The sequence below is a fragment of the Agelaius tricolor genome, unplaced genomic scaffold (assembly GCF_023055355.1).
Source record: "Agelaius tricolor isolate 1412-34295 unplaced genomic scaffold, bAgeTri1.0.p SCAF_79, whole genome shotgun sequence".
Classification (NCBI taxonomy): Eukaryota; Metazoa; Chordata; class Aves; order Passeriformes; family Icteridae; genus Agelaius; species Agelaius tricolor.
In genome coordinates, this window is record NW_027269339.1 from 597,868 (window position 1) to 731,534 (window position 133,667).

Consider the following 133,667-nt stretch of genomic DNA (forward strand, 5'->3'; position numbering starts at 1 on the left):
TTTAAGATTCCAGATTATTTATTTATTGCTAGCAGAGACAGTGCATTGCTTAGTAACTTTCTTAGTCAGAGTAAAATTGAGTAGCATACTGAGAGTTTTAAAAGACATGCTTGGAATTTCAGCACTTCTGTGCTGAAATTACTTTTTGAGTATGTCTTGTACTCTGTGCTTTTGAACTATCTAATGTGGTTGCTTTATTTCTGCTTCCTATACAGAGATTACCTTCAATGAAATTTCTACTTTTCATAGCCTTACCTTGGATAATATTAGCTAGGTGTGGGAGAAAAAAAATCCTTCAATCCTTCATGTGGTTGAAACAACAATTCCTAGTAAATCCCTTTGCCCATTTTACTTACTTTATGTGAACGACCCCGTGTAAGTGAAAGATTTTGCTGTTTCACCCAATTTCCTGCTTAGACATTAATGTTGCATTCTGCAGAGAGACTTCTGTGCACTTTGTAGACAAGTGATGCCTGCACACTGTTTATTCAGCCAGCTTCCAAGTTTGCTCATCTCTCATCACAAAACCAGAGTGGAAAGTCTGGCTCTGGAAACGTTTACTGATTCTAGTCATGGACATCCTCAGTGTTTAACTTTTTGTGTGTCAGTACTACTTGGCTGACAAATTCCCTTCAATGAGTCAGTCTTATGGCATTCCTTTTTCTTCAGAGCCACAGAAAAAAAGGCAAGTCCTATCTTTTAGTGTGCATGCCCTGTGATGCCACCAGGACCTTTCCATCAGTCCCCTGGCAGTTGTTAAAATGGTGTTTTACCTGTTTGGAGAAAAAATGGGTTTTATGTGAGATATGGAGTATCTTAACTATATATTTACTCAGATTTCCTTGTAACATTTTCTGTTTTCTTTACAGAACTGTTGTTTCTTGGATTCTGTCCTGAGTGCATTCCTTCTGGATGTTTTTTTACCTTGTTTTCACATTCCTGTTTTTGTCAGTTATTTCTGAATTTATTTGAATCTTAACTTTTGGATACTTTTCCTCTTTGTTAGAGGAGACACAACATTTGAATATGCTTTACTTGCTCTTCTGGAATTTCAAGTAAGCAATTTTGGAGACGTTAGGAAAGGTATAATCTATTCCATGTGTGTATAGATTCAAAAGACTTCTGTCATAGCCTATTGTTTTGTGAATTGCCAAGTTTAGCTAAAGCAAAGCATAAAACACTCAGCAAAGAATGTAGAAACAGAATTTTCTAAGCTTCTAAGGGGGTATAAAATTCTTTGGAAAGAACACACTCTATTATTGGATGCTGTCACAATTTCATTTCTACCTTTATTTGTTCTCCTTAACTTCTGGATGCAGTTTTAACAAAGTTGCAGCATAGAAGTCCTTATTTGACTTGTTACTTTTCTTTCTTCTCCTTTGTTTTTGCCTGTGGGGTTCTGTTATCTCTAGGCCACATTTTAGCATTGATTCAGTAAATTCTCCAGTACCTTCTTTGCTCTTTAGTTTTAATAACCCCTAATTAACCTCTAGATGCTTGAGGACCTTTGGTTGTGTCAAACTCTTGATATAAAAAAAGTTAGCAACCAGTCATTGATCGGATAGTTTCCATGGGAGCATGGATTAAAGATAGTAGTACTATATTACAGGCTGATTAAAAATAGAGAAAAAAATTCCTCTGACATGCTTTTTAATCTTACTGACTAAAGATTTTCAAGTTTTTCAGCTTTCCTCTTGTGCTGCTTTGCACACTTTGAGACAAACCTTTCCTCACTGATTGCATTGGTATTTGCTGGCTGCTGTAGTGTCTTGTTGCTGCACCGTGCATTTAGTGCTGGAAAGGCTGCACAGGATCACAGGTCTGAGGGCCTAGAGAGCAAATGAAGTTCCCAGGGATAGAGGGGCAGGGCTGGGGGGAAGAGTGAGGGGGCTGAATTGCCTAACATACATGCCTTGATTTCTGCACTGATGTCCTACATGAGCAAAGTGAATGTAATTTGTAATGGAATCAAGAAAGATTTTAATGTGTGTTAATGTCTGTCAGGGACATGGGGTGGGCTCTGGTGTGGCTTGGCAGCACGATGTGCAGCAGCCTTGGAAGGCAGGGTGAGGGGAGACAGGCCCATTGTACACACATATAGAGTTAAATCCCTATAAGTTTACAATAAAACCTTGGTCTAGTGTTTCAGAGAGCTGGAAAGCAGAAGTAGGGAACCCTGCTTGCTCAGATCCATTTCAGATGGTGTCACTCAGCTCTAGGAGGGAAATGGGAACCAGAGAGCTGCAGGTGTCATTGTATGCTCATGAGTATTTATGAACATGCAGCACACCTGCTGTTGTCAGCTGTGCTCTTGGCAGGACATGGGCACTTGGGGGTAGGAATCTGGCTTTTCCTGGAATTAAAGGTAGGTATGAGTGACCAGATCACTGCATTTGTGTAAGGGCTTGTGAAGTGGAGGACTCCTAATAGGAGTTTTGTGTTTAGGTAGCTGGTGTAGGCTTCCTGCTGTGGGTCAGGTTCTCACTTTGCTCATTGAGACCTCTGAGATGCTGCTTTATGCTTGGTCTCTTCTGCTTAAGCTCTTGCAAGTGCTGTGTCCTCTTCATAAGTGCCTATCTCCTGAGAGCTGAAATAATGTGTTACTGTATGCTGTGTGGAACCTTATATTTTTGTAGCCTTGTTGAGCTTTAAACCTTTTGCCACGTACAATACCAAGTCTGTGCTGACTTCTGGTGTGAAAAATCTTGTCCAGTTCTTCAGAGTATGCACAAGTGGCTGATATGTTGCCAGAAGTTGGATTTAATTTTTAAATTGATTTATAGACAATTACCTATTTTCTTGTATGATGTCCTGTCCTTGAGGTCATCGGGACCATTGCATACCATGATTTTGTAAATACCTTTCTGTATCAAATCAAGACAATTTCCTGTGATCTTTATGAGGATGAAAAATCTCTGAAGTCGTGAAGGTAAGAAAAATTAAATGAATAGCTAGATGTATTGTTAAGCTTAAACACCAAAATATCTGCAAAACCAGAGAGTCACATCACCATCTGTGACATAGTAGACATCCAGTGGCAGAACCACAGGACTTCTGTTGAGTCCTGTGGCTGCTGTGGAATGAAACTCTTCAGTGTAATCCTGTGGGCTCTTGAAAAAGATTCCTTCATTGCCTTTGGATAAATGGTTAAAGGAAAAGTAAAAATAAAGTGAAATTAGCTGGAATTCAGGAAGTAGACCTGTGGGTGTCCTGTAGCATGGTGCCTTGATCAAAGGCAAATCCAGTCTTCAGACAATTGCGTTAAGCTTGTTACTACCATATTATCTGATACTTGTGTGGTTTAGGTACAGCGTGCATAATTTGCCAAGACAAGGATACGTTACTGTTGCAGATATTCCTGAAGATTGTTGACAGGCATGGGTTAAAATCAATTCCACCCAAGAAAGGATCTCAAACTGCCCTAAGTCTGGCCTGATAAAAACCACACCTAATTTCCAGAGGCTAGGATATCGGTTAGTGGCTTGATTGGGAATATGTAGATACATGTCTCTCTAGCTAGGAGGCCTGTGTTCAGTGTGGTAGGGATAATTGAGAAGGACAAATACCAGTAGAGGGAGAAGCAGCTCATGGAGACCTGCTGAACATCTTTAATCAAGTACTGTCATTGCACTACTTAAGTTCCACCAAAGTGGAAAGAGCAGGGAGTTGAGGCATTACAGAATTAAATCAGGCAACTGGAATGGTATTCTGTGGGCTCACTTAAAATGGTTCTGATAGGCAAATCACGTTACATGAAACCATAGACAATTCAGAAGGCAAAAAGTGATTGTTGTGTAATTCCTACATCAAATAATAGAAAAAACCGACACAGATCTTGAGTAGCTATGTACCATCATCTACTTTTTTTGTATGATCTTATGTATAGGAATGCTAATAAAAAGCAGATTGCCCCATCAGTGGGGAAGCAGCTACTTTCCCCACTCAGTTATTTAGATGGAGATGGCAAGATCTGGGGCATCAGCCAATCCTTGTGACAAGCTGTTGTTTCCTGGACAGGATGGTGCTGGTTGGCAGTCTTGCTTTGATACAGAGCAGCTGCTCCTGGCACCAGCTGGCTGTCAGCAAGTAGGGGAGCCTCAGTGGTGGTCTTGCTTGGGACAGACTGGCAGGCTATGAAGTATTGCCCATGTGGGGGCCAGCTGCTGTTGATCCGATCTCATGGGGAGCATTCGACTTTGCCATCCTTGCTGCTTTGTTGTGGCCTGGTAACAGATGTCTCATGGCTGATGTAGGCTGAGGGGTTGCATTAACAAGGCTGTTCTGAATTTGCACTTGCTCAGGACAAGGAAACAAAACTAATCCTGCTTTACAAAGATGAGTAATTTACCTAATCAAGCTCCTTGTCCCACACAGAATTTGCAGAAAAGGGCATAGCATGGATGGCACTGGAGACAATCAGGTATCACTTTGGAAATGGAAGCATCCAGCTCTGGTTGTATTTTACACTTTTGCTTAAGCTGGGTTACGAAGTTAGGCTGATAAAGAACTGTGATGGTTGAAAGGAATCGAAATGAATTCATTTGGTATATGCACTCAAAATGTTCATTAATATACACAGACAGAGAAGAATAGCAGCCATGTCTTAGAAAATTAATTGTTCCATAGAAAAGACTATGTTGCAGTACTTGGAAAAAAACATGGCTATGAAGATGTCTCTGTGATATGATGAAATGCTAATAATAACATTTTGCAATGATGCATAACTTCTCCACAAGCTGTGGAAATTCTTGATGACATGGAAAGGGTGGAATAATTGGATTAGATCATATTTAAAATAATGAAAACTGGGGGTCTAGCACCTTATCCCCACTCTTCACAGGCATTCTTGTAGATGCTATTACAAAATGGTTATTTAAAGAAACTTGAGGCAGTGCAAACTTTTTGGGAAAAACTCAACAACCGATAATTGAAGTAAAGGACAAATTATTCTGTTCTCAGCACAAAAATCATTAATAGCACAGTGTCCCCTGAACAGCTGTTGAAAACAGAGACTTAGAAATGCTTGCTATGGCAACAGTGTGCAGTTTGATTGGATTATAGAGAGGGTTTTCAAAAGTAAATAAAATGTTGGATGCAACTTAAAGCAGACAAATACAAGCAAATACAAGGCTTTGATGAAAAATTGTTTGGAAGTTCCCATGCTCTCAGGTGGCTGTTCCCTATATGGAGTAGTTTGTGGATTCTTTCTGCCATAAAACAGTGCCTGGAAAGAGCAATCTTGACAAACTTCCGTGAAAAATAATGGGCAGTTTGCGTTTGTGGTGCAGTGTCAAGTTCATTAGATGGAATCTTGAGCAAATAAGTAAAGCTGAACTTCAATGGGAGAACACTGCATGAAAAAAGTAAGAAAACTTTAAAATGAGAATGTACATATGTTTGGTGTCATTTACAGAAAAGTTCAAGTGGGAGGCTGCCAAACCGGCCTGGTTTTTATGGTTTTGATTTTAATGAAGTGCGGTTATTTCGGATACAAAATCACAGACATGAGCACCCTCTGCAGGATGTTTAAAGGGGTTTCCCACTGGATCCCTTTTGATGGTTAAAGGTTAGGTTTTTCATCCTTACGGCTGGTGTTTTTCCCTCGCCATGCCGGCGAAGTTGCGAAGTGGGAAGCCCCGGCGCTGACCTGTCCCTGTGGCGCTGGTTTTCCCTGCGGTGGTGCTGGGGCGGGCACTGGAGGGCACTGCGCGGGGTTCGTACGAGTGGGCACGGTTGTTCTGGGCGTAGATTTGTGTTCCGAGAGGCAAAGCGCCGGTCCCGGACGCAGCTCCGCCGCCTGCGGCAGCTCCGGGATTACTCCCGGCTCCCCGGGAGGAGGAGCCGGGGCCGGAGCCTGCCGGGGGCGGGAAGGGGCGGCAGGTTTGGGATGAGGAGGAGGAGCTGGAGCGGCAGGAAGGGTGTTTCCCTGCGCAACTCCCGGCTGAAGTGACTCAGACAGGAAACTCCCTGCCAGGCGCGGCCCAGGAGCGGAGCCGCCGGGCCGACGCGACCCTCGGCGGCCGGGCCGAGCGGAGCCCCCGGGCGGCGGGACAGACGGACAGACGGACGGGCTCCTCCCGCCGCCGGGCAGCGCCGCTCCCGGGAGCCGGCGGAGAGCGGGTGAGCTGCGCTTCCCGGGGCCCTCCCCCCGATTCGGGCGCTTCATCTGCGGGTCCGCGCCCCCGCCGCGCCCGTCTCGCCGGTAACCGTGAGCTCCGTACTCTTATTTGGGGTGGGCTCATCCCCCCCTCGGTGTCTGGGGCTCCCCGGAGCTGGGAGGTGCCGCGGGGGTCCCGCTGCTCGGGCGGTGCCCGGGGCGGAGCGGGAAGGGCCGTGCGGAGCCACGGGCGGGCGGCCCTGCCCTCAGGCGGGCTGGGTCCCTCAGCGGTGGGCGCCGAAAAGCCGTTCTTGGTTTTTGTTTCTGGGGGTAAGATGTAGATTGTTCTCTGTCGTGTGTGGCCCGTGTGTCTCAGCACTCGAGGGGTCAGAGTTCGCCTCCTAGGCTGTCTTGGAGTGGGCTAGATGGGGAAAAAAAATAGTAAAAAGCTCTATGCAGGTTCGTCTCCCTCTTGAGAGGAAGGAGGTGATCTGGAGTGTCTGTCTAAGGACGTGGAATAACTCCCTCATGAGGAACTTGAGAATTATCCTATAAAAATAACTATGCTGTAATGGCAGCAGCCCTGTAAGCTTGAAAATCCCCAGACGGAGGGTCTGCCACCCCATCCCTCCTCTCTGATGAGCAAAGGTGAAGACAGACTTGCACTTCATCTCTCTGAGTATTCCTGTAGTTCATCAACATCTCTGCTAATATTTTGCCTTTCAGTAGGCTCTCATTGCCTTGATTTTTATTCCCGTGCTGTTGATGGCAGGTTGAAGTAGCATTTCGACATGTAAATGGTTGTTTGTGCCAGCAAGGCTGTTGGGAGGAAGTTGTCTTTGTGGGATGCACTCAGTCTGCCTGAAGTGCTAGCTGGAGAGCGTGTATTGGAGGAGGAGGAAAGCTAGCTGGAGGAATTTCTTCTTAATTAGAAGGTCATACCAGGCTTTTCTGTAAACTGTGGGAAATGGAAAGCTTAGGCTAATGAGGACTCCAGCCTTATTGCATTCCAGTTACTTATTTGGCATAACTTTATTATAATAAGCTTACTGAACATGTACATATGCAGTGTTGTGTGGTAGTGTTTTCTTCAAAATTGAATTTATAATAATATTGTAGTGCAATTCAGCGATGTCTGAATTATGTTTTTATTAATTGTACTTAAACTGTTTTATGCTCAGAGAATGTCTGAGCTATGTGATAGAAAAAGCATTGTTGCTCCTTACTTAAGTTCTGATTCTTGACTTCATTTGAGTCCCACTTTTACCTCTAAAAAACTTTTTTTTAAACTTTTGTAAACACGAAGTTTCTCCTGTTTGACTATAAAAGACTCTTTAAGCTTTCCCAGGCAACTGGTCTGTGAAGTCTGGCTGGTGTAGGCAGCCAGTTGTCTCTGTAGCTGCCAGGAGGGAGGAGGAGGAATTTGGAAGAAGTCTGTACAGCATTGGGAAGGCTTTACCCCAGTATCATCAAAGCTTGCTTGACTTGCCCTCTAAAAACTGTACATCTTTCTTTGTGGCAGCTTAGATTTTTTTTTTTTAATAGGGACTATGTACTTGATGGAATATTTCTAATGTACTTTGGTTTTCAGGTTGTCAGCTTGTTTATATATTCTGAGAATAAATCTCTCTGAGTCTTAGCAAAGCACCCAAATAGCCCCATCCCCCAACATCCCCTCTTGAAAGACTTGGTTTTGTTTACAGGTCTTGGGTTTGGCAGTTTCTTTTGAGGGTCATGATGCTGAGAGTGGAGTGCTGCTTGAATGGAGTGGTGTGCTCAGCTCTGCTAATTAAAAATTTCTCCCATAATAGATATCAAAACATTCAAACTTAAATGGAGCCAAATTGTCTAAGTTGTTTAAATTAAAAAAAAAAAAATATATGTTATAAGAAAGGGAATGTTTCACAAACAATTCAGACTTTTCAGTTTTAACTTCTGAATGTGTGACTTATAGAAAAGCTCATAGTGCTTTAGTGATGCACCTGTAATATTCAAAGTATTCATTAACAAAATTCTTGTTTCTTCAGTTTGCCTTAGATGGAAATTGTCCTCTGGGCTTAAACCAAGAGATTCTCTTGGTCCATTATGCTGACTTTGTAGCATAATTAAGTAATTACCAGGAATCTGTTCTAGCTCTGTGTTCCATGTTAGATATTTGTCTGATACACTCCTTAAGTTTTGGTTAGTGCTTTGTTTATTCATTCTGGCAGAGAATTGTCTTGGAAGGTGGGTTGTTCCTGAGGGTAGGTTTTAAAACCTTGCCATAACCCTATTGTCAGAATCATCTGATTTTTATTTTAAAGTTTGTTTTTTGAAGTTTTCCAAGATATTGAGGTTGAGGTAGAAAATTCAGAGTGGTTTGAATTGAGCTGCAAGGTTGGAACAAAAAGATGGAACAAAAAATCCCCACAAAGCTCATTATTTGTGAGAACAGTTGTATTCATGCTCTGGCCTGAAAGCTGCTAGAACTGCTTGCAATGCTATACAAGAGAAAATTAATTTTAATGTAATTTCCATGCCTTTATGTGCATATCAAGTGGGTTTCATTTTACAGTTTTTGCAGAATGTTCTCTGGACAAGTTCTTCAAGTGGTTCCTTGGTTTACTTGTTGCTGTACCAACAAGTAAAGTAAACTTGAATGCTGGGCAGCAAGTTTTACCTTGCTGAGCTGGAAGTCAGCTGTGCGATTGACTTCACTGCTTGGAACAGTGGCTGTGTGCCTTTCTGAATTTCCACTGTTTATACATTTTTAAATAACTGCAGCTACTATGGCAAGCCCCAACTTAATAAGCAATTATGCTTGAGCCAGGGTAGGTGCTTGTTTACCTGGGGATGCTGCAGGAGCGTGGCACAGCCCAGGCGTGAGTGGGCACTGAAGTGGTTCGAGGTGGATCCATCCGTTCGTGTGGGATTGGGATTCATTTCATGTTCCCAGGGATGGAGGCGAAGAGGGAGGAGTAAATGTAACAGATTTGTAAATTTCTGATCTGTAGAAAATATACCTTGTTACAAGTGGCCTCTGGCAGACTTTACTCTTGAAGGTCATCTTGCTACTTTTTGGCTACATTGTTATTTGTATATACAACAAATAAAAGGTGCCTATCCATGTCCTGGTTTTTATGCAGAGCTGAGACAGTAAAACGAAAGAAGGACATTTCAACATTGTGAAATATGACCATATACCTACAAAAACTCACAAAGAGCTTGGTGATGGTGCTTTATATTTTAAGCTACATATGTCAGTTCAGGATTGTTCTTTACTGCACGTCTGCCCTTAGAAGCTGACATTAGTAGGGCTTGGGGGCACACTTTGCTGTGTAATGCTGATAACAGAGTGCCTATTGATTTGCTTTGTTAAAATGTAATTCCATTAATCCACATCACTGCCTTTCTGGTGGTAAAAATAATGTCTGATGCATTGATGGGTCTTGCTACAAGAAGACAGAGGTTGCAAAACAGTAGTTAATCTTTCTATCTCTTGGCACCAAAAATGTTGTAAGATATTTTGGGTAGCTCCTTATCTCTTGTAAACACACTGGCAGAAATCCTGAAGCATGTTTTCTTCATAAGACTTGAAAGATTTTTCTCTGTGTGTTTACTGTATGGCTCTGTTATGTCTGTAAATGTATGTGCACTCACAAATGTTTGTGAAGAAAATCCTGTATTCACACACTTCAGTGTTTTGGGAGAAAAGTGGCTATCTTGGACTTAAACTGTAAAAATTGGAGTTGTGGTAAAGGTTGGTATGGCGCAAATAATCATCAGGCATTTGCCATCTCAGAAGAAACCCCCTTTCCCTCAGGCTGAGCATCAGCAAATATCAAGTGAATTTATATCTGTGCAGCCTTTCTGCAGAAAGACCATTGTGGGAGAGGTGATTTAAGGTTGTGGGCAGCCAAGCTGAGCACAGATCTGGCTCTGGGTGTTGGAGAGGAGCCCATCTCTCCAAGCCTTCCCAGATGGGAAATGATGGTTGTCCCTGCTCCTGAGGAGCAGCATTTGTGTCCTGCTGCTCTATCCCTTCCCCACATTTTCTGTAGGTGTTTCATTCTGCCAGACCTCTGCTCCTGCTGGAAGGGACCCCAGCAGGGCATCAGTCTGATGGTGAGCTCAGGAGGACTCTCAGGGTGGGAATCCCTTCACTGCTACACTGTCTGCCTGCCAGGCACACACTGTGTGGACTCAGCCAGCTTGGTCTGCTGTGGATTTGCAGCCCTCTTAGCCAAGCTGTGATGAGGTCCCTGCTGTACTCTTCTCAATGACTACAGAGAAGTAAAAGTGAACATGGTAGTTCTTTGACTGGGTGGTTGTTCTGTGGTTCTCTGTGGGCGTGTTGCCAGGACAGGTGCTCTGGACTGGGCAGGGCTTAAAGTGAGTGTCCTCCACAAGAGTGGATGTTCTACCTGTTAACTTGACTAAAGCTTTTCTTATTCAAGTAGTCAGGTAACACATATGGAATTGGTGCTTCTGTTCTTGCTTTCATCAGAGGTAAATGCCAGGGCAGCAGGCCTGGTGCCCTCCTTTTCCCAGTTTGTGAGTGCTCCCAGCTGACAAAGTGGTTATTTGTGGGGTGAACTTGTAGGATTTCTCTTTGCCTGAGCCATATTCTGTGAGATGTTCTCAGTTTAACAGTCTGTCTTTCACATGGTTGGTTTTTGCAGGTCTCTTTTCCGTCACTGTTGGTCAGGAGGTAATAGAGTGACAAACAAACTTTTTAAATCCAGTAATTGCTCATTTGGTGGAAAAAAATGCCATCCCCCCCTCCTCTCCCTCCACTGAAAGGCATCTTAAGAATTCAGTCAGTGTGTAGACTTGTGCTTACTAGATGACACTCTCTGCAAATGATTAGCAGGGTTGAGTCTCAGTAATGTTCTTACAAATTACTTTATTCTAAAGTAAAAGAAAAATTAAATGGTGCTTTCGGTTTTAGAAACAAATGCCAGTACTGTGGTTTGATGTTAGGACATAAGTCTCAAAAGTTGACATGCTAAGCAGTGGTTCCAGCTGTGCAAATGACACAAGGTACTTTTGGAGATGCTTACTTTATGCTCTACACCTATACAACAGATTTGTTTCCAGGGTTTAGATAAAAATATGTTAGTGCTGTACTTCAGTTTAAAATACTTTAATTCTGACAGGGACATGGATGCTTTGTTGGCAGGAAAAAAAATGCTGTTGACCTGAAGCTATTTGTAGCCTTCTTTCAGGATACCTCTAATTATTTTAAGTGGTTTCAGTGATATAAAATCAATAAGGAGAGGACACTGAATTATGGATTCTGAGTGTGAAGTTCAGGCAAACTGTCAAGACACACGGGTCAAGATAGATGTGAATGCTTGTCAGATGATACCTGAAGTAATGCTTTGGATGAATTTTCACTGAGATTGTGTATTTTCTTGTATAAAATACTACAGATGATGAGCTCTTTCTGAGGAAAAAGAGAGCTTAAGAAACTAAAATTTATTTATTGTTTTCTACTCAGTCATGTACTATTTCTTTAGTTTTTTTAAGAGAACTATTAAACCGTTATTTACTTCTTGTCTGATTCACTCTCTCCTCACAGAAATGCACATAATGGTAGATTTTTAACAGCATCTGAAGCCTGTTGGTTTCGTTTTTTAAAATTGGTTTCTTTTAAAATCCTGTAATTTTGCAAAATTGTACATTATTTTTATTTATAATAATAATTGTACATTATTATTATTTATAGATAATAAATAAAAAGCTAGTTTTAAGCATGGATAGTACAAATTTGTCTAAAATATCTTCCAACTTACTTTTCAGATGAAGCTGTGTGATCTTTTTTGACTGAAAGTGGAGAGTATTGTATTGTTGACTTACCAAGTACCTACAGGTATAGAGAAGGAGTGGGAATGACAGCAGACAGCCTGTCTTTCAGAGTCATTTTTATTAAAGCCCTTAACTCTAGCCCTATTAACTCAAAATAAGGCAATGCTGAAGCCAGAACTTCAGCTGCAGGCTTGCATTGCAAAACCCCACTGGGTGTAATGAATGCCTGTTGTGTCACTGAGGGACATAAGCTGTAAGATGGAGCTGGATGCGAAATGCAGAGGCACCGTGCAAGGGGGACCTGGGAGCTGCCCCCAGCAGTGGTGGGGTGCGTGTCCTTCCACAGGCAGGGGTGGTGCCAGGCAGACTCCCCTGAGAAGCTGTAAGACTGACCCTGGAGCAGCCATCTATGTAACTGGGCTAAGGAAGAGAGTGCTGTCCTCCCCTCCCCTGAGAAAACAGTGTTGTTTTTTCTTTACTTCTCTCCATTCTTGTGAAATAAAAGTGCAGAACTCGCATGCTTTATCAGGAACTGTAGTGATAGGACAAGGAGTAATGGGTTCAAACTGAAAGATATAGGGAAGATAGCTAAAAGATAGGGAAGAAATTCCTGACTGTGAGGGTGGTGAGGCACTGGAACATATTGCCCAGAGAGGCTGTGGGTGCCCTATCTCTGTTGAAGACCAGATTGGATGGGGCCTTGAGCAGCCTGGTCTGGTGGAAGGTGTCCCTGCTGATGGCAGGGGGGATGAACTGTGTGGTCTTTATGGTCCCTTTCAACAAAGTCATTCTATGAGTCCAAATAAACAGTTTGTCTAAGGCTGAGGGGTTGTGTTGTTGCTTAGATGGAAACCTGAAGCCTCCAGACTCTTGTCTTTCTCTCCATCTTTGAGGCTCATCTCTTGTACCTGTAACATGACCATCCTCCATCCACTGGGATGCTCAGTTCCCCCGTCCCCAGCTCCTTTCAGCCCACCTACACAGGTGTGCCCTTTTTGATTACAGTACCAGCACTCTGTACACACCAGACACAAAGGGCAGCCAAGGAAACCATGCTGAGCAGGTGTGAGCAGTCTGTGATGGAAGACTTCATCTTCAGCCATGCCAGGCTCATCCCGTGTGAACTTGCTTTCCTTTCTCCTTTCTGGGGTGATTATTGCTTTTGCTGCTCACTTTCCCATTCTTTGCAGAGCGTTCACAGTGGGAGTGTTACCTTTGCTAAGAAGTGAGAGAGCTTTTCACAACTGTAGTTGTAGTTTTCACATGCTGTAAGTGCTGTGCTTCTGTGCTAAAATTCAGTCTGCTCCAAAGCACTGCTGTGCAGCTTTGCTTCCTACCAGCCATGCAACAGCAGCAGCAGGAGCAGGAACAAGTACAGAAGAAATGCTTGTGGAGAACAGCTGCAGGAGAGAGCAGCTCAGCAGAATGCAAAAATGGCAGCAAACTGAGAAGATTAAAAAGGGGTGTGGAGGAGTGAACTGGGTGAGAGGAAAAGAATGCAAAAAAGAGAAGGTGAGGGGGTTGGTCAGGAAGGTGAAATGGTGCAATTCAAAGGTGTAATACCAGAGAATATTAATAGGGTAAGGCAAGTCAGTGTAGCAAGACAGATCTCAGCACACCTAACCTAGAATGAAACAATACTAAAATCTCTAGCTTCATTGCAGTCTGAAGAGAGGCCAAATATTGCAGAAGGGAGTTCATTCTGTACATTAGTTAGTTCACTCAGAGCTAACTCAGTTCTGTGAGAATTAATTAGTAAACCAGCACAAACCCTCTCAGCCATCTAGCCCCATCAACAGCAGATTTTTTTTAAACATTTGTGACTTATCTTGGGCTTCAGACTTTGGTTCACAGATAAAGCAAACCAAACAAAACACCTCTGTGAATTCTTGTAGCACAAGTGCCATTGCAGAGGGGGGTTGCATGCTGCAGGACAAACTTCAGAGACAGGCCCTCCCTCCTTGTTCATCTAAGTGGGATACTTTTGGAGGAAATTTTAGAGGCTTAGGCTTCTCCCATGCCATTGCAATGGATTCTCAAATAAGTGGAATGAAAAAATTAATTTTTCATTTTTGAAGTGTGTGCATCCTCCACTCGAGCTTCCTACAGAGGGATAGCATTTCCACCCTGTATTTTGACACCAGGAAGTTGTATCTCTGTTCTGAAGTTTCAAGATGTGGAATGCTGCTGCAGATGCATGGTACTGGCCAGGCTGCCCTTTGAAATACCTGGTTGTTACTTGCTGCCTCATCATCATCCACTGCAGATGCTGCTGCTGTAGAATTAGTATGTGCTCATCCATGTGCTCCTGCTGTCTGCTAACAGAGCAGGAAAAGATAAATCCACTCTTGTGGTGCCTTGCTAGCAAAAATAGAGTGACTCCAGCCAGGTGCTATGGTACAGGAGTGCTGAGGTTGCACTGTGTTCTCTAGTTGTTTTGTTACTGGTGCTGTAAAGAGGAGTCATTAGTAGACATACACATGGTGGCAGGCTTCAGGAAAGGCAGTTCTGGACTACCATCACCCACCAGTCTTGGTCTAGGCTTCATTCAAAGAGCCCAAAACACCCCCATTCCTAATCTGCTGTGATGATAGTAGAGTGCCAGACCTTCCTTTTATTGGAAAGTGCTTGAATTCATCCAGGATAGTGAAAGGGAAGTTACTTGACAAGCATAACTAATTGTTCTCTGAGTCCTGGTGGTCAGTGTGTCAGCAAGCCATTTCAGCTCCATGACAGCATCCTTAGCAGGGCTGTCCTTCTGACCTTGGTTATCCTGTGGGAGGAACTGTACTGACTCACTGAAGTGTGGCTTTTATGTTGCATTAATGGTGCTGCTGTTGCCTACTGATACTGCCCAGAATTGAGTTTTCCAGGTGATAAGACTGGTGTATCACTGAGCACTTGAACCTGGCTTGCACAATCATAGCACAGGCATTGCTTGGATAAAGAGATGGAAGGCATGGGGATTGCTTGCTGGGATGTTTCCCTGCAGGAGGCAGAAGCTGGACAGGTAACAGTGTGGATTGCATGAAAAATTCGCATGTGACTGAACACAAAGAGCTTTTAATTTAGGAAGCTGAGATTTGCTAAAAAGAAAAAAAAATTAAAGAAAAAAAAATTTCCTCCCATGCTATTAGCCTTGTGTTCTTCCCCCAGTCCGTGCCTGCTTTTGGAAGCCTGCAGTTATTGTGAGCCACATCACCCTGTAGGAGTCTGATACTAAATTAATCGTTTCTATTATATGGCCATTCTTCTGGGACTTGCTATGATGTTTGGATGGGGTAATACAGTGCTGGAATTTTTTTTCTCTTTTTCACATATTAAGCGTGTTTTTAAATTCCGTTTGCAGATGTATTTTTGAAAGCTTAACAGTATGTCAAATCTGTTGCACAAAGGACTGTCAGCTGCTGTTTGCTTTCTTCTGTCTTTTACTTTAATCAGGCAGGCCAGTAAATGATGTGAAAAGCATTTTTCTTTGCTCCTTCAGCTTATGCAAATCTGTTGCTTAGGAACGGAAAGGAGCTCCGGTCCCAAAAGGAACATCTTAGGCTGATCTGCATGGCAAAAAGGCAGATTGTCCTGTCCAGAGCACAGAAAAAAGCATTCTAACAGAGAAAATCCATCGTGTTGCTGTTCTCTGAAGTGCTTTAGCTATCAGGGTGTAAAATATTTTCTTCTCAGTCTGAATTGATAGGTCAGCAGTCGAATGGCTGAGGTGTTCAAAATTTAATTAAAATAGAACTAAAAGGGAGGTTTTGAGAGAGATCTTGGAGGTTTGAAATAAAAATGAATATTTTTGTAATTACTGTGCTGTTCTTGGAAGAGAAAATCCATTCTTTTTGTTCTCTTTCTATTACAAGGGTCCTTTGTGATTGGAATCTCATGGTTTAGATTGAGTAGGAACATTACACTGAATATTTAATCACATTTTCATAATAGTAAAATTATTTAATTGATTTTCTGCAATCCAATAACATAGAAAAATGACACAATGGGACAAAATACCCCTGAAAATGTTGTGTTGCTGTAGGGATAAAACTTAACTTCTGCTGCTGTGCTGGCCAATTCTGTTCTTGTGGGAATGTTGTCAGTAGTTGCCATGGAGTTTACTGTGGTTGATCCTGAAGACCCCAGTTCAGCAGGCCAGTCAATCATCTTTTAAAATATACATTCATTTGAATTTCTTTCCCTCAGCGTGTGGACTGCAGAATATCTTTGCTTTTTTAAATTTTTTTGTAAATAATATGCTTTTCTTCTTCCTCTTTAACTGCAGTACATAAAATTTTCTTGATTTTCATCTGTCCTTTTAAGTTGGGTAAGCTTTGATTTATTTATGCAAAAGGCATTTAATTATTAATATTTATATTAATATATAATAATTTATTTTAGGCAAAAAACACTTGTGTGGATACATATTTCAATTAATGGATTGCATGACAATTTAAATCTTCAGTATCCATGATGCTATATTTTAATTTAAGATTCAAATATTCTGCTTTTGCAGACTTGGGAAAGAAGAGACACAGTGTCAAAGGAAGTTGCTGTTTAAAGTGTAGACATACTTCCTCTTTGTCTTATTTTGAGCCTGGGAACATGTACAAGCACTTGGAGATCAAATGCATCTGTTCAGAACCAAAATGTGTCCAGTGGACTGCAAAAAGGCGTGGGGCATCCCCTCCCAACATCATTTTTCAATCAAATGAAACACTATTTTCATCTGCAAAGTCAGAAAATATTCAAAAATTTCTGCAGTCCAGCAATTTTTTGTCATTGAAACTCCACCTTAATTAACTCATTCTTTGGCATGATGCCTCTCCATATTTTTAATATGAAATAATTTTTTGCCACTTTAATTCCAGTCTTGGAGAGCTTTTTGGGTTACGTAGAGAATGCTGTAACCCAAACCAATTCCCTGGATGTCCCAGAGCACCTCTGCTTCCTTGGGCTGCATTCTCCAGTTAATATTTGCATGTGCTTTATTGCTCTTGGATGTGTGCTGGTGTCCAGGGCTTACACTGGGCTGGGTGCAGCTGGAGGTGGGGTGCGCTGAGCACATTTGCTTGTGCCACTCACAGACCTCTGAATGTTCTGTGGTAACTTCTCCTGCCATGGGGAAAGAGAGAGAAGCTGCTTGGGTGGGTCAGGCTGTGCTGATCCCAGCTCAGAGCGTGGTGTGAGGCCCTGGCTGCCAGCTGCAGCCCAGAGCTGCCGATCCAGCCCTTTGTGACCAGGGGCCCCAAACTCGCCTCTGCAGGCCTGGGAACGCGCCCTGCACTTTGGGGACTACGGGATGTGTTTCTCCAGAACTGTTTCAGGCTGTTTGAAGTGTAAATATCAGTTTTCTGTGAGCTTTTGGTTAAATAAAGTTAAAAGTTGTGGAGAGCAACTTTTTTTTTTTTTTTTTTTTTTACCCAGAAGTGCATTTAAGACACTGGTATAGTGTGTACCATGGTACCAAGATGGTGAGATATGATCAATGCTGATATTCCTCTGTCTCTTCTCACCCTGACATTCAGCTCAAATCTTTGCATGTTCAGCTCTTTCCAAGTGCCTGGCCAGGTGCTGTCAGAGGTGCTGGGATGGATGTGCCTTTTGGGGCAAGGAGGGAGAGGGTCTGTCAAAAGAGGCAGTAGCAGTAGTTGGGCTGCTCTGAAGAGTACAGGACTTTAGGAGAGGTTTGCTGTGCTGTCACTGCAGAAAAAAGTGCCTGTCAGCTGTGGGATTTGGATTTTAACTATTTTTGTTTATTTCAGGGGAGTTTAACATTGTAACTCCAACTTCCATAAAGTAAAGCAAGAATTCCAATAGACACAGTTGTGTCCACTGTCTGATGTTTCCAGTATGCAGCAATGTACCAGGAGATGTACTGTAAGGAGCTGACAGAAAAAAACACCTGGAAATCCATTTCCAGATTGTTACCTGCTGCAATCCACTGTGCTTTAAGAGGGAAGCCTGCTGTCTTACTGCTCTGATGGTTGTGTGAGGATAAATCCTTAGAGATTTCAAAATGAGGGTGCTTACATGTTCTCAGGGTGTCAAACCTTTGAGTGAGTGATGCAAAGGAAAAAAGTGCCTGTCAGCTGTGGGATTTATATTTTAATTATTTTTATTTATTTCAGGGAAGTTTAATGTTGTAACTCCAACTTCCATAAAGTAAAGCAAGAATTCTCATAAAGTAAATGCCTCTGCTTGCTGTGTCTAAATCTTCTGAAGTTGGCTTTCACTGTAGCTTGATATTTCCTATACCTTTATTTTTATAGCTATTAATTATACTATTTATACTAATTATACTAACTATACTAATTATACTATTAATTGACTGAATTATACTGTTTATCAGTTTTCTGTGGGAATGTTCACTTGGCAATCTTAGTGCAGATGATAATGACAGTTTGCAAGTCATTTAAATGGCATAGGTACTTGTATTCTCCAAGGACTTTCCATTCTTTCCCTGTGTATTTTCAAGATACTCAATATACCTTTTGGGTTTTTTGAAATGTTTTGTGGTAGCATGATACCAACCTCATTATCTCCCTGTCTTGTCTAACACAGCCATAACATTCCATCTGATAACTTTTGTCATGAAGGGCTTTATTTTTCACCAGTAAGTAGATATCATCAAACCCAGTTATTTGAGGTAGAACTTTTATGTTGGGAATCAATGTCTTTTTGAAGCTCAGCTGGATAATTTCATAAGACCATTAGAGGACATTTCTGGGAAGTCTTGGCCATAGCCTAAAGAGGAACTGTATGGTAATTTCTATGCTCATAAGAAGATCTCAATAAGGGTACAGTTATCTAAGTTCATTTGCCTTACCCACATTTATATAACTACAAGTTATATTTGTTGGATTCTATGCACTCCTACTGAACATGTATAAGAACTGTCTTGTATCATCAAGCATATTTTTTCCAGTTTCAGCTATTAATAGGCTGAGTCTTGCTTAACTCTTATCACTGAAAGAAAGTTTAAAAGCTTGTTACTTAACTCTCTAGTATTTGAGGGATTTTTTTTTACCTCTAAGTTTGAGAACAGAATAGTTCCAGCAATCCTTTATCTCATGGTGATTCTGAAATTAATGCTTTATTATCTGCTTTCTCAGTCCTTACCTTTTGTAGCTCTTATTATTTCTTCTGGTCAGTTTTCCTTCTTTTTTTTTTTTTCCCCAAATCATTTTTCCCCATAATTTGCTCCTGTTCATATTTTCTTACAAATAATCTGAAGCTTCGGGAGGCCCAGAAGAGCATGGCTGAGGGATGCATGCTGGCTGTTTTCTGATATGCTTAGAATTAAGAATACAGACCTTCTGCAAAGACTCAGACATTATTCTGTAGGGATGGAGATGTGGAAATGGTGTCTCAACTAGGACTGACAATCATCTCCTCTAGATACCAAATCAATGTTGTTAGTAGGGCACTGCTTACGTGCAGTTGCAGGGCTGAGAGCAATGGTGCAGAATTATGACATTTTAAAAAGGTTGCCAGCTCTTTTTTTGTGAATATTTTCAATAATAATCTGGTTCTGAAGTTAAATCAAAGTGTAAACAGTGCTAGAAGAGCTTCCTTTTTTTGGCTTGATTTTTCACATGGACAAAATGTGAGGGACAGCTCAGTGCACTTCTCCACAGCGCAAGCTGTTCTGAGCAGGTCAGACCCATGTGGTGCGCATGTCCTTCAGAAATGAAGAAAAATAGGATATCCTAGTTTAAGCTGCTCTGTGGCCTTTCACTAACATACTAAAAGAACCCCAGACCCTGGGACTGATATCTCTTGACCCTTGGACATGGTGGGACTTGGTACTGTGAGACTGAAGTTCTTTTCAGACAGGGATTTTCTTGCTTTGAAATCCAGAAAAAGGAATTGAGAATCAGCACAGGCATTGCTCTTCCCTGCTTAGAAAGTTGTGTGTGCTCATCAAACACCAACATTTAGTAAAGCAGCTTGCTGGTGTATGTGATTCTCTCTCCTCAAGGGAAAATGTCAGACCATGAATGTTGAATGTTCACTAATTAAGTTGTGTACAACCAGGAAAACATGTTCTTGTTCATGCATTTTTACTTTAGTGCTTTAAGAATGGGTCATAAAAAGGTACCAAAGAGAAAAATACTACTTCAGAAGTAATGCTTACATATCTTCTGCCTGAGAAAAGCTATCCTGGGGAATTTCGTGTGGGTACAGAACTGAAAACACAGCTTTGTAGGACTTTAGTATGAAAAAAAAATGTCAGTTTGGGTAAATGTCCTCATGTAACTATAATGATGAGTATGACTACAGCATTTTAGTCTGTTCTCATTTATGTATGCTCCTAATCAAACTTTTTTTTAAGTAAGTCTTTGAAGTTTCTGATGTTCTCTGCCATAAAGAAATCTATTAAAATATTAGCTGTTCTACCCAGTAATTTCATCTGTTAAAAACTCATGATTATAAGGAAGCAGAGCTATCCAATTTTGTGTTTTGGGAATTTTAGATTTCTTAAATTCATTTTTTTGAGCTTAGGGAGGAAAAAAAAATCTGGTTTTGCCAGTCCCTCATCATTGTACATGAGAAACAGCTGTTGTCTTTTTGGAGCTTGTTTATCAACAAAGATAAAGAAGGGGAGAAAACCCCTGAGCCAATTCCAGCTGTCGCCCTGCCGTTGCTGTTGTCAAAACTCCTCAGCTCTTTTCTGGGAGGTCAGAGGGGAAATGTGAATCACACTCTTGCAACGTTTGCAAATGTGTCAAAGCTGGGCAGGAAGGAGCTGCTTCCTCTTTCATGTCTTGCTAGATACTGGAGTGCAAAGGCTGGGGAACAGGGACATTGAACTTGGCCAACGAAACGCCAGCCTGTGGATACCTTTGGCAAAATCGCAAAGCGGAGCTGTCAGCGAGCAACCTCAGAGCAAGAGGACATTCACAACTCTCTGTGCCCAATGGCTTTTGTGCTCCTGCTTTGAAAAATGCTGAGCTTTGGGAAATCATGCTGAAGGATTTCAAAAAATGTTCCTTCCTGTATTTCTTTTCACAACCCAGAAGGCAGCAGGAAGCTTTTTGTTTCTTACTTGTGCCCCTGGCCTGTTAGTGGGGGCTTCCCAGACCTGTGCTATTAAATAGATGGCAGTGTAAGTCAGCTGGGATTTTGGGTTCTATTTTTAAATTGTTTTCTAAGTATTAAAAAGAAATCCACAGATAGTCTAATGTCTTATAGTTTGAACATAGCTGATGCTGGAGGAATACTCCCGTGCATCTGTAAATATTGAGGCCAAAAGCGTGCAGGTGTGCTTTTAGAATTGGGATGTACGAGCCACATCTTCAGAATATTCACTTGTAGTGCTGAGGAAGTACAAGTCATGAGCTTGGATTCTGTGAATACCTGTCTCTCTTCAACAGCAGGGACACAAGTCATTGGTGGACCATGTTTTTGGGAGGAGAAGGAAGATGTGTGAACTGGGGAGAGGGTGATGATACTTACCTTGCACGCAGTGACACCTCCTCCTTTCACAGATAGTTGCAGTAGTTTTTGGTGTAGAATGGCTGGTCATTCTTCACTATGGGTTTTAGAACAATTTTTGTAGTGCTTTCTTGGAGCCAATGCTTTGTGGCCATTTGCCTGTCTGGTGGGGGAGAAGGCTGTGGGCCCATTGATCCCACCCCTGGCACATCCCAGAGCAGCTGCACACCGGGCATTTCTACTTTGACAGGGAGGCTGAGTGGAAGAGGAGTGTCAAGTTGGAAGGAGCCTGTCAGTTAATCTGTTTTCTTTTTTAGCTAAAGCTTGATTTGCATACTATATACTCAGACTCTTCTATAAAGTGCCTATAGATATAGACACATCTGTAGATGTTCTGACTGCTTGGCAGCTCACTTTCCTCTAGGGTAAAACTGTTCAGTCTGACCTCCCCACAGGACTTTTGCCCAGCCATGGAAGTTTTTTGGCATGTGTTGATTTATTGAAGGAAGGGCATCATGTTCTTTATTTGAGAATAAGTGTGGTTCTTGTTTTGGAGCTTGATCTGGGTGTAGGCAGGTGTTGGGCAAACATCCTGGCACAGGTTTGCCAGCCAGCACTCCTGTCAGTCCAGTCCTCCATCCCTTTTTTGGCAAGGATCACAAATTGCACAATATGAGCACTGGTTTTTTTATTTATTTTAACAAAAACTGATAGGCTCAGGCTGGGAGCAAGGTTTGGGCTGGGCATTCAAGAAGAAACAGACCTATGAATCTTTCTGTTGGTTGTTGTTTATAAAGTTGTTGGCAATGTCTTTCCATATGTGGTACATTAGCTTTGCAGCAATGGCTTGGTACACAGGGTTGGTCTCTGGAGACAGACAGGTAGTTGCTTAATTCCAGCTCCTGGTTGCTTTCTCTCCTTGGGTTTAGGTTTTGGTTCTGTGTTTTTTGTCAGCTGAGCCCTTCCTTGGAGGTAAAGCTGCTGTTTCTGTGCATCTTTCTGCAGGGATCTATAATTAGGCAAGAGAAAGTGAGGAGGTGTTTCTGCCAAGCCAATAAAAAAGTGCAGTGAGTGGTGGGATCACCAGGCCATACCAGCTGTCTTGAAGTGAGTTTTTGTCAAAGCTGCATTGGGATCTGCTTGTACCCCCCTACATGTGGGGATGTAACAAGTCCATGGGATGTCACATGCCTGGCAGGGTCCTGTTCCTCTGGGATGTGGGTGCCCAGTGTTCCTTTCCTCCTGGTTAGAGCTGAGGGCAGTGCTCAGCTGCTCCTTGCACCGTAGGTGTATGGTTTTTCTCTAGTAAATGGGGGGAAATAACTTGCAAAAAAATGAGACATCCTGATTAGAGATATTACCTTAAAAATCAAATTTTTTTTCACTCCACTGAGTAGATCATTATACAAAAGTGGATGACTGAGTTGTTCCACCGCATGTTTTCTTTGTAAATTTTCACAGCATCACAGAACAAGTAAGGTTGGAAAGGACTACAGTGGCTCACCTGACTCTGGCTGAAGCAGAGTCATCCTGCAGCACATGCCACAGGATTGGGGCCAGGCAGTTCTTGAAGAGTTCCAGTGAAGGAGACTACAATTTTTCTGGGCAACCTGTTCCAGTGCTTGGTCACTGGTCACAGATGGCCCAGATTTCTTCCCATTGCCCTTCTTGCTTCAGAACCCCAGGCAGCAGCAGCAGTCAAAGGTTTATGGAGGTTGCCATGGCCCTGAGGGGTTTCTCATCAGCTACCCAAAGCAGATCTGGCTGTCCTAGGACATGAAACACTGGAAACTGCTGGCACCTTTTGACAGCCTGGTCTCCTGAACATGATTTGGCTGTAGAAGCTGTAGTGCATGAAGTTTTGAAAGTGCATTGGCTCAAAACTGAGCTTTAGAATCATCATCATTTCCTCTATTTTTGATCTATTTCTGGTGTCCAGCACTGGGGGAGGAGAAACATTCCTTGAGTCCTAAAAGTAAGGACAGGGATGTTAGTGTGAAAAGTTTTATTTAAACTTGTATTTGAAAGTCAACTGGGTTTCTGTTTGACTGTTTCCTTTCTGTTTTGGTTGAAGGAAAACTTCCCATTTCACACAATATAGCTGCCTGCTCTTCATGTTACTCATTTATTTACCATGTATATAGTAACACATTTAAAGTTATATCTAGGTGTACACATCTATATATCTACATTTATGTATGTATTTTCTAACCAGGTGCAAAATGACTGCTCAAGTAACTCTGGAGGATGCCTTGTCCAATGTGGATCTCTTGGAAGAATTACCATTGCCGGATCAGCAACCGTGTATTGAGCCCCCACCATCATCTCTTCTCTACCAGGTATTTTCTCATTAGAGGAAAAGGTTTTTCCATTTCCCAGTGCTGTTAAGAAAGAGTATGTTTTGCCCAAAACCGAATTGTGTTTATATTGGCAATGTATATAAAAATTATTTTCATAGAGCCATAGAATGGTTTGGGTTGGAAGGAACTTTAAAGATCATCTAGTCCAGCCCCTCTGTCATGGGCAGGAAGACCTTCCACTAGAGCAGGTTGTTCAAAGCCCCATCCAGCCTGGCCTTGAAGACTTCCAGGGATGAGTCAGCCACAACTTCTCTGAGCAACCTGTTCCAGTGCCTCACCACCCTCACAGTCAGTCAGTTCTTTCTAATACCTAATCTAAACTACTTTTAGTTTGAATCCCTTCCTGTTTGTCTTGTCACTACATGCCCCTGTGCAAAGTTCCTCTCCAGCTCTCTTGCAGGACCCCTTTAGGTCCTGGATGTTGCCATAAAGTCTTCCAGAACCTTCTCTTTTCTAGGCTGAAAAATGCCAGGTCCTCAGTTTTCCTTCATAGGGGACATGCTGCTATGGAAGACTTAATTCCATGTTTTTCTTTTCTCTGCAGCCAAACTTCAACACTAATTTTGAAGACAGAAATGCATTTGTCACTGGTATTGCCAGATACATTGAGCAAGCTACAGTCCATTCTAGCATGGTAAGTAGATGTTCCAATACACACTTTTGTATTGCATAAAACAGGAGGAGAGGAATGTGTCTTCTTGCAGTTCATTAAAAGAATTATGGTCACAGATAACAGGTTACCTACCTCCAGGGGGAGGTAAGATGCAAAAGTGTGTGGCTTTTCTTTTTTTTCAAACACACTTCTTAAATTTTTTTTAAATTGCCTTTCTTCTTGAGCAACTAATGTTGTTCAAAGGTTCCCTTCTTTCATGGCATTCTTGGAAAATTAGGAATAATATGTCTTATAATTCTAGAGGCCAGTTCACAAACATTAGAATGGGCAGATAGCACCTGGTAACATGCTACTTAAAATTATGTATGTTACATCAATCTACTTTTAAAATTATATGGTTACTCATTTACCTGTTTTGATTATTTGGATATTGTTGTACCTCTCCTTTGCCATGTAGAAAGTTGTTCTGCATGTGCTGACTCTTTCATCCTTGAACATCCCACCTGGGGTCCCTGAATTTAAAAAGAAGAATAAATCCCATCACCCTCCCCACCCCAAGATAAGCATTTCTATTTATACTTAGAGATCATAGTGTCATTAGTTTTGGGAAGAAAGAAACCAGTATAATAAACCAGTATAATCTGGGGAGATAATAATTGATGATGTATCATTCAGCATACAATGCATGTGTGTTTGTACGTACACATTCTGATAAGAGAAATAGCTTCATTTGGACATGGGCTTGGAATGACAGAAGACACATGGATATAATCCTTTTGTATTACAATTCCTAATTATATTGAGTGTCTTCCCTACAGAATGAAATGCTAGAAGAAGGCCAGGAATATGCAATCATGTTATACACATGGAGAAGCTGCTCAAGAGCCATTCCCCAGGTAATGGATGAAAACTCTACTGTTGTGCAATGTGTGAACTTCTGTCTTGTTTTGGGGTGGAATTACACAGACAGAGATTTGTCAGTGAGATCTGAAGTGGAGTCTGCTTTGACTCCTGAATTGTTAAGCTGGGCATGCCATAGAACAGTGTCATTGAGCACTTGGGGACCACTTGGACTTTATTTTTCTTATAAGGGATCTACAGCAATACCACATGGGGTGTGTGTCAGTCTTTTTGGATCAAAAGCAGTATAGGGGTAATATGCTTTAAAAGGAAAACTTTTGATTGTGACATCTGCTTGAGGTCAACATGTCAGTCAAGAGAATGGACTCTTCCCAGTCCCCACTTTAATTCTTAAATTCAAAACAGGTAGCATAGCATGTAAGGATTAACATTCAGGTAAAACATGTAAGTTTCTAGACACTTCTGCTCCAAGGTAGCCACTTTCTAAAGGTCAGAGCTACACAGTGCTTTCTTGATCTGTAAAACTCCTGCTGTGAATTGGGCACAAGTCAGCTTCAAGTGTCTAGGAGTGGCTGTACAGGAGTGGGGTGGGAAGAATATTAAGAGGCATCAGAAAACTGAACACAATTATTACCATGAGTTGACTCCTTCCTTTTTTACAGATTTGTAATGCAATTATTTTTATACTGAAATGCTAGGAAGGCTGATCCTGTGGTTTAAATATTTAGAGTGGAAGTCAGGTAATCTGTTTTAATTTACAGTTCTGGCCCTATTTTAGTGCATGATTTTGAGCAAGTGACTTAATGTGGAAAGGTTACACCCTACACAACCTGCAGAGGTGTTTGACAACTAAATTACTTGCTGTAAGGTAGAAGGGAAATCTTAGATTGTTTTGGGGTTTTTTACACACAATTAAGCTCAGAAGATTAGCATAAGATTACCAAACCTGGAAATTTTTGTCTTTAAGTTTGTCTCTTTTGAATGATATTGCATTTTCTCAGGATCTTAGTTGCTGAGGCTTTATCAGGGAAAGTTCCAAGTATAACAACCTCTTTAATTATCCACAGGTCAAGTGCAACGAGCAGCCTAACAGAGTAGAAATTTATGAGAAAACTGTGGAAGTTCTGGAGCCAGAAGTCACAAAACTGATGAATTTTATGTATTTTCAGGTAAAAGGAATGGAAACAAAATTTGTCAGTAGGCTTGTAACTTTATATTCCTGCTTTGTTTACCTTATATTGTGTGCTCAGGTACTGAACCTAGTCATTGTATCTTAGAAAAAACACACCATATTCTCTTACAGAAGGGCAGAATTTTTAAAATCTGTCTTAAAAATCTGAGTCAATCTCCATTAAGACTTTCAAAATAAAATCAAATGTAATTGCGTATAATCCCTATGCAGCACATGGGGACAGAGATGTCACTTCAGGAAGAAAGGAAATAGAAATGTAATGTGTTTCACGTGTATAATACGAACATCTCAGCACAGAAACCATTTGCTGTGGAGTGAGGGATCCACAAGTCTGGACAGCAGAGCAGCAGGTGCAGCTTTGCTATGGCAATTCATAATTGAGGCAAGCTAACCCAGTTGTTGTGACCTGCCAGCCACCCGAGCTGGAGAATAGCAGTCTGTCTTGTCTTCTCCTCCCTCCTGGCAGCTTGCCATCTATCTCAATGGGCTGAGGATGTTTCCAGGCATTATTCAGAGATGGAACAGCTAGAGCCTGTGGGGCTCGGAGCACACAGGAAGGAGGAGATTGTTGTACTCAGTAAGAACCCCGGTTGGGAAAGACAACAGGAAATGTTACATTTCATTCAATCTCCTTTCCTTCAAGCAGATTAGAGCTTTAAAGTCAGAACAGATTCCTTTTTATGTTTGAAGTTGCTGTCTTTTTGGTATTTGTAATCTCCATCTGAAATGGCCCTGGTGTGCACTTGGAAATAAGCCTCAAATAAATATGTGCCAGGATGACTTAACAGATCTGGCATGTACAGTGTGCTGTGGATTTTTGTTTGTTTGTTTGAAGGGAGCATTCCTATAATTTGTCTTTTAATTCATATATACTTCCTCTCCAAAGAGCATGAAATCCCTTTTTTCTGAGGGATTTTGAATGTCATAGAATCACAGAATAGTTTGAGTTGGAAGGGATCTTGAAAACCATATAATCCAACTCCCCTGCAGTGAAAAAGGAGTATTTTTGACTAGATCAGGTTTCTCAAGCCCCATCTTACCTGGCCTTGAACACTTCCAGGGATGGGGCATGCACAGTTTTTCTGGGCAACCTGTTCCAGTGCCTCACCACCCTCATTGTAAAAAACTTCTTCCTTATATCCAATCTAAATTGACCCTTTTAGTTAAAAAACATTACTCCCTGCCTTGCCCTATTTTTCATTTGTACTTTTAATTACTTTTATCTGCAAAGAAGGACCTTGGCTCTTGTGTCAGGCAAAAATCACTGGTGACACTTGCAGCAGACATCAAGTACACAGTGGAGGAGCTGAAAGGCCTGTACTCACACCTTGCTACTTTTGCATGCTTTAAACATTTTTCTGCTTCACTGGAGCTTTTCACTGGACCAGCTCTAGGTACATGATGAAACTTTCTCCCTGGAAATGTCATGGCTTTGACTCCTTGTTTTTCTGTCTTTCCCCCCATTAGAGAAATGCCATTGAACGGTTTTGTGGGGAGGTGAGGCGTTTGTGCCACGCAGAGAGAAGGAAGGACTTTGTGTCTGAAGCCTATCTGATCACACTGGGCAAGTTCATCAACATGTTTGCAGTGCTGGATGAGTTGAAGAACATGAAGTGCAGTGTGAAGAACGACCACTCAGCCTACAAGCGGTGAGTGCAGGGGGCAGCGGGACCCGGCCTTTGCTGCCAGGATTCAGGCCTCCCACGAGATGGCAGCAGTTGCTTTTCTTCTCACAGCTTTTTCTTCAAAAATAGTCTCTTCACGTGTGGGACAAGCTACCTTGAAACTAGGGATGGCTTGGCTGCAGTTAGGCAGTTGAATACATCTGTTTTCTTTGTGTTCTTCTTCCAGCAGCAAAAGGTTTTTCTGCCTTTAGTGCCAAGCTGTCAAATACTTCTGTCTTGGTGTATGCTAAATGCAATGCATCTACTTTGTTCAGTAAAGCTTCTGTTTTTAAGTTTGAGAGAAAGCTGGCTTTCTGGTCACTTGTGCCAGTCCTCTTCTGATCTATTCCATTCTTGGCATCCATTTTTAGCCGAGAGTTGTCAGACTTGTTCTAAAGATGTTTCAGCTTTGCTGTTCAAAGTCATTGTGATTGCAGGTATAGCAGGGAAGGGAGGGGGCGAGATACCTGTGGCCAAATTTTGTGCATGAGCTGCTAGATGGTATCAGGTATCTTCTGTTGAACACAGTCGTCAGAACAACAGGGAAAGGCAGCTTTATGCCAGCTCTAGCATCTGTAGTCTTTTATGCAGAAAACTATTCAGTCAATGACTAGCCAAATTTACCTGTGTTGTTTCTACTTACGTGAGATTTAGTTTCTACCTCCACCTGTTGTAGCTGTTGGGCCTGGAGACCTCTTAAGCTTACTTGGTTTGCCTTTCTTTTTCTTTGGAGGTGTGTTTCTGGAGGCCAAAAGCTTGTTTTCATGAAGACTGACTTTTCCTGGGGTGTTGAGTAGCTTGGATCTATAGAGCCACAGCTGCACCCAGTTGAAGGATATAGCCAATGGTTTTTCATTTGGTTTTTCATTTCATTTTTTATTGGACCACCTAAGTAGGGGTGTAGTGGAATTTGGGATAGTAAACCTGTTTATTTTGGATAAATTAGGTCCATCTCTGTCTTCTAGTGAACTTTTCACCTTTTTTTTGAGGAGATAGATTTACTTACTCCTGGCCAAGAGAAATACAGTTTTTCTTCTGTTTTTAAAGAGCTGCTCAGTTCCTGCGGAAAATGGCAGATCCTCAGTCCATTCAAGAATCTCAGAACCTTTCCATGTTCCTTGCCAACCACAACAAGATAACACAAGTAAGCTTGGATTGTCTTCTTGCAAGTTACCTAATGCTTTGCAAAAGTATTAAAATAAAAGCTCTTCCAGTTTGGTAGTAACTTTTTTCCCAGTCAGTGTAACTAGTTAACTAATATCCTTCTTTTTTTTTTTTCTCCAGTCTTTGCAGCAGCAGCTGGAGGTGATTGTTGGCTATGAGGAGCTGCTTGCAGATATTGTGAATTTGTGTGTGGACTACTATGAAAACAAAATGTATCTAACACCCAGTGAGAAACATATGCTTTTGAAAGTAGGTTTCTTTTGGGTACAAAATTAAAAAAAGAATGTTGAAGAGGGAACAGGTGTTTGAATTCCAGATTGTTTCCGGTTGTTTTTGTTTTTTTAAAAGGAACCAGATTAAGCAAATAATTCACATTACTGCTTTTCCCCATTATTGTCTTTTTGTTGTATTACATGCTAAAATTATTTGAAAGCTTTTAATCCATTTTTGTTTTTCAAAAATTGGAGTTGACCCATTTGAACTGCATCCAATTCTATGGAATTGTGTTTGTATGAAGTATAATGACAGCAGAAGGGAACTACTGCACTTTATTTTAGATATGTGGCAAGATTGTTTAAAAAGTTTTTGGAAGTGAGGCTGTGTATCAAATATTTCAAAGAACAAGGATCTTGAAATTAGGATTAATTAGTCAGTTTAGTTAGCTGGACTATGTACCTGTAATAAGAGGGTTCTGGGCAATGTGAAATGTGGCTGATTTTTATCAGCTGCATGTCTTGCAGTGGAAGAAAATATATAGAGTAAGAGCTAAAAATATGCCTCATGACAAATATTTTGAGACACTTCAGTGTTTAACTTTCGAAAAGCTCTGTTTATTAGGAGTAAACAAAAGTCTTCTGAAACCACACATGAACTCTAGAGCATTCATGTTTTACCTACAAGGGTGCCCAGTGTGACTTTTGTATTTGGGCCTTTTGTTCACTAGAGATGCTTAGAACACAGTAAGTTGCTCTGCTTGGCTCCTGTAAATACTAAGTAGAATCCAAGAATATGCTGAGGTGGGAGGGACCCACAAGGATCATTGAGTCCAGCTGCTGGCACTGCACAGCACCATCCGCAGGGGTCACACCCTGTGCCTGACAGTGTTGTCCAAATGCTTCTTGAGCTCTGTCAGGCTGCTGCTGTGACCACTGCCCTGGGGAGTGTTCTGTTGCCCAACCATCCTTTGGGTGAAGAACTTTTTCCTGATAAATTCCTAACCTTATGCTAATTAAATACTTTGGACAAAATGTAATTAGACTTTTTTTGGATGCTTCTGAGCTCTTGGGTGTGTAATTCAGAGAGGCACTGAAAGCCAGAAAAACAATCACTCAAACGTGTTAAATCTAAACTTCTGTTACCAAATCAGTTTGCATGTACAGAATTTTAATAAACTGGAAGTGAAAAGAAAAGCTCTCAAAATAGCCAGACTCTCATTTCAGTGAGATTTTTTTAATGTTAAACCTTTATACAAACAAGCAGCATCTTTTAAGGGTAACTGTTTAGGCTAATATTAATGTAAATAGTGCTAATACAGTAGAAAAAGAATAGTACATAAATGTATGTATTAAAAAATATATTCTGTTTGAAGGAGGTTGGGTGTTTCAGGACTGGTTTTAAAATTTTACTTCTTTAATTATATGAAGAACAGACTTAAAAGTTTTTACTTCTGAAGTCCTTTTGTGGAAGGCTTAATTTTTTACTTTTTCAGGTGATGGGCTTTGGATTATACCTGATGGATGGAAGCGTCAGTAACATCTATAAGTTGGATGCAAAGAAAAGGATAAATTTAGCCAAGATAGACAAGTACTTTAAGGTTGGTTAAGATGTGATTTTAAAGGTAGTTTCTCTTGCATTTTACATATATTTAAATTAAAAAAAAAAATCACTTTGGGTTACAATATGGGTAAATAACGGTTTCCTTTCACTATGATTTGTGTTACTAATTTATCTAATCTGATTTGTTCCTTGTGTACAGCAGTTGCAGGTTGTCCCACTCTTTGGTGACATGCAGATTGAACTTGCAAGATACATTAAGACCAGTGCCCATTACGAGGAAAATAAATCCAGGTAGGAAGGAGAAAGAAACAGAGTGGAGCATCTGGGATGGGGAAGATCTGATTTTTGGAGTACATTTTCATACTCACCTGTTATTCCATGGGTCTGTGGTAATTAATTAAGGATTTTCACTTTGTCATCTTTTTGGTGTGGGTATTTCACTATTAATGTAATTCGTATAATAGATACAACTAAAGAAACAGATGGTTTAGAAACCTTTCTGTGCTGCTGAGCTCATTCTTGTATCTGTGACATTTCTTATTACCTGGGTTGGAAGAAATTAATTTTATCTTACACTAATTTAGTTTTTATTTTTTCCTTTAAATATGAAACTTTCTTTAAAAGAAATGAAGGATTTTACTAAGCAAGGTGAGCAGTAGTAGTGCATGGGTGAATAGGCATGTGTACATTGTACATGGAGCAGCAACTTAGCTTGTTCCCCCTTACTTTTTTTTTTGGCTAGGTGTGCAGCACAGCAAAATGGTTGGAAAATGCAGCCAGTTGTTGCATTAATGGATCCGTGGTTTTTGTTTAATGCTTTGTTTTAGTGAACCTTTCTGTGCTCCTCCAAGACCTTGCCTCTATGCAGTTACATGAATTTAGAATGCTGTGCTTTGCATTTTAATTCCTGCAGAAAAAAACACATAACTTGCATGTAATTGTTAAAAGAAAATCAATGGCAATGGGCCTATTGAGCTACTAAAAATATGAGGCTACTTAACATGATGTTCTTGGTAGCATGTTTTTGTGTGCCTCTTCATAACATGTTAATAGTCTTGATAATGCATTTTTTATAGCTGAGAGCATACTATACACTCTTCAGAGTTCAAGAAGAATAAACAAAAAAGTATCTGCAGGTGGCTAGATGCATCTTGCAGCCTATACCTGCACTTCTGCCCTAGCTTTTAATCCTTTTTGATCTTGCTCCTAAGTGCCCTTGAAGAGAGATGCTGGTTCGTATTTCATAGCAGCAGCCTTTAAAAATAAAAGAAATCTTCCAAAAGAGAAAAGAAAAACTGAACAGTTTTTTCTTAAGACTTGGAAGAAGTGCTATTTGAATTCAGAGGGGCAGTTCATGGCTTTTGCAGGGGTAGAGGTAAAGATGTGAATAGAGAAAAAGCCTCAAGCAACAGAGAAGGAAAACGGGTAAAAAAAAAAAATAAAGTAATGCATTATGGATCTTTCTTTGCAGTATCAAAATTGATTTAAGTGGGGGGTTTTTTGTCTTCTGAACCAGATGGACATGCACATCTTCCAGTAGCAGTCCCCAGTACAATATATGTGAGCAGATGATCCAAATCAGAGAAGACCACATGCGTTTCATATCTGAACTGGCTCGTTACAGCAACAGTGAGGTGAGTGAGGTTAGAACTACATGTGCAAATTGCACATCACTCATTAACGGTTATTATTAAGTATCTGAAAAGCAGGTAAATCTCTGGCTAGCTAAATGATAAAGCTTGGCCACCTGAGTCAAGAAAAGCTGTCTGCAGGTCTAATCCCCATTCTCTGAATTATATTTGCACTATTTAAATTTAACATAATAATGATATATCATACAAATTCTAACATCCTTCAGCCCCTTTCTCTTTATGTATCTCAGATTTATCCTAGAAATTTTGGTATGTCTCATTTAGAATATGTAGTCCTTATTCCAAAGAGGTGCTTGTAACAGTTTAAACAAAACTAAGTTAGGATTAGTAAAAGAGTACAGAAATGTATATGTATACACACACTCATATAGTATATAGAGACAAAAAATAACTATATATATCATATATAATTGATATCTTGAATTAATCTGCAACAGTATTGTAGTCATTCAGGATACCAGTGATTTCCATTTCTTGACCAAAATCTGTGAAGTTTCCTAAGTCTCTAGAAGAAAAAGCTGATGTTAGATGGTAAAGCAGGTGTTCATATTTGATGCTCTTTTAGTGTTTCAGTTGATGTAGAAATTTGGCTGTGGATGCTGAATACAGCACATTCTGATGTGGATTTGTATGTGGGTTTTTGTGGGTTTTTTTATAATGTCTAGGTGGTGACTGGGTCTGGTCGACAGGAAGCTCAGAAAACAGATGCGGAGTATCGGAAGCTCTTTGATCTCTCTCTCCAAGGCCTGCAGCTTCTCTCCCAGTGGAGTGCCCATGTCATGGAAGTGGTATGTAACATGGGAAATAAAACCAGATGAAAAAGAGGTGGCTTGGTGAGCTTAGACAGAATAAAATTGCTTTGCTTTACTGGACTGAAAAATGTATGTTGTGTTTTCAAAGGATCGCTGAATATTCTGAGTTGGAAGGGACCCAACAAGAATCTTGTTCCCTTACTTTCTCTCTTCCTTCTTCCTTCAATCCTTTTCTCCTTCTGCTTCAAACCTCATTCTTAGAGGATGGCACATGAAGTTCACAGAGTCCTGGAGTAATGTTGCTGCTTTGAAGATCCAGTAGCTCATAGCTCACACAGTACATTCAAGTTGTTCTATTTAGTGGATGGGCTGTCACCTGTGAACCTTCACCAGATGTTTTGATGTCTTGATACAAACATTTTGTAGACTAAGGCTTCATCATTTCCTTCTAAACAGTGTTTAAAATTATATTGTTGGAAGCATCTGTACTGAGATGCAGTCACCAAGGAGGTGACAGAACAGCTCCAGCTGGCTGTGTTTAGACATCACCCCTGAGTAAATAGAAGCATGTATGGTTTTAACACACAGAAATGGATGGATGCAATAATCCATGGCTCTCTGGGCTGTTGTATTAGTCCGACCCGGCCAGCTCAGCCTCTGGCCCACACAGACTCGCACAGACAGAAATAAAAGACGAGAAGTGCTTTTCTCCACGTGGGGACGAGTATCCTGTTTATTGGCTTGGGACAGGACCCTGCTGGTGGCGGCAGCCACCCAGGTAGAAAAGAGGGTGAACCACACCTGCAGTGGGGTTTTATACCCGAGGGGGATGGGGGCGGGGAAAGAGGACCACGGCCAATGGGATAACATTGGGGAGGGGCGAGGGGAGGGGTACCCGTGGGACAGACCACCAGGGGTGTATAACAGGGGGGGTGGGTGAGGGAGAGACCATGGGATGGGGGAGGGGAAAAAATCAGTCATCCACGTGACCTGATATACTCAGTAAAAATTTCCCATCACCCAGTGCAAAACAACAACTAAATAAACTATTTAGTGCAATACAACAGATGGAAGGGCTCCCATTGGCTTTAGATTGGGCTTTTAGTCAAAAGGAAAGTTAATGCAGGAAAAGGAAAATATGAGAGGAAATGAGGGAGGGGAAATAAAGAACATTCTGAGTTGTTTCTCTGTATTGTAGTAGTTTATTTTAAAAGCAGATGCCAATTAGAAAAGTGACTGTGCTTTTTTCCAATAAAAAGCTGCTTAAGGCAGAAATTGAAGAGGAGTCCTTGTTGTGGTGCAGATGCTGAATAAAAGCTGTGTGCCTTAGCTGAACCAAAACATGTTCTAGGAAGGGTTGGAATGTGTCTTACTGTATGAGAGAAGCCAGACTTGCTCCTCTTCTTCTTGCTCCTCAGATGTCTTGGGGACATTAAGTAATTTGCACTATGTGATCCACAGTGGGCATAGCTGGTGAACCAGTTCTCTCTCATTTGTATTTTCAACTGCCTCTTTTAAAAGCCAGTAGATGAGTCATGCTTTCCCCTGTATTATCCTATTCCTGTTTAAATCCACAGTGTATTTAATGGTGAAAATCTTGTTCTTCTTGTCTCTTCTTAAGGGAGTTTGCTGTCATCTATTCCTTGCCTCTGCAGCTCCTAGACTTGCACCCTTTATTTCTGTCATCACAAATTGCTGCATCCAGGGGCTCTTCACAGTGAAAATCTTCCTATTTTTTAATATCTCTGCAGGAAATCTCTCATTCTTAGCTCTGTTTCTGTCTTACTCATTCCAGGACAAACTTTCTCTGGGCATCACAGCAGGTTTTTTGGCTATTCTCACTGCTTTTCATTGTCTTTCTAGTTTAAATGCATTCCCATAAATACTTCTCATCTAAGTTCAAGTTTGTATTCACCTTTTTCCTGTCCTACTGAGAATTTATTCCAATAGGAAGTATCCTAATTATTTACCTGTCTCCACCTTCACTGAGTATCCATGAACATAGTTGTGTGCATTGTGTTCAGATAAAAACTTGCAGCATATGTTTGTTGTGCATCTTAACCCTGTCAGTGCAATGCCCCCAAAGAACTCCTTCTTTGTTTAATCATTTCCCCAGTGCCCTCTTTGTAGCACTCAGGTTGCAGGGTGTGATGCTCCCCTTTGCCAAAGGTGAATTGGTGCTGTTAATCCATTATAGCAGGCAAATTTATATTGCTCTGTAATCTAATATTTATGCTAAGGTGGTATCAACCAGGTCTTGTTGTATGCTGAACTCAAACTGTGAGAAAAATGTATTTAAATGTGACTAGGATTTTTCACCTAGGTGAATGTACCCTGATGGATATTAGGCCAGCCTGATGCTGGTCAGGAACATTTTGAGCTGTGTTTGCAGTGACTGAAAAGGCAGTATTTAAGAGAAGTGCATGCTGTGCAGATCATATTGTCACAGGCAATACAGCTATTTCCACACATTTCAGCCTAGTAAAGTCAAAAATCAAGCCCCCTGAAAAAAACCCCAAACCAACAACAACCCAAACCTGTAGTTTTCTGGTTGTGTTTTGAAATCTAAATGGGAATATTTCATCAAGTAGAAAGCTCCTCTTTTTGTGTGTGGGTCTGATGGATGTTTTTTCTTATGTTCTGAAGTTTTTCTGTGTTTCTCATATTTGAAGCAAAGAAACTTTTGCCTATGTTAACATTTGGACAGTAAAAAATACCCTTAAGTGCAATACCTGTTGAGTTTGAGTTGCATTTCTTTGGAATAGTACAGAATTGCTGGTTTTCAGGAAGTTTTTAGGAAAATTATTGTTTGGCATTTTCACTAGATAGTAGTTTTAGAATTTACACAAGGTTTGAACATAGTACCAAATAATATTCTTCAAATATTCATGAAAATGCTGTGGTATTTCTCAAAGCATGTTATTTGTGTCCAACTGTGTTTTGTGTTTCTCAGGCATTTTTGTTTCTTTTTGTTCCCCCCATCTTTTTTTCTCCCTCTCCTGCCTTGTGAACTGCAGTACTCGTGGAAGCTGGTGCACCCTACTGACAAATATTCTAATAAAGATTGTCCTGACAATGCAGAGGAATATGAAAGAGCAACAAGATACAATTATACTAGTGAGGAGAAGTTTGCTTTGGTTGAGGTAAGAGAAACAATTTTCTATAGGGATTTTCCAAAGATTAATTCTGTACAAAAGAGAACATTCTCTATAGGCATTTTGCATACCCAGTGCAAAGATACAGCCTGCCCTGTGCTGACTCTGAAGCCAGAGTTTAACTCTGTGTTCCTCCATTCAGTAAATAAGAGGAGCACAGCATATCTATCCTTTGTCATTTGTAACTTGTTAATTCCTCTTTTCTCATTTATTGTATTTAAAAATGCACTGTTTGTACAAATATAGAAACAAAATAAGAAAAATATATTTGTCTGTTTTTTTGGGTTTTTTTTGCAGGTGATTGCCATGATCAAAGGTCTTCAGGTGCTGATGGGACGAATGGAAAGTGTTTTCAATCATGCCATTCGTCATACCATTTATGCAGCTCTTCAGGACTTTGCCCAGGTCACACTTAGGGAGCCATTAAGACAAGCCATTAAAAAGAAGAAAAATGTCATTCAGAGGTAGCGTGACTGTTCTCATATTTTTCTATATTCTTCTCTCTAGACCTTAGTAAATTAGTTGCAGAATTGCACAGATGTTAAACTTTACCAAAATCTGTACTCCCAATCTGTCTGGCATTCATGGTTAGCTTGGTTGGGTAGGAATTGAAGTTGAAGCAGTCTGAAGTTAAAAATGAATGGCTGCCAGCATGGCTGCAGCAGGAGTCCTGGCTGTCCTGAGCCTCTTAGCACTACTTTAGGAAGTCTTGTCTTCCCTGTTGTTCATTTTTATTTTAAGAAAATACAAATGCAGTAATACTGAAAGCAAAAATCAGTGTTTGTATTTTGAAGAAAGGTTTCACTGTTGTCCACTTTATGATTCCAGTATTTCCTTTCTTTGTGTCTTATGTTTATCCCACTCTCTCTTCTCTCTGCCTCTCTTAGTGCTTTGTCCTATTTCTCAGCTTCTGCTGCTTTTGGTTTATTAGCCTTACACTTCTCTTCCAGTGCTCCATCTGCCCACACTGATTAGTGACATTTCCTGACCCTTATTTTTTCTGTCCCTAATTGTTTGCTTTTAATCTTGACTTGTTTATCATGTGTTTACTCCCACATTTCATTGCAAAGCTCTTAGAGGTGAAAGTCCTTAGCTAATTAGGCTATTGCTAAGTGCTCTGTCTGCCACAAAAATATCATCATAAGTTAAAAATAAATAAATTGCTCCACATTATCAGGTTTGCAGGGAAAGTGTTTTCATCACAGGATTTTAATGAAATAGAAAAATATTACTTTCATAACTGCTCAGATTTGGGATGGGACATTTTCTTGATCATTCAGCATGCCACAGATTATGTCTGACTGTGTTCCTGGCAAGTATCTGAGTTCCAGTTCAGTATTTGGACCTAAAAGTATGAAGCTGTTTGTGTAAATTTCAGCTGAATTCTGGAATCTGAATTTCTTCTGGAAACAGGAATTCTGCTTTTTTTCATTTCAAGCCATCATTGTCTCTCTTTAATTTGGTTAATAATCTGCTTTGGCTTTATTGAATGTTAATTGGATTCATAGTGAATATGTATTTATATTAGTATGAATTTGGTTTGATCGATCCAACTCTGGGGTCCTCAACACAAGAAAGATGTGGACCTGTTGGAAAGGGTCCAGAGGGCCATGAGGATGATCAGGGGCTGGAACACATCTGATATGAAGACAGGCTGGGAGAGCTGGGGTAGTTCAGTGTGGAGAAGTAAAGGCTCTGGGAGGCCTTACTATAACTTTCCAGTACCTTAGAGGGGCTTATGACAAAGAGGGAGAGGGACTTTTTTATGCAGGCAGATAGAGACAGGACAAGGGGCAATGGTTTTACTGAAAGAGGAAGGCAGGTTTAGCTTAGGTATTAGGAAGAAATCCTTTATTTGGAGGGTAATGGAGCAGTATAACAGTTTGCCCAGAGAAGTTGTGGGTGCCCCATCCCTGGAAGTGTTCAAGGCCAGCTTGAATGGGGCCCTGAGCAACCTGATGTAGTGAAAGGTGTCCCTGCCCTTGGCAGGGGGAAAGTTGGAACTAGATGGTCTTGAAGGGCTCTAGATTAACTTTTCTGATATACAGCATGGAGTGGTTATTTTGTGGCTATGGCATTCTTGAAAACATTGGTGAAATACTTTGTTCTTGGTTGGAATTACTCTGAGCTCGTGAATGCTGTTGCAAACTTCCTGTTCTCATGGAATAATGCTTAAAAAAAGTAAGGTGTTCTATCAGAGCAGTCTGAAGATGTGGGATTTGTGTTCAGTGTTTTGCAGGCCATAAGGAAGACAGTGTGTGACTGGGAAGCAGGTCACGAGCCATTCAATGACCCAGCTCTAAGGGGAGAGAAGGACCCCAAAAGTGGTTTTGACATCAAAGTCCCAAGACGTGCAGTTGGACCCTCCAGCACTCAGGTATTTTCCTGTCTGGTGGTTGTGATACCTGTCAACAATTATTGCATGAGGTGTGTTCTTTCTGTCTTGAACTATTTTAAAATTACAGGTTTTATTGCGGTCTTTTTTTAATGCTAAAAATCTACTCTGATTTAAATTTGCAAACTTAGATGCACATAACCAAGAGCCTCTGCCTGGATTGCTGTAATTTTCTACTCTGATACATAATTTTTCTAAGGATTCAATCTCTTTAATTTGATTTTCTGGGAACAAATATTTTCTCATTGAGCTCCTAATGTTTTTAAATAATATTTTTGAACTATATGAATTATTTCTAGACTGACTTCTATCTCTGGTATGGCTGGTGAAATTTTTTTTCTTAAATCACACTATTCAGTAGATGTCCAGTAGTTTTAAAATATGTTTAAAATATAAATGAATGTCTGTTAAAATATGAAAAAGTATGTGACTTCTGACAAAATCCCAGTGCTCAGTAATGAATGATAAAGCTGGTTCTTAGAATCTAATTTGTCTGCTGCTGCCACTAAAATGAGATATTTCAAATGTTTTCTGTGGTAGTCATCAAAATCCCATACATTGATGCTCATTCTTGTTACCTCCATATGGTTCTCTTTATTTCATATGTGGATGTGTTTGGAGAATGATTGGCCTGATATTCATAGGTCATCTGAGAAAATGAAGTACTGAGTACTTGGGGTGAAAAATTGAATGCAACTGTGATTTGTGAAGACAATCTTTTAATACTTAAAATCTGTGGGAAAGAGAGCATGTATGGTTAATAATTTTGGGTAATAAAAAGTTGCTTAGTTTGTGATAAGATTGGTTTAATGAAGATTTTGTTTTGATAATTACAGAAAAATTGTTTTGATTTCTAATTTCCTGGGGTGAAAGAAAAGGTTAAATATCACCACCAATTTGCTTCTCCTGTGCTTTAAGGGCTTCACCTTTGCAACAGGCTGTTAAGAGTATGTGGTTCTCTGCTTTTTCTGCTCTTGGGCTGGCACACTTGTCTGTCTGGGTTGACAGGAAGGCAAGAGGTCAAATATACCCATTTTAGACAGGTTTTCCTCAGTTTCATGTGGTTCTAAAATGGCTGTGTATGAATGGGTAATTGGTGCTTAATAATTTTTAAATCATTTGATAAGCTAATAGCTCTCTGAGCATCCTCTGAAATGAACAGGAACTTTCCCTTTGCTTGAGGGAGCCCCAGATTGCAGTGATTTTTCTGAACAACCTTTCTGTATGGCCTCCTCTGCATGCTTCCTGTGCTGCTTTTCATTTTTAACAAACTAACATGTTTTCTCTGCTTCTCTTTCCCGTTCCTTATTCACCCGTGTGTTTTTATTAACGGATTCTCTTCCCCTGCCTGCCCCTGTCTGTTGGTTTTTAGCTCTTCATGGTTCGCACTATGACAGAGTCCTTAAACTCTGCTGAGCTGTTGAAGCAGCTCAAGTCTCTGGGATTGGAAAAGCTATTGCATGTGACACACAAGTTTCTGAGGCAGTCCTACATCTATCCGCCTCTTTTAAACTTTGGTGGTAAGACATTACTTATTACTTTTACTTTTTGTGGTGATGTGAACTGTTCCACTGCAAGTGGTCTGCTGCTGAGTGTCAGTGGAGGTCCCCTTGGCACGGGTAGGCATTTGTGCTGGTGTGTAGGCTAGTGTTGCATCTGTTCCTCTTGCCTCAAAGGCTTTTATCCACACAGTGCCAGTTTTCAGTTTGAAGTGGAGCAGTCGCTTACTGATAGTAATTCTCAGTGTTGCTCAACTAATGTACCATGTGTATTTTCCTTTTTTCCCTCCCCTTTCCACCGTAATTGTTTCCTTTAATGATACAGCTTTACATGGTGAGAACTATGTTAGAGTCCCTCATTGCTGACAAAAGTGGTTCCAAGAAAACCTTGAGAAGTAGCCTTGAGGGGCCCACCATATTGGACATAGAAAAATTCCATCGCGAGTCTTTCTTCTACACTCATTTGATAAATTTCAGTGGTAAGATATGTAGATGATCAGTGTCCAGCTTAGCATGTCCTAACACCTCTAACACGATCTGGAAAATGTTTCCGATTGCCTAAGTCAACTTAACTTTTGGTTTATTTCTCAAAAGCCTTGGTCTGTCCAAACTTTTTCTGAGATGGTACTTAGCATTGTGGTGGGATTTTTATTTTAACTCGTTATATGTTTGTTCCTAATGCGTCAAATTTCATATTGTTACCTCCTTTTTCTATTTTATGTATGTACTTACATAAAGAATAAGCCTATACACACTGAAATTTTTTTAAAGGAAGTAGTTTTTGTGTTTTGGGAGATATTTTATTTTTGTTTTTGTTTTAAGTACAGAGGAAACAAATTCTCTGTTGTGGTAAATTTGATGTCATTTCACTACTCTTACTATTCAGTTAATTGTAATCGGAAACATGCTGTCCTAAAGAATTCACCTACTGACATTGAGTGTACCTAGTCCTTGTCATCACCATGCTGTGTTGTCTTTCATTTTTGTTTTGCTGCTGGTCTCCTTTACCCTTGGAGAAGGGGGAGTCTTAATACCAGTCACTGTGCTAATTGGGGAACAGCACTACAAAAGGTCTTCAGAAGGTCTTAGTGTAAAAAGTTCATTTCTGTTTTAGCTCACAAGCCTTCAGGAAAGGCAGGATTATACCATGTGTTTTCTGGAAAGGTGGGAAGCACACCTCTGTGCCCTTGATGGCATCCTTAGAAACTTGTTATTTTAATCCCTACTTCATATGTATGTCTGTCATTTCCTGCCCATCTAATCAACAGGAACATGTGAAGCAATTCAGTTCTCCATAGGGAGAGATGGTACTGGTAGTTCCAGTGCAATTTTGCCTCCTTCACTTACTGCTTCCCAAATTCAGTGTATGGCTTTCTCAGCCCCCAGCTGAGAAATTAAACTAGAAATCCCTTTTTACTTGTGTACACAGTTTTTATGTTTAATTGATAGTCTCATCCAGTTCCACTCTTTTTTTTTTTTTTTCTATAAGAAGGCACCACTTTGGGGGCCAGTGAGGAATTCAAAACTCTTACAAAAAGTCCTGGGCTTTACATTTTGAATTTTGCTTTAGATTATATGGCCTATGTACAGCTCTAGTGACTTGCACCTGCTTTTTTTTGTTTTGCATTGCATCATCAGAATCACAGTTGTATTGTACCTGATGTATTTCTATAAGAAGTGTAATTCTCCCTTATTCATTCTGAAAGAAACCCTGCAGCAATGCTGTGATCTGTCCCAGCTGTGGTTCAGGGAATTCTTCTTAGAGCTGACCATGGGCAGAAGAATCCAGTTTCCCATTGAGATGTCCATGCCTTGGATTTTGACGGATCACATTTTGGAGACAAAAGAGGCATCAATGATGGAGTAAGACCCGCTTGTGCTCTTCCACTGAATGATTATTCTTAATGATTGCCATTCCTTATTATAATTGGTTTTAACAAGTAGGTATTGAGAAGGTATTCTAAACTTTAATAAAAATTTTTGTCTTACATTTGCCCATTTTCAGAGTCTCTAAGTTTTCTTTTTGACATGAATAATTGAAATGCTAAACCTTTCATGTGAATAATTGAAATGCTAAACCTTTCATATCATTGCACCAACCACGTATTTTGCTCCTTGAGTGCTCCTTACTTATTCTTTAAAGATGTCAAATATAATGTAGAGTGGTTGAAGTTCCATTTTGATGAACAGCTAGTTCCATTTTGATGGACAGCTAGAAAACAAGTTTTAGACTTCAAATATATCTACACCTTTTCTTAAACCAGCAAATATTTTCTTAAAGGAAAAATTGTGATCCTTTTTATATAAACTAAAAAAGGAAAATACCCTGTTTTTGTGAACCACTTGTGGATTACAATATTGACTGGCTTACTACATCATCTTGACTGCACCATCCTAAAGAATCATTTTATACACATGTAACTCTCATGTTTTATTATTTTCCTTGCAGGTATGTTCTGTATTCTTTGGACCTTTATAATGACAGTGCTCATTATGCACTTACCAAATTTAAGAAGCAGTTCCTCTATGATGAAATTGAGGCAGAGGTAAAGTAACCTTAGCTACTGGAGAAAAATCATCTGTACCTGAGTGTGAAAATCATGCTAAAGGGCAAGGCCTTTTTAAGAGATTCAGAACAGCTGGAGATAACAGAAAAACTGAGAAGACTGACCAGAAGATGAGTAACTGATTGGGTGATATGTTGTGAGGAAAGCTGTAGACTTGTGCAAAAATCCCTCACATTAATGGTGAAAATTGAACCACATCTCTTGTACTGGGAAATTCAGATCTATTAACTTCCTTGACTATGTTTGATAAACAGTGGGAGGTCTTAGAGAAGCTCTTTTTTAAATTTTAAGTATCTGTAAACATACGATATTTTTCTCCCTAAGGTAAACCTGTGTTTTGACCAATTTGTCTACAAGCTGGCAGACCAAATATTTGCATACTACAAGGCAATGGCTGGCAGGTAGCTATTCCTTCCACTATGAGAGCTTTTCTTCACACTTTTCTGCTCTGCTTTGCTGTTTAATATACCTTAAGCATTTTCTTCCTTTCTTCATAGCCTGCTTCTGGATAAACGGCTGCGTTCTGAGTGCAAGAACCAGGGAGCAACCATTCAGCTGCTGCAGTCCAACCGCTATGAGACACTGTTGAAACAGAGACACGTTCAAGTGAGTTAACTCCAATGTTGTATCTGAGTGGCTTGGCAGGTTTCCAGTGGTGTTGATTCATGTAGGTAGACAAAACTCATTTTGTGCTACCTTTGTGCTTCATGTTCTGTCATCTCGGCAGCATAACTGAGCACTTGAGATCTGCTTTTTTTTGTCACATGAAGGTGTAAATTAAGAAAGAAAACTTAAAAGATCCTATTTTAAAGCAAATGTCTATTGCAGTTAGGAAAATATGAGCCAAATAGGAACACCATGGGTGGTAGTGTTGTCTTCCTGGTAATGTCTTTCACCAGCGTTCAGTATGCTGTTGGCACAATATGATGGAAGCATAAAATGCTGATATAAGTACTTAAATGTAGATGCAATGTGTACTTTTGCTTCTTTTTGTGAGAATTGGGATGCAAATTGTAGAACCGCATTTGCTCACGAATTGATACATTTTGTCCATCTGCTTTGTTTCAGTGTGTTTGGGATGCAAGTTCACAAAGGGAGAGTCTGTTAATCTGGGGAGTCTCACAGTCCTTGTACAGTGTGTCATGTAACCTGTCTGGCAGTTCAGAGCCTCACCCGTGTTTTCCCTTAGCTCCTAGGCAGGTCCATAGACCTGAACCGGCTGATCACGCAGCGCATCTCGGCAGCCATGTACCGCTCCATGGAGCTGGCCATCGGCCGCTTCGAAAGCGAGGACCTGACCTCCATCGTGGTGAGTCTCCTGCTGCCCTTCTGCCACATCACTGACACACCAGGCAGAGGAGGTGGAGCAACCCCAAACCTACTGCACCTGAGGGCCCTGGGGGTAAAGTATAGAGAAGGCAGGTGCTTGGAGCAGTGAGAAAACAAAGAAAGAAATCACCTTGTGATATAAATTTTTGTAAGTGCCCACTTCTGCCCATGCTTATAAATAAATTGCACATCAAAAAAAACAGCCTTGTGCTTGTTAGAATCAAAATTCGTTGATTTACTCAGGCAGCTTGGTTTTGTAGCATGACAAAAATAATTTTTTTGTGAAGGAAAGAGATCTGACTTGTGCCCATGGGAGAAAAGCATCTGTGCAATATTGAGGTGTCGTTTTGAGTTAGTTTCCTGGTTAAAATGCTAAAAACCAAATTTTATTTCAAGACAGCGTGAACTTGACGAGTAAACATGCAGTCAGCAAGAAAAAAATATCAGGCACATTCAGTTCTGCTGGAATGAAAAAGAAGTTAAAAGTTGTGCAAAAGACTTTACTGTTGTTCTTTCTATAATAAGACTTTTACCAGTGACATTTTGTCATGCAGTTAACTATCTTGGTTTGATTTCATTCTTTACTGAAGAGAAATCAAATACTGAGGCCACACAAACTTTTGACTTCTGAATGCTCAGCTTTATAACTTTGAATTATTGAAATATAGTTTTTCTTTGTTATGTGCAGTACACTCTTAGTGACTGAGTGAACAGAAACCATCAATGATGTGTTCCTTAGGTCACAGGTTCTCATTCTTTGAGTAAGAGTAAGTAAGTGAGTGACAGAACTAAGGGTTGTCCCTTTACCATGCTCCTCCTTTTTTTCTTTTTGGTTGATTTGGTGTCCTTTTTTTTGTTTTATGCAAAGTATTTTCTGTTGAAAACTGGCTGCTTTCCTCAACAAGAAACCGATCCAAATAGATTAAGCAATCTGTAATTTCCGCTGTTTTTCCAGATAAATAAATTAAATTAAGGTATTTACAAGACTGAGCTATTATTTTCTCCTCAAACTGGACTTAATTCTGTAGTAATAATCATAGTGGGTTTTTTTCCTTGAACTAACTTGCTCACAGGTGTAAAACTCCTTTGAAATATGGAGCACTTAAATCAGAGAGCAGTCTATGGGAAGATAGTAGTAATAGTTTGATGCACAACTAGAAGAAGCCACTGGACATTTCTTCAGTAGGTCACTGCACAATAATCTTTAAAAGCAATGCTTGGATTTTTTGCAAGTAAAGGTTGTGTTCTTTGTGCTAGGTGTTTTCAGTGCCTGATGGCAGATATGGAGTTATTTTATTTTATCTTAAAGAAATTGCCAGAACAGATACTAGGAATTTCTTGTCAAGAGGAGAAACATAATGCAATGCAGTACTCATATATAGTCATGTAGCCTGCAGCTAGTGATTTTGTGGATACCTTCATAACATTTGTAAATGTCTGATCTGGTTTTTCATTGCACCTTTGTACATCCTTCACTGGAGTAGACCATGAGAAGGATTTATGGTAAATGTGATGTTATTCCTAACATTACCACTACAATAGTTCTTTCACCAGCTACTCTACTGAGCAGAAATTACTTTTGTGATTGCTTGTAAAGTAGGAAATGCAGAAAGGCGTTTCTGGCCTATATCTGACTCCATTTAAATGTTGGAGTTTAAAGTTTTGCTCAGTGGAGGAAGTGTTGGCACAGATCTGTATTTGAGACCTATCTTTGTCTGAATACCCTTAAAGTCTCAGAAGGTTTAAGGAACAAACCCAAGAGTACTGATTCTGTCCAGCCCTTATTGTTACAGTAAGAGACTGGGAGAGAGTCAGTTGTTCATTTTGACTTCTTTCTAGTTTTCTCTTCCCTCAAGGTTATTTATGTACTTTGTTCAGTTTCTCCACTTAATGAAATGCATCATTCTCCTTCTTTCCCCTTGTTTTTCATAGGAGCTGGATGGCTTGATAGAGATAAACAAAATGACTCACAAGCTTCTGAGTAGATACATGACCTTGGACAGCTTTGATGCCATGTTCAGAGAAGCCAACCACAATGTTTCAGCCCCTTACGGCAGAATCACTCTTCACGTCTTTTGGGAACTCAACTATGATTTCCTTCCAAACTACTGCTACAATGGATCAACTAACAGGTTAGCAAGGCAGCTTTTTTATTTGCAGCTTTTTATTTATTCTACCACCCTTCTGCTACTTCCTCCCTAGCAAGTGCTGACAAGTTCATCTCCATTCATTTAGTGTTTTCCACTTCTAAGGAAATTTCATTTACTTGAAATGAAGCAGCATGAGTCATTTTACCAAGTACTGTTAAATGCATGAAAGCCTGTTATTTGTCCACAATAGAAGGCAAATGGAACCACAGCAACCAAATTCTGACATTTTGATGACGTAGTTATGATATGCTGAAAAACAGAGTGTGTCAAAACACTGCTAAGTGCATATCAGGAAGGTATTTTGAAACAGGATCTCAGGGTGAGATGATGGAAATAAAATTATAGTCCTGATTCTGTGCTAATGTGAAGAAAAGATTCTTTCTATGAATTATTTCTGATATTTATATAATTATTTCTTATTTCTGATTCTTTTTGTTCAGTGAATACTGAACTCTTCCTTTCTGGAGAAAGGAAGAGTTCAGTATTCACTGCAAACTGCAATTGTAGCCTTTAAGGAGAGTGAGTAGTGGAAATAGAAAGAAGAAGGTAGGATCTAAGGTTTGAATGAGGGGGAAGCACAGTGTTCAAGATTTTGCATATCTGTGCTTCCTGCTTATATGCTGTTTTTAGGATTTGTGTTACTTTTAGTCTTTACTCAGGTTTTGCTTAAAGCCCCGTGAATTGACAGTAAAGTGATAGTGAATATTGAGCTGTAGGAAGAGGAGGAAGTCTGTTCTCATACTGTCTCCATGGAGAGCTTTCCTTGTCTGACATGTTCTGTGATGGTTATGTTTTATTTTAGATCCAAGATTCTGTCTGCAAAAAAAAAAAAAAAAGTAGGTTTTTTTTTTGTGGTTAAGTTTTACCCAAGAAACTTCTGTTACAGGAATCTGTTTGCATGGGAAAATTGAATTTATTTTGGAGGGAGCTTCTGTGCAGTTAATGTGTCTGGAGATCAGTATTGGAATATTCAGTGTGCTGTATTAAGAATCATGTAAAAATCTTGATGAAATGCTTCCACCCATCAGCTTTATTGAAAGGCATTCAGTAGCTCCTGTACAGTTTAGTCTGTGTTCATCCTGGCTACAAGGGCTGCCTTACTGCAGACCACAGCACCTGGGAAGTGTGAGCTGCCAAAGGACATTAGCAGGATCCTATAACACTTAAAATCTGTACACAAGAATTGAGTTAGGCTCAGCTTGTTGGGTAATTAATTCAGGATAATTAATTTAGGAGATGTTAAAAGCAGCCAGATCTTAGGCAGTATGTGTACCATGTGTCTGATTTCATCACAGAAGTGCTTTGGTTTCAGTCAAAAGCCAAGTGTGGAGAGAATTAATGTATCTGTTGCACATGCTGTACAATGCCCTTTGATATTTTTGGTGAGAGAGAGAACAGGAAGTTTTTGGCCTTTTTATAGTCCTTAAGCATGTTCATTGCTGCCTTGCTGTTGGCATGAACTTTAAATTGATGTGCTCTCTCTGCATTCAAGTGTACAGGTTATTGAATGCACAGGAGTGCACTGTGAGGAGCTGTGTGAGAGCTGCTGGTTTAATGCTTGACTCTTCATAGGTAAAGTCTTGCATGAAGGTTACATGTAAACAAGGGAAGAAAAGTAGCAAATAAAGGCTGGAAGAAAGAGATATAATCGTGAGGAAAAGCAGAGAGGTTACTTGGTGGTGTGAGGGACTGGAGGCAGAGTTCCCAGAAAATGGGTCATACCTGTGGCTGCTCTTCTTTTAATATGACAGCTTGGTATAAGAGTTCTTCTTTTAAAGTTAGTGTTTTGGTCAGATTAACTTGTTTCCAGTACCTTTTGAAGCTCTTTTCCCAAGAATGCTTGAACGCCATAATTTCATATATCTGTAGAAGAGTTCAACTATGTAGAAACCCTGCAGGTTTAGTTCAAAAGCTAAAGCTCTTCATGCAGAAGTGCTGGAACACATTGCATGTTTAATTATTTGGGACTTTGGACATTTTTTTTGTATCTGATAATGTACTGAGATTAGACAGTGAGACTGCTATTAACAGATTTAGCAATTTAATAATTGGAGTTGCCATTAATGCTGGCCAGCTGCATAGACTCAGGGACAGCAGTTTCTGGAGAAGGAATGGAGAGATGAGTGAGAGGATCTTTGCAGATTGGCCTTAGCAGTGAAATACAAGGGTATTTTTTTATCCACCTTTTGACCATCATGAAAGAAAGAAAGAAAGAAAGCAAACCTTTGGATAGTGCACAAGCATATGAGCTGCAGGTGAGGTCAAAGCTGTCTCTAGTCCAGTGTCCTGATGCTGTCAGCAGCCATAAAGGAGCTGAATTTGAAAACAAGGGAGGCTTGAGGTGATTTCTCCCAGGAAACATGCCAGCCTCTAGCAATGATTAGATGTTTCTGTAAAACAAAAATGAGGGGATGTTAGTGCAGTTGTGGCCCTTTACAGGAGTATTCATTTTTCCAAAATTTTTTGTCCTGTCCCTTTTATAAAACTGTATGAGGCTTAGGCATTCATTGTGTGCTCCAGTGAGGAGTCTGCAGTGAAGCTTGTGCTGCATCTCTTTTAGATGCTCTCAAGCTATTGTCCACCAGTTCTTTTACTGAAAGTGGCCATAAACAGATGTTTCCCACTTGTTGTCCTTTCTGTGCTGCCTGGGATTGTTTTTCAAGAGCCCTCTCTCTGTTTGCCCTCAGTTGCGTGTCTTTACAAGCCAAGTCTTTCCACACCAGGAATATTTGTCATGCTTAGGCCTGCATATGAACTTTTTCCTTGTGAAGTTAGGTTATCTAGATTCAAATGACTCAAATACTCAGTCTTAGTTCCTTTTCCACTGTCTGTAGTGTCCCTTTTTCTGCCTTATTTTCTTTACTGTTTCTAAGCTGATCTTTTCCTTCCTTGACAGCTTGTTTTGTATTAAGGACTAACAGAGAAGCAAGTGTGAGACAGTCTTACATTTATTTGAATTGAAGATTTTCTGTGCTTTCTTGACACAAACGATACAAGCTTCTGGAGACAGTAGTCAAAATTGTAGCTCCATCTCCTTTAACACATAACCCAAATCTGTGTTCTCTGGTATAAATTCATGTGTATAGCACTCTTCCAAATGCAGTATGACATGTTTCTTCCAAGGGTACAGATTTGTCACAGAAGGAACAAAAAGACCAGCTTTTTATTTTTCTCTCTTCCTGACAGCCTCTCCCGCTTCCTTTTGCGAGCTCTCTCTCTCTCATACTGCTTTTGAGACTGGCTTTCATGAGAGAACAGCTGTGTCTTCTTGTGTTGCATACACTCTGACAGTCACTGTTCAGAAAAATTTTCAGCCCTTGCACATAGTGCTGGAGCAAACCTGAAAAGTAGCAGTGAAAACCATCTAGTTTCTGCTACCAAGAGCCAAATGGTACAGGGATATAGACTCATGTAGACTCACTCATAGGGGTGACTGTAGTCAACTACCTTTTCCCTCTTAAAAAGACAAGCAACCAACCAAAGTCCTTCTGCCAAAAGGAAAAGTGACAGCAATGGATTGGCAGATCTGTTACTCTCTCATGCAGTATTTTCCTTGCTCTTTCCTCTGTTCTCTCCATCTTGGCATCCAGGTTTAAGAAGGGTGAGTCAGATCTAGTGTTCACTGAGAGGGGGTGTAGGGCTACCGTTTGTTCTGCTAGACAGGACAAACTAATTTGAGAATGCTGGAAGCAAGAAGTGTTCAATTAGACAGGGAGGTGCAGAGGAACACTCTCTGTAGGAGCAGGGAGGGAAGACTGTCATATCTTATTGCTTCTAAGATGAAACTCAGAAAGTTTGTGAGTGAGGTTTGTCAGCCCCGGCGCCTGCAATGCAGCAGGCTCATTGACCAAAGCAGTCTCTTTCAGTTATCTCCTTAAATAGATTCTAGTAAAATCACAGAATCATTTAGATTAGTTTGTGAAGTGCTCACTGTGAACTCCTTCCTGGTAGGTATCACAGAAAAATTAATATTAAATTATTTGATCCCTAAAATACTTACTTTGGGGGCTCATGTTGTCCTCTAGCAATTCACTTGCAAAGCTTTGGTAAGCCAGAAGGCTTTTCATCTGCTTAATCTACTTTGCTTACAACCTGCACTGATTAAAATGGATAAATTGCTATGAGATCATCAACACTGATTAAAAATGAAACTGATAATCTTGGAGTATGTTGAAACCTGTATCCTACCAGTATCCAGGGGAAAGTAAAAGTTTGTTTAGCTTCAGCTTTGATATTCAAAGAGCTTCAGTCCTTCAAAGAGATATTCCTCTTTCTTGGAGGAGGAGCAGGAGGAAAACAACCAGCAGAATGTCAGAAAGAAAGAACACACACACACACATATGGACATTGAAAAACTTGGAAGAACAGTAGATGATGCTGAACTGTAAGGTTTTCATATAGCCCTTAGTTTTTAGGGAAGAAATTTCTAATACTTACCTGAATGATGTGTTGGGATTAGTCACATACCTTCTAGGATAATGCACTCTTTAGGCTGCTGTAGCTTCAATCTTAGATGTTGCCTCTCCATAACTTAACAAGTGATTGTTTTCCTTTGCCCCTATTTCCTTACTCTTTTTCTTCCTCTCTTGGCCTCTTTCACTCAAGAAAATATAAGCAAGTGTGTTTGCTTCAAGTCTTTAAGAAAACTTTAAGACTATTTTCTACTACTCTGAAGCATTAGAGATGGAGAAAACCCCCAAGCATGCAGAGGAGCACTGGGAAGCACACAAGAGTTACTTGAGCACTTACTTGCAGTGACTGGTTTGCTCCCAGACACTAATTACACTGTAATTGATACATATACACACAATAATTTTTGATGAGTCTAAGAATTATAGTTACAGCTTCCAGAGTCATGGGATGCACCCACTTATATGTCAAAACACTCCTTTCCTTGTGAGTGTTTTAATTTAGTGGTAAAAAATCTGCTCTTGCCACATATGTCTGCACACTGAAACCCAGTCTTGTCTCAAATGACATGGTATCATTTGAGATAAGAGATTCTCTTAGGGCTTGAAAACTGATGTCAGATTAAACAGGAGTGAGATTTTGGAGAAAAAAAGGGGGACTAGAGTAATCTCTGGCACTGTCATATGTTGCAGATTACTTTGAATTCCATCAAATGTTTGCATCATCTCTGGTAAACTCATTAATGAAGTATCTGCAGAGTACAGATTCAAGTAATCTCTCTCAAAGGAGAGTTTTCAGTTTCTATGTAAGTGAGAGAGAAGGGAAGAAACTTGTAAGCTGAGGGAATATATATAGTATCAAAAATAATGTATATAAATAATGTATTTTTCCTCAAAAGCTCTAAATGAAAACTTTCTGGACTACAGCAAGTACAAGTATTTTTAGGAAGAGTGGCTAAACTATGTATGAACAAGTAGCTGTACCTGTTTTTGAGAAGGTTAAAAATGCAGAAAATATTGTGCTGAAGTTATAGATTCTCACAAGAATGATTCAGAAATAAAACACAGTGGAAGTTATTGTAAGCAACATGGTGCAATTTATGTTGGTCTCAGTGAAACAGTTTTTGGTTATCATGGCTGCTCATGTTTTTAGCTAGAAGATGGATATATGAAAAATATAATGTCTCTGTTCTTTCTAGGAAGAATTAATAATGAATAATTAATTTTGTGTGCTGATGAAATGTAAATACTTTAAACAAAAAAGATCAAGATATAATCGTATCTTATGATATTATAGTGTAAGGCAAGTTTTCCTTCCTGAAACATTTTCTTAGATACATTTCTCTGATATAGTATCAGACCAGCCTGATATTATACAACCATTTGATGTGCACTTCTTAAATAGCTATTTTCCCTCTTTGCTGTGCATATTCAGCTTTGCACCATTTATCAAGAAATACTTTTTAATCAAGGTAAAAAATAAAGTAGCCACCCAGCTTGTAAACACACATCCCCAATAATTTTCCTCTGTTTAGTGAAGTTAAGCAGAATCAGAATTGTATGGATATTGATTAACTTCTTCCTGCCCCAAAACTGCAGTGCTGCCAAATGTGCATTACACAGTCAACAGGGAACATCAAGGGGGAAGATTTGTGCTGCTTGTTCCCAGGAGGACTGGGAATTGTCCTTCAGGCTCTGGTGCCCTCAGTTGTGGGTGGGATGGCTGATCCTGTCTTTGGCAGTGCTCCCTATCTTTGTAGTTCTCTTGCTGTCCTCTTAACCATATACAAAGTTAAAGCTAAGCATGATTTGTATTGGTACCTGCTCACACTGAGCTACGATCAAATTTTCAAAACATTGATTTTGCTGCAAGGATTATACCCTTTCTCATGCTTTTTTTAAAGGTAACATCTAACATATTTCTCCTGATACGAATTTTGGAGGAAAAAGCTTGGAAACATTAAACAGAAATGCCATGTTCCTCATGAAGGCATACTTCTTTCTCAAGGACTTAATTTTGCAAGCACATTATTCCCTGTGAGAGGCTATTGCTACTTGATTAGTTACTTCCCTGTTTGCTGGCCTGGGCTAGTGGTGAGGAATATTTTGGGATCCTGCACACCGTGGGAAGAGCAGTAATTGTTGAACTGCAGTATGATTTGTGTCTGTGCTTTTGGGCAATTCAGGCTGTGTGCTTCCCCAGTTTCTACTAGGGCTGAAAGGCTGCTGTTCTGGCTTTGATTGTATTTGCAGACAAAAGCAGTCTTCTACAGGATAGGGCGCATTAGGTGCACACCTAAGTATGAATAATGAATTCTTGGTTTTATTTTTTTTTATAGATTTGTTCGGACTGTGTTGCCATTTTCTCAGGAGTTTCAGCGTGATAAGCAGCCTAATGCACAGCCACAGTATCTCTATGGATCAAAGGTTGGATTTGATTCCCTTTATTTTTATGGTTTGCTAATGTTTAAAGGTATCTTTTTAATTATAGAAACTATGGTATGTGAAAGTTATTAGAAATGGACTGAAATACGTTTTGTGTGTATTTTAAATTGAACATACCCCTTTTTTAAGACTTTGCTTGAAGCTCATCATATGTTTCAGCCAAAGTGCAATTGGTTAGTCTGATGTGTAGTCTTATCTGACAAAGCTAAAAATAAATCCTTCTCTCAACCACCTTGCATTGTTCAGTTGCTAACAGTGGCAGAGCAGACTCAAAGTAAAGATTAATTACTCATTGATTACTCATCTGGTGAAGTGAGAACAAGAGCCCATCTTGGGTGCAGCCCTCCCTTGTGATGACAGAAGAAAAGGGAATAGATAGAAAAACTGCTTCAGATGTTATCTGACTTAAGAGGAATATAGATTCTGATCATCTTAAACTATCAGATACCTAACTATTTCAATTATTTTTTTAAAATGTAATATTTCTTTGTGCTCTACAACCCTAGAACTGCAAACTCATTGTAATGAACTTGGTGTCTTGGTCATCTCATTTTCTGTATTACCATCATATTTCCTGCTTTGCAGTTAGGTGGGCTGGGAAGGTTTGTGCAAGTTTTCAATAGAAGGGTACAGGACGTGCAGTCACATACTTTGTCCCTGGGGCAATCCCCAATGCTGAGGTTGGAAAGGAGTTTGTGTGGGTGACAGCTTGGAAGAGTGCTTGACACAAGAGAACAGCTGTGGGCTGTTGTTCTCTACCCAAGTGAGGAAAGTTAGCCTGCACTCACAGGACCAATGCTATGCTCATGGGTGAGAGATTTGTTCTCCCTAATCACTGTAGATTTATTTTCTTATTCTTCAGAATTATTTCTTGTGTCTTAATGACAGTTAAAGACATAGTGCATTAACATATATTTACATTTTTAATATCTAGTCAGAAATATTGATCTACTTCAAACAGCAGTAAAAACCAGCAGTGCTATCTTCAGCAAATCATTTGGGACTATATGACAAGGTGTCACTCTAAGTTTTACAATGTTTTCTTGACTATCAGGGTGGCAAGCTGAAGTATGGAAAAAATGAATGAAAATATAAGGATTAAATTAGAGGATGGACAATAAAAAAGCTTAAAATTTATTATTATTAAAAATTATTAAAAATATTTACTTAATTATGCATCTAATTTATGCAAGTGTGCTGTGAGTGTTATGGGTTACTCTCAATGTCTACCTCCTACTTAAGCATGAACATAATTAGTCCTTGTCTTACTTTTATTTTCTGCACATCATATCATAGTTGTATGGTGCAATTTCAACCCAGTAATATAGGTTTTGAGATATCTCAGGAGTTACAAATTTCAGTGCTAAAATATCTGCTACATTTGTAAAATCTAAAGGAGGTAGAAAAAGATTCACATGTTTTAATGTGGAATGTATCAGCTGACTGCCTGCTCCTGTAAATAATGTTTTATGTAATTGTTCTCCAAAAAGGAACAGTAAATTATAGGAAAGTGGAATTTTCTTACATTAGAGTTATTGTGTTCCTTACTATTTTAGTAACTGACCAGATGCAGCATAGAGCAAAAACCTGAATTTCATAGAGATTGCTAACCTAATTTATCTAAGTGATGATACAGTGGGGTGAGTGACAGATTAACTGGGGAACACTTTTTTTTATTAGTCAGGTTACATTATTAAAATGAGTTTAGTAATCTTCACACTGAGAGCTATACATTTTCAGAATTCTTGATTATTTTTCTATATGAGCAGCAACAATCAAGCCGGGGGGGGGGGGGGGTCTTACTTGCATTTTTGGGGCAAATTTCATAACTGCATAGGCCTATATTAGAAAGTACTCATGACTCTCTATAGTTTTAAATTTTAACAAGAGCATATTTTTATTCTTGAATTGAATGTATTTTGAAATTGAGGATATCTGAATGGAATTTTTAACATTTCCACTTTATATTGCCAGTTAACATTTCCACTTTATATAGTCAGTAACAGATAGGAATTCTTACATTATAGAGGCTTCACTCCTACAGCAGTAACTAAAGAAATTTTTTGTTTGTATCTCAAAGTATTCACATATTCTCAGATATTTCTAAATGGATCAAAGCATCTGGTCTGTAGTAATGTGTCTTGATACTTAGCATAGAGAGTTGTAATAACATTCTCTTTAGCAACTCAAGTTTTCTGAGTGATATCTTCATGTAATTAGCAAAACAAAAACCCACTGATACAACTTCCTTCTTCTGGTTGATGTGGAAGCAGAGCTGTCAGGTGGGAAGGAGTCAGCCTACAAAAGCTTGTTAGCCTTTTAAATGAGCTGGATTATTTTAAATGTTTGGTTGAGCATGGTCACTGAAATCCCTTTACTCAGTTAAAGTATGTGTAGGATTAATGATATTAATGTTAGCAGGTTGGAATATGGCAACATTGGGTGAATGCATGAAATACTTTATAATATATATAAAAGAAAGTACTTTTTCTGGGGACTAATTTTCCATGAAATACTTGGTTTTATAGAGGTTGTGTAGACCACAACTGAAGGGCTTTCTTTTTGTCTTATACAATATTTTCCAAATATTGTCATGTTTTTATGTCTCCAGCCCTTTGTAGATGCTAACTCATTTATTTTGTGAAAAATATGTGTTTGAAAGGTACTTCTCACTGTGAATATAAGGATTTTTATCTACTGCTGGTGCACAAATTAAAGTCAGTTTGCACTGTTGGAACCTGCTATCAGTTTGGTAATCACTTATAATGTTTGCCCCTTATTGGATGACTGTTGAGTGGAGAATTACCAAATCTAATACAGAATTGCCTGAATAAACCTGAATTAATCTGTAATAAAACTTTCTCAGCAAGAAACAAAGAATCATGCAGCTCTGTGAGCATGTGATGACATGAGTTTTTCAGAACTAGAGCAGAAAACAGATGACACTCTGCATGAATTGCTCATTTGCAGCAGGTACGAGATGGTCCATTGCTTGTGAGATGATATAAATGTTTATCTTAGTAGTGCACAGTAAACTCGGTGGGTGGAATGGTTTTATATTTAGAGAAGGTAAATCCCTTGGGAAGCAGCTACCATGGTAGCTCTTTGCTTTCTCAGTTGGATATAGGCATGTCTTTTGGTTGTGTGTGTTTGTGTATAAATAACAAAATGCAGTAGGTGAATTGCCTCAAACCTGCTTTAAGCAGAACTGCTCCTTGTTCTCAGTATGGCATGTACATGTGTATATAACATAAATGTGTGTCTGTATATGTATTGGACTGCCTTAAAACCCACACAAAGAAATGGACATGCAGAGAAGTAAACAGGTTTCCAAGAGCCCAAGATGTTGGCAGAGATTGTGTGTCTCTTGGCCTCATCCCATTAATATTAAAATAATCTTTTCTTGATGAAAACCTAATCAGAGAAGTGCTACTGTTAATTTGATTACAAGATAATTTTAAAGCATTTTCTCTGTCCTCGCCACCCAGGCACCCCTTGATGGCACTAAACCTGTTGTGTTGGCTTCATGTTCTGATGAGGGTTTTTCAGTGCCTATTTAATGTAACGTTGTCATTTGAAACAGCAGTGAGCTGTTATTCTCACAGTTTATTTGAGACTGACGTGCAAGACAAAGGAAAACGTGTCAGCTGGAGGAAGTGCTCTGCAGCAGGTGGAGAACACGTTATTGCTAAGTTCACACAATAAAAACGCCTTTTGAAGTGTTTTCTGAAAGTCATACTCGCCCCCGTTCAGCAAGTGCTCTGTGTGTCATGCTTATCCTTCTCAAAAAAAAAAAAAAAAAAAGTAAAGAAAGATTCATCACACTTATGCCAGCTTCTCCTTAGCACTCAGAGTCGATGCATTTCACAAGTCATGGGAATTGTTGTCAAAATAGAGTAGCTGAAAAGATCCGCTACCTGCTGTGAAATATTCATGGGGAGCTCTCTTGCCAAACTTGTATCCCCCCTTAGCTTCCAGGGTGGAGGGGGATGGCAGCTGCCCAGCCAGCAGCTCTCCAGCCTTCACTGGTGCAACCAAGCTGTGTCAGAGAGAGCTGACTTCACACGTACATTCGTACCAAGAGCAATTAACTGCCTGCACTCACAGTGCACCTTTGTCTTTTTTAGGCATAATATACAGCAATACTAAGGTTTATTATGTTTTTATGGAACACAAATGCACTTAAGAGGTTTAAAACAGGGTGACTTCTACATGTAAATCAGACAACACTTGTCACATTGTGAGGGTGAACAGAATTCTGTCCGAAGGACCTTGGCACTTTGCCATGAAGCTCAAGGCAGAGAGAGATGATCAGCAGGTTTTCTTGTTAAAAAAATAAAATGCATTTTGGCATGTTTTTGCTATTTTGCCCCACTTCTTTACACAGTATGTACTGTGCAATTGGAAAGAAATTCGCAGCTGATTAACGCATGTTATCATTAAAACTGAAAGGGAAAGAGCAAAGGAAGGGCCAGGAGCTGCATCTCTGGATTCCATTTCCTCTGCAGGGAGTCTCTGGCCCACGGAGCAGAAGGTACCTTGTGGTGGGAGCAGAAGAGTGCAAAATGCAATAACCCAGGATATTTCCTTAATTAGATGTGTCCTTACTAAGTCTCTATCTTGCATGTATTTAGACTGAAGGGAAATAAGACAAATGGGAGGATAACACTTAAAATCCTGGTGACTTTATCTTTCTTACATTCTGAGACAGACCTCAGTGCAGATGAGGGTGATGGACAACACCATGGGCAGTGAAGTGTATTGTCTGAGTATAGTACTGCTTGTAGTGTGTGTTTTGGGAAGCAGCTGGGATTGTCAGGGTAAAACTCACACTGGCAAACCACTGCACTCTGTGTGTATGTTCCAGTTGCCTATAGTTTAACAGTCTGGGTTGCCATCTGAAAACTCCTACTCAGTTTTATTCATGCTAGTTAACAAAAATTATTTTGGTTACTTTTGGCTACTTTTTATATTTGTTTGCTGTTTTAGGCTAAAGAAAAGCAATGAAAAATCCCCTTGAAATGCAGACCAATTACTTGCTACATGCTTCATTTTTAAATAATGGAGGGTAGGTGAAGTGCTTACTTCTTGGGCACATGAACCTTTGCATACAAGGTGTTGGAAAGGGGTGTGAAATCAGAGGTACAGCCAGAAGTGCTGCAGTGAGCAGTTAGAGCTCCCTGTTCTGAGCACCAACAGTGCATCTGATGTGTTTGAAGTAGCTGGGGTACCTTATGTGGCAAAAACCTTTCTAATTTATAGCAGAGCACTGTCCTGTTACTGGGACTCGCTCCTGACTTTTAGAAGAGGTCACGATGGGCTCATTGCACACTGAGGGATTCTCTATGATTGTGGCCAGCTGGATGCCACCTGGATGCTTTTCCTCAGCGTCCTGTGTGTGCTGGCTCTGCCTGCTGATCTCATCTGAGGTGTGTGCCGTGCTTTTGGTCCACGGCTCCTCGGGCTCCCGCTTGGAGCTCCCGCCCCGCTCTTGCAGGCGCTGGTGTCTCCTGCGGCAGAGGAGGTGCAGGCAGCCGTAGAGCAGCACGGCGGCGATGATGAGGAGCAGCACGCTGCTGGTGAGCCAGATGCCCAGTGCCAGCTCTTTCTTGGTGCTGTTCGCCGATGCTGGGTCCCGTTCCAGCGTGTTGAAAACTCTGCACTGGTCGCTGGAGGGGTTTGCGGACTGGCAGGTCACACACATGATGTACGTCGTGAGAGGAGTCAGGTTTTCAACAACAAAGGAGGAGCGAGTGGTGGGCACCCTCTCTTCCCTCTGGAAGCTCTTTCTGGAGTAGCTGGACAGCATGCTGTTCCAGTTAGGGTGGTACATGATGCTGTAAAAGCTGTCAACACAACTGGCCATTTTTGGCCAAATTACCATTGCTGTGTTTCCTGTGATGTTTTGGATGGTTATTCCCATCAGGATGATTTCTGGGAGGTTTTTTTCCTCTCTTGATGCTGATCTCCCTGTGGAAAGGGAAGATGTTCTTTAGAGAAGCTGCAGCACTGAGGATGTCGTTTGGATCTTAATCATAGTGCTCTGTAATGTAGGAATGGAGTTTGTTAGGAAAGTATGCTCTCATCTTTGGCACTGCAGTGTAAAAATGGGAATGAAAGTTCATAAAGTCTGGGGTGTTTTAAAATGTATATTTCTCTTCCAAGTGAAAGTGTAAAGATAAACTTAGAGAAGTTCAACCAGAGCTGCTGCCTGTACAAGTGACCGGTTGTATCTTGAGAGATGGTGAATTTTTTCAGAGTTTACAATTGGGGAATCACTTCCTTTCACTTTTTTTTCCCAGGTGATTGTACAAAAATGCAGCAGTTGTTATTTTCTCTAGTCTGTGTATCTTGCATTTTATGTTAAGTGGCAAGAGGGATTGGCAGGAGTGGATATTGAGGAATAATTGCCTCTACCATTCACAAGTCTTTATTTTTGCTAGTCACAATTAGTTGAAGAACAAAAGAGTATGTGGAAACCTGACTACATATTTTGTATTATTTTGTCTCCAATATCTTATGTTAGTTTCTTATTCAAAAGTTCACATAGGAACACCTTCCCTATGAAGACAGGCTGAGAGAACTGGTGCTGTTCAGCCTGGAGAAGAGAAGGCTCCAGGGAGATTTTACAGCACCTTCTGGTATCTAGATACAGCAATACAGCTGGAGAGGGACTTTTTATGCAGGCAGATATTGAAAGGAAGAGGAGGAGTGGCTTTAAGCTTAAAGAGGGTATATTTAAATCAGATATTACAAAGAAATTCTTTGCTGTGAGGGCAGTGAGGCACTGGAATGTGTTGCCCAGAGGAGCTGTGGAAGGTGTCCCTGCCTGTGGCAGGGTTGTTGGAACTAGGTGACCTTTCAGGTCCCTTCCAAGCCAGTCTGTTGTGTGACTCTGTGATACTCTCTGTGTTTTGCTGCTAAGTTGCACATCTGTAAGCACTGCAGCCACACTGCGGCAGTGGCTGTGAGCACGGTACATTGGTGATATCAGTGTCACAATAGTGAGTCTTGATGCTAGTCAGCCTCTTGGAAAAGCTTTGTCAAGCTTAGTGAAATACAGCTTTCACTATAGCCTACCTTTTGGATAAATAGTGGGGATTTTTAAAAATTAGTAATGCTCTTTGCTGTTTAAGTCATTTTATGTAATCCCATAGTCTGCCTGCCCTGAATTTATACTCCTCCTCGTCCTCAATTCAAATTAGAAAATCTGACAGTATTTTGAGATTCTCAGTATGTGTAACCACTGTAAATAGTGAAAGGAAAACATCTCTTTTCTGCAATTTCTCTAAACACATCTGTTAAAGAATGTATAATAACAACCAGTGGGTATTTTCATTTGTTTGGCTTGGGTTTTATGCTTTTACTGTTGTGAGGGTAACTTTTGAAAAAGAGCTTACCTCAGCAATTTAATCTGATCCCTTAGTTTGACTGTCAGCTTCCAGTGGCACTCGTGGAAGCTTTCTTCCACTTTGAAAGTTTCTCACTTTTTTGTGACTGTAAATGCCTATGACAGTAACACTGTATTTCATTGTTTATGACTTTGTTGTGAAAATTTAATTTTTTTTTTAAGATCAAGTGTAAAATGTTACATTTCCTGGCTAAGTAACAATTAATTATTGATAGTTCTCCTGAGGAAGAAAGATTGTGAAATTTGCTCATAACATATTCTGAAATTATTCTGTAATGCTAGTATTTTATAGTAGATAGGAGACTGGGAAAATGTATATTTTATAGGATATTTTTAAATGGGATTTAGATAGTGGCACTACATTAATAGTAAGAATTCTATGCCTGTTTATTTATGAAAATTGCTCAAGGGTTTTGGATTCTACTTCCTGAGAAGTGGGAAGAAAAATATGTATGTTTATTTTCATGACAATATAAAACCATGGATACGACTGATCTGGGGAGATGCTGCTCTTCTAATTCTGTGGTAAAGGCTCCCTTTTTAATACAGCAACAAGATAAAGGAACTGAGTTTGCTATCAGATAAACTTAACAAACAGACACATTTTGGCATCTACCCAGCTACTGCAGATATTAAAATAGGGTGCATTAGTGAGATCAGTTACCTTCTCTTTAACCGGTAGCTCCCTATTACTTAAAATCATAATCTATGTCTATTATAATCTAGTGGTTTTTTAGAACACTTTTTAACACAGCCTAGGAAAAATAGTTTCAACAGTTTAATCCTCTTAGCATTTTGTCAGTAGAATGAACTGTAATTAAATAACAATAATACATTTCTATTGTTACAAACCATCAGTTATTAGAAAACACAGAATTACTGACATGTAAATATTTGGAGAAGCCATCTGATGTTTTATGGATCATAAAGTCAGTACTTACCGTCGCTCCCTGATGGAAATTCCAGAACAGAATTTCTTTACGGCGATGCTGCTGTGAAAATGTTACAAACACCACTTTTTTTGTATCCCTTTCTACATGAATTATTTCCTAACTGATCTCTGTTTGCCAGTTTGCTTTTTCTTCTCCTCAGATTCTCTGGACTGAATTCTCATTGCTTGGTGATTTCAGTTTTTTTCTCTGATGCTGCTGGTAGCATGGTTTCTTTGTCTCTTCCACTTAAATTCCTGCAAGAGCACATCTTGTCTAAAGGTGCTGTTGCTTTGCTTTTTAAAGACCTCGCAGGAGAAGAAAATAATGTCTTTTCCCCCCTCTCTTGTTTGCCTCCCCTTGGCAGTATGCAGCCTGAGCATCCCTGTTATATACTCTTGTGTGTGGACCAGTGATGCTGTGAGTGATTAATGTTAGCACTTTGATGACATCAGCAACTAACAACTCTCTCCTTTTTTTTTTTAATTTAAGTAGGGGAGGGAGCAAGTATAGCTTAAAAAATAATGAACAGCAAATTCCCTTCCCTCCCTTTCCACCTCCACCCCCCCCTCTAGTTAGTGGCTTCTTCCCTAAGGATTTTATGCTTTTGTGTCTCACTGTGGGGGGGGGGGGGGGAGAAGTGGAGTTGGTGTGTAATGTTTTTTCCTAAATTCCTTGTTACAGTTTAGAAAGATCCACTAATGCAATGTTTACAGGTGGACTGTAAATTTTAGGTACTTCCCCATGAGGTTTACATGAGAGATATATTTTTAGATTGGCTGGCTTCTTATTGTTATATATTGGCAAGTTTTTTAAATACAAAAATCGTGTTTTTAGGGCTTGCTTTTCTATGACAAATTACTGCTGTGTGGAGAGAGGTTCTCTCCCTTTAACCTCATGGCAGTAAAAGGCTTTAACCCACTAAAATAAAATTCTCCTTGTGCTGTAGCTGAAATAGATAGTTCTGACATGTTTGTTGTAGGAGACTTACCTAATTGGAAACATCAAAACCAAAAAATGAAATCTCATATTTTAAGGGCGGTTGTATGAATCCTTAGTTTATCAGGACATTCATCTGCACATATGTTCTTAAGGTTTTACCACTTCTCTGTGCTGTCTTTGTCCCAGACCTCATTTTTGTCTGCAGAGAGCTATGGAAATGCACAGGTTGTACTGGAGGGATACAGCTTTAGGCTGTGCCCTGCTGGGACACATTTGGAGTTTGGCCTTTAAGCCAGCTCTGATGTAACAGCAGGACTGTGTTATGTACTAGGATTCAAATAGTTATTCAAGTGTCTATTTTAGTTTGCATTTAGAATTTTTAAGTTTCTAAGACCTCAGCTGGAAACTGGTGTTTATATAGAGACATATAACATAAATAAAAATGTGCATATTCTATTCTGATTGCGTCAAAAGATGATTTTTGAGTCCTTTTATGAGAATAAAATCCTTCCAGAGCTTGGTAGAGTTTCTAAATTGAATTCCAACTAGCTTAATGCCATGTGGTTACAGTATCTAGTGTTGACTTGCATGGGTAGTTAGGGCAGGATCTGGATTGAAGGGAATGTTCTTCCTGGACAATATTCTGTTACAGCTGTGTGTCAAGTTGAAAGTTTAACAGTATGCTGTTTTCCATGTGTGTTTTAGAGAGAATGAAAATTCAAAAAACTGGGGGAAACACAACAGTCCCTTCTGTATGAAAGGTGGCCAAGATTCCTGCTAAAATTAAATTTCAGGGTATTAGGAGAACAACCCACTTGTAGAAATGGAGAATGCTAAGTTAGTCAACCATCTCTAATCTGCAGCTTCAGCAACCAGTTCCTAAATCCTCACATCACATCAGTCTGTACAGCTGTGTTCACTTTCATGGAAGTAAACATGACTATGGCAAAGCACCTGGTCCTATTTATACAAGTGTTGAAGAATTTCTGTGAGGTTGCATCCCAGACTTAGATTTGCTTTGATCTTGTGTACAGTGCAGGGGTTTGAAAGAGAAAGATCCTTGTTAATTAGTTGCAGAGAGCAGTAGCTGCAGAAGGCTTTTTTTTTTTTTTGTAGTTGACTACTCAGAGACTTAAAACAGCACTTATGAACAGAAAATTGAAGTAATTTCTTTCAAGATGTTTTTCACATAAAATAGAAGATAGAGGAATAGAAGTTGTGCTTTAAATTCAGGGATCTGGACATGGCATTGGCTACTTATACCCCTTTATGCTTGTGTAAATAGAAAGGTAAAAAAGAGAAAGTGTTTGTGGCTTAATAAATGGTAAATAGAAGATGTCTGCTTGAAAACAAAGTGCTCACTAATTTGTCTTGCTGATAGATTTAAGTTCCTGCCTTAAGAGAAACTGCCAAAAGAGAAATTGTGTATTTAAACCTCTTTCAGAGACAGTGAGATACAAAGGTTTTATTTCAGTTTTAATGTGCTTTGAAATGACATTTAAATTACATTATTATTGAGATACAGGCAGACAAAATTTTCATTAATCATCTCTGTTTTCTTATTTTAGGCATTGAATTTGGCATATTCCAGCATTTACAGCAACTACAGGAATTTTGTTGGTCCCCCCCACTTTAAAGTCATCTGTAGACTTCTTGGATATCAGGGCATTGCTGTGGTGATGGAGGAGTTGCTGAAAGTTGTCAAGAGCCTGGTATGCTACTTGTCCTTATTTTTCTGCTAGTTCAAATGGTTTCTTAGAGGAAATGTCTCAGGAAAAACAAAGTGAAATTGAGACCCTGGATAAAAATAATTAAAATAACTTCCATTAAAATTTGATATAAGCTGTGCTTGACAGTGCTCAATGTCTTGTGTGAGCAATAGAAATAAGTGCCTTGGTGCCCTCAGGAGTGTTTTGAAAACTTTGGATTCTTCAATGGAGATTCATGCAATTTGTGGTGACCTGAGCTGTTAGGGCCTAGGTAGGCTCTGAAAAAATATGAGTATTTTAAATTAGTTGATTACAACTTAAAGACCATACTGTACATTCACTTTCTTGATATTTTTTGAGAACAGCTGTAGTGTGCTTTCTGCCTGGCACCTAACTTCAGGGCTCTCATTAATGACATCACTGATTGATGACTCATTAACAACAGGAGTTTAACCTCTGTGCTTGATTAGCAGTGCTGTTCAGGCCAGCTTTGAAGACATTATCCACACAGCCTGGGTATCCTGGGTATCTTTGTAACTGGGAGGAGGTTGAGGTGCTGGCTGTTTGCTATACTATTAGAATCTACATATACAGCCACAGTGCGTTGCAGTTAATTTAAGCCAAAGAAATTATATTTTCCTCCCTGTTGTTTGTAGGAGCATGCTGCCAAAATAATACAACTGTACCAGGGAAAGCTGTGGTATTCATAATCGTACTTCAGGCACTTGACACATTTGGCAGTTTGTTTACAGTAATTCCCACAATGTTCTAAGTACATTTCTGATGTTCTAGAAAGGCTGAATCCTGCTTGAAAAGATGCTGTAATTTAATCTTCAGGGAAAGAGGAAGACACTCATATTTTTCAGGGTTTGAGTGTCAAGTATTAGTTTGCTGTGTTTTATGAGAGGGGTGCTTTTATAACTTAGTGGTAAACTGTCTCAATTCATTAAAGGTGGCATTGAACACTTGGTCACTTATAAAGAAGGTTAAAAGGCCTGGGGAGGGTGTCCTGCCAATGCCTGATGCAGATGCTCAGATGTAGGGGGACAGATAAGGGAGAGGTGTCTAGTGGTTGGAAGACAGGCTGACTGCAGGCTGGGACTGTCTCAGCTGGTATTGCCAGAAGAACCAGTCTGGGCTGTTGCCACCATTCCTAATCATAAGGGCTTTTTTCATGTTGCTTTTGAACACATTCAGATGCTTTTTGAATGTTTTTTACAGCATTCAGATGCAGCTTTTTAACCAAAAACCTGAAAGTTAGTTAGACAGTAAAGAGTCCATAAGAGAAAAATATGTTTTCCTTTTTTACCCTCCTGGCCTTAGCTGTTGTGCCACTCTTCTTGTAGCAAAGATGGCTAATGCCATGTGAACTCTTTAAATTTGAAAAAGTTGCCTTTTTAAATATGCTGACTGGCAGAATTAAATGCAAGATTTTTAGAGCTGCTTCAGGTCATGTATAATTTGAATGCAGTTTGTTGTAAAGTTTTGTAGTTCAACAGCACTGACATGTTTACATACATCTGTTTTCTCTTAGTTACAAGGGACCATTCTTCAGTATGTCAAGACCCTAATGGAAGTGATGCCTAAGATCTGTAGGTTACCAAGACATGAGTATGGTTCTCCAGGTTAGTTTGTGTTTGATGTTACCTTAGCAGCCTTAATAAGATGATACCAACCACTATCTTCTGAATCTTTATATGTGTCTTTCCCTCCCTCCTTTTTCTCCTAATAATCAGATTTTAGCCTAGCTTTACTTTTTTATTTCTTTTTTTTTTTTCCATCAAAACAATCATTGAATGCTATGCTTTCTGAAAGTACTTAATGAAGTTTTAAGACTTCTGTAAGTAGGGCAAAAGGATGACAATCTGTATAGAGACAGCCTTATGACATAATTGATCTTGAGCTGGGATGTCCACAATAGTTGCTGTTTCTTGTCTTTCTAATAAGTGTGTTGAGCTTTTGCCTCAGCAAGTTAGCCTCTCACATTTTTTCTGTTTAAATGTCTAATTTAGGTAACCCAGTTCTCTGGAACAGCCTCTTTTCCCTTTTCCTTTGCCCTCACCAAATGCAGGATAAAAGGAGTGATACTGCTGGGAGGTAAACTGGTCCTGCCAAAAGAATAGTTATGTCTGAGGCTTGTGTGGGGTGCATCTTAGCCTCTCAACAGGAGGTGTGACAGTTGCAGAAGAAGAAATGGCATTGAAAGCTGCTTGCCACTATGGAGAAATAATTGGCTAATTAGTATTTATCACATTGTTCACTGAAATTCTGAATCTGCTTTCTCCTTCAAAATATTCCTCCTTCACAACTTCTAATTAACACAAATTAGTCCTTCCATGTGCCACCCACCTCCTGAGTTTATTTTTCCAGAGTCACTTAGTTTTATTAAATGCCACTCCAACTGGAATGAGGTTGGGTTTTTTCTGCTTCCCACAGCTTGCTTGACGTTCATTACCAATGTTAAATGAAATTGAGGTCTTACTAAGTGTTTCCTTCCTGTTTTTCTCCCTGGAGCACAGAGATGGATGAATCATGGTAGTTAGGAGTATAAAAATAATCTCTCTGAGGCTTTTAGCCATTCATCAAGGTCTGACCACAAAAGCAGTAGGTATTCTCAAATATAGATAATGCATCACCAGGATCTGTGATGCTACACGTGACATGAGGAAGCTTGCCAGAAATCCTCACCTGTAAGGGCTAAATATTTGGCAGGAGATGCCTAGGGATTTTAGGATAAACCTTTCTCTTAAAGTTGAAAGACAATCCATCCTATAGGAAAGGCAGAACTTTACTGGTGCAATGGTAACAAACTACTTTGACCTCATATTTACTCTTCCAAAAGAAATGCCATTTGTTTAGATGCCTGCTGTACCAAGAGATCAAAGCAACTCTTGGTTTTACAATGGAACATCATACTTAGTTTTAGAATTGGATTGGATCTCAAAACCCCACCTGATTCTCTGCTCCTTTACTGTCAGGTTTTGTCTTAACACATGTTGTTTTCCCGTTCTGAACTATTTCTAGCAGAGGACACATAATGACCCCCTGGAGAGACTTCCAAGAAATGCAGAGACAGCCTTTATAGCACTGTCACGCCATCTCTCCCTTCCCTTTTGTAGTCGCCAGACAGAAGAGCTTGTGGAATATCCTCCCTGGCTCTCTCACACCAGGGAAAGACTGCCCTGTGATCTCTGACACGTCCCCATCATGGAGCTGGCTGCCCTTGGAACAGACTGGCTAAGAAAGGAAAATGTTCCCTGTGATGAGGATGTGCTGTAGATTTTACCCTTCATCAGGAGAAGAGCTGCCAGGCTGTAGAAGGGCAGGCTCAGAGTATGCTTCCTTTGAGTCACTGTCCTCTCATTTCTGTGCTAAATTCTCCTCTTCAGCAGTCTTTGCCACACCTTGTTTATGTGTTTTGTCACAGAAGATGCAAGCCAACACACCAACTGTTGTCTGTTCCCTCCTCTGCCTCCAAAAGCTTCCTCAGAAGTTGTTGTAGTAGTAAGGTGGGGTATGTCTGTGCTCTGCTTCTGTTCTTTCATAACAAATCATTTTATAACATCTTTATAACTGGCACAACCTACATATACAGACCAAAATTGTGATTCCAGTCTTTAGATGAAGTATACAGATTCTCATCTACCTTGATGTAACATGCATTTATTAATTCAGAATTCATTTCCTGAGTTCATTCTCCATGTGCAAAGTGATTTAAGCACACTCAGTAAGTAAGCCTCTAGCTCTTTCATGCACTTCAGACTTTTCAATTGGATATTTTTGTTTGGACTCTGCTGATTGCAATTCCTTGGCCCCTTCACCCTTCTAGACTTGTGGATTTCTAAATGGTGATTTATTGCTGCTAAAAGGAGCAGGGTACAGACAGTGGCATCGGAGTTGTTCAGGACTCCTCTTTGCCAATGGGTTTGTTTCCATAGGAACAGTCTAAAGCAGTGGGGAACTTGTTCATCTTGTAGTCATAAAAATATTTGTCTAAAAATACATTAGGCATAAGGATTTTTAAAGGGACCTTTTAAAGTTGCTAAAGCTCTTAAAGGAATATTTGCCTTGTAAGAATTTAAGCTTGAAATTTCATCTTGGAGGTAACATTTTCTTCTGCTGTTTTTTGAGTATTTGAACCTGTCACTTCTGCTTTTAATGAATGAGTATCCTGCCACTCTGAAGTGTCATTGAATGTCATGAAGAAAAGTAGTTTGTCAGCTCTGCTGTGAGATGAGGCTTTTGTCACTGGTATACCACTCCTCCAAAATAAACTTTTTAAAAGACGAATGACCTTAGCAAGATATAAACTTCATGAGAAAGGAACCAAATTGTGTCTTTTGTCCTAAGTGTAATATTTCCATGTTTCTTCTTTAAAAAAAAAACAACATAACAAAATCAAACCAAAGAAACAGAACACTCAAAGCTGGTGCAGGACAAAGCACTTGTTATCCCAGGCCATGACCTCTTGAAGTCCCACAAGTTGGCATGGCAGTTTTAGGAATCCCTCCAAAGCCCTGTGCCATGGGCTGCTGTGTTCCCATCCCCCCCTGAGCTAATTGTGCTGCTGGCAACACTCTGGGAGCTGTTTCTGCACAGCAGTCTGGCAAAAAAGAGTCTTCCACCCCTTCTTTTTCTGGAATATTTCAGATCAAAGTCTTATAGGAACTGGAGCAAGCCTGGGCTGGGAAGCATGGGGAAGGGCAGCAGTGGCTGGAGGCTGTGAGGGAGGCATCACTTGGGGAATAGCAGAAGGATTTGTAATTCTACCTGTAATGCCAGGTTTTTGATCAAACTCAGATAAGCAGGAGAATAATTCAGGTGAGGGCACAATGAAGTCCACATTAGATGAAGGAAATGCATTCATAGGTCTTCCTGAAACCTGTCCAGTGGAGAAGGATTTGGGAAGGCATCACAGACAGTTTGAAAGAATTTAGGGGAAACCCAGATCACCTTGATGATTTTAAGAGGACATTAAGAATTCATTGGATATGCAGAAAAATGGAATAATTCTTTCTAGCAAAATAAACACAGTGCACAGGCTCCATGGTCATAATTCCTGGATACATGTATATGCTTAAACCTGATGAATATTTCCATTGAAGGGAATGAATGGTAGCTCTGTTGATATGCAGAGTTAACGATGTCTCTTGTAAGCCAAAGAAGTATTTGGATGCAGCATTTGAAGGTCTCTATGAAAGTGAACACAAACTAAAGGTTTTTTATGTTTAATAGCACCCAGTTTCTTGGGAGCAGCTTTGCTATTGCAGATTAGTAGATTTTATTTGGTAGTAGCCAAGTCAGTTCTTTGCAGAAAATAACCCAAAACACAACTAGACCAAGAATTATAATCAAGGTCCAGTTTGTTTGTAGTCAGAAATTCAGTTCTAGAATTAATAGCTCATTTTTGTCCTAATCTTTTAGGTACCAGAATTGTTATAAGCTCTGGAACATGTTTGATTTCAGTCTGCAGGTGTGAATTGAGAAATGAAAGGTGACCAAAGTGAAGGAATCCAACCAGCTTTGAGTTGCATGTGTTGATTTGCTCTGACTTCCTAAATTAATCAGTGTACAGACTGCACAGCTGAAACTTGGCATCTGCTGTTTGAGTGCTGTTGAGATAGGATTTTGGAAGCAGAGAGGGAGCCTAATCCTTTACTAATCTTCTGTACTTTACTGGGTCTATTCTATATCAACAGTCTTTGCTTCTATTGAGGTCTGTGTAAATCAGAAACTGGGATTATGTAATCAATTATTATGACACCTAATGTCTCCCACCTGCAGGAATAGAGGGATTTAATTAAAACTGCTTTTTTGGAGAGCAAAATACCTTGATTAATTTACCTTGCAAAGTTCTGTGTGTATATATAACTAATTCAGTAACTTATGAATTCCACCCACAAACAGAATTAGAGGAAGAAGGAAGGTTGCAGGCAATTAAGTGAAATTAATTTTCCTGAGACACTTGTTCTTTTTCCAGGGCTTTAGTAGGCATGCATAGTCTTCCATAAAAATACACTTCTGTGTGATGTGCACAGAAGTGTAATTTGGAATGGCATTGCTCAAACATTAATGAAAATATGATGATGTATTTCTGCCACAGGACTCCACTGGGGAGCAGATTGGTTTTTCATCAGAAATCGCCTGTGTAGCTCTGTAAACTTTCTTCTGTTTTGCTGGTAAATCAAGCTCTTGATCTAAAGGGAAGAAGTACACTAATGATGGCAGCATTTGGAACACCTGCATGCTAAGTACGGGCTGTCAGATCTTCAAAATAATACAACAATTTGTTCATGAATGCGTGCGGGTGTGCATATTTATGTATCTGTAGATGGATATTGGGGCTTTGAGTGAAGAAATAAGGAACTTTGTTAAAGACTTTGAGAGGAGCTCTTGTTGCAGCTTGAATTGCTGCTAGTAAAGTCCAGGGTAAAGAAGCAAAAAAGGCTTTGGCATAATATCCATAGATGTTTAATTCAGCCGCGCGGTGAGGTGTTCTCCTCTCCAGCACCCACTCCCCCCCAGGGGTCTCCCAGCTGACCTTGGTCTCCAGGCAGTATCAAGGTGAGGCCCAATCAGGGAAAAGGGAGGGAGTGGCTCAGGAACACCTATGTTCAGGCGTAGGAACAGGGGAAAGAGCCAATGGGGTGTAACTTAGGAGAAGCCCCTCCAGGGCCTCCACAAGCTCTGTCATCTGGAGTGACTGTAAAAGACAGTAGGTAATTTTTATGGTATGATCCTCAAGCCTCTTTGACTTTTACTGTCCTGCTGCTTTTGGGTGGACTTAATGTCTCATTTTGGTTTCAGTCACACTTTAAGTATGAATCTCTTGTTTCTGGTCACAGTTCTCTGTGCTACTCCTGTTTCTCTCTGTCCCATCCTGCTCCTTTATATTTGCTTCAGGTGACATGGGTTATTCTCAGGATTTCACTGCTCATATTGAGAAAAAATATTTCTCATCTTTCCAGATGTCAGCCTTTTTTCCTGAAACTCCCCAGAAAATCCACAGGCTGGGTAGGGAATTTAATGGAGTCTGAAAACCCTATTCTTTTTGATCCCTGTCATGACCAATGGTTGTTTCATGTTGCAGCAGCAGAATCTTCCTTGCTGTTTTGCTCAGCTTCTGTTTCTCACCACACTGCTCCCCACCCACCACACAAGCTAAAGGGAAGAGCATGTCCAAGGCCACGCATGTCACCAATATCCTGTTTGCTCAGATAGTGCTTTCTCTCCATGGTGACCCTGTGGAGTTCCTCATGGTGTTTCAGGCAGTCTTCCAGGCCTTCTGTTGGTTTACCATCAATCTCTGTAGGTAGCACAGATCATAAGATCAGAAACATTGGTAGATGTTCTAGTTCGATTTCCTCTATGGCACAGACTTAAGTCCAGGATAACACATCAGACTTTTCTTTGCAGAAAGTGTTGGAAAGAGGAAAGCATTTGATTTCTTGCAGTTCATCCTTAGAAAACCTTTCTTTCTAGATGTGGAAATCCTTTCATCAACAAAAACTAAAAATAGACTAGGGTGTGTAACTAAAACACACTGAAGGTTTGTGATAAAGCTGATTTCAGTTCCCTAACTTTGCATTTTCTTCCTAGCATCAAAAACTTTTGGGGGAAATAATTTCAGCCTTTTCAGTCTGACCTTTAAAATGGGAGTCCTGGTATTCAGCACTGCCATGGTGGGCAGGTGTGTTTAAATGACAAACATCAAGTGTTCAGTGCTCCTCACACACCTGGGGATTATGACTGGCTGGTATCCTGCAGTATTCAGTGAGCACTGACAGCCTTTCCCACAGCTTTTCCATTCCACAGCCCCTGCATTGGGGGGAAGTGGGAATTGGTGATGTGCTGGCATTGTTTGCTTTTTAGCTAGTTGTAAATGTGTTACCTTGGAAAAAATTAAGCTCAGCAAGCACTTGCTACATCTGACCTTTCTCCATCAGTTTTTCAGTTCTGTTTTTCTCTGAAGTTACTAAAGTACAAAAGTTAGGTCTGAAATTCACCTCCAGTGAATACATGTGGGAGCACTCATTTACTGTCAGTTTTCTATTGACAAACAGTTCTTTGAGATGTAACAGAGCCGTGCATCCCCTCATCATGCAGTTTATACGTGTTTTGTGTTACTAATTTTAATGATATGAGGCTTTCTGTAGAAGTGTGTAGGTTACCTACGTAATGCTTTCCTTCACTGTATGTTTTCAAGTTCCTCTGTGTCAAGTTTTTAGTGGGTCTTGGGTCTTCAAAGAGACAATAGCAGTTGTTGGTTGCTGTAAAGTTGTTTGTTTCTGGAATACATCAGTCTCGAAAGTGAAGAGTTCAGAGTATCAAAATCCATGCTAAAAGCTTTCTGGAATAGAGTCCCAATGTCCTGAGCAGAAACAGCAGCAACTCCCACACCTTTTTTTTAATTTCCTTTTTTCCACCTCGGTACAGGGGGATTTCATTCATAAATCATCCAATCAGCTAAAAACACAATTCTAAAACATTCTTCCTGCACCTATCCAAGCTTGAGTCTAATGTGAAGTAGTGTCAGTTCTTACACAAAACCTACGCATATAATTCTGTCTGTTCTATCTAGAAATGCAAGCAGTGTTCTGCTATGTTTTCTTTATGTCTAGAGCCAAGTTAATTTTGTGAAAGGTAGCACTACTGAACTTTAAACTAGGCTTTAGAGCTTTTTACTAGCTAATAGAGTTTCTTAAGGCACTTAAGATATATTTCTACTTACTTAAACTTGCGTTCTTCATGTCTGTGTGGCTTAATATATTTCAGTTTCTCTAAAGGTTCCAATTCAATCTCTGCATTCCTTTCTCTCTCTGAGGGACTCAGAGAGGCTTCTATTTCATGCATTCTAACTCCTCTGAATTTGAGGAATTTCCTTGGAAGAGATACGCTGCAGGCTGGATTTCATGTTTGTGTGCTCCCTTCAGCCATTGCCTCACTGGGTAGATAATCAAGTATGATCTCCTGCATGAGAAGTGTTCATGAGTTGTGTCAAAGGAACTCATGGGAAGGTGCTGAAGGGCATCTGTGTTCTCTTTCTTTGTCTTCTCTCAATTGCTTTAGATGTAGTTGGGTGGGGATTTATCTGGCTTGATTCAGTGTAGTGGAAATTAATTGCTGTGTGCAGTATGAAATTTGAAAGCTTTTTTATGATGCGTTTTCTTCTCAGTCAAGTGTTTTGGTGGCTTTTTAGAAGGGACAGGCTTGTGCAGAAAGATGGAGAAATGCTGCTAAGAATTAACTTGCAAAAAGCTGAAGAGCTGTCTGACCTGTTCATGCTGCTCTTCCTCTCCCATCCTGCACATGGCTTGAGTCTCTGAAAGATGACCAGACTGGGTCTCTGCAGAGGCTGCTGAGACTGTGGTTGCCTAGGCTTCTCTCTAACCAAGGGGCTCTTTCCAAGGCTTCTCTCTTTCTGGGGCTGGAGGGCAAGACTGGAAGTCCACCAGCATGTTACGCATTACCATTGCTCAGGAGAAGTTTGATGGAAAAGACACATATTTATGTAAAGTATGTGGATTTGAAAATCATAATTTTGGCTGGTTTTTAACAGCTTTGCAAAACTTTGACAGAAACTGTGTTCTGGTTGTGCTTGTCAGCAGGATCTGGTGTACCCTTGCCTGCAGAACTTGACTTGTGATCTCTGTATTTGCTTCGAGAGGTCACAGATCACCTCCAGCCCTGTGGCACTGTCAGAGTTATAGCCTGACACTACCCTTCTTCCCTGTATCTGAGCTCTCTGCTCCTTGCTGGCTCTGTCATCCATGAGAATAGCAGCTGTGAATTGAGTGTGTCAGTGGTGCACCAGATTGGGGAACAGTGGCTTAAACAGGGCTTAAAGCAGATGAGAGCTCTTGTCTCTCTTCCTGCTCCTGGGTAATTTTTCCTTACCTCTTATACTGGCTGCCTTTTCCAGGAGTGAAAAGTTAGGCACTCCACTTTGCATGATTTATCCAGTTAAAAAGGTCAGTGCACTGGCTTAACACTTCATAATCTCTGAGTTTTAATGCATTTAAATGCTGCTCCTTTCAGTTTCCTCCAGGCTGCATGTCTGGAGATAAAATCTCATGTGCTGATACGTGGAGAGGGAAGTCTAAACCTGCACCCTCTGTTATTTGTATTCTCAAACAGTTGTGCAACTTTTGAATAGACAAATTGGTTAGAAAAGGGCTTTTGAAGCAGAAATTGAAATTAATCCTGATCTCTATGACTCTTATTCACATGGCCAGTATCTTTTGTCTGCCTTCCTGAGGTAACAGTGTGCCTGTGTGGTCATCACTAGATTGGTGCTGGCTTCTGAGACTTTTTTTTCGCTTCTCTTCTGATTTCAGGTATCTTGGAGTTTTTTCACCATCAGTTGAAGGACATTGTTGAATATGCAGAACTGAAGACTGTCTGCTTCCAGAATTTACGGGAAGTGGGAAATGCTGTCCTGTTTTGCCTCCTCATTGAACAGAGTCTGGTAGGTGCCTGCTGTGCTAGTTTAAAATCCATCTGTCTCTCAAAATGTACTCTCATATTTTTGTTACTAACGTCATCAATAACAAGGTTGAAATCTGTGAGTTTGCTGTTACTGATGGGCAGATGGGTAGGAACAGTTCCCTGCACTCCTCTCTCACAGTCTTGCAGGGGCTTTCATGTCTGCTAGATACAGTGATGACACTACTTTGCTGGGTGAGAGACACTGCCTCTTGCATGGTACCTGAGGATCTGACATTGCAATCTTCACCATAAATTATAATCACATAAATTATAATTAAATTATAATCCCCTGGCACTCCTGCAGCCAGCCACAGTGCGGCCGCTCTTTATGTCAGCAAGCTGTGCATCTGGTACTGCTGTATTCCTTTCCTGCATGTCATTCCTGTTGAGGTCTGAAACATGACAAAGTTAATGGACATCCTTGGACGTCCTCCTTGCTGCTTGGATGGCTAACAGTGGTGCAGAAATCCTCTTGTCTGTCCTAGCTTGAATAAAACTGTGAAACATGTCAGTCTTTCAGCTGCTTCTGATATATCTAGAGTTTACCTTAGACTGTGTAAACCTGCCCACAGCTGATGGTACAGTGCTACCATCTTTATCCCTACCTCCAGTTTTCTTTTCCCACCCTTCTCCCATGTTACTAGTATTTCCTGTTAAAACAAGATGCCCAAACCTGTAATTTGTTTTCAATGCTTTTGGGTGCTTACAGAGGAAAGGTGGGCATTGATAATGGATCACAACAGCAACAGGTGTGCTAGCTTCCCTTTCTTTACCTGCATGGTGTTGGTGAATGTTGAGTGGGGGGGGGGGGGTCTCTTCCTGCTGTGCATACAGGCACCCTGCCCAGGCTGTGCAATATCACAGTGCTGCTGAGGTTGGGCAGCATGCAGAGATCTTTGCTGACTGCAAACCAGCCACGTCATTTCCTCAGCAAGCTGGCTGGGGGCCTGCTGTTGGACAAAAATAGACCCTCACGGAAGGCTTCTCTAGGGTGTATTAAAGCTGTCGGTGTTAGATAAGGTAACGAAGACAGGCTGTTCCTCAGGGTTCCTGCTCGTGGTGTTAGAGGATCCCTCCCTCATGGTGGAGAGTAATTGTAGGGCCTGGGAACACACAGCAAAGCTGTAGTCAATAATGGCACAGCTGAAACAATGAGAAGCTGGATTCCTTTGGATTCAGTCTGAGTGGGTGCCTGGTGAAAGGCCAGGCAGGGCCATCACTCCCTCCTGGGAGGATCGAGGGTGTACCAGAGTGACACCAGCATGGTGTCACACCTTCTGTGGTTACCCTTTCCAGTCACACACCCATGCTCGCTGCCTCTCCTCTTGTTTTTGTCCTCAGTCAGCCCCCTATGTCCTGTCATGTATTTCAATATTTTTCCATTGTGGTAATCCCTCATAACTAATCTAGATTTTAGCGCAGTGCAAAGTGTAACTATGAGTATATCTGTGGTAGTGGATGAGTCTCATGCATTTCCCTGGCCTACATCAAGGAATTAGAAAAGGAACTGGAAAAGGCACATGAGCCCCCCAGCATGCTAGCCTTGCTAAGAGTATGGATGATGACCAACTTTTCTAATATTAGAAATGTTGAGGGATTACAAATTAGTAGGGTCTCTGCTTCAAAAATGAGGAGAGGGTCGTAGCAAAGTCATGCATCTGCTTCTGGTCATCTGCATTTTCCCTGTGTGTACAAAGGAGCAAAGAAACAGGAGACAGATGTCTTCCTTTCCCCTGTCCCTAAAGATGTAAAATACTTCCTAAGACATGATTCTCTGCTGTTGTCATAGTCTCTGCCTGCCTGGCAGGGAGACGCTCCCACCACGATAAGCTCCCATTAGGATAATGGGTTGTGGCTCTGGTAAAAATAACCAGGCAGTGAGTGAGTCATCCTCTTCCCCCTTTTGTCTGCGCGGGAGCTGTCTGCCACTTTCCCACCGAAATTACTCATCCTCCATTAGTTTATTTAATAAATACCCTGTCCTTTATGAACTGCCAGCGGAGGGTGGGAGGGGAGTTGCCGGGGTTTCTCTGGGAGTGCAGAGGAAGCTGGTGAAATGCAGTGGTCTTTGGGAGTGATCCGTGAGGGGAGGCCGGGCTCGGAGCGGCTCCTGCCGTGGTGACAGAGGCCGGCTGCCCTCTGGTGTTCCTGCAGCGCCATCGGCCTGCGCTTGGAGTCCCGTTCTGCCCTTGGAATCCCGTTCTGCCCTTGGAATTCCACCGCGGGGGTCTGGTGTGCTTTGGGGATTGATGCTTCTGTCCTAAATGCCTCTCGTTTTCTTTCTGTGCCAGTCTCTGGAGGAAGTGTGTGACCTGTTGCACGCAGCGCCATTCCAGAACATCCTGCCCAGGGTTCACGTCAAAGGTATGGGTAACATGAAAACACCTTCCTTGGGTAATGCTTTCCCCCTTCCTTCCTGCTGCTGTGCCTTCAGTAACCACCTCCAGCCACCCTTTACCACAGCACTGGTAATTACAGGACACAGGTATCAGATCCAGGCCTGTTTGCCTGGCTGAAAAAACAAATGTTTCCTGGCAATGCTCTGTGCAAATGACAAGGGGAAGAGGAGGAATGCCATGACAGGGAAAAGCAGGATGGATGCCCAGGGCAGTATTATCCTGCTTTGTGGATATAGTGAGAGGCTTTTTTGAAGATGCTGTTTAGCTTATAGAATTGTCAGTTAAATGGGGTGTAGGGAGTCTGTCAACAAGTAAGTAAACAAAAGGGGGTCCCTGTAGCTTTTTCACCTCCTTTTCACTAAACTGAGTATGCAGTAGTGAATATTTGTAGGATTGCTTCCTCTGATATCTGCTCTCCTCATCTTTCATCATCAGAAAGTGAGCTTTTCCCCTTTGCCCTCTCTTCTTTCTGTGCTTCTCCTCTGTCTCCTTTCTTTTCAATTTACCATTGCTGGAGCAGCTGATTTATTCTACTTGGAGAAATCCCATCAGCTACAAAACTCTGAGAATATTTTCGAGCTCACAGTAGCTACTTGCATTTCTACATAAAACTAACCAGACCCTTGTAAACAGTATTTTCCCATTTGCCAGAGAACATTTCCTACTTGCCAGTGTTGAGGAAGTGCCAGCTGGTTTTTAGCCTTGCTATACACAAGATTGCATCCTCATTTTACCTCACCTCTAGAGATAAACATTTTTTGCATAAAGACAACTTAGTTGTCTTAGTACAAGTGGGGATCAAGTATCTTGGCAGCAGCAGCATAAAAGAGCATTATATTCTTCCTTGAATTTAGTTAATTAGATATACTCTACTACAAATCCTTCTTTCTGTTTGCACATGTAGTGTAGCATTTTAAAATTTGGGTGTATTTCTCTAAAAGTGCATTGAAGATTAACCAGCTATTTAATACTTAAATTACCTAAAAAGAACAGTTTTCTTTCTCCCTGGATAAAGTTTGTATTAAATTAAGAATTCTCTTGGTTAATTACAATTTATGATTGCTCACTTTTTAAAAATTTTCTTTCAGAGGGTGAAAGACTTGATGCTAAAATGAAGAGACTGGAATCAAAATATGCTTCACTACATTTGGTTCCTCTCATTGAAAGACTTGGCACACCCCAGGTAATCTTTCTCATTTGTGTCAGAGGCAATTCAAGAAATTTCTGAGCATCAGAAAGCCTGTCCTGATAGCTCTGTCAGAACTTCAACCTGCACATCCAGCTTGTTCACACAAATGATTTTTAGTTAAATCCATAAATTTGGAAAAAGCTGTTAAAGCTTATAAGTTTAAAACATTTGAGATTTGGGCAGAAGTGACTCATTTGGGGCAAAATGCTAATTGGTATTTATGTTTACCATGGGATACCCTCCCAGTGTAAGGTCCAGCCTGGGAGCTCCTCCTGCAAATTCCACCAAAAGCTATCAGTTTTCTTGTGCACATGTATATGTGTTTTTAAAACATTTTGTTGCTCTTCCAACCACTTAGAAACTCTTGGAAAATGAGCTGTCATTTGAGTTGAGGTCTCCGGAAAACAATGACCAAAGAGAACATTCTTGAACTGCCTTTGCAGCTTCAGCACTGTTCCCCTTTCTCAGGGGTGAGGGTGCATATACCCTGCTAATCTTAGCAGTTTTCTAGTGGTTGAGATGTGAATAGTAGAAAGTAAGAGCAGAATGCCCTGAAGCAGAGCTCAGACTGCTTTTGTCATCATAGGTGCTGCTGCACTAGGAGAGAGCTTGTGTGATGGCACAAGCTGGGACAAGCACAAGCAGCATTCCTCTTTTGGATTTTGTCTGAGCCTGTTGGTGCTCCTCTTTGGAGCTTTCTCATCTTTAACAGCAGCAGCTGAGGGAGGTGTGCAGGAGAGCGCACGCAGGAGCTACAGCAGAGCACTGAACTCTTTGGTTTTGCTCCACTAAGACCAAGAATTCTTTAAACTTCCCTGAGATAAATCCAGGCCTAGCATTGCTGCAGTTAGTGTTACTCACTTAAAGTCTGTCTGCTTAAAAAGGATTTTACAATTTTCTCTGAATGTTTTCCCACTGATCTGATCTCCAGGTTAGCAGTGTCTGCCCTCACTTTAAGTCAGAAGACATTTCTCCTAGAATAAACCGCCTGAAACTGAAAACTATATTGTATTTATTTTTAATAATAAAATTTTGTGGTGAAGTGGCTTTTACCAGGATTTTACTTTGTTTCTCTGCACTTCAGCAAATAGCAATCGCAAGGGAAGGGGACTTGCTGACCAAAGAACGCCTGTGCTGCGGCCTGTCCATGTTTGAGGTCATCCTGACGCGGATCCGCTCCTTCCTGGACGATCCCATCTGGCGTGGGCCCCTGCCCAGCAACGGGGTGATGCACGTGGATGAGTGTGTGGAATTCCATCGCCTCTGGAGCGCAATGCAGTTTGTCTACTGCATCCCCGTGGGAACGCACGAGTTCACTGTGGAGTACGTGCTGCCAGCTGCCCGCAGGGCCCCTCTGGGCAACAGGGCTCGGCTTGTGCTGTTGTGGCAGTGGGGCTGGAGCGGGGGTGTTTGTGTGCCTGCCTGCAGGAGCTGAGGGCAGGACCAGGGAGAAGTGCTGCCATCACCACGAGGGGCTCATCAGCCACGAACACAGATACTATTGTTATCTGTAGTGAAAATAACCCTCTATTTTAATTATTGCCAGTGTATAGTGAATGATCCTGTGACAAACGGGCCCTAGCACGTGTCTTTCAATGGGGGTCGTGCCCCTACAGAAACCCAGCTTAAATAAAATAGCAGAACATTTGTGCATCTAACTTTAACAAGTATTTCTTCTCTGAATTTCTGAGCAGGAACAAGCACTTGGAATTTAACATGATTAACACGAATTAACCAGGAACTGTTGTTTGTTCTTGGTTTTGTTGGTTTTGAAAATATACTTATTTTGAAAAATTCTTGAGATGTAACATGCTCTTTAGAAAATGGCAATTAGAAAATGGCATAGGACATTTACTTCCTTTCATGCCTGCAGCCTAAAGGAGCAGAGTGGTGTTGAATTCCCACTTTGTTTTCTTTCAAAGCATTGTTTCCACTGAAAATGAAATGTAATGCCACAGGAGTCTAATAGGGAGTAAATGTTTTTGGAGTAACTCTGTTATGTGAAATTCAAGGAGGAGGGGGAGTTCTGTTTTTTTTATTAAGCATCTATTTGAATTGCTTGTGATAATCTCCAATGATAATTAATATACCAGAGCTTTTGCTTTCTAGATGAATGTCTAACATATTTATTATTTAGTGAAGTGGCTGATTACTGAGTGTTTGCTGTGACTGTGTTTTGAAGATGTAGTTGAAGCCTGCTCTGTGGTGTTTCCTGTTGCAGGCAGTGCTTTGGGGATGGCTTGCACTGGGCTGGATGTATGATCATCGTGCTTTTGGGACAGCAGCGGCGCTTTGACGTCTTGGATTTCTGCTACCACCTATTGAAAGTCCAAAAGCACGATGGCAAAGATGAGGTTATCAAGAATGTGGTGAGTTGAAAACATCTGTATTTGCTTTAGTAATAAAGACAACAACTCAGAGCTGTTTGTACTCAGATGCAGTGTAGATGTGGCAATCCTTTCTTTAGAATGAATTGCTGAAAATGAGTGCACCAGGATTTTCAGAAACAAAAGATTAAGGCTGGAGTCGGAAGACTAGTCAAGCAGAATTCTGATGTCACAAATATATGAGATTTTCTTAATGCCTTCCATCTTATATATGTTCATTCTCAAAATGACAAGGCTGCTGTAAACTGAGCTTCTTTATACCCAAAGCAGCACTGTCAGAAACCAAAATGCACCTTGTATTTCCACTGGCTTAGCAGTGTAAGGGAAACATTTGTAACATGGCTGGGAGAGATGAGGTAACAGCATTTGCTGGCTTTCTGGCTAAGGCTTTTCATGTCCAGAGCTAATTCCTGTGTCTGTTCTTTTGATGTTTGCAGCCTTTGAAGAAAATGGTTGAGAGAATTCGCAAGTTTCAGATTCTGAATGATGAAATAATTGCTATTTTGGACAAGTATTTGAAGTCTGGCGATGGAGAGAGCACACCCGTGGAACACGTGCGCTGCTTCCAGCCACCAATTCATCAGTCCCTTGCCAGCAACTAGATTCTCACCTAACAATACTTTTTGCACCTCTTTAGTCTAAAAGTGTGAGAAACAAAGCAAGAAAAAACCCCACACCAACAGTTTTGAAGAATACTCTCATCTGCATTTTTCAGTATGCCTGTGCCATTTGAGTGGCACACTGTTCTCTCCAGTCTCCAAGCACAGTAACTGTATACAATCCATACTTATTTTTCTAGACTAAAATTTTATACACTTTGATTAAAAACCTGTAAGATTTTTGAAACCTCTTTGCATTCCTGTCCGAGGTGACCATTTTAGACTGGACTGGTATAATTTTCCCCTGAAGCTATAGAAATAATGACTGTGGAGGGTAAAAAACGGTTCTGTAGAAAAAAATTTTAGAAATCAATGCATAATTGTTTGTATTAGAGCCTTAATTGCTTAATTTGCCTTTATTAAAAAAAAAAAAAGAGAAAAAACAACAAAACAAACTCTGCTGGTGCTTTGTGAATAATTTTCTAGTCAGTTTATTCTTTTTCCTCTTTGCAAATCCATTCTCAGAGATCAGTAATTATGGAAATGAAGGTTATTTAAAGTGTTTGTTTCTAATCTTTTTAAAAGGTGGAAGTTTGATTAGAATGGGGACTGTTTACTTTTTCCTAATGAGAGCTTCTAACACAGTTTATATTTTGGTTTGCAATACATACTTCTGTACCCAAACACATTTACAAGTGATGAGGAATTCTTGTTTACAAGAATCTTGACTACAGTGAGCAGGTGTATTCTATCCCAGTACATAAAACTCTAATGATGTTAATCATTTATTATGGAAAGTATTTGTTATTATACTTGCTGTATAATGCAAGCACTGCATCAGTAAAATTGTAAAACTTTGCAAGTATAGAAGTTGAATTTTAATGCAAACCATTCAGCTAAAAGTAGTAACTCCTGCTTGCTTGCTCCAGGATCCTGTCAGCTGACTTTGGGATCAGCCCTAACCAAGATGTTATGATGGCCAAAACAGACACAGACAGATAATTACATGTTTTAACCAGGATATGGATTTGTGGAGATGTTACTTGGTCAGTGTTTCTAACCTGTAGTGTGAAACCAAGAATGCATCCCTTTGAGAACCTGTTTTTCTTCCTTCCCTCTTAGTAGTTCATGGCTAGGTTACAGCACATCTTTTCTCCTGCTCAGCTCTTTCCAGGTGCTTCACAGCCATGGAATTGACTCCAACAGTGGGTAGAAATGAGCATCTGACAGAAGAGGTAGACAGGAAGTGAGGAACATGTAGGTATTGCAGTGGCAGAGAACTCTATTTTGAGGAAAGAAATTAACTGAAATTTCCTCAGCAAAACAGGATGGAGATTTTCCAGGCAATCTATCAGCAAGTTTCCACAATCACAGGTTTCCCTAGGACATCTGTGCTTGAGAGCTGCCATTCTGGAGTGGTGTCTGTCGTGGTGAGAGTGCACACAAGGCTGCCCGCTGTGTGGGAGACACAAGTCAGAAGCACTCGTGCTTTGTTACAGCAGCTTGTTGCAGGATGTCTTTTACAAGGTGCTTTACAGATGACTTTCTTTAAGAAACAGTCTTTTAGTTCACAGAACACTTTTGGTCAGCCAGATGCTTCCATTTAAGCAAATGAACACCTTTCCTAATTTGCTGACATCATCATTGGTTTACAGATGTCTCATACACCTGAGATTTTGGCTCAGCACTGGTGCATAAATGGTTAATTAATAAAGCCTGATTATGTTTAAGAACTATTTAAAAATAATTAACCTTGATGTGAATAATTTCTAATTCTTACCAGTTAACTTTCAGCACTAAGAGAATTGGTCCCTTAAAACTGCTATTAAATACATATTTTTTGATCACTGAGGGGAAAAAATTTTAAGACAATTCAGACATTAGTCCTAGGAGATGTTTTTCCCATTTTTATAATGTAAATTTTTATTATTTTTCAAAAAGGATTATAGACTTAATAGGAGCTAAATATTCTTTGCCTAGTATAACCTTTCCTACATAAAAGGAAAAATGCAGCAAGGTGCACAAAAAGCGTAACTTTTTCATTTCCAATTAGTGCTTAGCAAAAACGTTTTTCTTGTTTGACACCTTCACCCCTCCTGTACATTATGACACATAAGAAAGGAAGGCATCAGAGTTTTGTTTCACAGGTGATAACTTGAGGTTTTTCTGTCCTAGGAAAAATCTTAATTTCTCTTAAACAATAAGCACTAAACCTGACAAGATCAAGCAGTAACTATTAGTCTCTGTCCCAGGTATTTCCAACTTTCACATGCAGAGTAGAAAATTCTTATAAAACCTTCTTCCCTAATTTTTATTTTCTGCCTTTACTAAAGTGAATTACCCCCTACCTGCCTCACCACTCCCCCCCCCCCCTTTTTTTTAAGCAATCTCATTAATGTTTCATTATTTTGGTTATTTTTGAAAATCTCAGTGTCACAGCAAACAAAACAGCAATTCTGTGAGTTCAAGCTGTAACATCAGGAGCAGAGAACAGGTCTGCAAAGCCAGGGCAGTGTGTTGCAGCACAGAGACAGAACTCCACCTCTGTTACAGAAGAGGAAGCAGCTTCTCTGGCTACTAGTAATGATTCAGATCCTTCTTTCTGCTTAAACTGTCACAGCAGGAGCTACCATCTCACCTATCCACTCAGAACACAAGCTCCTGCCTTCCTGTTTCTGCCAGCCTGTCACTCTGGTTTGGTAAAGTTGGGGATTTTTGATGTAAATCCAGCAAGTTTTGCATACAGGTTTACCTAACCAGTATTTTCAAAGGATTGGTTGTGCTTGGTTGTAGCCTTCCCTTTTCTCTTTTACAAACTGGGACAGGAGTAGTTGCTGCAGCTCCTGTTTCACTATGGTTACTCCATGGTCAGTCAGGGCACGAGTACAAAGGATTCAGGTTTGCTGCAACCTTTTTACCACCAATGCAGAAATAAAGCCATTTATTTTTGATAAAACTGTAATTAGTGCAATACATCTTAAAAACAGAAGAATGAAATGAAAGTATTTACACATAACTTAAGCAACAAAACCAATTGTGGTCTGAGGTCATTTTAGTACTTTTTAAAGTAAAAGTAAGGCAAATAAAAAATATTTCAGTGTTCTTTATCCAAATGAATCAAACTCAAAAATCAACGATTGTCTACACATACTGTTAAAAAGTACATGACTTTCCAGACAAGCTCAGACGTTTCACAGCAGGAAAAAAAAAAATCCAGGGTTACAGAATTGTTCTTTTCTTAAGTAACACGTAGATATTTTCAGAAGGCTGACAGGCTTCCATTTCTTCTGGCTGAGAGACTCTCAGTGGATTGCATTTCACCTAGGCAGGCAGAACTTTCTTCATCATCATTAAAGCTGTCATATGTGCTCAGCAAAGTGCCATTGGCTGCTTTATCATCCTTCCGCAGAGAGAGGGGCAGGTTTGCTAGGGTGAAGTTAACATCTTTGAAGGCATGCAATAAAAAGATCCCCACAATTATAGTCAGGAAGCCACTGAAGGTGCCAATAATGTCATCAGCCGCCATGTCTTGCCATTCCTTGAAGAGGATGGCAGAACAAGTTAAAACAGATGTTGTGAAGATTACATAATATATTGGAGTCACTATTGAAGTGTTGAATATATCCAGAGCCCTGTTCAAATAGTTGATCTGCGTGCTCACACAGACAGTAAGGCTTAGCAGCAGAATCCAAGACAACGGATGCTTCAGCACTGGTTTTCCTGCAAAAAGTTCCTTTATAGCAATGCCCAGACCTTTGACACAGGAGACTGATAAGGCTCCAATTACAGAGCAAATTGTTATGTACACAAGAATGTTGGTCTGTCCATGGCGAGGTCCCACCACACATATTAGAATTAAAGACACAATGACAACGAGCGTTGCGAACACCACAAAACCTGTGGTTGGAGGAAAAAAAAATCTTGTTATTTATAGACACTAATGGACACAGTTGTTACTTATGGACTCTATTTATCAGAAATATTTATCTTAGAGGTGCAGGGAAAACACTCATTAACAATGGGACCAACTCAGCTTAAACAGAGGAGTTCAGGATGTTTCTCATTATTCCTCCAGCATCACAGTTTAAATGATTTCAAAGTGAGCAAGCCAAAGCAAAGGCTGTAGCTCAGGCTTGATGTATTACCAGTCTATTGGCAAGACTACTACAGGATGAGATTGCTAAACTGCCTTACACCCAAACTCTGAGGTGTAGATGCCACTGGACACAGGCTGAGTCTGAACTGAGTCTTTTTTAGGCAATGATACATTTTGGCAGGTGGCTGTATTCATCAGCAGATTTCCAACAATTAGGTCATTCCTTAAGAACAACTTTTTAATCTCTGTGTTATTTCCTCATGTTTAAGATGAGAATTGCCTTTGTATAAATAGTATTTTGCACATGTGCATTTGTGAGTGCCTCATCTTCCACGTAGCAGCTCATCTGTAAGACTTCTCAGAAGGCACCACAACACCTACCTTTTCACTTTAAGGACAGCTCAAAGTTGGGCTTAGAGATGACACACTTCAATCAAAATTTATAGAAATTTTGTTTATCCACCTGTGCTGCTGCATTTGTTTAAACCATCACATCAGTGGTTGCCATCAAGGCACTTTATTCAAGGCCAGACAAGTTCATCTTGCCATCATGCAAAGCTCCCTATGGAATTATGTTACAGAATTCAAATCTCTACTTTATTTGGACTTGTCTACATGAAGCAGACACAGGCCATCTTCCTGGAACTTGAAAGTAGCAGTAATGAAACTATAAAATGAAGAAATGATGGGCTGTGTACAGCTCAAGCCAGTATTTTTCTTACCTGGATCACCTAGTTTGTGGGACATTTCATCCAAAGTTTCTACTTCTTCCTCTTGTGGAGCATGAATTACCATCACAGTTGATCCCAGTATACTTAACAAACATCCTATTTTTCCATGTAAATTAAGTTTTTCATTTAAAAAGAAGGATGACAGAATGGCACTAAGAAATAAAAAAGGCATCAACAAACATGGGATTAGTAATATTAATTTGCTCATCAAGTTACAGGTTGTTTTGACTGTATACAAGTCACTTTTGACTGTACAAGTCACACATATACAACCTGCAGCTTAAAAATAGCTATTTTCTATCTTGAGATACTTGCTGTGAACAGAACTACCTGTTAGTATTTGGCATCTCTGCCCAGAACCCCTTTTTTATGTTGCCTGCCAAAAAAATGTGATGTCTGAGAACTTGCAAAAATAATTTTACTAAGTCAAAAATCTTTACTTAGGAATGAAAATACTGCTCTGCTGTGATCACTATGTTTTTGAAATGCAGAAGACAATAGCTTTTTCTGGAGATGGACATGTAGATGCATTGCTGGAACCCTTCTGTATCATAGCCACTACATATTTGGAGAAACTTAAAAGTTATTCCTGATGTTTATGAGCACTCTATTGTGAAGAATGCATTTATTACAGCATAGTTCAGTGACATATTTCTAAAGAAATATTTTACTTTTCTGTCTCAAGTCACCCTGCTTTCTGTTGGTGTTTCTTACCTTACAAGAACACTGAGAGCTCCCAGAGGAGTCACTAATGTAGCTGGTGCAAAAGCGTAGGCAGCAAAGTTCGCTACTTCGCCAGCTCCCACTGCAGAGGAACAGCAATCAAAACCCAGGAGTTAGGCTGCCTCATGTAACAAACCTCTGATCAGGGCAAGTGTCCACAGTGTTCATGTAGACACAAACATGCAGCAAGGGAACAATGCAAAATTCTAATGACAGCATTCAGCTAACAGTACTAGCAGAACACACCCCTGCTCCTGACCACCACTATTAGATTTTAAAAGCAGGCTGTGGAACTACATACAACAGGTATTAAAATTAATTTTATCAAATCAGAAGGTGTTTTATTTTAGTGTCCGTGCTGTAGCTCCCCCCAGCCTGCCAGCTTGACTCATGAAGTTCTGCATGGAGAAATCTGCAATAGCAGATATAGCACAGCACATACAGTAAGCCAGTTACCTGAATACAGACAGTAAGTTGACAGTTCAAGCAATGAAAAAAATTAAGACAGGCATAATCCCAAAATATGCTTCCCTTCAAAAAATCCTATATATCTATGCACTTCTCTGCTAAGATAAAAACCAGAATGCATATGGGCAGCAAAGACAAAACCAATGTCTGCCTAGCTCCACTGCACAAAGAGGGCAGTTACATTAAAGGAAGAGCTTCTGATGTAAGAGAAGTTACATTAAAATCTGAACTGCATCCATCGAATCACAAGGTGACATTTCCATGTATTGCAGAAACACAATCTCTTTCCCTTTTTTGTAACCATGCTGCCATCTGTGGCATAGTTATTTATTAAAATTATATAATGCAGATTGCATTTTTGACACTTAGATGAATAATTTTTGATACTTACTTGAAAGAAGTCCAGCCCACCACAGCCATTCCTTAAGGTATGCATGACCTCCTTGACCTAAAATTGAAAGAACATTGTCTAGTCCACTAAAAACATTGACACCCTGTCACTTATAACACTGCCATGACTTAAAATAATTTTTGCAACTCATCCCCGTAAAAACATGAGCAGCCTTTTGGTACCTAGGCTCTCTAGGTAAAAGGGTTGAAATCAAAGCATCTTCAGTTTCTGATGTACCTGTGCCTCCTACAACCAGTTATTTTATTTCTTTAGTGTTAGAAATGGCACTGATGATTACTGCATTACCCTGAGAAACAGGGTTCTTTCAAATTACTGAAATTACATGAAAAGCCAAGTTATGTGTCTCTTTACTAAGACTGCTGCTCTGCAGAAATTGTACATGGTTTATATGTGGTTGATTACATGTGCAAGCATCACATTTTCTCATTCCAAACCAGGGTGCATGAATTATGTATCTCAAGATCAACCATCTTTTAGAAGCAAAGATGACAGGTACTGAATAAAAATATTCAGAGTCAACCTTCTGAATCATCTGAGGATGCTGCAACTATCCTACCTAAATTTATCTTCTTTCAATTTAAAACCACTGCCCCTCGTTGTGTCAATACAGACCCTGGTCAAAACCAAACCAAAAACAAACCCAAAACCAAATCTCATCTCTCTGTCCCCCTTTAGGTTCTGGAAGGTGCTATAAGGGGTCCCAAGACCCTTTTCTTCTCTAAGTTTAACAATCCCAGCTCTGTCAGCCTATCCTCAGAAGTTTTCTGTCCCTTTGGTCATTCTCATGGCCCTTCTCTGGACTTGCTCCAACAGGTCCATGTCCTTCCCACGCTGGGGATCCTGGAGCTGGATGCAGCACTGCAGGTGGGCTCTCACCAGAGCAGAGCAGAACAGAGGGGGAGAATCCCTTCCCTTGCCCTGCTGGTCACACTTGATTTGGACACATTTGGCTTTCTGGGCTGTGACTGCACATTGCTGGGTCACATCCAGCCTATCATGTGCCAGCATGTCCAAGCCCTTCTGGCCAGGGCTGCTCTCCATCTGTCCATCCCCCAGCCTGCGTTGATACTGGAGCTTGGCCTGACCCAGGGGCAGCACCTTGCTCTGGCTCTTGTTGAGCCTCCTGAGGTTTGCACAGACCACTCCCCAAGCCCATCCAGGTCCCTCTGGATGCCACTTCCTTCACTCTAGAGCATCAACTGCGCCCCTCAGCTCAGTGTGGTCCATGACCCTGCTGCCAGCACATTCAGTCAATGCCACTGTCTGTATCACTGATGAGGATATTTAATAGCATTGCTTCCAGTATGAACCCCTGAGGTGCACTACTCATCAGTTACTACACGTGACTTTAGTTTTCTAAAACAATCTTCTGACGCCCAAACATGGTTGAAACTCTCTTAAATTCACTCATTCAGGAGCACAGACGTAGTTAAGAGTGCTGCTTGCAATTTGCAAGTACAATTTAGACTTAACTGACATACAAAGGAATCCTTTGACAAGTGTCCCCAGAGGGCATTACATATGCATTAAATAGCATGTGTCACACACAGAGTTGAGGGTATCTGACACCAGAGAAAAAACACATCAGCTCTGTTTTAGGTTTCATACACACGTAACAAAAACCCAAGAAAGTCAAAACAACATCATTAGTTTGATGAACTAATGAACAGAAGCAACCTTCTGTTAAACAGCAAAAGCTAAACATCAGCAATGTATTAAAAGATGTATTTACCTGCTCTCATGGAGCCTTTCCTGGCTAACCGGAGGAGACCTTTCTTTTTCAGGATGAAACTTCCTCCAATGAAAATGCTGGAACTCATAGCCAACACCAGACCAATACAGAAGTCATACTTCCCACGAGTTTGGCTCATCTCGTAAACTGCTGAACACTGTCACATTGATCAACGAGGAGTACAACTTCTGATACTCAACAGAAAATGATGCAACACTGAAACATGAGCAAAATAATCACATTAGGATTAAGCTGGAAGAAAAAGGTGCTGTATAGGAAAATCCTCAACAGCTCATGTGACTGGTTCTCCTGCAAGTGGCTTCTGCAAGGAGTGATTAACAAAAATAAGGCAATCTGAAGCATGTATAAGCTTGCACTAAGGATGAGTAACTAACAAGTCTGAACACAGAGAAGGAAGAGTTTCTGACCTGGTATATAAAAACTGAAACCCAAACAAAAATTCTTTGAGAAACTTCAGGGACATTTTACAAATATGTAATTTATTTTTCTTTTCATTGAGTATGCAAATCTGTGTCTGGCACACCATGATACCGACCAAAAAATGACTTACATTGAAATCAGCCTGTAACAGAGTTTGAGAACAGTTGCAGCAGCATTTCTTCCATATAAACTCCCTAGAAAAATGAAAGGGAGTATTAGAAGGGTGTTTAATCATATAGCCATTTTCATAATACAAACAAACCTCACATGCATGCACATGCAATTACTCTTTAACAGGAAAATTTGGCAAGAAATAAGTCCTTTGTTAAATTATTTTACACAGTTTCCCATACTTGTATGAAGTACCTTTCAATACTGCTTTTCCCTGTACTTTTATGCTTTCAACTTTGATTAATTTGCTGTACCTCTAGGAAAACCTAACAGAGAGCTACTGGTAGGTTAGCATTAAAACTGAGCACAGATCCTTTTACTTGCATCCAGTTAGGCTGTGAAAAAGTAAAGGAAAACAATAAGCACTCAACATAGCAATACTCAAAATGCTGCATGAGCCACAGCTCAAAATTCTCAAATCCACTTCCCTTAATCCTTGCACAGAAATTTTAACATCTTATTTTGTAGGAGAAGCTAAGTAAATGATCTACAAGAAAGTGCTTTCACTTTCTATAAACTTTTAAAAATAAACTAGATTCTTGCATGACACAAAACCACCTAACAAATAAAACCAAGAAAGACAATTCATCAGTGTGTGAGACAGACCAAACCCAGCCACTTCAAATGCATAAAATATCATCCTGGTTTGAAATTCAAACAAGATTTTCAGTCCCTTGATGAAGTTTTTTAATGCAAGGAAAAGACATAAGATTTTGCGGCTGTTCTCTGCACCATCTGTTGTAGCAGGTGTAAGGCACTCTGTTCAGGTAATCGAGCTAAGAATGCTCTTCCAACTCCAGCTGGTGCAAAATGTGACAGTAGTACAGCATCACCTGGGGGAGGAGGGGCTGGTTTTGCTAAGCTTTATACTTTACCAGTTTTTTCAATAGTTGCTACTTTAGCTATGCCATTATTAATGGGATTTATTTTACTAGTGTAGCTTTTGACTAAAAGAGAACTCTCCATATTGGCAAAGCCACTTTTTTTTTCTTTTCCTCTCTCCTTGGCTTGCATATCTTCACCTACACTGACAGAGGAAAAGAGCATCAGTTAGTCCCATCCTGACACTTCCACCCACTGCATTCCAGAAACAAGGGAAAAGCACAGGCTGCTTTTCTTTGCAGCAGAGGAAAAATTAGATCACAGAAGAATGAAGAACCTTGTGTGCTCACAGGTAATTTTATGAATTTAGACTTTAAAAGGTTGCTACACTTCAAAACTAGTATTTCTACTTTCCCCCATATCCCAAATATGCTGAAGTGCCCTGTGAACCACTTTGTTAACCTTGTAAACAACTCAAATCTCAACCACTTAAATTACATACATTCAGATAAATTACTGCTAGCTCTTCCCATCAAATTTATTTGTCCTCACAGACACAACCAGCCCATTGTTACTTTGGCTGGACTGCCTTGTTTCCACCTAAGGTTTATTCAGATGTCTACAGTTGCAGACACATGTCACACAGTCATGGTGGACCCAGTTTCCCTCTGAAGAGATCTGGTTCCCTCTGTATACAGCAGATGTCATTTGCATGTGCAGAACTGACATGTGGAAGGTCAAAGCAGTACCAGGCACTGGAAGTTTTACACTTTAGGAAATCAGGACTTTAATTCTAACCCTAAGACTTACTAAAAGAAGAATTAATGCATGCTTATAAATATAATCAAGAAAAATTATCTACGGGCATGAGAAAATGCCATGAAATGAGCAGTTTCTGGAATAAATAACGCCTCTCATGTTTCTGCCTTGGGACATGCCAAAGCTGTTGCATTCCAGCAGCCAGGGCCACTACTAGGTTATAAACAGAGAAGAGCCAGAAAATGTAGGAGTTAAAGAAAGCTGGCAGTTGTGCAGTGCTGCAAAGGTTCTCTAATCAAGTTCACAGCTGATTTTAACACATAGAACACTTCATCCACTCAAGACCAGCAGTGTCATGGAGGCGTCTTAGTTTCCTGCTTCTGCTTTACTTCAGAGAAGTAAAGAAGGGCTGAGACTCTCCTGCTCACAGAAACTACAACATCCACCATGCTTCCAAGAGCCATTCCTTAATGAATTGCCTGTGGATCTGCTGGTGTCATGAGTCATAACTCTGTGTGCAACAGTGCAATGACAGATCACAAAGGGGCTGGGTTTGAAGGTTATCAGACAGGGATTGATGGAGAAACTCAGAATGTGAAAAAAAAAAAACTGTGGGAGATAAACAAATCCAGATTAGCCACAAAGTTTTTTTGCTTATTTTCAAGATGTAACCAAATGTATCATAAATGCTAGCAAGATACAGACTCTCTGATCTAAAACACAGGATAACACTTCTTTGCCTCTTTGCTCAGAAGTCATTTTCTCTCAAAAGCAGCACAAACACAGTGCTCCAAAGATGTTACATTTATTGCAGCAAGTGACCTCTCTGAATATTCAGAAACATTAAAAGTGGTGTAATGAGAAGAAGTAATATTTTACATTTAAAAGCAGGTAAGCATAAATAAGAATATGGGAGCTACCAGCCAAAGAAAATTAGTATCACTTCCACAAGCTGTACATTGTATGGAAGCAATAATAAGAGCTGGAAAAGGCAGACATGGTGCATTGTTCCAACTTTGCTTACTTGGCAACAAGCCCTCTAGAGTTAATAAAAGACTTACAAGAAACAATCTAAACATACACTACATTATTTAAATTCAAGAATCTTTTTTAAAACCTGCTCTTTTCAGCTATGATCAGGATGATGTCATTAAGCAAGAAAAAATGACCTTAACAGGCCATTTACTTCAACCCTCTGCCATCTACTACATAATTCACTGCTGCTCCTCATTATAGGTAATTCAGCCAAGCTTCTCCCACAAAATTCTTGTAAAGGAAACTTCACAAACGTGGCAGCCATGCTTTGATGCCATTAGGAACTCTCATTATCCGATCATCTTCACTTTTACTACCAAATCCCACTGCTGGAAAAAGATACAAGTCCCTTTATCTTTGAATCCCCATATCAACATTACCCTGCAGGTGTCTCCTGCTGTGCCACCCTCTGGGTCCTTTCCCAAAAGCTTTTTTCAAGTGCAATTTCCAAAGCTGTATATAGTACTTCAGCTTGAGTTATTATCACTTCTGCAATAAGTGGTAGACTGTATTTCTTTTTAAGAAACATCCAAATCAGGTGGGTTTTTTAGCCCTTTTTCTGCAGTCACCTACTGTTGAGTCATTTTCAACTTCTCTATTGGTATAACCTCCTGCACTTGTATAGCAAATTACTCCTGCCTGGGTGTAATATCTTCCATTTACTCCTATTAAAAAACATCTCTTTTTTTAGAAATGTTTCCTGAAAACATTCAATCAAGGTTACACACTGGCAATCCTTCCCTGCCCAATGTTACTGATTATTTCTCTGTCTTTTGAGCCAGATCAATAACATTAAACAGCCAAAGATTCAGACATGATGGAAGATTTTTGAACAGAAGCCTGCTTTGACAAGACAATAATACTCCAGGTACAGCCATTCTTTTGAACTGTTCTATGGTATTTTACTGTCAATTCTGCTTAAGTTTTATGTTTCTAACATTGGAATTAAGCACCTATTTAATGCCCTTCTAGTCATAAAGCTTGTCAGGGAAGAGAAGGAGGTTGAATCAACAAATTGCTTTAACAAATACACATTGACTATTATGTCTCATGTTGGCTATTATGTGTTCCTTTCCCTTCCACAGCATTAAACTACATGAAACAAACATTCCCTAACAAAACAGAAATCCAAACAAACATTCCCTAACAAAACAGAAATCCAAATGTTTGGTGATGAGCCTGTAGACAGCTCATTATACATACCAATTTTGTTCAGAAATCCAGAGGCATTCACTTCTTAAGTATTTGGAAGTTAGGTTTCTAAAACAGATATCAAAAATAGCATTAATTGGCATGCTAAGAATTTGGCACAAATATTATGTCCATTATTTCAAGACAATTTAATTTTCATGCATGACACACAAGACCATGTCCAATGTATGCTTTAAAAGGAAGAGGATTTTGTTTCAGAATATTTTGAATATTTGAATTTCAGAATGTTTTGAATAACAAATCAGTGTGATTTTAGATTTGATCTTCCTTAGATACAGCTTGCCTGAAGCCATAGTTATTTCATCCTTTTGTTTTTCACTTCACAAATCAAAGAAACTAACCTGTGATCTAAGTTATTCTTTGGAAGGTACCATATTAAAGTTGAACTGAAATACTTTCCTAATTCTTTCAGTTTCATTCTGTAACTAAAGTGCTAAGGCACTTTTATTGCAAAATAACTACTATCAAGTTTTAATTATTAGCTTTGATATGGTCAGTTTTCAGAGGATGTTTATATAGAATCACAGAATATGCTGAGTTGAAAGGAACCCACAAGGATCATCAAGTCCAGCTCCTGGCCCTGCACAGGACAGCCCCAAGAAACCCACCCTGTGCCTGAACACACACAGGTTTAAACTCTGTCAGGCTGGTGCTGTCACCAGTGCCCAGTGCCCTGGGGAGCTGTTCCAGTGCCAACCACCCTCTGAGCAAGGATCATTTTTGTAATATCCAACCCAAACCTTCCCTGACACAGCTTCAGGCCAGTCCCTTGGATCCTGTCACTGGTCACCAGAGAGAAGAGACCAGTGCCTACCCCTCTGCTTCCCCTCATCAGGAAGCTGCAGACCCTGATGAGGTCTGCCCTCAGTCCCCTTTTCTTCAGGCTGAACAGACCAAGTGGCCTCAGCTGCTCCTTATACATCTTCCCCTCTACCCCCTTCACCACCTTTGCAGCCCTCCTTTGGAGACACAGAATGCTGGGGCAGTGGGGAGTATGAACACAAAAATGATCTTAGATTACTAAATATACCCCCCCAAATACACCTAATTATTAAATGCAAGCCTTCCTCAGTCATGTTCCTTCCACTCACAAACATATCTTTTAAACAGAGGTACAGAGAGAATACTGAAGGACAGACACAACAGAGTATCAGGATAAAAGAGTTCAAACCTCAGTCATGTGCACCTTTAAAAGGCCAAGATGGATGCACACAGTACCTACAGATTCTGTACACACTGTTCATGAAACAATATGCTCAATTTTGTACTGCACATTTACCCCAATACAGGATACAGTTTTCCAGCTCTGCCAAAGTTAAAGACTGCCTAAACTTATACACATAATTATTTACATATTACACATAGGCAAGCTAAAATCATATTTATGTTATATATATGCATATATATATAATGTTAGAGGCACTATCACATGCTCAGAAAGCAAAACATACATTAACTATCCTACAGCTCTCTATTTTAAAAGGTTTAGATAAACTGTGGGGAAAATTAATACTTTACAGCAGATTTCTATTTATAAAGCAAAAGCAACAAGCACTTCATCTTATGAAACTAGGAGGAAACAAAAAAAATCCACATTAAAACCTTTTCTTTGCATGTGCTATTTGTAATTATTCTAAAAAAACTTGACGTTTAATTAAAGCACTTCCCCATAAAGCTAAAAAGTATCTTCACTATAACAGTGTTATTCATTAACTGAATACAAACTACAGGCAGTGCTTTGCAACTGATACTGCATTGACTGTTTTTAGGGAAAGCTATCAAAATACACTAAAGATAAGACTTGCCTCATCTTTGCTATACAAGAGTTCCACTCTTGTGGGAGGAATAACCAGCACAAGGTCACTGAAATTCCACCTTTGGTATTTTATATGGGCAGTTTCTAATTTAAGATAATCCAGGAAGGTAAAGTCCAATCTATACATTAGTCACAGCTACTCTTTTGACAGGACTGACAACCCGATATAACCTGCTTTCTTGTCACCAGGATTTTATCATCAGAATGAAGTACTTCAACAAAAGCAGAACTAATGTGACACTGAATTCTAAATACAATGATACCAACAAAACCTATGGAATAATTTTCTATGGATGAAGCTGTTACCTTCCGGGGGGAAAAACCCTAACTGTATACAAGGCACATAAAAGGCTTTAAGATAGAACCACAGTGATTTACATTTATCACGTTTTCAGAACAAACAATGTTAAAGACATTGTAGTGAAATAGAGAAACGTGACTGCTTGAAAAAGATTGGGGAAAAACATGGACAAAGGACTTAGATCCAGGCAATATCTTCACAGTGTATGAATGAACAAAAATCTTCACTCTGAATCACAGAATCAACTAGGCTGGAAAAGGCATGTCAGATGGAGTCACACCCATAACCCGACCACCACTATGTCAACAGACCTTGGCACTAAGTGCCATGTCCAGTCTTTTCTTACACAGCTCTGAGGACAGTGACTCCACCAGGTACCTCCCTGGTCAACCACTCCACATCTCATCACCCTGCCTATGAAGAAATTCGCTGTAAAGTCCAATCTAAACCTCCCCACGTCAGCTTAAGACTACAATGAACTACAATGCAAAGCTACGACTACTTTTTCCACGTCAGAATGATGTACCAGGGCTCTGAAGTTCTGGAGGTGCTCTGGAACCATACTGCACAAGACTCAACCTGGGATAACTCAACCCTGGACCAAACCGAAGGCAAACCATTTATCTCCCCGGTTAACCACACGCACCCCAGTACGGGGCACAGCGGCTCCGGAGCACGGGCAGAGCCAGCACAGTGTACCTGGATAACCCCGCTCGGTGGGAGAGCCCCGCAAACAGCCCGATTTGGAGCTTTTAACCTCGGCCCTCTCAGACCAAAGCAGCACAGGTTTCCCACTACGGAGAAACCACCTTTGGGCCCGGAGCCCCGCGCCCCCGGCCCGCTCGCTCTCACCGAGGGCCCTGCGCCGAGCGCTCCGCGGGGAAGTAGCGCCGCCTCCCCCCGCCCCCGCGGGGCCGGCTGGGCTCCCTCCCGCCTCTCCCCGCCGTTACCTGCGCTCACGGCCCCGCTCACATGCCCGCCGGGAGCGGCGAACCAAGAGGAGACGGGGGCGGGGGAGGCCGGAGTGGGCGGCGGGAGGGGCCGGTGCCCGTCCGCTCCAGCGCCATGAGGGGACGAGACAGGACGGGGCGGGAGGGACCGGCAGCAGCAGCGCAAGGCGAGGCGGTGTCCCGGGCTCGTCCGCCCCCTCCGCTCCGCGGTTCCGGCAGCGGCCGCCGGAAGGGGCGCGGCCCGGGCCGAGCCCCGCCCGCCGCGGGTCACATTGCCCTTCCCGCAGCGCCGCCTTCCCCGGGCTGGCGGCGATCCCCGGCCGGGCTGAGTGCCGGCACACCCGCCGGGCTCGCTGCGGCCGCCCTGCAGCCGGGTAGGTCACTGCCGCCACCCGCCCCTGCCAGCATCCGCGCTGCGCGGATTTTACACTCACAGAAAATCGTAAAGTCACAGAATGGTTTGGGTCGGAAGGGGACCTTGAAAATCATCTAGTTTCATGGCGTGGACAGAGACACGTTCGACTAGATCAGCTCGCTCAAAGCCCCATCCACTCTGGCCTTTACTACTTCCACAGATGAGACATCCACAATTTCTCTGGGCAACCTGTTTCAGCTCCTTTTCACCCTCACAGTATGGAATTCTTGAAATCTAATCTATGAAATCTATGAAATTCTTGAAATCTAAGCTATGAAATCTAATCTAAAATATGCCTTTTGTCACTTTGATACTGTTTTCTCCTGCACTGTCATTACATAAATAGTTTTGCCCCATCTTTCCTAAAAGTTTCCTTCAGGTGCTGGAAGGCTGCAATTAGGTCACCCCGAAGCCTTCTCTTTTGCAGGCTGAAATAAACGCAAGCTGTCTGCCATAAGGGAGACACATTTTACTGGGCCAGGTAAAGGGAATGGTTAATGAATCAATTTAATCCAGGTCATCCACTCCCAGCAGTGCTTTACCCAAACTGCTCTAATCTTATACAAAGTAAATGGATAAATAGTTAGACAAATATTTGTCCTCACACACAAGGAGTCTTTGAAAGTCATAACAAGCATCAGGCTCAGAGGGTTCTTTGGTTTCTTCATGACTATCTCTGAGCATGCTTTACACAGCTGCCTTGTAACATTAAGTCTGAACAACCAACACTGCCAAAATACCTGTGGTATCTCCTTATGGAAGATGCAGCTCTTTAAACTCAAGATAGTTTTGTCACATCCCTTAGTGACAGTAGTTCCTATTTTTTCAGTCTTCTCAGGATTTTTGTTGACATTATCCCAGTCTGCACAAGCAGCTGCTTCATTTTTGCAACACCTGGAAAGACATGGAAACAAAACCAGTCTTGGCTTTCCCTTGTGGAATACCCATGACAAAGCCACTCCTCATCACATTACCTGCTGTGTTATATCTCATTAAAAATGGTCCCTTGCTCTGACACAAAAATTACATTTCTACACCACCCAAAGCACATGGATAAATGCCTATTTTATTCTCTAAGGCAACATTCCATTCCCCAATATAAAACTATTCTAGTATTCTTGACATGAACTTTGCACTTAGAAAATAGTGTTATATGTGTATGTATGTATGTATGTATGAAAATATACTTTAAGATAAAAAAGCTGCTAAGCAATTTACAGTAATTACCTACATACTGACACAGTAAGACACTGGCTTTTCTGTGTTTTACCAAAAGATATCAAAACTGTGAAGTCTTTGAAAAAGTTAACAGCTGGTGAAAATAATTTCTCAAATGGATTAAAAGATTAAAACCTGTGCCTAAACCAGTACAGTATAAACAGAAGCAATTAAGTACTGATAGCTAGGTTCAAAGCTTAAAGGAACTAAAGAACTTCATGTGCCTGTGATCATGCCAAATGCTGATAATGTGTATATGTACATATTCCTGAGTTAAGAGTAATGACTGAAGCAAGTCAATTTAGCCTTCCCCTTCCACTCTTGTCTCCCTCTGCTCTCCTCCCTTCAAAAACACCTCTCAACCAAGCTAAAACAATAATGAATAAATACCTGAAAATATTCACTCTAATATTAACCTCTAAGCAGTTTAGACATTTGTGGAACTTCAGTTGTTCTGTTAATCCCCTCTTGTGTTTTTTCAGCTGTTAGTTATGCTTAAACATACATGCAACTGTTCAAAGTACAAATTCAATGCTTTGCATTTGGCACAAAATTTGGCACAATAAATATTTATTTCAAAGCTGGGGTTGTGCTCAGTAATGGAAAATACTCCAACTATCTCAGAGTAATTTACAACAGCACAGTATTTCAGGCATGTTGGCTGAGTATCTGGCAAGAACTCCAAGCATGAGAATGGTGGTAACCTGCCTAATTTAACCTGTTCTCATAGGGTAATTCAGGTGCACAAACCATCCTTGTGCCAGGGAATTTAATGAGAGCAGTCAATGTAGGTCCTTTTGTGTGGCTGTGGACAGATTTTTTAGGGCTTAGTATCTACTATATGTGTATAAATATCTTGTAAAATTTAAAAGGGCAAAGGGCAAAAATACACCTAAAAATACACCTAAACCTCAGGAAGCTTTACCAGGGTCTCTGATGACCACTTTCCAGCTGTGTTTTGTGAAGACAGCTGAGTTGACCAAAAACCACATCTGTGAGTCTACTTGTGCAACATCTACAGTGTCACAAGGAACTTAAGGGACTCTGCTTAAGACTTAAAATTTGTAGAACAAGCCTCAAAAAAATCAACAGGAATTTTTTTTTTCTTTTGACACAGTGAGATTTTTATCTTTAATGCTCTTCCAATATGAACTGCATTGCTGAGATAAATATATTAACTGTGTTGCTGAGATAAATATGCTTAGGATTGATTATGTCCCAGACTTTCAACAACACCAGTGGTGTAAATGGCACATTTACCTTTACCACAATGCTGCTGCCTTAGAGGCCTAGCTCCTGACATGCACAAGACAAGGATAGCTGAATTTTCTTGCTAACAACATACAGACTCCTTATCCTACCTACTTAAAAATCAGAGATGCTGCATGCAGAAGTGAAAGCCTTTCAAAATTTCTGGTCTATCTTTGTACATTGCATTAATATTGTAAATACCTTTAAAAATACAATTGCAATAAAAAATCCATACCCATCTTTTCCACTGCACACATTTAATATTATTGAGGAGCTAGTTTCCTTGTTTAAAGATAACTCCGAATTTTGATTGGCAATAATATCAATGCATCCCCTAAAACACAAATGCATAGAATGGAGCAGTTCTTAATCAGAAATCCCACTATTAAAAAAAAAACCCAGCCAACCAAAATCTAAGAGACACACACAGACTCTAAGTTCTGTATTTGCCAGTACCTGATACGAGGGGCTAGGAATTTCAGATGAAGAATGAGATGGGCAATCACTGTAGTTTTCCAAGCAATTCTTTCTACAGAGAGCTATTATGACAGAGAGTAAATTAGACTGGTGACACAGACTTCTTTACAGCTGTTGCCACTTGATGCACACCCAAGCGTGGAGCAGTAAATCTTGAAACAGAAGCTCTAGCAAGTAACCAATGTACAGCAATGCAGGAACGGAGCATGTGTTAACCCTGAATACACAGTTTGAAGTGACTCAAGGCCCAGCAAACATTTTTGCCAGAGAAGTCTTCATTCTACCTGTGAGCAAACTTCACTCCAATGAAGACATTAAGACTGCAGCCTGCTGGTAGATACTGGTATAGGGCAACTGAGCCCTCTGTAGGCCAACTGACCCAGGCACAAATCTGCTATTCTGATTAAAAGCAAAGCTGCTATTTTATGAAAGGGTAATGGAAATAGTTAAGGCTTATGAATTGGAATTAGCCTGTAAAGCAGTGTGTAGGAAACTTGATTTCCCCCTGACCCCATTTGCTAAAAACAAGTCACAAAACAAGCATTGAGCTAGAAATAAATCATTTATTTTAAAACAATACAGGTTAATAAATAGATTAGTTATCAGAAAACTTACTAAATAGCCTTTTATAATTTACACAAGGCAAATACAACATGCCTATAACTATTTTTTAAAAAGCAAAGAGAGTAAGCTTGACTTGTAAGCCATTAACAAATCTATATATACATTATTTGGAAGCTAATAAAATAAACTGTTTTTATGTAATCTGTACTAACTATATTGCAAGAGCATTGAAGCAACCAAACCTGACATTGTATTTTTGTTGCCAACTACCTTTTCCCTATATCCCATTAGAACTACTTTTTACATTCCGGGAAAAAAAAAAAAAGAAAAAAAAGAGAAAGTTCCACAGTTAAAAAAAAAAACTTAAAAATACCCTTTTTGTGTAATCTTTTTCAATATTTTCCACTCTATAGAGCAACTGTCTGGGGAGGGATGTGGACATGGAAGGACCCAACTCAACCACAAACAATAAAGAAAAGCCAAACTTATTTGAAGCTTTTAAAAAGCAATTTCTTAATCCGTAACATTTCAACATTGCTGTCTGATACACTTGGGCACTAGTAATGATAACTGTTGAAAACATTGGTGCCTAACACAGTACACATTAAAAATCTGCATTCTGTAAGCCCATAGATAGCACCAAAGAATTATTACAAAGATAACAGTAACAGATAAACATTTGATAATGCTTGATTTAACAGTAAAACTTCAGTAGTTACACCATCTCAAGACAACCAGGGAATATCTGTAGAATCCTTGATGTCTTACATTTATGAAGCAAGAATGTGAGGGGGGGGCTACAATGTGCAAACAACTTCCCATTTAAAGCATCCCCTAATTATTAACCCCAAATTTCTTCAAATACAAACCCTGTATTTTTAAAAAATAAAATGAAAGCTAAACCTTACTTTCTACTGTTTCAACAACTTAATCCAGTGTTTTGATTTTTCAGTGCTAGTTACTTCAGAAAAATACATGTTCCAAGAAAATCAATATTATTAATAGGAAGCCTCACTTGTCAAACTGTGGTATGACAGGTTCTTATTAATGTTAGTTGCAGCTCACTAATAAATAGGCTCTATTTACACATACAGAGTCCTGGAAAGTCAATACAGCAGATAACTTGTTTAGATATTTTTCTTTTTTTACAGAAGTACTTGAAGTGTAACAAATGTGGTTTTTTGGTTGTATCAAAAAGGTTTCTATTCTCCTACTGAACATTTGAGGGATTTTTGTGTTTGACACCTAATAGAGATCGTGACTGACAAATGCAAATCCTCCATACACTGAAGGGATAATGATCAAAGAGCTATCCTCAAGTGAGTACCAAGTAAATATGTTTGACAAGTATAACAGAAGTCAGACATACGGAGTGAAACACCTTTCCTGTGGATTTGAACAGAATTCAAATGCATTCCATCACTGTAATGAATCCAGTTTTTCCATGGGTAGCCTCTCCCACTTCTACTTTGGAATCAGAACTGAAATCATCTGGCTTACAGCTATCAATGCATATAACACAATGAGAATGTGAAAAGGGCAGACTCATGAGGAATGCCGGAGCTCAGGAGACAACTATGCACATTTGCTCCCTGAGATGATGGAACTCGGATATCTGTCTTATTCAAAGTGCTTACTTGTCAAAGGGGTGGAAAAAAAGAGGGAACAGCTAAAATTCAACTTCATCAGTGCCTCCTTTTAAATCAGAAAAGCAATGGGACTAAAAAAGGTAGGACACCTGGAAAGAGGAGGGTGTGGGATGGAGGGGGAAAGAATCACATCAACAGTGACAACAGAAAATGCTAATACATTTCTAAAGTTAGAACTGAACCAGATCCAGGTACAGCAGAACTTGAAAGAACACTGCTACACTGAACAAAGTAGCAAAAATAAAGCTTTCAGTTACTTAGCATTCAAGATGTAAAAGGCTGCAGATACAAATGATGTGCAAGGCCACGAGAATTTCTTTCACCTTATGTGCTGGCTTTTGACATCTTTGTTTTAAACATCAAGGTTAACTAGACATTTCTAGAAAGCTCATCAGAGATGAGGAGCAGCTGGGGAGAAGAGAAGAGAACTGTGCTGATATTTATCAGTGGTTACAATGGTCAGAGGACCACAGAACATGGTTGCTACTTTATTCTTCCTCTGCATAGTGAGCACTTACCAAGTAAACTTCGTGTGGTGCAGAAAATGTCAAGGTTTAGACAGGGCAATCAAGTTATTCTGAATCTAAAATTTACTAATAATTTGCATATGCATCTAACATACTAGGACAGGCACTTTATAAATAATTAAGAATTAATTTTAAAACCAAGACAAACAAATATGGCCAAAGAAGGAGTAAGATGAGACCACAATAATTTCCATTCTGACATAAAGATTTTCAGAGAAGTCTTCAGAGATTAAAGGCTAATACAAAACCAACATACAACTCATGAACTTTCAGCTGAATTTTGAAAAGACAACTTGACTGCTCAGAAAACAGGTAACATTGTTTTAAAACAAGTAGGTTAGTACAGGTCTCATAACCTATGTGCAATTCCAGGTTCAATCAAAAAAAAAGGGGAATTAACATGACAAAATATGAATGTTTGCTGAGAACCAAGATACCATCTTCCAATCAAGAATGGACAGAGGCTAGTTTGCCCAGATTTCATAGCCCAATTACCCTCATCTACAATTCTCAGACTTTCTAAAAACCTTGCATAATATTTGAAAATCCATGAAGATGGTCTTTTCTCTGCTAGAGCTACTCTATTTCATTAAGATACCCAGTTACTGTGTGTTGGCCTGTAACAATGCAGATTTCTGCCAACTCAAGAGCCATTCCCTGCAATATGGAGTTTTTAAACAACCTTGCAAATAACATAGTAGGGCTCTTACTCCCTCAGAACAGTCCCTTCAGAACACTAAATCTTTTGGATTCACTTTTGCAATTATTGCTGCCATTAGTAGGGCTTACAGCATTCGTTTTAAATGAAAATGGAGGCTGAGTTTTAAGGAAACCTCAATTCAGGTCAACACAAAACCTCACAAGAGCAGACAGTATTACTCCCCACTAATCAACATCCATGGTCTTGTCAGGCAGCCACAAAGCTACGTTCATGATTTCTTGATAAAATGTTGTGAATTTTCTCAAATACTGTTTTGTAATCATATTGGGATTTTGTGTTTTCTTGGGAGATGTTCTCATCTAGAGACGTTGAGTTCCACTGTACTCATTTTTGTACTTAGACTGAAACAAACGTTGATTGCTTTTCAAGATTTCAACTTTTTGGCCCATTATGTTTTTGCTACCAAATGTAAGTAGAACATGAAATTAACTATTTCATTCTTTAACATATCAATATTCTCTAAATGGTTTAAACCGAGCTGTTTGGAGTCATCCTCATCGTAGCTTAAGCTGTCTGTACTACTTGTCAAAATATTACACCTGAAGTGTTCACACAAGTCTATGAATTACTGATCTGAATGGATGTCCCTGTTAGTTACCTAAAACTCTCTGAGTGCTTTAGTTTTTTCAGTCTTTAACCTCCTTTTCCCACATTACAAGAACATCAGACCATCTTTTTTGAGCTATGAGAAATCTCATGCTCCTCTCTCTTTTAAATTACTTTTTTTTTAATGGTCCCTATTTATTAGCTGTTCAACAAAATGGTCTCCTGCATTTAGTCACTAAACTAAAATAAAGGTATGCTGGACTGATTTCAACACTCCTCTTCCCATTAGGACTATGAGTTTTTCAGAAGCTGTCAAGGCATCCAGGGGTTTCAGTTCGGGTTTCTAAGTTCTTCCAAAAACATATGGTCCTTTTAGATGCTTTATGTGTTTAGAATTTGAATATAGTCTTATATTGTAGACAACGAAATTGAATTATTAAACCAGCATAGGCCATCTGAAACAAATACATTCAAAATTATGCAGTATTTTTTGATTGCAAAGGCACTAAAACAGTTCTGAGCTGCTTACAAATAAGCCACAATGTAGGCAGTAAGCCTGTGCATCATTTCCACATCCTTCACAGTCTTTCTACCTGCTCCCACTTAAAACACTCTTAGATGAATGCAGTATGTCTTAATGTATGTAAGTTACAAAGGAAAATGCATACCTGGACACTACCATGAGCTGATAAGTAATTAGTGAAAGATATTTAAGGGTCCACTGCTCTGTATAGAGAATTCAATTTACAACTCCCCTGTGTCTTCACCACATGGCAGACAAAGTTGCCAAGACAGTCACTGAAAAGAACAAATCTACAGTCCATGATCCAACCAATATTTGTCTGAGAATTCACAGCCTTAATGGTGAAGACATTGCTATACTGAGATTCACAAATTGTTCCACTTACTTTTCCCCCTTTATTTTAAGGTATACATCACTTATGATGAAAGGTATCAGATTGAGTGCATTAGAAACTGATGTCCTCTGCTCACAGAAATGGTATCTCAGAAGTCACAATACAAGCTTTCACACAGGTCTGTCAGAATATTCACAGAGCTTTTCTGATGGACTACCTTTTACAGTGAGGAAATACATCGGTCTCTATGCTGACTCAATTAGTAGCTCCAATTAAGGTCATTTATTGTGTTGACTGGGTTACATGGACAGCTGTTCCTTTGAAACTGGATGGAGGCCTCCAGTTCATTTCACATAGGCCACCAAATTGTCAGAGGGTAGTTACCAACCTGAATCCTATTTGAAATAGTGACCTAGAAATGAACAGCTCTGCATCCTTCCCTGAGCCATCCAGTTTCCCCTCAAAAATATTTTAATCTGTCTTCATGTTAGGTTTGTTTAAATCTCCAATATTGAAGTTGAATTCCTTGAAGACTTGTATAAGGACAATTCCAATAGACACTGTGGTGAATCCACAAGCCATGCCCAAAAAATCTACAACTCCTACATTACTCCATTCCCTGAAAAGGATGGCTGAAGCCAGGAGGACTAGGGTGGTAAACACAACGTAGTAGATGGCACCAAACACAGAGGAGTCAAAACACTCCAGTGCCTTATTGATGTATCTGAACTGAATAATAATGCTACATCCTAATACTGCCAGAAGTACCAGACAGAGGTACAGAGCCCTTTGACTTGATGGGTTATTGTGAAAGATATCTTGAGCAGCCAGCCCAATGCCTTTTGTGCTGGGAACAGTGAAACTGCCCAACAGAGAGCAAATACTGATGTAAACCATAATATTAGTAGGTCCATGAGCTGGAGCTATCCAGAAGATAAGCAGGAGAAGCATTAGCAGCACTATGCAGAGATAACCCACGAAAACTGGAAAACAAAAAGAAAACAAGAAAATATCAAGATGAGAACTCTTGGTCTTCTAAAGATTTTAGCAGGCAAATCATGTCCTAGCAGTGACTTTCAGGGATACATCACAATTAAGATTTGCTATTGAAGATAGACCCAAATCACTGAGCTTCCAGAAATATTGGCATCAAAACCTGATGATGATGTCATGTTCTTTGGGAAAAACAAATAACTATGTGGAAAATTACACACTGTGGCACATTTGAAATGGATTTCAGATGGCTTTTTTTAATCTTATTCTCTTTTCCATTAGGACTATACTCCTTAAAGTCTCCTATGACAGACAGAAGGATAACACCTCATTCATAAACAGTTCATTAAAGAACAGTGTGTGGATCCAGCAAAGAGCTTCAACATAAAATTAGATCCCACTAAGGTGAGCACACGAGTAGGGACAGTTAGAACAAAGATGAGGCCATATTATTTACATTATACAATCAGTACACATATAAGATCAGTGAAAAACATTTCATGCTTTAGAGTTTAAAAAAAATACAGAGCCAATGCTCTTTGTTCAGATTTAAATGGTAAACTGAGACTAAGGTATTTGTTTTCTTCTCTTTGTTTGCAGACTTTTTGAATAGCTGATGTTATTAGGTTTGAGTTTCTCTCACTTCAAGCAAATACAAGAAAAACAATAGTTGGCAGTTTAGTGCTTAAGCAAGAAAAATAAAAATGAGCCTGGAACATATTAGTACCAGTATGTGTCCTCCAGCAGCTGGTGAGAAAGAACAGGCATTTCAGCATATGTCTCAACAGCCTATTTCTACATACCTTTATTGTGCAAATAAATCTGGGAACACAACTGGTATTTAGTATAAACTTTTAATTAAAAAACCATGGAGAAATAAAGGAGAGAAGAAAGAGAGTATTTTTTTTGTTTTGTATAAAACAAATTGAGGTCCTAGATTTACACTTTTCATCTCTAAATAGAAAGATACAGTCTTTCATAATGTTATAAAATTACAAGTTCAACTGGCCATTGCTCTGAGCTTGCTGTGCAGGATAATGTTTTCAAAAGTATCCATGTTTTCCTTTCTGCACACATGTCCCAATAAATATGACAAGTTCTAAGAAGAGCAGGGCATAGTTTTCTTACACAAAACCCGTATTGATTTTCCTCTGTCACATTGTGATTTCTTCATCAGTCAATTTCCCTACCTGGTAGAAGTGGTAAGCCTCTTCCTCAAGCATGTTCCTGCTCAACCTCAGAAAATCATCAATTAATGAAAAAACAAACTACCTGGATTTGTAAGCTTCTCTTCAAGCTCAGCCTGAGTCGTTACACTCTCGGACTTCGGGGAATGGATAATGAGAACAACAGACCCAGCACAGCTCAGCAAACATCCCAGCTTGCCAAGAATGTTCAGTTTCTCTTTCAGCAGGTAAGAAGCTAAGATGGACCTTTGAAAAGAGGAAGAAAAACAGAAGTTTGACTACATCCTGTTAATAATGTTTAACAGTGCTGTGCCATAAGAATTTCCCTTTTAAAGGAATACTATCAAATGCTGATGAATTCTCAAAATGTATTTCTGACTGATCTGAGGGAAGATTTATCCATTTGCAGTTTTACTCCATCCTTGGCATCTCACCTTAGGAAAAAAACCCCAAAACAACACAACAAAACAAGACACAAACCCCAGCAAAACTTCTAGACACAACACCCCAAAAAGCAAAACCACACCACCCCCTCAACCCTCCCCCCAAAAAACTGAAACCCCCCAAACCAGACATCTGACCCCTGAGGCAGACATCTACCCACTACCAATTGGATGAGCTGTCACAAAGCCCCATTTTAGAGATGCTAAGCAGTCAGGAGATAAAAGTGACCTTTGGTTACAAAGATCCCAGGGCTGGGCTCAGACATGTAGCTGACCAAAGTGAGCAAAAATATGTGGCCTAGGTTAAAATAATAGGAGGTATTTAAAGCACCATCAGTGTGCTTCATTGTGATAGAGCTAAAGACAGACATGAAGCAATGCCATCTATACTCTGAAGCAGATGACCAGGGCAGGCAACAGAAAAATCTCAAGGTAATGCACAGCTTTGTTTTCAAAGAGTTGTGCTTTTTCACTGCAGTAGTTCAACAACTGTAATTCATCTATTCACAAAACATTAGTTACATATTAAACTCCTTAAACTCACTGCCTTTTCTGTACCTCCCACAAACATAACTTCTAAGAAGCCAGGGGCATGCATGTGCAAGGAACTCCCTTGAGTTTTCCTCCTTGGCAAGAGGCCAGATCTAATAAAATGAAATCAGCATCAATAAACACACGTGGGCTGCGGATAACTGGATAGAGAAAGACTGTGAGACAAAAGGAAAGATCTACATAGTAAGTGAACAAGAGAATAGGCAGAAAAGTCCAGAACAATCACAGAAAAGGCAGGAAAAAAAAGTTTATCTGTTCGAAATCATAGTGAGAACTAAAAGCAGAAGATACTGAGGAAAACCCTTCTTCACTGCCTTCCCCCAGCCATGCTTTAGCAGGGAAAACAGGAATAGGTGACATTGTAACACATCATGAACAGCCATAAGCCTGACATTTCTCAGTGGACCTCCAGTGAGCACTGAGTCCATCTGACATTTTATTAAGTAGTAATGACATCCAGATAAGAACAAGAAAAGCAAACTCTTACCCAAATGGAACGCCAAGAGCTCCCAAGGGCGTCACTAGCACAGTTGGGACTGCAGTGTAGGCCAAGAAATTCCCTATTTGACCCAGTGCCACTGTCAAGAGAACCAGAAATAAGCCTTTAAACCCCTTTGATTACTTAAAAATAAGTAATCAAAACTTGCCCAATACTGTTTGGGAAAGACTGACCTAACTGGAAAACAGATGTTACAATTTGCTTAGTTCTGGTAATTTTGCACGTAAACAAAATGGCTGGAAATTTTCTATAGTTTTGTATTTGTTAATACAAGATTTTTATTTGCCACACAAGAATATCCAAGTGGGCACAGTAAATAATCTCATTTGTAACTTCTCTTAGTTAAATATAAATAAGACTATGAATTAGAAACATTCATGGATTATAATCGCAGTATTACACTCAAATATTTGTATGAGGAGGGGTAAAAGTATATATAATCCATGGCTTCATCCTTAGAATGTGCATTCTCGTGAAACAAATGTACTTGGTTATAGTTCCTAACAGCAGTGTTAGTTTTTGGGGGGAAATAAAGACAGTGCTGAGGAATCTACTACTGAAACACTAAGCACATGCATAAGGGCTCTTCAATATACTACACCAACTTTTCATATCACTATGTAACATCCAAAGTCATTCCTGACAACTGTAAAAAGAACATGCCTGACAAGACACAGTAACAGCCCCAACCTTATTTTTCTTTCCTCCAGTAAAAGAAAATTCCAAGATTTACCACAGTATTGCACATCACAGCTGTGATAACAGTTCATGTGTTCAAGTTTTCTGTTAAAAAATAAAAGCTAGATGGTTTTGCAAGTGCTGGCAAGTTTATAATAGGTCAACATATTTGCATAGTTACAGGGTCTGTGGTAACTGGCAAGAAGCTTGAGATTGAGCACAAATTACATACAGCTCAAATTTCCAGTTGCTGTTAAAAGCGATTATCAGCATTTAAAAACATTTCAAGAATCCAAGATGTCTTTATGCTCAGGCTGGCACTGCCCTCAACTATCAAATATCATTACTATCATCCAATTTTTTACATCTGCAAAGCACTCTGCAAACATTAATTAATTTACCAATTAGCTCACATTATCAGTAGAGCTGAAGACCTGTGTAACCTACAGGAAATATGAAGGAGACAAAAAACTTGCAAAACTGCAGAGTGTGGAAAAATTATACTAATTAAATTCACTGAGGCTTTCTCTATGTGCAGGAGTGAGACACAGAAATTGATGAACAGCAGCATTTCTGAGGCACAAGAGACAGTGGTGGTCTCCCTGTCCCTAGGAACAGAGTAACTCAGTTATGAGCCTCAGGCTGTTTAGAGATATATGCAGCAACTCTGGCATTATCTTCAAGGCATCTGAAGGCATTGGGGCAGATCTTGGATGGAGAATGGTGCACAGCTGGCACTCTGCATTTCTGCAGATTACAGATACATCTCCAAATGACTTGGACAAAAGGTTGCTTTTTTTGGAGGTCAGGTGTCTGAACTTTCTGTTGGAAGAACTCTTAACAGATGGCACCAACATCAATCCATAAAGTAGATCTCTGAAGCTTCAGTCAAATGGAACATATTGTAAGGTAACTGAACTTACTGGAGATTTTCCATATCACCATGTAGTAGCAACCAGTAGTAGGAGCAGTCCCTTACCACCACAAATGACAGAACAGGACTAGTTAACACCAATTAAAAAAGCAGCTCAGTGGTTGTTACCATCTACCTGATGTTGAGAACCTTTGCTGCCAACCTATCCAGTCCTCTCTGAACAGAAATTTCTCATCAGATACATCAGTGCTGTAAGTCAAGACATGACTTCAGTTCTTGAAGGCACACCAAGCTTTTAATATGATAAACAAGTACCAGTACCCCCAAAGTTACTGCAACACAAAACCTGATGCACACTGGCATGTCTCCATTAGCAAGGAGACCAGGAGTAGACCTAAACTGCAAAAGATACCTATTCTAGGCATGCCAAGGGCTTTATTTCAGACAAACTTCAGCCTGCTCCCGCTAACTGAAAGTCTATTTGCAGCTCACATGCATTGAGTACGTTAAGTATGTTCCTAGAATTCATCTTCCAACCTAGTTTCATTTTAAAGACCAGGTCAGGAGCCCCAACTCTGCTATGGAATGTGAAATACAGCCCAATCTGTGGTGACAAACAGGAGATACACTTCACAAGTGTGCTCCCCATCTATAATACAACACTAATGCAGATGTTTTCACTGTAAGAACCAGCCACATCACTGCTGCTATCAAAACCTGCACTGAAACTAATTAATTAGCCAATTAATTAGTTTAATGCTCATTGAAATACCTGTATACATGCTGCAATCACTCTTTTGACTACAGAGTAAGGAAAAGTCCCTTAGCAGAATGTGCAGCCCTTCCTCTGAAGTCTTCAGCAATCCAGTGGATCCCAGGACCCCCAAATGGTTGGGCAGCATTATGCTGAGTCAGCATGCCAACACAGAAACACTTATTCACCATCTGAACAAACACCATGAGAACAAGTTGATAGAGTTTATGTGGTTTTTGTTAGTCATATAAACTCCAAATTCTCTGCTTGACAAAATTATGTCAGCTGTTGTCATTTCACCCAGATAACTGGGGGCATTGCTAATTCCACAAGTAACACCTTTCCCCACACAGCACCTTTCTCTGCATCCCATAGGTGCCTCCCTGGCCCTTGCTGCTGCTGTTTGTGACTGCTGCCATTCTGAGTCTGTAATATCCACAAGTAACTCTTCAGTTCCTTGGTAAAGCCACTGAGGTTTTGTTTTGAAATACCTGCATCTAGCTACTGGAAAAAAGCCAGCTGATACCATTCCCTTCAGCTGTTTTGCCTTCATTCAATTCAGTCAGCTCCTTTAAGCATGAAATTGTTTTCTCTGATTCACCAAGATAAGTCCTGTAATAAAACCTCCCTTTTTCAAACTCCTTCTGCTTAGAGATTACAGATGGGAGCCTCAGGAGTGAAAACAGTGACTGATGCACAGATTTACTTTTACTTAGGCAGTAGTGATCCTGTCAGGGGAGGAAGCTGTCAAAGATCTACCTAAACTCAGGTTAAATCAGTTGAGGACTTTTCTTCTGAAGCTCTGTTGGCTTCTACACTTGCTGTGAACTTTGTCCTTCAATGGGATCTCTTGGTTTTCATTCCTTTTGCATGGCTTTAGGACAACAAAACCAAAAATCAGAGACCTACCTTGCTGCCACAAAATCAGAGGCAAAACTGGACCCATATACTTCTCAGAAACAGCATCAGAACTTTCCAAATAATTCACAAAAGGCTGGATTAGAATCTAAAAGTGGGGTATGATTCTAAGCTTGTGGGTAGAACTAGGGCTCATGTAAGAGGAGAAAGCTAGTTGCTCCCCATGCTCCAGATTCCCATCAGAAAATGAACTTGGTGTTAGGAGAGTTACAAAGATATTAAGAGTAAAAGTACACTGATCTCATATCAGCACCACAGAAGGCTCTGCATTAATCTTGCAGATTAAAAGCAAAACTGAAACTGTATCTGTTGAACAAGAAACCAAAAGCATTTTGGTTTTTTTTTTTTTTTAATTGAGGCTGGTTAAATGCTTTCTGATCTAAAACATAACATGTGCTCAATGAGCCCTTTTGTGCAGAGCAACAATTTTTAATTCAGCTTTGACTTTTATTAAAAACTGAGCTGGCCAGTGCAATACAGAGACACAAACCATGCAGGAACCCAGAGTCAGAGCAGTGTGTGGCTGCCAAGGGCTGCAAGCACCAAATGGTTTAGAAATGTGGAAAGATGGCTGACTCATGTTTGTCCCAGCTCTTTGCCTCTGCAAACACCACCAGGCTTGGTAGCCATGGTAAGAGTTTACTAAAAGTGGAATATTTCTAGGGATGGAAATTTCATGATAAGGACGTGCAAGATTCAAGATGAAAACCCAGATTTCCTGATGTCTCCTATCACCATCTAAGCAAAAGTCCCTTAAAAAAAAATTAAAACTTTTTAAGATACTTACTTGCAATAGTGCCCGACCACCATACTATATCAGTTAAGTATGAAGTACCTGGAAGCATAGGAAAATGTATTAGAAAAATATGAAATCACAGTATTGGAACTATGAAACAACAGTCTCAGTTATTAAAGACCTTAATCTTAAAACAATTCTTCAAGGCAACTGAATCTGAGATAAAAAAGAGAACAATATTGAATTTGGCTTATGTTTCCAAGTAAGACTTTCTTAAGACAATGTGTGAGTCAGAAGTTCTGGTTTCAAGTTTGAAGTACCACCTATGTGACACTAATGCAGTATTGTGTAGAAAAGCATCCAAAATGTTACCAAATGCTTCTGAGGGTGACATTTAAACATACAAATTAAAACCACTTCTAGGAGAACTGTAAACCTATGGAAACAGAACATGAATTGGTTCAGTTAGTTTGCTAATACAACCTCAGTGAAATTGTATCAGAAAAAATGTAGCTGAGAAATTGTTTTGGCAGTTTTGGCACACAGGTTTGGCAGGACCATTGTGTCACCTTATCTTCTGCATTTAAGCATTGGAAAGTGCTACAACTGAAGCCTCTGAATTTCTAACATAGTTCAGTTTCAGTGAGGAGTAAAATCTCTGCATTGCCCTTAGTGCCTCCCAAACTGGAGGGTCATTATTTTCACTGTCAGATTAAAAGCTCTTGCCTTGGGATGTGCCCAGGTGGAGCCTGTGCACCACAGAAGTTCTGCTTCTGCAGAACATCAAGGCTCATGACCACTTCCTGAACTAAAGCATGGCCTTCTCTGAGCACAGCCTTGGCATCAAGTCATGCTCCTATGTTTTGCTCCTCTTTCTAACAACACAGCTCTGCATTCATTTGGGAAGATGCCCTCTCAAAAGCTGCTGGAGTAATAGGCAATACTGTACCTACTCTGAAATCCTGAATGGAAGGAAAACACAGCCATCACTAACTCTGGAGACATATAAAGTATTAAGCACTTGGAAATCACACTACACAATTGAAAAGGGATTAAATATGACTAATGAAAATGGCCAGCTTTAGAGTGGGCGTAGTAATTTTTTAGACTTTTGTTTTTGCATATAAAATAAAAACCCTGTTGGGGGCAGAAATTATAGAAAATATTGACTCAAGTAAGGTAACTTTGCAAAATATTTGTTCACCCACTGCTGTTTCTAACTAGACAAGGATTGCTAATTACATCAATACTATGATATTGATTCGAGAGAGAAGACAGAAGAGACTTGAAGTGCCTCCTTGTTAATTATACAACACCTGCTGAAGACAATGGAAAGAAGACATCATTTGACACTGGCCATCTCAGACTCACAGCTCCAACTGCTAATTCAAGGCAGATCCCTACTGCTTCATAACATGAAATAGAGAAAAACCTGGGGTATTTTCCTGGATGCCTCCTCACTGAGCATGCCAATAGAAAGAACTACAAAATGCTCAGCAAGATGCTCAAACACCAGTAATACCTTCAAAACAGGAAGTTTTACAGCTGCTAGCACTGAGAAAACAGGCACACGCCCGTCACTCACTTAACCCAGTGCTCCACTGAAAGCTCTTCAGCCTAATGGGAACTTCCTCCAGCTGCCTTGGGTTGCAAAATTATTATTTTTCTCATGTGTTTTCTCATTGTTTCCCTTACAAAAAAAAAAAAGTTTGTATTTATGCAAACGTGATCGTGATCTCTCTGTGGACAATCAAAATGGGTTACAGCCATCTTGGAGGGAAAGGGAGACTATGCTTGCAAAACAAAAGTTTGTCTGATGCCTTTAGATGTAAGGTCATTGCAGAAAAAGCAAAAAAACCTTTTTAGATCAGGCTGCCAGGTTGTAGTAACATAGTTCCAAGCTTGCTTTGCTCCACTGCATTCACCCTGAACATGCTAGATGCAGCAGGCAATGGAAATGCAAATACATATATATATATATATATTTGTATATTATATGTATGTGCACATATAGGTACATATTTACATATATGCAATGTATACAGAGAAAATACCTTGTCTTGGAACTAAAAAGGATTTTTCATCAAAAAGAGTTCCTAGAACTTATGGACACATGCTCATACACAGACACCATCACCTACAAAAACAAATGGCTATTGACCACAGTAATACAATTCAAAGGCATGATGCAACCTGTGTTTACAGTCTTCCCCTTACATAAAAACATTATACTAAAAACAAATAAATAAATGTTTTAAAATTGCTTTTTCCTATGTTCAAAGCATGAAGATGCAACTAGCAAATGCTGTTCAGCTGCATGCTTTGGGGAGCTCAAATGTCAAAATAAAATTCAGAAGATCTTCACACTTGTGAATTTATAGCTTTGCTTTGGCTAAACTGTCTAGACAGCACAGTCAGTTCCTGAATATGTTCGCCTCAGGAAATAATAATGAGGCATGGGATTTCAATATGAAAAATAGAAGAAATATTTTGTTAGAAGAAATATTTATGTTACTGATCTGTCTCTTCTCAAAAAGTGGAAACCACCACATGACTGATACAACTTAAGTGTGTCTGCGGAAGCGCTGGTATAAACAAGCAACAAGATGTGCTGGTGCTGTTCATGGCAAGAAACTATCCAAGCCACAGAAACTGGTGGTAAAGTCCCACAAGCACATGAAAAAGAAGAACCTGTGTGTGGGAAGGAGTGCAGACAACATCCAAGTCCCCAGTGCTGTGTTAGAGCGTGTTAGACCAGGGCTCTGACCGTACATCGGGGAGCTGCTGCTGACGCGCAGCTCTCCAGCGCTGATACCCCTGACTGACCCGCTCCCCACCTGCCGCCTCTCCCCTCATCTATCACCTCCCCTGCGCCTCGCGCCAGCCACGGACCTCTGATGTCAAACACACTTGGGTGACAAACTGAAGCCGGCTCCCCTCTCCAGACGCCGGGAAGGTGTCCCGCACACCAGGCGGCACGGCCACCCCCCGACACAGGCTCCGACCCAGCCGAGGGTGCCCGTCCTGCTCGCCGGGCCGGGTCCCCGGGCAGCCCCGCCGCCTCCCGCGCCCCGCTCCGCTCCGGGCCGGCCGCCGCCGCAGCGCGGGGAAGGCTGCGGGCGAGGCAGGGAGGGAGCGGCCCCGCCGGGGGCAGCCGAGGCCCCGCACACTTGGGAGGGTACCGGGGGGTCGCGGGGTGCGGAGGGAGGCCGGGACGCCCCGGGAGCGGCGCTCCCACCCGCGACCACCGCGGCGCCGGGCCCCTACCTCTCCCGCGGGCCCGCACGATCCCTTTCTTCTGCAGGACGAAGGTGGAGCCGTTCACCAGGCTGGAGACCACGGCCACGCTCAAGCCCAGCGACACGGCGGCGGGGCCGGGGCTTTGCGCTGCCCCCTCGCCCGCTGCCGCACCGACCGCCATCCGCATGGCCCCGCCGAGAGCTGCAGGCGCGGCGGCTGCCCGGGCCCAGCGCTCCCGGCAGCGGCTCTGCGCCGGGACCCGCCCTGCGCTGCGCTGCGCCGCGCCGGGGGCGGCTCCGGGCGGCAGCGGCGGCTCCTGGCGCGCGTCCCGCCGGGCACGGCAGCAGGGTGACGTCATGGCCGCGCTGCCCCACGGCCGGGCCGGGCCGGTACCGCTGGCTCCGGGCCGCGGCGAGCCAGCTCGCCCCGCCGCCAGCCTGCACGCCCCGCCGCCGCTGCTCTCGGGGGTCTCCGGCGGGGGCGGACACCGGGCAGAGGCTCGGAGCTGCCAGCGTCCGTGGGCAGGGGGTGCGGGACGATGTAAACCAGGGGGATGTGGAGAAATGTGCGCAGGGATGTGGAAGGTGAGGAGGGAGACAGCAGGGCGAAGGGATGCGGAAAGACAGAGGGATGCGAGAAGACGTGCAGAGGGATATGTTGTGCAGGACAGATGAGTCCCGCCGGGCCAGAGTTTCAGGTGTGCGAGCAGCGCTTCTTTCCAGCGCTCTCGCTTTCCCGTGGGGTTTCTAAAATTCACGTTGGCTCCCGGTCCGCCCGAGAGCGTGGGATGTTGCGGCGGCAGGGCCAGGCGGGGGTCAAGGCTGCCATTGCAGCCGCCACCGTGACCTGGAGCTGCCCCTCCATCCACCCTGCCAGGTCAGTGTGAGGGGCAGAGCCGGACAATCGGCCAGGCACTGTGTGGCTGCACACTGGGAAAGCTTGGCCTCTGCCGGGAGTCACGCACATTGCCTGAAAACTGGGGGATCCCTAATCCCTCCTGCAGTAAATCCAATAATCCACTTCCAGGAAAAATTCACTCTCTTCTAATGGCACAGAACAAGGTCAGATTCTCACGGTTATGAACCTCCTCTCTCAGCTATCACTCAGCATCTTCCAGGTCCTGGGAGGGCAAGAAGAGAAGCCATCCTGCCATTGCAGAGAAGGGCTGGAGATCCCTCTGGCAGCAATACAGCTGGGCCATCACAGGGCCACTTCTCTTTGAGAGACCTCAATCTCTCAAAGTTGAAGTGCTGAGCTGAAAGTAATCTTCCTTGCTCAGCAAAATATTTTGTAGCAGGTATCTCACTGCAGTTCTTACTATTTCCAGATATATGTTGAAATAAATCAATCTATAATGGATTCCTGTGGCAACATCCGTCTAAGGAAATGAGCTATGGTATCTTGGCTTAATATAAATGAAAGTGGATATTTTTGTAATTTTTAGCAATTGGACATGGTTTTTCGCACATATTTTGGCATTTTCAGGAAATATGAGTTTAGAAAAGAGGCAAACTCCTGGAAATATTTCTCTTGTCTGCATATTTCTTAGTTTGCCTACACTGCTTGAGGCAGCTGTCCTAGGAAGGCACAGGAACACTGTGATGATTTTTTTTAAGGTTTAATGGCAAGATCTGTAATGCTTACTGCAGTAGTGCCCATATTTTCACCTAGGTTGTTTCATCGGATCATTGTATCAATACTGAATGTGATGGAAGAGAGGATTCATCCTTGTGAGACTCACAAGACCTGCAAAATGAGTACACAGGAGGTGGAAGAACAGTTATCCATAGCAACCCTTGGAAACAAAGATAGAGGTGAAGACAAATACAGGCTAATTATAAATATCCATTTCTGATCTATATACAGCCTAGTAACATGTACAGAAAAAATTATTACAGGAAATAATTTATGCTTGCACAGTGGAAAAATGATATATATTTAACAGCCTTTGCATCTAATTACCAGGCAAGTTTCTAAACACAGCTCAAACCTGGCCAGTTTTTACACTCAAAATCTCTCCCTGGTGTGGTTAAAGCAAGACAAAAGCAGGTACCAGAGATCTCAAGTTCATTTCACTCCAGCCCACTCCAACCATGTCATTTTAATATCTTGCTTATAAATCTAACATCCTACTTATAAATCTTATATATGCCTTTCCAGAATATGTATTTGGATAGGTAATTCTAGCATACTTAATCTGCCTTATTCAGTAGTTACTCTTGCACTTGCCATATAATAGGTATAATGTTCCTGTGGATTAGTCATAGACTAAAATAATGTGTGCAGCAGTGATAAATATTAAATTTGCAAATATCTTGAAAAACAGCCTGAATTCACCCAATATCTGTGCTAGTAAGTTTACAAGCAATTTGAACCAAGACAAAAGTACCTCAATGAAAACAGCTGTTATCATTATTTGAATGGAAATAAGATGACCTTTTTTTAACTATTACATATATGGCACATATAAACTCCTTAGGTCCATCTAGTCTTCTGGGGCTTAGTTTCATTGTGATAGCATCATCCCTCCTGCCCAAGCTGTGCCATCATGTGTTGCAAAATAACAGGCTTTGAGTTAGTTTGGCTTTGACCTTGCAATACTCAGTATTACTGATGCCATATCAACCTGATGTCTCATGGACACACAAATTGCAGAGGAGGAACCTCAGATTTATGTGACATTTCCTCCAAAAAGCTCTGCTCCCCTCATTAGCATGGGTATTTAGGGTCAGCCAAGAGGTAGGAGGAGTATTTGTTAGACTTTTGTAAGTCTCCAGAAGGGATGAGTGATTGAGGTAAGCTGGAGTTCAAAGTGGGTGAGCAAAGTTGGTAGAGGTTACACTATTTTCTTTGCAGGGTCAATGGACCTTTTCTGATTAGGATGTTTTTTCCCCCGATTTTAAGGCAAAGAAAAATGCTTGTGCCTGATCTAAAGGAATTGATTGCTTCCTCTGTAATGCCTTGGATTCCTCTGTTATTATGTTTGGTTTATGTACAAAGAAGATTTTTTTTTTAATTAAATCAGTTGTTGGGCTGTTTTATCAAGGCTAGAGGAAAATCAGATAATTCTGTATCTGGCATAGAATGAAAATGCAGTAACTGAGCCCAGAAGATAATCTGAAACTCCTTATAAAATAGCTAGGAGAGCAGGGTGGAAGTTTACCAACAGCTCAATCAGACCCTGAAGCAACAGCAGTAAATCTCCTTGGCAGAAGCACTATAAAGATTCACTGTGCCAGCAACTGAAGCAGTAAGAACTGAGATTGCAAACTAAACAGCAAGAAGACAGCAGCAATCCTACTTTTCTAGCTCTTGAGAACCAAAGACCAAAGCAAGGGCAGTTATATGAAGACTTGTGTAATGATCCACTGAACCTAAGCCAGAAAAAAACCCCCTAAAAATCCTCTATAGGCAGCCTTGATCAGTTGCTAGGAGTATAAAAAGTGGCTTTGGTGTAAGTGGGACATCACTGGTACAGGTGGTTCTGCTTTGGAAAGGAAGGGAAGGGACTCGAACCCTTGATTTGCTATGTGCATCCATATGTATGGATGGGAGAATGTATGGAAGCCTGCTGAAAGGTATTGCTCTGCAAAGATGGCTCCTGTCAGCTTCTTGGCTCTCTATTTCATTAACAAGGACCAGTAGCTTATGTGTCAGTGAACCCAGTGGGTGAGTATGTGTTTTAAGGTGGTTGCTGGTTTTGAAGTTCCACAGGGTCTTCTCATCTTATGGGTCCAAATTTGGGCTTTTAAAGTCCAGAGGGATCTTTGTGAAATGAAATTGTAGCGCTGAGTTCTCCTGCACTGTTGACAATGGCCACAAGACTGGCTCCTCTGCTGCTGGAACTAAAAATTAGGCTCAGCCTTGATGTCTGAATTTGACTGTCTAGGACTGCAATGAAATGTTGCCTTCTGCCTGCAATACTGAGCTCACACAAGCTTCTGTGGTGTCTGTCCTATGGGTTACAAGAGGAAGGGTAGCCCTTGGCATACACCAGCTCTCTTCAAGGACAGAACAACAGGCTGCAAATCAAGGCAACTCAGTGCAGTCTTAAGCAGAAAAGTGAGGGGTGGTTTCATTTTTCAAAGGGTCCAAGGCTGGTGCCAGGAAGCTTGTTAGTGATGTGCAAGTATGGTCTGAATGAGTAATGAAGGCTTACTGCCCATGGGAAACGACTTCTCTGTAAATGACAGTGGCCACACATAGTTCTAGGGGTTTGGAGGACTTCAGCATCCTGAAGAGGTGGTGCAAGACTGATTTTAAGTTATTGGCACAGGAAGTACAGCAAGACTACTGCAAACAGACCTTACCATTTCAGCTTTTCTGCCAGGAAAACAGATCTCTTCAGAGAGAATCTGTCCTTCATGCAGCAGGCAGAAATGAGATTGCTAGTTCTGATAAGTGTGCATGACCATGCTGCAGAGAATCCATGCTAATTAGCATCATGTCTGCTCACATTTGCTCTGCAGAATGACTAGGGAACACAAAAGAAAGCAGAGATTTCCCAGTTAATCCTGTAGCAGATGTTATAGTTCACCTACATTAATTGCAAACTCTGATGAGGACATTCTTTTCTATGCTGATTTCCAAAAGATGATTACAAAATCTTCATGTGATGAGTATAGCATATGTAGATCCAGCTCCCTTTCCTCCTGTATGAGGAGTGTGGTAAAAGCCCAGCACAGTATTTTAGCATGAACCTTTAGAACAGGGCTTCCAAGGCATGGTCATCACAATCATCCTAAAGTCCACCCTCCCCTGGCTCTATTACAATCTCTCATGTGAAGAATTGTCCTGTCTTTCCCATACCTTGTCTGTTAAATAGACATACTGATCTTCTGTTTGAGATAAAGGGAGTTCTGGCTTGTGATTCAGACTTACAGATGTTGTCTGTATGTTATCTTAAGCTTTGACATGGTGATCTTTTTTGCTTCATAAGCTGCATACCTAAATAAAGCATAGTAACCATTGAATTACCTGTGGCCTACCTGTGGTTACAGGAAGTCTCTTCCTGTTAAACTGGCCAGCTGCTGAATTCCATGAGTGAAGACTACATTTTAGGGTATGCCTTGGAGTTTTGAAGAATTAAAATTCTCTCAAGTGAGGAACATAGCAGACACTCCTATTAATCAAGTAAACTCACTCATCAGACTTGCTGGGTAGTTCCAACAATGTATGTATGGATTTTCTACTACATTGTTCTTCAGCAAAACATCTTTCCTAGCAAAGACCTCAAGGAATATTGCAACCAGCTGGCTGTTCAGAGATCAATCTTTGTACCCTTGAGCACATATTCTACTCTGAAGCTGGAATGTCATGATAAAATTTATTTTTATGTGGATGCTTTTGAATGGGGTTTCACTGTTCAATAGTGTTGGAAAACTGAAAATGCATTGCAGTGTATCTGTACTGGATTTTTCTCCTTCAAACCAAACAATGGGATATCATGAAAATGGCCCCTATTTAACTACTTTCCTCTTGAAGCTTCACTTTCAACTGACAATGCATTTGCAAACTGTGAAGCCATTGTGCTTCTGGGACACAGTTATTTAGTTCCAGGTGCTTTTGGTATGCCACCATAGCAATATGTTCTGTTTACTAAATGTGTACCTTCCCAGCAGCAAAGCTACATTTGCAACATCACTCATCATTACCTCTGAGAGCACAAAGAAGCAGTCTGTCTGCTCTGGGAGAGCAATGCTGAGTTGCTGGGATTCCCAACTAATGGCCTAAACAAAGTTCTAGCTGAAGAAATTATGATAGGCTGATGCAAACTGTTTCTAGGGAAAGTCTACCAGACAGTGCATGATGGAAGAAGGCTTTCTATGATCAGCTACTGCAGTAATTAATATTTGTTGTGGTTTAACCCCATCCAGCAACAAAGAACCACATAGCCAGGGTGGGAAAGAGAATCAGAAGAGTAAAAGTGAGAAAACTCATGGGTTGAGATAAGGACAGTTTAATGGGACAGAAAAGGAAGACAATTATTATTGATGATGGTGATGATGATAATGTCTAGAAGAGGTGTTGCAATTGCTCACCCCTCACTGATCAATACCCAGCCATGTCCTGTGCAGGGACCCTGGGCCAGCTCTCCCCAGCCATTTATATGCTGAGCATGTTGCCCTGTGGTATGGGGTATCCCTTGGGCCAGTTTAGAGCAGCTGTCCCAGCTGTATCCCCACATAACTTCTTGTGCCCCTCCAGCCTTCTTACTGTCAGTGCATGACAAGCTGAAAATTCCTTGATTTAGTATCAACACTACTTAGCAAGGACTAAACTCTGTTATCAACACTATTATTCTCATACTAAATTCAAACCACAACACTTTACCAGCTACTTGAAAGACGATTAATTCCATCCCAGCAGAAACCAGGACAGTATTTAATATATATTTAAAATAGAGTTTAATATATAAAACATCTGGTTAAAGAGTTGTAATTAAAGCCAGCTGTTGTAGCTATTGACCTATGCTGGAAGAAAACCATTTGGCATGAGGTTAATCTCACTGTGCTCAGCAAATGTTCAGTGTTGTGCCACAATCATTGCACATGCTGATGTGCACCTTTTAATAAGACAAGGCTATATTAATTTGTATTAAATGTAGCATCAAGATCTCAGTCAAGGTCAGAATGGTACTGTCACCTTCTAGAGAAATTTATTTAACTTCTCTAAATCCTGACAGCGTCCATGCTGAAAAGTCATTTTTCATAGTTAAAGGACCTGTTATGTGAGAGGTCAATATTAATGCCTTGTTGTACATCATAGATCGTAACATAATTGGGGTTTTAATGATGACTAAAATGTTTGGGTTGAGTTTGGTCTGACTTCATGCAAAGCAGCTGACAGGAATGCTGACTACTTAGGTGAAATTGGAAGTTGTGTTTCTTGTCCCTAGCAGATGAGGAACAAGGGACATGGGACAACTGAATTACTGAGTTTCTTCTTATTTCAGCTCTTCTACTTATGTATTTGAGGCTCTCTTTGACATACATCTGTCTTATGGATTCATTTGATAATGTTTTTTTCCTCAAATACTTAACTCTAGAGGGTTTGGTCCGTCTCACAGTTCTACTGACAGTTGTCACAGTGTTATATTTATCCAGGCTATATGGAGATTGTGATTACTGGCACCCTGGCAGCAGCTGCCTTTTCCAGAAAAGGTATTAGGTGCTAAACTGTCAGAATGAGCCTGGAGAACAGGAATCCTTGAGTTTAGCTGTCACTAACTTTGAAGTGCTGAGAAATGTTTACTGCCTATGTGAGATGTCCAGCAAATATTGCAGGAACCTTCAGGGCAATGTATGTATAGACTGTGTATAGACTGCAGAGAGATAAAGTGATCTTTGATGTACATCATACTGCCTCTAGTTTTACTGATTAAGAGTGTTTTAATTATGATTTTAATGATGACCACTGCTGAAATGAGATGTTATGGTGGAGAGTCATAGATGACCATAACAATACTGTCTCAGGTTTAATGATCTAATCTTAAATTCAATGAAATTATGAAGTTCCTTTGTCAAATAAATGTCACTTAAAAAAGGAAACAGAACAAAACAACACTTTTTAAAAGGAACCTGTGAACAAAAGAGTATTTTTAAATCTTTTCTTTCAGGACATCTTTCTTTCAAATGAGACTGCCTGCATAATAGCACTGTGAAAGGGAGATAAGATAATTGCTACTTCAGCAATAGAACAGCAGGAGTGCCTGAAGCTCCCTCCTGTCTGAGATTTAGACAGTAGCTGGAACAGAATAATTCTCTACCTTAATGTTTGTTTTGGACTCTGTTTGGCTGACTTCAGTTTTGCCAACCCCCAAAATTGATATTTGGGAGACTTCCCTCTTTGGGACCTTAAATAAATCATTGTTTGTCTGTTTGTTTTGTTTGTTTTGCCCCCCTCCCCCTCCTGCCATTCCTTTTAACATCTTCTGTTATACCCAGGGACAATGACAGGTGCTGAAACATCTGCCATGTTAGAGCAGGGAAGGCTTTCAGCCATGGCTGTTAGAATTTCCTCAAAAAGCAAAAAACTATCAACTGATCTAAATGGAAAGAACAATAATAGCAGAATCAAAGCCATAGCTTGCCTTGCTACTGCAAGGTGGGCTACCACCACACAGTGGCTTGAGGAAATGATCCCCATGCTGAGGTGCTGAGAAAAAGTGGATGGAAATGTTTTTTTCTAGCAAGTAAGGAAACAAACAGCCTGCTATTTGCAGTAGTGCCTAAAGCAAATCCATGTGAACACTTGCTGATCTGAACTGTGAAATGACTGCATTACAGTTAGGCTCTGAGATTCACAACTGAGCTCTTCTCTGTATTTAAGTTTGGGCAAAAGGACCTACCAACAGCAGTGTGGTGAGAAGAAAGTGGCACACAAGTGCCACCTGAGCATCTGGACTGTGAGCCTTCTTTTCCACTGGTTCACTAATGTTTGGGCATCTTTTTCCATGCACAGAGGATTGCAAGCAGGAGCATACAGGTTTTTGAATACCCAGCAATTATTCCTTGGTGAATGTGACAGAAGGGAGCAAGGTCTAACCCGTGGGGATAAATAGCCTAACATGTCTGGCATGCAAGCCTCAGCACCGCAGGGCAACATGTTCTTCTTGGTCAGTCATGTGGGAAAACATCAGCCTCTGTTGCTCCTTGGAGCAGGATAATCCTTTGTCTTGATGAGCTGTTGTCTTCTACCTGCCTTCTGAGGTTTTTTCCTCAGTTTCTAACTTCACATCAGCACTGTTCTCTTGAGGGCTTGAGTTAATAATGAATATGAGTCAACACTTTCACTTCTTTATTTTTTTTGCGTGTGTGTTTTGGTTTGGTTTATGCGTGCTTTTCTTATCCTGCCTGGTTTTTTCATTTCCTGGCAACAATTTTCTTCACTAAAGCTACACATCTTAATTCATTAATTGGATGCTGGGCTGTGGGCTACTGTTTATCATTTTGGAGAGGACATGGCATTTTAGCACAGCTATTCTAAAACTGATAATGGATGCTTCATTAGGGATTTGGGGAATACATCTTCTGGTGAGGGAAGATGGCCTGTCCCTGAGGAGCTGCTGAAAGATGAGCAGGGGAGGTAGGAAAGCAAGAAAATTATATAGGGAGCAAAGTGCTTAAAAAGCTTCCTTTGGGTGAGAGGCAGGCTTCACCAAAAAAGTGTGGCTGAGGCAATCTGTGGATTTTGAGAGCTGCAGGGAAAAACCTTCTTCTTCTATTGTCTCCTTGTCCAGCTCAGGGGTGCTGGTTTGGCTCTGTGCCTTGCAGCAGTTACAGCCTTCTTCTGAGACCTTCCTCAGCCTGGCTGGCAGGGGCTACTTTGTCCCCTTCTCCCTCTGCCCCCTGCTTGCCACCTGCCCTGCCACACTCCAGCCAGCACCCACCCTGCATCCACCCAAACCAAAAGCAGCTCTTGCGTGGGAGGAGCATCCAAAATGCAGAACGCACTTATGGTGAGGGGGATGTAGAAAAGCAATCTGAGGACTGCTGGCTCAGTGTGTCTTCTTCCACACTGCAGAGGAAAAAGCAGCACTTCTCTGCATTCCAAAATAGCATGACAACATTTGACTGCCCAAATGCCACTCTGTGCATATGTGACAGGGGCTCTCCTTTGTCACAGGAAATTCCTCTATAGGGGCCAAGGTGTGCTAGTACCTGTCTGGCTCCCAGGGAAAAAGCTATGAGAGAACAGATGTCCACTCTGAAGATATTACAGGTGTCATCTCCCCACCTTCTCTGTCCCCTCCTGGCAGTTGTCCAGCCTGTCAGACTTGCCTGGGAGTCACTTGGGTGTAAATATTGCAGTGCACTGCTGCTGTTAAGCTCCCGCTGTCCTTTGGGGTGGTGCTCGGCGATGCTCCCTCCAACAGAGGGAGCCTCAGGTCTGTCTCCTGTCCCTACATGACAAGAACTACAATCTGCATCATTCATGCAAAACGTAACAGCCAGGAAAATTGTAATTTTGGCTGCTGGTCTTCGCTTCTTATTCAAATTTTGACAGAGTCCCTCTGCTTATATGAGCTTTCAGAGCTCCCTCTCTGCTGTATTTTTAGTGGATTTTTTTTTCTAGGATTTGTTTTCAAACTCCTATTCTACTCTAAGTATTTTGGTTGCTTACCTGTGTCCCAATGACTAATGGTTTTGAAAGGGTGAAACCTTGTGTTTTCTATCTCCTTTCTAGTCAGACACTTAAATATTGCTGCAATAGGTTTCCTACAGTGAAATGTAGAGAAAATGGGAGATCAATATAGATTATTGAACTTTTATGCAACGGAAGTCATTATCTTTGACCCCATACCTATATGCTAGAATTAAACTAACAATGTCCTTGCTGTGAAAGTATTTTTCTTCCATTTAAGAAATACTTACAAAGTGAATCAGCAGCTTAACAGTAGCCTGTGTATTTTTATAGTCTGTTTGAAAGTCTGGACAGTTGGCCCATCTGGGTTAAACATAAATTATGTTTAAAATGGCACTGCAGACAAGAAATGCCCAAATTTAGCCTTTCCATGAAATTCTAATTTGACTCTCTAGTGAAAGTGTTTGCTGATATAGCAATATTGCTATATCATAAACCTATGAAGCACTGAACTTGTACAAGAAGGATGGAATCAGGAAGGAGACTGCTATGAGGCAGAGATCTTCCCTTCTTGGAGAAGTTGAATGTCAGATGGCTTAGGGGTGCAGATGGACAGGACTGTCATTTTCTTCAGCACCTGTGGGGTGGCTGCACTGTCCTGTACTGCTCTCAGGGCCTGTGAGCTATTTCACAGCAGTATGTGCTCCCAGCCAGCTCCCTGACATGCCTGAACTGTTTGTATCTCCAAGACTGAGATCTGATTTGTCACCCTGCTTTTGCCAGTCACCACTGTGCCCTGCTTGCCCTGCTCAGGGACTGAGCCCTGCTGGAGAAGGCACTGCCTGCCCTGTGGTCACCCTCAGCTCCTGGCTTGTCTCCCCTGAAAGAGCAGAATTTGGCCTCATGAGAAAAAATTGTTACAGAGAATAGGCTGACCACTGTCACTAACAGGCTGGAAGAATTATTTTTTTAATTGAAGTTTTTGCCAAGTACAAAATTGGCACAACAAAATGTCACCCAGTCATGGCACACAAACAAAATTTTATGGTACTGAGCAACTTCATTTTTAAAGGTCATTGCATTCTGATTCTCATATCCTGCATTCTAGCTAACTAATAGGCAGTACCTCCTTTATTAACTTTTCTTAAAAATAATACAGGCGAACATGCAGTTTACATTGTAAAGTCTAAAATTCATTGAGAAACTTAACAGGTATGAAATGATAGCATAGAAAATTCTAACACATGCACTTTTAAAGTAAATCATTGCTTCAGCAAGATGAACACATTTTCTAGCTTCAGATTTAGCTGTTTCTGGATGCTGATCCATGCCTATGGTTCCAAGACTTCTAAATTTACCATTAGTTTAGCTGGGTCTGTATTTAAATAGTTGATTGGACTTGGATGGCTCTCTACTTCCCCATTTCTGAGCTGCATCTAGCATGCTTGGGAAGACTAGGATAAAACAATGTTGTCATCATAAGTCTGCTCTCTTTGAAAAAAGAAAGATTAGAGTTTTTGCCTGACATTATTACTGTGAAAAACTGGTTAGTGAAATAGCAGAGTAAATTCTGGATAATTCTTTCTCTTCTCAGCATCCCTTGGTTTTGTTGCTTCTGTGCATGTTCCTCCCACAATGTGGAGCTCTGCCACAAGAGAAATTGGTGGATGGGTTGGTAAATCCTAAACTTGCACTGAAGAGCAGCCCTATGTTGAATTCTTGGGCAGTAGGCCAACATTTTGGAGGGAAAGATGGTTCTTAAATAGAAAAGCATCAGTGCTATATTAAAAACCTTGTTGTAATGCCTTAAATAATTTTCTATACACTTAGGGAAGGAAATGTAGTGTTTAAGGTGAGCCATCTGCTGCAAACCATCAGCCAAATACTTTCAGCTCGCAGGGTTGCAGCCCTTGGTTCCCAGGCTCCTCTTCCCTTTTTTGCCCAGCATGAATCTGAATTTTTATAAATTATGGCTCACTTAGGGACAAGATACTGGAAAGCTCAAATACACAGGCAGCTCTTGTGAAATAGGCAAAAAATATGAATGCATACATGAAAGGAATACTTTTTGTTCCTTTCAGAGAGATAATTCACTTAATCCTTCAGAACAAAGGCAAGGGCTGGCCCCAAACCTTGACAAATCTCATTTAAAGCCATTTCAGAATAGCTTCCTTACAGCAGCTGTACCTGTACCACATGGTTTGCTGTACCTATATAGACTGATTACACCAGCTTGCAGGTTTCCTCCCATCCTTTATGGCAAGGGAGGGCTAAGGTGTCTGAAACATTTTTGATCATTGTACAGGTCTTGATATATTTTAATCTTGTGCTATGTGACTATGAAAATGGAGATTGCCACTGTGAGTATGAAATAGTATCCCTGTAGTGGAATTATTTTAAACTTGCCTGTGCTTCAACATGGGAATGCTGCATGTTATATACCTAAGAGAAAATCATGCCAGTGGGCAGCAGGGAGAAAAGCTGCCTGCTTACCTCCTCCCCAGCTGCTGAGTTTTGATCACACTGGTCCTTGTGGCTCCTGTTCTGGACCAGCAGAACAAACTGGCAGGCAAAGTGGGCAGAAAGGCAGTCAAGGCTGAAGGAAGTATGGAGAGGGGCAAGAAACTCTGGTTGAAATGGGGAGTCTGTCTCCACAGAAGGTAGTCCCATCACCATGCCTCAGAGGTCATGGGAGTGGGTTCCATACACTTTTCTCTTGCATTTGCTTAAGAAAAATCCTGACTGCAAGGTACTTTTAGACTTCAGGGATATGGGAGACACCCTACAGCTCAAAGGACACCTTTTCAAGTCTTTTTAATGTGGTTCACCTGGCAGATCTGAGGCTGGGTGATCGCACAAGATTCACACAGAAGCCGTTTGTCATGTTTATTTCAGGAATGCTCAGCCACTGGAATTGTAACTGGTGAAATTATAGTGTTGAAAACATCAGTGATGTTCAGGTGGGATAAAGCCTTAGATGTATCCGTGAGAAGAGAAACATCTGGAGAAGAACAAAGGATTTACTTATTCCTCTACTGAAAGAGCTTCAGGGCTCCACAGTGCTTGATGCCTCTGGGGCTTTTGCTCTGTTTCAAAGGATAGGCTGGGTAAGTTGTTGCTATTAACTGGTAATTTTTGGTACCATGTGTAAGTGCTCACTAATGTGCAAGATGTTTATGGTCTAGTCTGTGCTGAAAAAATAATGAGCTATGCACTCTTTCATACAATTGTTTCACTTTCTTGTAACTTTGAATGATGCACTTCTGCTCAAACTTCTCAGTCTCAACCCAAGGGAGACTGAGTTAAAAGTAGAGGATCTTATTTTTTGATACAGTTTCCTGTATTGAGGATTTAACTATAAGCAATATCACTTTTATGATATTTCTGCCTTAACAGAAACTTAACAGAAGACCTGTGTGGTTAACAAAGCTAAAGCTTAAAAAGTGATGCATCAAATACTGAGACAGAATCAAATATAGATTATTCCTTACAGTATTAACCTATGTGCAAATATATGTGTAGCCTGTTACTCCTAAAGACTAAGGGAGAAAGATCTAAAGAAAGGAAGTGTCAGCTGGGAATTTCCATCTGCCCAGGTTTCCTTCAGGCCCTTCCCTGAAGCCCAAAGCACAGGCTAGCAGGAAGGAGATTGGAGGCTGAAGACAGGCAGGATTAGATGACAGTTAATTATCCCCTTGCTGCTCAAGGACCCTTTCCTGTCTGTGGTATTCACATTCTCTGAAAAAATCCCTTCACCCAGGATTTTTCTCCTGGGAAGATGAGAAGCCTCAGAGAAAAAGGAAAACACTTCTTATCTCATTTGCTTCTTCTGTGTGGAATGTGTTTGGAGATTGTTTACCCAAAGGTGATTGTTTCATTGGATTCTGATGGGAGTTGTTTTCACTCCTTGGCCAATCAGGGTCAAGCTGTGTCAAGACTCCGAAAAGAATCACAAGTTTTCATGACTATCTTTTTAGCTTTTTGTCTGTATCCTTTCTGTATTCTTTAGTATAGTATAGTATTCTTTAATATAATATAGTATTATAAAGTAATAAATTAGCCTTCTGAAAACATGGAGTCAGATGCATCATTCCCACCTTTGTCAGGGCAGTCCCTACAAATACAATAGCTGTCCATAAATGTTGAAGCTGAATTCTCTTCTGGAGCACTCACCTTTGAGGAGCAGGATTTGCAGGAGGTTTGCTTTTAGTAAATGAGTGGATGGTGCTGAGGAGAAGGATGTGCCTTTGAGAGGCTGAGTCTATTTACAGCAGAAGATAAAACCAGCACAGGCAGGTGCGTCCCTGGTAGCACAATGTGGCAGAACAAGGGTGCCCAGAAGGGCAGCCAGGTAGAGCCCTTGCTGCTTCTTTCTCATAGGTGAACATGTCTCTAATAGCCTCTTCCTCCTGTGGAAACATAAAACTTGAGGATAATTGCTATTAACATAGACAAGCATTCTTTCCCTGTTCCCCGCAAATAGTCTTTCCACCCAAAAATACAGTTCCTTTAAAATTATTATATGAGTAAATGACATGGAAATGAGACCTATTTGAAGGAAAAATGCTTTTTCCATTTGCATAATTCCTTTTTTTCCCTTTTTCTCCTCAAATTTCAAGTACAGACTGAAGTTGATTTTTTTCCAACTAGAGCAATTATCTCCTTTTTGGACTAGAAAAGAACCTGGTTATCTCTGAGAGGATTGAGGTAAAAAATTACCTCATGCCACAATTTTAGTAAGACTGATGCTGGCAGAGGCACTGAATCATTTGTTTACCTGCTCGTAGTGGTATCTTACATATAGATCAATAATTACATTTCTTGGCTCAATCTTTACTGTGATGAAGCAGGAGCAATATCTGAGGCTGCTGAAAATGTGCTGCAGTACAACTGTAGAGTGAAGGAGCAGGAACTGTGCACGAGAGGTGCTCAGAGCAGCAGCTGGGCTGGGATTAATGCAGGCCATGTGCTAAATCTAGCATAAAATTTTAGGCTGAGGCTACGAGGATAATGTTCAACGTGAGTTTTGCAATTACAAATGGCTGCTCTTTTTCGATTGACTCTTAAAGGCTGTTGCTGGAACAGCTGCAGTTACAAGCCTAGTGAAAGATGATGTCCTGGTTTAGGACAAATATGGGATGAAACCTCAAAAGGGGTCCCTCTAGAAAGCAGATTCAAGTGGCCCCTTCCTCTACTGGTTTGGGGAAAGATTTCCTTGGAGAAAAGTGGAAAAAACCTTTTTATTTAACAAGCAAAATATTCAAGCATAAAAAATGAATAATATTGAACAATGGAACCTCTTGCTGTTCTGAAGAGATGGCAAATTCAGAATGTCCTTTCCATGGGGTGTAGCTTGGCTCACTTAGTCTCTTATCAGTCCCTCCTGTGCTGGAAAATGCTGTGGCCCTGGCCCCAGACCACAGGTGTGAGCTCCTGATGCTTTTCTGGGTTTTCAGTCCAGAGCAGGTTTGAACAGTTCCAAGAAAAAGAAAAACCACAGTCCAGGGAACTTCTCTGCCTCAGCTATCTAAAAATAAAACTAACTAAAAAGCAAAGGAGAGCTCTCTCCCACATGTCCATACTGCAGACAACACAGGCTGTGAGAAGGAAAACTGTTATCTCCAATGTCTTTGAATACAACTGCCTCAGACATTCCACCACCTCTCCTTCTTCCCCCCTTCACTCTCAGATCCAGTTTTAAAGGTGCAAAACTTATTTCTGGGCTAAACAGATGAATGGGGATACAATTCAGCATCATAAAGTCACCCCAGGACAGATGAACGGTAGCTAGATTTAAATTAAGAGAGAACTGAGCTCTCATAACAGTCACAAACAAATATATATCTTTGAAAAGCATGATAGAGAAATAAAAGCAGGAGGCCAAGATATGATATGACTCAAATTCATTTCCTTAGAAAGACAGCTAGGACAGGCATTGATCCAGAAATGTAGCTTAAAGAGGCTGAAAGAAATATTAAGAAATAAACCAGTCTGAAGCATAATTGTGTGGATGTTTTGATAAAGTGGAAGGGATTGTGGAAAGATGATGGTTGAGAGAAATAGGCTGAGCTTCTTTATTTTAAAGAAAAATTTCAGCCTGTTTTTCATTATGATTGAAACCAAAAAATCGAAGTCATAGTGGGCAATGGGTGTAGATAACTCTATTAGCCCTGTCTCTATCCAGTAGGTAAGGTACTTTCCTGCTGTGCCATGGATGAGGGGCTAGTGCAGCAGCACCATTTCCATCTTCTCTGGCACAAAGAAGAAGAAACTCTTAAGAGCTGCCCTGCTATCTCCTGTGTAGCATACTATACAAGCCAGTTATCCTTGTGTAAAAAGGCCACAATGTGTATAGGAAAGGGAGGACATGCTCTGGAAGTCTCCTGCCTATAACTTTTCAAGACTTTGTGCCCAAGCTTTGTAGTGTCAACCTGTTAGTGGTGCAGATCTGGGTGTATAATGGTTATCTGAATTGTCTTACAGGTTTCATAAGGTCAGCCATTTGGGGCTGCAGACTTAAACTCCAGTCTGTCAATTCCATAGAACCTATGGGAGCAGTTCCATCCAATAGCTGTGTGTATCTCTAAGTGCTCCTCTGACCTCATGGTATCATTAAAATCTCCATTCCTTTCTTCCAGGAGTCAAAAGATGTGGAATTAGGATTCCTTCAGAATCACCTTTCCATAAATGTTCTGGAATTAGCAGGTCTAAATTGTAGGGGGATAGAATAGAAAGGTAGTATAGAAAGTAATCTTACCCCTAAGGAGTTGCAGCTGAGCCAATTATTAGAGATTAAGAACAGGCCTGACTTTAACAGGCCACAGCTGTAGCTAATAAGAAGAGTGCTATAAAAGAGTGGATTGGTTAGTTGGGAGGGGAACTGGAGTCAGTTGGCTACTGTGAGAAGAAGGAAGAGTCAGTGTTTGGAGGAGCTGCTTATGAGAGAAGCATCAAGGAGGTATGAAACTCTTACATTAAGGAGACAACAATATGGAACCTTTATAATATGATGACAACACTAAGTTAATTCTCATGAAGTTATTTGAGACAATCTCTGCATTGGTTATACAAATACATCTGGAAAGACTATGGAAATTATAAGAAGAATGAGATGTTAATGTTTGTCTGGCCTAGGATGTCTTAGCTACCCTTTTTGGATAACTAGCTGGGTTGGATTTACATTGATGCTTGGCAAATTACAGGGAAAAAAAACTGCTATTGAATTACTGAAGGTCTGATCAATTCAGTAAGGACTAGGAATGTTGCAGATTCATGAATTTATTGAAGTACCAGGCAAGCAAGTTCAGGATTGTGGGTGGTAAGTGCACCAACTGCAGAGTGTTCATATGTGTTGCCATAGAAAGATTAGTAAGATCTAATCATGCTATATATTTATAAACTAATATTCCCAGCTGTGTTTCAATGCAGATGGAGGTGCAAAGCTTATGCAAAGGCTTCCCT

At 40.5% G+C, this 133,667-nt stretch overlaps 4 protein-coding genes across 10 annotated transcripts; 1 reads left to right on the forward strand and 3 right to left on the reverse strand.

Annotated features, from left to right (window-relative positions):
- Positions 1-5,887: 5,887 nt before the first annotated feature.
- CYFIP1 (cytoplasmic FMR1 interacting protein 1) lies at positions 5,888-82,214 on the forward strand. 5 transcript variants are annotated; one of them, XM_071418252.1, is made up of 32 exons: positions 5,888-6,120; positions 22,322-22,423; positions 23,532-23,655; positions 24,221-24,310; positions 25,108-25,185; positions 26,218-26,319; positions 27,810-27,991; positions 29,054-29,150; positions 29,291-29,419; positions 30,879-30,983; positions 31,146-31,237; positions 32,463-32,580; positions 33,264-33,386; positions 36,368-36,493; positions 36,803-36,969; positions 38,735-38,882; positions 40,725-40,878; positions 42,106-42,262; positions 42,849-42,945; positions 43,291-43,367; positions 43,464-43,572; positions 44,156-44,275; positions 46,228-46,427; positions 53,194-53,281; positions 64,150-64,293; positions 65,825-65,915; positions 74,628-74,758; positions 77,070-77,142; positions 78,266-78,360; positions 79,451-79,689; positions 80,588-80,735; positions 81,191-82,214. In XM_071418252.1, exons 3-32 carry the CDS (start codon positions 23,539-23,541, stop codon positions 81,353-81,355), a joined length of 3,762 nt encoding a protein of 1,253 aa, XP_071274353.1. In that variant the 5' UTR covers positions 5,888-6,120; positions 22,322-22,423; positions 23,532-23,538; the 3' UTR covers positions 81,356-82,214. The 5 variants fall into 5 exon arrangements, with proteins under 5 accessions (XP_071274353.1, XP_071274354.1, XP_071274355.1 ...); XM_071418253.1 differs by lacking the exon at positions 22,322-22,423 and having other exon boundaries at positions 5,888-6,202; XM_071418254.1 differs by lacking the exons at positions 22,322-22,423; positions 40,725-40,878 and adding an exon at positions 40,273-40,420.
- On the reverse strand, positions 55,171-62,228 carry LOC139585480 (fibronectin type III domain-containing protein 9-like). 3 transcript variants are annotated; one of them, XM_071418259.1, is made up of 2 exons: positions 61,652-62,228; positions 55,171-59,269 (listed from the first exon to the last, which is right to left on the reverse strand). In XM_071418259.1, exon 2 carries the CDS (start codon positions 59,220-59,222, stop codon positions 58,551-58,553), a length of 672 nt encoding a protein of 223 aa, XP_071274360.1. In that variant the 5' UTR covers positions 59,223-59,269; positions 61,652-62,228; the 3' UTR covers positions 55,171-58,550. The 3 variants fall into 3 exon arrangements, with proteins under 3 accessions (XP_071274360.1, XP_071274358.1, XP_071274359.1); XM_071418257.1 differs by having other exon boundaries at positions 55,171-59,342; XM_071418258.1 differs by having other exon boundaries at positions 55,171-59,393.
- A 2,062-nt stretch (positions 82,215-84,276) lies between the features above and the next one.
- On the reverse strand, positions 84,277-97,279 carry NIPA2 (NIPA magnesium transporter 2). The gene is made up of 8 exons (XM_071418256.1): positions 97,022-97,279; positions 93,946-94,002; positions 90,086-90,149; positions 89,515-89,730; positions 87,762-87,818; positions 86,894-86,984; positions 86,171-86,331; positions 84,277-85,249 (listed from the first exon to the last, which is right to left on the reverse strand). Exons 4-8 carry the CDS (start codon positions 89,651-89,653, stop codon positions 84,612-84,614), a joined length of 1,086 nt encoding a protein of 361 aa, XP_071274357.1. The 5' UTR covers positions 89,654-89,730; positions 90,086-90,149; positions 93,946-94,002; positions 97,022-97,279; the 3' UTR covers positions 84,277-84,611.
- A 3,646-nt stretch (positions 97,280-100,925) lies between these two features.
- Positions 100,926-116,493, reverse strand: NIPA1 (NIPA magnesium transporter 1). Its single transcript, XM_071418227.1, has 5 exons — positions 116,148-116,493; positions 112,932-112,979; positions 108,909-108,999; positions 107,512-107,672; positions 100,926-106,229 (listed from the first exon to the last, which is right to left on the reverse strand). Exons 1-5 carry the CDS (start codon positions 116,476-116,478, stop codon positions 105,718-105,720), a joined length of 1,143 nt encoding a protein of 380 aa, XP_071274328.1. The 5' UTR covers positions 116,479-116,493; the 3' UTR covers positions 100,926-105,717.
- Positions 116,494-133,667: the final 17,174 nt, after the last annotated feature.

What these genes read in the sequence shown, in the direction of transcription:
- CYFIP1 (XM_071418253.1), top strand. Translation starts at nt 23,539, where the DNA reads ATGACTGCTCAAGTAACTCTGGAGGATGCCTTGTCCAATGTGGATCTC. An exon ending in AGATAGACAAGTACTTTAAG is followed by an intron (nt 30,984 to 31,145) that starts GTTGGTTAAGAT and finishes CCTTGTGTACAG; the next exon opens with CAGTTGCAGGTTGTCCCACT. An exon ending in ATGAGGTTATCAAGAATGTG is followed by an intron (nt 80,736 to 81,190) that starts GTGAGTTGAAAA and finishes TGATGTTTGCAG; the next exon opens with CCTTTGAAGAAAATGGTTGA.
- NIPA2 (XM_071418256.1), bottom strand. Translation starts at nt 89,653, where the DNA reads ATGAGCCAAACTCGTGGGAAGTATGACTTCTGTATTGGTCTGGTGTTG. An exon ending in GCTCTCAGTGTTCTTGTAAG is followed by an intron (nt 86,332 to 86,893) that starts GTAAGAAACACC and finishes TTTATTTCTTAG; the next exon opens with TGCCATTCTGTCATCCTTCT. An exon ending in CCACAAACTAGGTGATCCAG is followed by an intron (nt 85,250 to 86,170) that starts GTAAGAAAAATA and finishes CTCCAACCACAG; the next exon opens with GTTTTGTGGTGTTCGCAACG.
- NIPA1 (XM_071418227.1), bottom strand. Translation starts at nt 116,478, where the DNA reads ATGACGTCACCCTGCTGCCGTGCCCGGCGGGACGCGCGCCAGGAGCCG. An exon ending in CGTGCGGGCCCGCGGGAGAG is followed by an intron (nt 112,980 to 116,147) that starts GTAGGGGCCCGG and finishes CTATGCTTCCAG; the next exon opens with GTACTTCATACTTAACTGAT. An exon ending in GTGGTCGGGCACTATTGCAA is followed by an intron (nt 109,000 to 112,931) that starts GTAAGTATCTTA and finishes TTCTCTTGACAG; the next exon opens with TGGCACTGGGTCAAATAGGG.
- LOC139585480 (XM_071418259.1), bottom strand. Translation starts at nt 59,222, where the DNA reads ATGGGAATAACCATCCAAAACATCACAGGAAACACAGCAATGGTAATT.